At 49.0% G+C, this 143,021-nt stretch overlaps 2 protein-coding genes and 2 pseudogenes across 5 annotated transcripts; 2 read left to right on the forward strand and 2 right to left on the reverse strand.

The window, feature by feature from the left end:
• The first annotated feature begins 21,794 nt into the window (after positions 1–21,794).
• LOC309889412 (transitional endoplasmic reticulum ATPase-like) lies at positions 21,795–68,394 on the forward strand. Its single transcript, XM_082782227.1, has 17 exons — positions 21,795–21,945; positions 29,243–29,351; positions 29,748–29,920; positions 37,437–37,579; positions 39,026–39,156; positions 46,123–46,254; positions 46,621–46,723; positions 60,027–60,160; positions 60,383–60,518; positions 62,080–62,192; positions 62,841–63,005; positions 63,111–63,233; positions 64,214–64,426; positions 65,664–65,972; positions 66,888–67,043; positions 67,394–67,548; positions 67,961–68,394. Exons 1-17 carry the CDS (start codon positions 21,929–21,931, stop codon positions 68,064–68,066), a joined length of 2,418 nt encoding a protein of 805 aa, XP_082638353.1. The 5' UTR covers positions 21,795–21,928; the 3' UTR covers positions 68,067–68,394.
• A 5,053-nt stretch (positions 68,395–73,447) lies between these two features.
• On the reverse strand, positions 73,448–86,813 carry LOC309889538 (dnaJ homolog subfamily B member 5-like; the record flags this gene model as incomplete). Of its 2 annotated transcripts, none has more annotated exons than XM_082782388.1 (4): positions 73,448–73,681; positions 78,520–79,118; positions 82,304–82,548; positions 86,776–86,813. In XM_082782388.1, 4 exons carry the CDS (start codon positions 86,811–86,813, stop codon positions 73,448–73,450), a joined length of 1,116 nt encoding a protein of 371 aa, XP_082638514.1. The 2 variants fall into 2 exon arrangements, with proteins under 2 accessions (XP_082638514.1, XP_082638513.1); XM_082782387.1 differs by lacking the exon at positions 86,776–86,813 and adding an exon at positions 85,732–85,799.
• A 1,540-nt stretch (positions 86,814–88,353) lies between these two features.
• Positions 88,354–102,810, forward strand: LOC309889464 (very low-density lipoprotein receptor-like; annotated as a pseudogene). Its single transcript has 3 exons — positions 88,354–88,508; positions 99,356–100,483; positions 102,804–102,810. The product of its transcript is annotated as a very low-density lipoprotein receptor-like (transcript).
• A 33,623-nt stretch (positions 102,811–136,433) lies between these two features.
• On the reverse strand, positions 136,434–139,487 carry LOC309889385 (PHD finger protein 24-like; annotated as a pseudogene). The gene is made up of 7 exons: positions 139,119–139,487; positions 138,213–138,398; positions 137,618–137,696; positions 137,180–137,382; positions 136,875–137,041; positions 136,654–136,755; positions 136,434–136,518 (listed from the first exon to the last, which is right to left on the reverse strand). The product of its transcript is annotated as a PHD finger protein 24-like (transcript).
• Positions 139,488–143,021: the final 3,534 nt, after the last annotated feature.

Consider the following 143,021-nt stretch of genomic DNA (forward strand, 5'->3'; position numbering starts at 1 on the left):
ACCACGGGGTTTTCCAACCCCCATGGCCACATTCCCAAATCTCCCCCTTCTTTATTAATATCAACCATTTTCTCGACAAGAATTACCAATCCATATATAACACAATCTTACTGATTGTGGAGTCAGCTTTCTGTGAGTCATTTTGGTGTGCCAGGCAGGAGACACTCTCTTCGGCTGTAGGATCAGCTGCAGAGCGGCCCCCCCTAGGTGTACCCTGAGTATTTTGCTCGGAGGGGACTCCACTCTCAGCTGCTCACCACAGGCCTTGAAAAGGAGATGGATATGCTTTTCTTCGATCTGGGAAGAACGGGATACATAAGGCCTGAAGACCGTGTGTTGTGGTTCCGCTCGAGTGGGCAGCTGAGCTCCACCACAGCCGCTCTCTCACTCCCCCTCCTCAAAGAGGAATGGGGAGAAAATATGTGAAAAGGGGCTCAAGGGTTGAGATAAGGATGAGAAAATCACACAATAATTATTGTAACGGGCAAAACAGACTCGGCATAAGGAGATAGTAAGATTTATTGCCTATTACTAACAAGCGAGAGAAGTGAGAAAACAAAGGAAAAAGCAAACCAAAAGCACCTTCCCCCCCATCCACCCTCTTCCACCTCCTCCCCCCGAGCGGCTCAGGGGAACGGGGGAATGGGGGTTATGGTCAGTCTACAGCGCTTCTTCTCTGCCGCTCCTTCTCGGTCACTCTCGTCCCCTGTGCTGTGGGGTCCCACCCACGGGATGCAGTCCTTGATGAACTGATCCGGCGTGGGCTTCCCACAGGCAGCAGCTCTTCCAGAACTGCTCCAGATATGGGTCAGTACCACGGGGTCCATCCCTCAGGAGAAAACTGCTCCAACCTGGCTCCCCTACGGGCAGCAGCTCCTGCCAGGTCACCTGCTCCTGCGTGGGCTCCTCTCCACGGGCTACAGGTCCGGCCCGGAATCTGCTCCGGCAGGGGTCTTCCACAGGCGGCAGCCTCCGTTGGTGCAGGGCCACCTGCTCCACCGTGGTCTCCTCCACGGGCTGCAGCATGGAACCCTGCTCCACCGTGGTACTCCATGGGCTGCAGGGGGACATCCTGCTTCACCATGGTCCTCACCACAGGCCGCAGGGGACTTCTGCTCTGGCGCCTGGAGCACCTCTCCTCCTCCCTCTACACTGACCTTGGCACCTGCAAGGCTGTTCTCTCACTCTCGGCTGCTGTCTGGCGCAGCGTTTTTTTCCCTGTCTTAAATATGCTCTCACAGAGGCGCAAAACAACATCGCTAATTGGCTCAGATCTGGAAAACAATGGGGCCCTTCCCAAACAAGGGGCAGCTTCTAGATCTTTCTCACAGAAACCACCCCTATAGCCCCCTGCTACCAAAACCTTGCCACGTAAACCCACTACACCGTGTTGCTTGACAACTTAAAGCGAGACATATTGTTCAAAAGGAATGGAAAATGGAGACTTGTTTGTAATCAAGAAAAGGAATGGAAAATTGATTCTCTTAAGTCATAGAACTTAAAGGATTGTTTGTTACTTTTTCTGATTGTATAGGCATACTCGGGTTTAGTATGTAAAAGCAATGTTCTATATATTTAGAATGTTTGATGTTCGTGTGTGTGTGTTCGTGCAGTGTAGACTCCCCACACACCCAGCGCTGTTTACTTGCCTTTTATACCGTTTATATTTTTTAGACCTTTTATAAGTATAAATATTACTAAATTCAGATTGCGTTGAGACTTCATTTATAACAAATTGGTGATCCCTACGTGATCGTCTTGGACTTTGGATCTGTGACCGGTAAAGGGAGGCGCCCCACATAGTGGCCCTTGCCGATAGCGGTGCTAGAGTCCAACAAGATTTCGAACATAACAGGCAAGTAAAGAACCAAGAGCTCTTATTTTGTGACCCGTAATTCTGCGTGCGAAGACCTGAACGAAAATACCGTTCGGTTGGGTGGATTGATTCAAAGATCGAAGCCGAAATTCCTTTAAGTGGTATATTCTTTATTGCAGCGCTGGATGCACGGGGGATCTCTCCACCTATCGTGCATACTCAAAACAAAAAGCAGTCTTGAATTTATACAATCAATCTATCAATATTCTACAAGCACCTATACATATGCATTACCTATCCCCGCCTTCCCTCGCTTCTTATGCTAATTAGCCTTTTGGCACCTTGCGCCTGCGTAGAGCCTTCCAAGAATTGTGGGCAGGGGTCTTTGGGACGTGGGCAGGGGTCTTTGGGAGGAAGACCCCGAGTCTTCCTCACAGTGTACTTTTCACCTTTGGTCAGGAATCTGCTGAATTGGCATGTTTCTTAATTGCGAGAGCTGGTTGTTGCCAATTCTTCCCTTTGTTGTACCTTTATAATGAATTCCAATGTCCAGTTTTGAGATTTATAGTCCTTACGTTTGTTTCTCTGTCCGTCTGCCGCTTCCTTATCATGAGTTTCAGTGTCTTGTTTCGAGATATACAGTCCATGTCTGGGGATTGTCCTTGCCTCCCCAATGCCTCCCCAGTACCTCCTTATTCAATCCCCCCTTTTCTTTTCCCATGCAAATTCTTTTGCATCAGATACTTTCATTATTTACAGTAACACAACAAAGCAGGCATCTAAACAACATGCACACAAATATTCCTAATACTACTAATGCGATTAGAGCAATGAACACTTGTTTCAACCATTGAAAATTGGGCAACCAGGAGGTTAACTTATTCCATATTTCACTAAAACTCCACGAAAGATCATCTTTACTGATATCATGTAGGACCCTTGTCTGCTTCCATATTTCTTCCAGGTCAGTAGAGATCCTTCCACTCTGATCTACATACACACAACAGCTTGTATTTATTACTGTACAGACTCCCCCTTTTCTGGAAAATCTAGTAAATTCTTTTACTTAATATGGAAATTTTCTTTCCCAATCATTATGATATGTACCCCTCAATACCTTACCATGCACATTTGTCAAGGAGGCTAACATGGACATTCGTTGTAACAATTTCCAATTCCAAACAAGTAATACAAAAGACAATATTAAACTTATACCAACTAATATCAATAAAACAATAATTGGGTGACTCAGTGTGTTCAAAATCCCAGTTGCAGTTGGCGACCATCCAAAAAGTGTATCCCACCAGTTGTGACTTGTGTCTCGTTTCACTCTTTGCAAAACTCTGCTTATTTCCTTTGTATCATGATGGACAGTAATTAGAGTCTTCTCTCCATTTTCCTGAATACCTTTTAAAATTCTAATCAGGTCTTGGTGTTTAACTAGTTGCTTCACTAGTGTGAGGTTCATCCCAATAGGTGTAGGTAGTAACTTATGATACATTGTGTTGTTAGACTTGATCAGCTGGTGGGATACCACTGGTGCCAAATATTGAAAATCACACCCGACGATTCTAACAAAGTTACAAATACAAAAATTAGAATGATTTTTGCTATGGAGAGTTATATTCTCCTTGTCTATTTCTACAAAATCACAAGCAGTTCTTAAACACACGCACCCTTTACCAACATATACAAGCACAGTCTTTTGACTAGTATTTGGATGAATTTCAAAGTGGCAGATACCTTGCTCCGTGTCAAAACATATGTCCTGAGCATCAATTGTATTACTTTCACAAATAAATCCTTGTTGTTCCCGGGTAACACATGATTCTAGATTTACGGACTGCCATTTCCCATTCTCCATTCGTGCCCATGTTCTATGCTCTGAAGGATAAAGCACTGTCTTCTCATGGTTTAATCCTAGTGCAAGGATTGGGTGTATTACATAAACTGTAGCATTACGTATAGTAAGCACGAAGGCAGTAGCCATGTTAACAACGGGATCATAAGTAAAATTCACCAGGGTCCACCAAGACTGGAACTTCTTCTCAAAATCATTGGCATTGTCCCAAACTGCCTTTCGGATTTCAGCTGGAAAAATGCCTTCACTTCCTTCCCTAATAATCAGGGCAGCCGTTGCCTGCAACCATAACTGTGCTTGCATACAACTAAGAGCTAAGGATACATTATCTTGAATCATACTAAGTGCATCTATTATTAGTTTGTGGTCTTGGTCTTCTGCATTTTCCCATTTCGGTAACACCTTTGAAACTTGCCATTGGCTAGTTCCCAATGCCAATAAGGATGATTGTAAGGGTTGTTTTAATTTTGTCAAATCACTTGTTGCTGTGGCTAGCTTATTCATTAATATTTCTGAATCAATTCCATTTAAAATTCCTAACCCTGTTCCTAGCATTCCAGTTAAGTCTCTTCGTGTCCTGCCCCTGAAGTGCACTTGCTTCTGTGACCATATTGTCCAGTCTTCAAATGATGTTCTTAAGAAAGGAGAACAGGCTGGTTGAACTGCCGAGATGTTGATTTGTATTAGCAACTCAACACGCTTGAGTGACCATTCTGGATTAAATAACAATTGCTGTTGGCCCGTGTTCCTTACTACATATGGGCCAGTTTCATAAATTTTGGGTTCCAGTTTGATTAGAGGTGGGGTGTGGGTTGTAGAGGGTCTCACTGTTGTAGGAAGTGCCGCATATATTGTAAAATTTAACATGAGGCCCTCACCATTATTGTCTTTGGACTGTTGGCCATTATTATTATTCCAAAAACAGCTGATTTCTACATTCTCTGTTAATGTAAAATTATACCAGCAATCCAATTTACCTGGGCGAATACAACCCTCTTGTTGTCCATTTTTAGAAATCGGTTTAACCAGAATCCCCGTTGCTTTCTCGTCAGTCGTTCCATTAAACATTTGACACCCTATTTTAATTTCATCTCCTATGGTTCTTTGATGTGTCCACCCTTCCCCTAATTTTTGCCATTCTGATGGTTTATATAAATAGTTAGCATTTGTTCGCCAGATGACCATGACTGATAACCTTCCATTAAGATTCTTATCCTCTGTTGTTACGGCTTCAGTCCAAGGCCACCCACCATTCTCTATGATCACAGAGGCACCTTCTTGAATCGCAATTACAAATATAAGCCATAAAAACAAAACAATTCTCTGAACAAATCTTCTGCCAACCATATTACCAAATACTCTCAACCTTAATGTCCTCATTTTGATCGACTAAGCTTTAGTTTCAGTTCATCGTCACCTGGTGTTACTTTCCAAGGAGCTCCTGGAGCCTTCTTCACTCGGGAATAGTGGATCCAAGCAGCTTGTTCTCTAATCTTGATAGCAGTGTAAGTTGTCAGCAACACTTGATACGGTCCATTCCATTTTTCCTCTAGGGGTTGTCCTGAAAAAGTCTTTATATATACATAGTCCCCAGGCTTAAAGGGGTGGATTGGTTGATCCAACCCTCTAGCTCTGGTCCCTAACACAAATTTATGTACTTTATTTAATTGTTTTTGAAGTTCAGTTATATAAGTATATAAATATTCTGATCCCAGCTGCGTTAGATCCTCCCCACTAAATAGAAATTGATATGGCCTTCCATATAAAATTTCAAAGGGGCTCAAATTCTCTTTTACTCTAGGTTTAACTCTAATTCTGAGTAATGCTAAAGGGAGGGATTGAGGCCATGACAAATTAGCCTCTTGTCCGATTTTAGCTATTTGTTGTTTAATTAAATGGTTCATTTTTTCTACCTGTCCACTTGCCTGTGGTCTATAAGGAGTGTGAAGATGCCAATCTATCCCTAAAGCCTGGCTTATTCGCTGAACAATCTTTGCACCAAAATGCGAGCCTCTATCTGAGGAAATGGTTGCTGGGATCCCGAATCGGGGTATTATTTCATTCAATAATGCCTTAATTACCTCCTTAGCCTTATTAGTTCTGCAAGGGAAGACCTCGGGCCATCCCGAGAAGGTATCTGTTAAAACTAATAGGTACCGATACCCCCCTTTTCTTGGTAGTTCCGAGAAATCAATTTGCCAATGCTGCCCAGGATAGTTCCCTCTATCAATGACACCAAATGTCACCCTATTTCCTGTATTGGGATTATGACGCATACAGGTGTCACATTGTTGGGTTACCTGCCTTATTGTGGTATACAGATTTCTTGCTACCAAGACTCGATTTAATAGTTTATACAGGGCATCGGCTCCCCAATGGGTTTTATTGTGTTCCCCCAAAACCATAGGCCACACCAAATTAGAGGGCATAACAACCCTGTTGTCCTCCAAATGAGCCCACCCATCAACATTCAGCTTCCCTTTTAGATCCTCGATCAACTTTAAATCTTCTTTTGAATATTTAGGAGCCTGTCCTTTCTCTAATGCCTGAATTTTACCGTCTGGTATTAAAGCAAGCACTTCCACTTGGCCTCTTTCCGCCACCCTTCTTGCCTCTTTATCAGCCAATCTGTTCCCAATCTCAGAGTCGGTGGATCCTCTTTGATGCCCTCGGCAATGCATAATAGCCACTTTTTCTGGTTGTTTTACAGCCTCTAACAATTTTAAAATTTCTTCAGCATGTTTTATCTGTTTTCCCTGAGCAGTCAGTAATCCACGTTCTTTCCAAATCGCTCCATGAGCATGTACCACGCCGAATGCATATTTAGAATCTGTCCAAATATTTACCCTTTTTCCAGCTGCCAGTTCCAATGCTCTCGTGAGAGCAACTATCTCCGCCTTTTGAGCTGATGTTCCAGGGGGTAAAGGCTTAGACTCAATTACCTGTTGAGTAGTTGTTATAGCATATCCAGCTTTACGTTGTCCTTGTGTAACAAAACTGCTCCCATCCGTGAACCAAGTTTCTTCCGCATCTTCCATGGGCTCCTCCTTAAGGTCTGGTCGGCTGGAATACACAGTCTCCATAGTTTCTAAACAATCGTGAATCACAGGTTCCGCCGGAGCATCACTAAGAAAAGAGGCTGGATTCACAATATTAGTTACCACAATTTCCACATCGTCCTGTTCTACCAATATTGCTTGATATTTCAAAAATCTCTGAGGAGATAACCAATGAGCCCCCTTTTGTTCTAAAACTGCTGACACAGTGTGTGAGACAAACACTGTTATCTTCTGCCCCATTGTAAATTTCCGGGCTTCTTGTATATTCATAATTACGGCTGCCACTGCTCGCAGGCAGCCTGGCCATCCTTTACTTACTTCATCCAATTGTTTAGAGAAATAAGCCACTGCCCTTTTGTAAGGTCCCAACTTTTGTGCTAGTACCCCTAAGGCCATACCCTGTCTTTCATAGGAGTATAACCAAAAGGGTTTAGACAAATCTGGTAAACCAAGAGCTGGGGCTCGCATCAACTCCATCTTAAGCTTCTTAAAGGCTGCTCGGGCTTCTCCTGTCCATATTAGTCTTATGCAGTTATCTTTAATTAAATCATACAAAGGCCTTACAATTAATCCATAATTGTTGATCCATAATCTGCACCAACCTGTCATTCCTAGGAAAGTTCGTAATTCTTTAACAGTCTGTGGTTCTGGGGTACGACAGATTGCTTCCTTGCGTTCCGTCCCCAATTCACGTTGTCCTCCTGAGATCTCAAATCCTAGGTACGTCACGTGGGTTTGAACCAATTGTGCCTTCTGTTGTGAAACCCGGTATCCATTCATTCCTAGGAAATTAAGGAGGCTCACCGTCCACTGTATGCAGCTTCCCCTGTCTTCGGTAGCAATCAAGAGATCATCAACATATTGCAGCAGGACCCCTGCAGAATTGGGGGCTTCCCAGGATTCAAGTTCCTTTGCAAGTTGATTACCAAAAATCGTAGGGCTATTTTTAAACCCCTGAGGAAGCACTGTCCATGTCAACTGGACTTTTCGGCCTGAGTCAGGATTTTCCCATTCAAAGGCAAAGAGGTTTCGGCTTTCTGGGGCCAAGGTTAAACAAAAGAAAGCATCCTTTAAATCCAGTACGGTAAACCAGACCAACTCGTCCCTTAACTTGGTCAATAGCGTATAAGGGTTTGCTACCACAGGGTGTATGTCTTCAGTGATCCTGTTTATTGCTCTCAAGTCCTGTACTAACCTATAACTCTTCCCATCCGGTTTCTTAATTGGTAAGATGGGAGTATTATATTCTGATTCACACTCCACCAGTAACCCATATTTCAAAAACTTATCTATTGTATCTTTTATTCCTCTTCTATCTTCTATTCTAAGGGGGTACTGCTTAACCTTTACTGGCTTCTCTCCTGGTTTTAATTTTACCACAATTGGTGCAGCATTCTTTGCTTTCCCAGGGACATCAGGTTCCCACACCCCTGGATAAACCTGATCCTGGATTTCCAGAAGGGTTTCATTAAAAGAATCAGTTTGGATCAATACCAAACTTAGTGCACTTATAAGTCGGTCTTCTTTTACTCTTAACTCTACCCTTCCCTTTTCAAAAACAATTTCAGCTTCTAATTGCTCTAATAAATCCCGTCCCAATAAAGATCTAGGAGATCCCGGCAAATACAAAAACCTATGTATTCCCATTTGCTTCCCCAATTCATATTCTAATGGCTTTAAAAAGAAAGCTTTTTCGTGCCTACCCGTTGCCCCCACCACTGTCACAAAATCTTTATCTTCTGGCATCAACTTCTGATTTAACACTGAATATGTAGCTCCTGTATCTACTAAAAATTCTACTTCCCGACCCAATTTCCCTAGCTTAATTTTAACCAGTGGATCTGCTAGGGTAGAGTCCCCCGGTCTCCTTCATTGTTTTGTAGCCATTAATAGCTTGTTTTCCTCTTGCCGCTTCGGGCATTCCCTTTTCCAGTGTCCTATCTCTTTACAGTAAGCACACTGTTCAGCCCGCAAGGGGAGTCGAATTACCTTCCCCCCCCTTCTCCTGCCTCGAAAAGATTCTTCCTGCTTTCGCAGGGCTGTCACAGTGGCTGCTGCAATCGTCTCACCTAACTTTTGCCTTTCATTCCCCTCGCGATTTCTAAACACTCTCCAGGCTTCTTCTACTAATCTTTCCAAATCCCTTATGTCTGGTTCTTTCATTTTCTGAAGTTTTCGTCTAATATCTTCCGCCGATTGACCCAAAAATAGAGATACTAATTGAAGTTTACCCCCCTCAGAGGAAGGGTCTATAGTGGTAAACTTCTGCATTGCTGCCCTCAGCCTTTCAAGAAATTCGGATGGGGTTTCTGAGGTCCCCTGTTTTATTGTATATAGTCTTGACCAATTCACAGATTTAGGTATTGCATTTTCCAAAGCAATCCTAATCCATTCTTGATATCTTTTTAGCATTTTATAATCATTCTCATCATTATAATCCCAATTGGGGTCTGCCCTAGGCACATGTACTTCCACTGTTCCGGGCAGGGCTCCCGAGGCTACCTGAATTTGTACCTGCGTTCTAGCAGTTTTAACTATTAGCTGTTTCTCGGTTTCTGATAATGCAGCCAGCATTATCTCTATATCCTTCCAATCCGGGTCTAAGTTTTTCACAATCAATTCAAATCTTTTAGCCACCACCTCTGGATCATCTCGATACCCTTTCACCGCCTCCTTCCAGGCATCTAGTTCATTAGTTGTGAAGGGTACTTTAATTCTAGCAGGTCCATTAGCTCCCATAGCCTGACGCAGAGGGGCTTGGATTATTGGTCTTATTTTACTTCGTGTACGAGCAGTTATCGGAGTAAACCCCTTAGAGTCTATGTCATTTCCAGCTCCTTCAACTTCTATTCCAGCACCTACATCACCATTTATAGGTGGTAAAACATAATCTTCCATCCTTTCTTCTGGCTCATTTAATTTTAAACACCTCTGCCCAATGCTACATGCTGAACAACACCTCTTTAATTTCCCCACTCCATCCCTTCTCATATCCTTTTCTATCGATAAAATCAAAGGGTCTTGTGGGGCCAAATTAATGCCACACTCCTTCTGCCATTCTGGGTGGTTTCTTAGAGTAAAAAACATATCCGCATATGAAACTTCATCCCATTTCCCTTCCCTCCTTAAGAATAACATTAATTGCAATAGCGTGTTGTAATTCAAGGTCCCATTTTTGGGCCATTTTTCCCCTTCTTGTAATTTATAAAGGGGCCACCACTGATTACAATATTTTATCAGGGTTTTCTTATTTTCACTTCCACCCGGAGCCCCCCCTATATCCTTCCAATGACTCAAAATACAACCCAGCACACTTTTCTTAGGAATTTCACTGCTTACTCGCCCCCCCATTTTCCAGTTTACACTTTCAGAATACACGTGTTACTTACAAAAGTGTATCACAAAAATGTATCACTCACAAAATTACAGGCACGCAATATCTTTCAGTAGCGATGTCACAAAGCTACTATTACCAGCAATATTGCTAAAATCACAAAAACAATAGTCAGAGTCAAATTCCACATGCGATAAGTCAGAAAACCGAACTGCGTAACACCGTAACGATATCTCTCTTATAACAATGCCACGAACCTACTATTACCACCAGAAAAATAGCCAAAATCGCAGTAACAATAACCAAAGTTAAATACCATACTCCATGAGTCAGAAAACCGAAATAGACAACACAATTCCAGATGGACCTTAAAGCGAGCTCTTTCCTTAAGGTCCCCAAATATACTTATGGTGCTTACCACAAAGTATATACCAAACACTGCCTCGCAGAAGATCACCTTCTGACTTACAGACAGTTCCAGATACAGATGGACCCCAAGGTCCCCAGATATACTTGTGGCACTAACCACAAAGTATATACCAAATACTGTCCTGCAGAAGTCACCTTCCGACTTACTGGACAGTCCCAGATGACCGGTCTACCAGAAAACCAAACCAGAATAAAGAATATACTCACTTACAATGATGGGGTCCTTGTCTGCCTCCGCAGTGATCCGGTGAGTCGAGGAGTCCCTCCGGGAAATCCCGGGGGTACCCTAGGGAGTCCTGTCCCCAGCGGGTCCTGCGGTCCGGCAGAGAGGTCGTCCCATCTGGGGTGCCAGATTGATTCAAAGATCGAAGCCGAAATTCCTTTAAGTGGTATATTCTTTATTGCAGCGCTGGATGCACGGGGGATCTCTCCACCTATCGTGCATACTCAAAACAAAAAGCAGTCTTGAATTTATACAATCAATCTATCAATATTCTACAAGCACCTATACATATGCATTACCTATCCCCGCCTTCCCTCGCTTCTTATGCTAATTAGCCTTTTGGCACCTTGCGCCTGCGTAGAGCCTTCCAAGAATTGTGGGCAGGGGTCTTTGGGACGTGGGCAGGGGTCTTTGGGAGGAAGACCCCGAGTCTTCCTCACAGTGTACTTTTCACCTTTGGTCAGGAATCTGCTGAATTGGCATGTTTCTTAATTGCGAGAGCTGGTTGTTGCCAATTCTTCCCTTTGTTGTACCTTTATAATGAATTCCAATGTCCAGTTTTGAGATTTATAGTCCTTACGTTTGTTTCTCTGTCCGTCTGCCGCTTCCTTATCATGAGTTTCAGTGTCTTGTTTCGAGATATACAGTCCATGTCTGGGGATTGTCCTTGCCTCCCCAATGCCTCCCCAGTACCTCCTTATTCAGGATTCAGTTGTGTGACTATGTGTAGGGGTGTAACTGAGAAGGAATTTAGTTCTTGTTGAGGGATTTTTGAAACAGCAAAGATCCCATGGCTTGCTGCAGCTTGATTTAAAGATCAAAGCCGAAATTTCCTTAAGTGGTATATTCTTTATTGCAGCGCTGGATGCACGGGGGATCTTTCCGCCTATCGTGCATGTTCGAAGTGACAAACTATCTCGTATTTATACAGCGAAACAATGAATATTCTATTAGCGCCTATACATATTCATTACCTAACCCCGCCTACTCTCACTTCATATGCTAATTAGCTTATCAGTCCTTGCGCTTGTGCAAAGCCTTCCAAGAATTGTGGGCCGAGGTCTTCGGGATGTGGGCAGTGGTCTTTGGGAGGAAGGCCGTAGGTCTTCTTCGTGATGCACTTTTCACCTTTTGCCTAATCAGTTGTTTTCCAAGCTGTAAAAATGCTGAGTTGGCTTTTGGTTTAACTGAGGGTCGGCAGATAACAGGATGTCTCAGTTAACAAGACCTAACGGACAGTTGACTCAAGTTATCTCAAGTCTCAGCCTGACTGAGGGTTAACAGATAACGGGATGTTTTCAAATAACAAGATGCTTCAACATAACAGAAGGTCAACAGATAACAAGATGTCGTTTACTTTGTTCTCGCTAACTTTTAACCACAAGTTTTATTCTATCCTAAAGTGAGTTTATACAAAATCAAGCTGAGCAAACCAAGCTACCAGGATGACTATGAGAAGTTCCCATGACAGTGTTCCCACATCGCCCAATTGAGGAATTTAGAAAAATATTGTTGCCAGCAGCTGGCTTCAAGGACAAGGTCTATGTGACTGCTAATCACAAGGGGGTTGTTCTCTTGCAGGTGGGGTTGTTTTCTTGTAGCTGTTTGTCTGAGTGCTTTTGACCAATAATCTTGTGTGAGACACTATCTGCCACTGTTTAGTTCACTATAAAAGTTAGGCTATTCGGGTAATAAAATGGAGCATGATCTGACCATACTAGCGTCTGTCATGTTTTCGGCCGTTCTTCTTGCAATAAGCTCTGAAGCTAAGAATTCGTGGGTGGGTTAACCACTTGCAAGACACCTCTAGACACAGGCACAGCCAGGGATTCACACAGTAAGCCCTTATCAATCGAATTTGATGTATGTGATGCTGCTAGTGACAATTATTATACATCCTGTGGAACAATAAGTTGGGTGAAATATTCTAGATATGGGATTCCAACAATTGCTGAAAACTTGTTTATAAACCATTCAGAGAATATTGCGAAGGCATTCTCTTGTGGTTCAATTGGCCTTGGCCAAATTTGAAGCCAAGACACGAATTAATGATATTCAGAAGAAGAGGAGGGATTGTTATATATGGAGTGGTAATTTGTGTCGAGAAAATGGTTGATATTAATAAAGAAGGGGGAGATTTGGGAGTGTGGCCATGGGGGTTGGAAAATCCCGTGGTTGAGATAACATTAGACTGACAAGGCCATCAGGAATATAAAAGAGTTTAGAGGGAACAAAGAAGGGTGATTCAGGAGACTCCATGCAGTCTCCAGTTTCTTGTTCTCCAGCCATTAAGGCATGGAAGTTGCTGGGTGTTTGCTGTTGTTGTTATATGCAAAGTTGTTTGACCAATGAAAAGTTGTTTTGAAAAGGACTGCTGTGGGGAGAAGGGTAGAAGAGGGGAGCCTGTCCTCGAGATGAAAAAGGCAACATGATATTGATTTGAAGAACGAAGCCGAAATTTCTTAGTGACGAAGTATCCTTTATTGTCAGCGCTGGATGCACAGGGGATCCTTCCGCCTAACGTGCATGTTTTTTTCCCAATTTATATTTCAATGGTTTTAAGAAAAAGGCTTTTTCTTGTTGGCCAGTGGCTCCTATCACAGTCACAAAGTCTTTATCTTCTGGTATTAGTTTCTGTTTCAGCACTGAATAAGAAGCTCTCGTATTTATTAAAAATTCCATCTCCTGTTCTAATTTCCCTAGCTGAATTTTAACCAGTGGATCCGCTAGGGTGAATTCCCCCGGTCTACTTCATTTGTCAGGAGAAATGTTAGCTATTACAGGTCGAGCCCCTCTCAGCTTCGGACATTGCCCTTTCCAATGACCCATTTCCTTACAATAGGCACACTGATCTGATCTTAAGGGCTGTTGAGGTCCTCCCCGTCTTCCAGCTCCCCTACCCCTAACTTGAAAGGGTTCTTCTTGTTTCCTCAATGCAGCTACGGTTGGTGCGGCAATAGTTTGTCCTAATTTCTGCCTTTCGTCCCCTTCCCGGTTTCTAAATACTCTCCAAGCCTCTTCCACCAACCTTTCCAAATCTCTTATATCTGGTCCCTTCATTTTCTGAAGTTTCCACCTTATATCCTCGGCAGACTGTCCTAGGAATAATGAGACCAGCTGTAGTTTACCCTCCTCAGATGAGGGATCTAAGGTGGTGTATTTTTGCATGGCTGTCCTTAAACGGTCAAGAAATTCTGTGGGTGTCTCAGATTGTCCCTGTTTTATTGTAGATAATCTTGACCAATTAACTGATTTTGGTATCGCATTTTCCAAAGCAATTCTTATACATTCCTGGTATCTTTTTAACAATCGATAATCATTGTCATCATTATAGTCCCAATCAGGGTCCGTTCTGGGCACGTGAACTTCCACCGTGCCTGGTAGAGCTCCCGTTACTATTTGAATCTGTACTTGTGTCCGAGCAGTTTTAATTCCTAGTTGTTTTTCTGTCTTGGATAACACAGCCAGCATTATATCTATATCCTTCCAATCTGGATCTAAGTTCTTCACAATTAGCTTAAATCTTTTAGCCACTGCCTCTGGATCATCTCGGTACCCTTTTACTGCTTCCTTCCAGGAATCTAAATCATTTGTTGTAAAGGGCACCTTTATTCTGGCAGGCCCGTTAGTTCCCATGGCTTGCCGCAAAGGGGCTTGAATTACTGGCCCCACTTTGCTCCTTGTACGAGCAGTTATCTGAGTAAATTCCTTTTGATCTAAATCATCTCTCGTTCCTTCAGCTCCTGTTTCCTTACCTACACCGCCATCTACAGGAGGTAGAGGCGAAACAAAATCCTCCATTCTTTCCTCTGGTTCGTTTAATTTTAAACATCTCTGTCCAATACTACATGCCGAAGAACACCTCTTCATTTTCCCAGCACCATCCTTCCTCATGCCTTTTTCCATTGCCAATATTAAGGGATCTTGTGGTGCTAGGTTAATTCCGCGCTCTTTTTGCCACTCTGGGTGATTCCTCAGAGTGAAAAACATATCAGCGTACATTACCTCATCCCATTTTCCTTCTCTCCGTAGGAACAACATTAACTGTAGCAAAGTATTATAGTTTAAAATTCCATTAAAAGGCCACTTTTCTCCACAGTCCAGCTTATAAAGCGGCCACCATTGATTACAATATTTTATCAATGTTTTCCTGTTCACACTTCCACCAGCAGATCCTCCAATATCCTTCCAATGACTCAAAACACATCCTAAAGGGCTTTTCTTTAAAATCCCACCAGTTTGCCTTCCTCCCATTTTCCCAGTTCACACTTTCAGAATACACTTATCACTTACAAAATGCAGCACGCAGGTATCTTTCTATAGCAACGCCAAGAACCTACTATTATTACCAAGAATATAGCCAAAATCACAATAGCAATAATCAGAGTCAAATTCCACATGCGATAAGTCAGAAAACAGAAATAAGTAACACTAACAAATGAACCTTATTAGCAAACTTGCCAGGTTCCAAACGGCAATTAAATGCCAACAAAATCAAACATATACTTAAGGTGCTAGCCACAAAAGTATACACCACCCTGCAGAACTTTTATCTTCCGACTTATGGGCAGTTTCAAATGACCGGTCTACCAAACAAACAAACCAAAACCAAAATAAAGAATACTGTCACTTACAGAGATGGGATCCTTGTCTGCCTCCGCAGTGATCCGTTGAGTCAAGGAGTCCCCCCGAGAAATCCCGGGGGTACCCTAGGGAGTCCTATTCCCAGCGGGTCCTGCAGTCTGGCAGAGAGGGGGTGTCCCATCTGGGTCACCAGATTGATTCAAAGATCAAAGCCGAAATTTCTAAGTGACGAAGTATCCTTTATTGTCAGCGCTGGATGCACGAGGGATCCTTCCGCATAACGTGCATGTTCAAAGTGACAAACTATCTCATATTTATACAGCAAAACAATGAATATTCTATTAACGCCTATACATATTCGATACCTAAACCCGCCTACTCTCGCTTCGTATGCTAATTAGCTTATCAGTCCTTGCGCTTGTGCAAAGCCTCCCAAGAATTGTGGGCAGGGGTCTTTGGGACGTGGGCGGTGGTCTTTGGGAGGAAGACCATAGGTCTTCCTCATGGTGTACTTTTCACCTTTTGCTAAAGAATTCCAAGTTGGCTGAATCAGTTGTTTCCCAGGCCGCAGGAATGCCGAATTGGCTCAAGTTAGCTCAAGTTTCAGCCTAACTGAAGGTTGACAGATAACGGGATGTTTCACTTAACAAGATGCTTCAACAGAAGGTCGACAGATAAGAAGATGTCATATATTTTGTTCTCATTACATTTTTAACTACAAGATTTATTCTATCCTAAAGTGAGTTTATACAATATCAATATAATGAAGTTATGTCATCAAGAAAAAAAGTAGAAAGAAGGAATGAATAGAGACAGGCTAGCAGAACAGGGACCAGGACGGGAACAGGCACATTGATTGCCTCAAGAAGATAGGTTTGGCCAATCTCAGCAAGCCGCCACTCGCCGCCGCCGCGGTAGTCTCCGCCCGCCGCTGCTCCGCTTCGAGGACCCCCTCGCCCCCTCCCCCTCAGCGTCATGGCCTCGGGATCCGAGTAAGTGCGGGCCGCGGCCTAGGCCTGAGGTGACGGGCTCAGCCTCCCCCTCCCCTGCCTTCCCCTCCGGGGCTCGGTGATGTCGCCGTGCCCGGCCGGAGGGGCCCGGCGGCGGGGCCCCCGCTGCCCGATCCCGTTGTGTCATGCAGGCCCCGAGGAGGTGGGACTGGGTGGGAGAGGGGGGGGCCGCTCCCCGCGTGCTCCCGGCCGGGCGTGTGCCCGCAGGGGGCTCCCGCGCGCGCCTTCCTCCCCCCCCCCAGCCGGGAAGTGTCGAGTCATTCGGCGGGGTGCTGAGGCTGGGGCCTTCCCCCAGGCCCGGGGCCACTTGGCCCGGCGCAGCCTTGGCCCACTGGCCCCCTGGCCGGTGAGGGATCAGGCGTTGGGGAGGCAGACATATTGTGGCCGCGCCGAGGCGGGGTGCCCCATGCTGGCGGCTCCTTCCCCTTGGCCTGGCTTTGCTTCCAGGCCCGAGATCGGCTTTCACGCTCCTCAGCACTGAGCTGAGTGACAGCAGTCACCCCACTCCTGTCCCACGTGCGTTGGGCTCAGAGAAGTGTTAAAAATAGCACCTGAAGAGAATTTCACAAATCTGGCAATGCCTCAATGACCTGCTTACCCTCCCAGAGGCACCCCTCATCCCTTTAGTGCCTGTTGTTTACCTTGTCCTTTTCTTTTGCAACTCCTGAAGTTCAGACCTGCTTGGTCCTACCAAGACATGCTAAGAATTCAGTGACCGTGGTAGAGCTTCTGATGGAAGTGATAGGCTAAAATTCCCATTTTGCAGCTGGCTGAGCTGAATTGTGCCTTTAAAAGAAGGTCCACTTCTGCAAAGTTGTCACCACCACGTAGGAATCAAAAGAATTTGGCCAAACTCAGCAAACCGCTCAAAGAAGCTCGCACAGAAAGTTGCTGGAAATAGGCGCACTGGAACTGGAGAGAAGCTCAAGCTGAGAGAAGCGGACCTACGCACACAACTGCCCCTCGCTGATAAGCAGTTGCGCATTATGGGGAATCATACGTCCTTAGGAACAGACTGTTCTGGTAACCTTACAGCTTATTCCCCTTAGTAACAATTGGACAGTTTATGAGCCTGAAATATGGGACCAAATTGATATCAAGGTGTGGGACTCTGCAACTAAAAATGACAAGGTTGCAGTGGGATTGCTCGGCACCTGGCGAGCAGTCTCTGAGGTCTTAAAGAGCCCTGTGGGGCCACAGTCAGAAACGTGTGGTTTGCCAGACAGTGAGGGAGCTGTGGGCTCCTTTACTGATCCGACTGCTACGCCATGGGCCCCTCTGCTGCTACAGCCATCGAAGGCTTTTGCTGTTACGCCCCCTGGTGACCTGGACGTGCCTTTTGACCCAGGCCCTATTGGCCTTGAAAAGGAGATGGATATGCTTTTCTTCGATCTGGGAAGAATGGGATAAGGCCTGAAGACCGAGTTGCTTGACAACTTAAAGCAAGACATATTGTTCAAAAGGAATGGAAAATGGAGACTGTTAAGTCATGGAACTTAAAGGATTGTTTGTTACCTTTCCTGATTGTAGATGTGTATAGGCATACTCGGGTTTAGTATGTAAAAGCAATGTTCTATATAATTTGAATGTTTGATGTTCGTGTGTGTGTGTTCGTGCAGTGTAGACTCCCCGCACACCCAGCGCTGTTTACTTGCCTTTTATGCCTTTTATAAATTTTCCTTTTATAAATATTAGTAAATTCAGATTGAGTTGAGACTTCATTTACAACACAGCTGACTTCCCAGCCCAGGCATGGCACTGAAGTTCATCTGTCCTCCCACCTGCAGATGTCTCAGTGAGCTCTTGTGATTCCCACTTTGTGGGCCTGGTGCTAAACTGACAGCTGAGGCTGTCCACAGCTGTGTGCTTGGCAGTGGTGGGGAAAGGAGTGGGGCTGCGGTCCCACTGTCACCTCTGGCAGGAGGCACTTGTCCTAGTGTGCTGAGCTCTGCCATGTTGGGCCTCTGAAGGGACGGGCTGGTTGGGTTGGGGCAGGGTTTGCCCTCAGCTCTGCCTCTGTTGCTGGAAGCACGGCCGAAAGCACGACAGACACCAGTAGAGTCAGATCATGCTCCATCTTATTGCCCGAATAGCCTAACTTTTATAGTGAACTTAACAGGGGCGGACAGTGTTTCACACAAGATTATTGGTCAAAAGCACTCAGACAAACAACTGCAAGAAAACAACCCCCTTGTGATTAGCAGTCACATAGACCTTGTCCTTGAAGCCAGCTACTGGTAACAATATTTTTCTGAATTCCTCAATTGGGCGATGTGGGAACACTGTCATGGGAACTTCTCATAGTTGCCCTGGTAGCTTGGTTTGCTCAGCTACAGCAAGCCATGGGATTTTTGCTGTTTCAAGAAATCCCTCAACATGCCTCCTTCCCTGCTAGGTGACAATTAAGTGGTTTTGAACTGGAAAGCTTCTCAATATGGGATTGTAGGGGATAGATTTGCACCAGTTTTTGCAAATAAGCAGCTAAAGGCCAGGTTGCTGCCTGCTGAGGTTGTTGTTAAGCTGTAAGCATATAATGTACTGAGCTCTTGGTGTTCTTTGCTAGTTCCCTCTGCTGCCTCCTTGCCTCTTCGATCCTGACAGCCTGAAGCTGAGGTCTGTCACGGGATGTTTGTGGAGCCAGGGAGCTGGCAGATGAACAGCCCAAGTAAATGTGTGGCCTGTTTTACCACTAACATAAGATGTGGGGGCAATGTCTGGAGGGTGCTGTCCACAGGTGTGTGCATTTTTTTTTCCATGACAGGGAACCTCCTGCCAGAAGCGGAGGTTCTCCAGAAGATCAGGTTGCTTTTTATCACTGGGCGAGATACGCAGTTCCTGGAGCTGAGGAAGCACAAGGAGGCCTTGCTGGATTTCCAGTGCAGCTTGCAGGTCTCACCAGGTGAGAGGCTTTTTTGGGGGGAGGAACAGAAGGGATTCTCACTTTTTTTTCCCCTGGACTGCTTTGCTATCTCTAGCAGGAAGGTCTCATGATTTATGTCATGTTTATTTAAATACCAAGGACTACTGTAGAGCTACTAGCAGTGTTAGGTACTTGAGGTGCTTCTCTGGAGCCTGATCAGCTTACTGGTAGAGAAACAGACCAAAACTATTGCTGGATGAATGCATCAGAACCCTGCCCACAACCAGTACCCTGAGACAGTTTGAAAGTCGAAAATCTTGGGCACAGCTAAGGCATGGAATGTGCTGCTACAGGGGTGACCTGTGGGCACCCGGACCAGCCCCTTCTGCTCAGTGCTCCAGTGGCACTGCAACGCTGTAGGGAGTAGGGATGTGAGTTTTGGCAGGGTCTGCCAAACCTGCTGGTTCCAGTCTTGACCAGGGTTCCCTCCCGGAGCCTTGCACTGGGACTGCAGACCTTCTTGCAAGGAAAACCCCAGCCCAAGCAGAGGAGTGGCTGCCTGTACTGCAGGGCTGATGTCATCTGCCTTGGCTTCTGTCCTGGCTGCCAGCCCTGGGGCTGATTAGAGCCTGTGATACAGCTGGGAAAGTCCTCCCCTGTCACACCACCTCTCCTCCTCCAACATGTCTTGTAGGTGACCCAGCTGCTGGCTCTTACCTGATGCAAGCCCTGTGGAAGCTGAACCAAAAGCAGGAGGCTGCTGCTCACTGGTGGAAGCACTTGGAGAGGCCCATGGGGGAAGATGGGCAGCAGGAAGGACAGGAAAGGGCATTTGGGATGTCAAATGGCCACAGACGAGAACTTCAGCAGTGCAGCCTGTGCTTTAAACTGGGGACGGTTTAGCTCAGCTCCTGCTGGCTTTTACCTGCAGCTTGAATGTGTCAGAGGAGCTTCTCCCCTTGTCTTCCATCAGGAGGGGTGAACTTCCTAGTAGTAGGACCAAGGGAATGCCACAGACCTTATTACTTCAACACCCTTCTTTTTCATGCCCTTCCCTTTGTACCTGGTTTCATGTGTGAAGCAGGCAGCCTTCATGCAGAGGGAATCTCTTGCTAGAAGCATACAGGATTACCTCAGGAGCATGAGCCAAGATCCCTTCAGCTAACCCAGCCAGTGTCCTCATCACCACCTGCTGGACTCCCCCTGCACCAGGATGACATCAGGCCTTTAAGGACTCAAAACTGCTCTTGGGTAAAGCTGGATTTCCCAAATGATGGAAACAGAACAGATTCCCTTTTCTAATAAACTGAATAGATCTGAAGCTTTTATGCAAGTTTTTTGTGCCTCCTTTCCTCCAGCAATTCAGAGTGAACATTTGCAATGAAGACCATGGCCTTGATACTGCCATGGGCTATGCCCCGGTGTGGAGATACCCTTGTTCCTTTGAAACTGGTATCAGCTCATCACCATCACTCCCTGCTCCAGGGAGCTGGTGGTGGAGCCAGACAGCCTCAAAAAGCAAAGGGTTGTCAGATCACTGGTCTCATCTGTGCTGTGTATGTTGTCTTTTTTCAGTCACTGTGGCTTGGAGCCTAGAAAAGAAGTTTGGGCTCTGAGGTCTGAATTACACGGTGGTGCACTGACCAGGGAAAGCAGCAGGGCTGAGACCTGTGTGTCCCTGGGGGTCCTGGCCCCAAATGCTGCACTTTTTTACATCTGCAAGCAGGGGGGAAGAAGCTCTCACCATGTCCTTCATGCAGCTCGTTTTGAGCTCAGAAAGGTCCCCTGTCCGTGCTAAGTCTTGGGTGAGTCTTGTCTCCCACAAGCCCAAATAAAGGGTTGAAAACAACTCTTTGGTGTCTAACACGAAGAAGCCCCAAACGTATCGCCTCAATAACTAGGTCAGTGCTGATGAAGCAAGAATATGGCCTTGATGCAGACTACACCGCAGGGTGAAACTGTGCTCTTGGAAGACCTTAAATTCAGTGGGGTCCAACTCCTCTGCACCTAGAGCACCAGGTAATTAACTTATTCATAAGCACCTGCAGGAAACCAAGGGTGTGGCTGGTGGGGGGCTGGCCAGCAACAAGTGTCAGCAGTGCCTGGTATTCTCTGAGGCAACTGGAGGGAGCTCACCCTCCACAGAACCCCCCAAAAAAAACTTAAAATGGGGGAAAACCTACTCTAAAGCTGCCTGTGGGGCCAAGCGAAGGGCTGGACCTGACTTAGCCCCTCCCTGTTGGGGAGCCCGGGCGCACTCTGCACGCCAGTGCTGCTGCCCGAGCTGTTAGTCAGCTGCCTCCCGCGCCTTCTATTGGTCGTTGACGGGACGGGTCTTCCACCTCTATTTTCCTACTGGTGGATTTTTACCATTGGCCGCCCGGCTCGCGTTGCCAGGTAGATCAGCCATGAAAGTGGAAGCACTACGATTGGCTGACGGCCGTCGCGCTTGGCTCGTGTCGATTGGGAGGGGAAAAAGGAGAGGGGCGGGGCAGAGGAGGCGAGCGCCCTTTTTTTTTCCCCTTTCCCATTGGCTGAGCCTCCCCCGGGCGGAATTTCCGATTGGCCAACGCGCGCTGTTGCTAGGCGGGCAAGGCGGCGCGGGGCGGAGCTCCCCTTTCCGATGAGTCGGCTCTGAGGCTAAGGCAGCGCCGAGCGCTCTGAGAGCCACCGCCACTCGCCGCCGCCGCGGTAGTCTCCGCCCGCCGCTGCTCCGCTTCGAGGACCCCCTCGCCCCCTCCCCCTCAGCGTCATGGCCTCGGGATCCGAGTAAGTGCGGGCCGCGGCCTAGGCCTGAGGTGACGGGCTCAGCCTCCCCCTCCCCTGCCTTCCCCTCCGGGGCTCGGTGATGTCGCCGTGCCCGGCCGGAGGGGCCCGGCGGCGGGGCCCCCGCTGCCCGATCCCGTTGTGTCATGCAGGCCCCGAGGAGGTGGGACTGGGTGGGAGAGGGGGGGGCCGCTCCCCGCGTGCTCCCGGCCGGGCGTGTGCCCGCAGGGGGCTCCCGCGCGCGCCTTCCTCCCCCCCCCCAGCCGGGAAGTGTCGAGTCATTCGGCGGGGTGCTGAGGCTGGGGCCTTCCCCCAGGCCCGGGGCCACTTGGCCCGGCGCAGCCTTGGCCCACTGGCCCCCTGGCCGGTGAGGGATCAGGCGTTGGGGAGGCAGACATATTGTGGCCGCGCCGAGGCGGGGTGCCCCATGCTGGCGGCTCCTTCCCCTTGGCCTGGCTTTGCTTCCAGGCCCGAGATCGGCTTTCACGCTCCTCAGCACTGAGCTGAGTGACAGCAGTCACCCCACTCCTGTCCCACGTGCGTTGGGCTCAGAGAAGTGTTAAAAATAGCACCTGAAGAGAATTTCACAAATCTGGCAATGCCTCAATGACCTGCTTACCCTCCCAGAGGCACCCCTCATCCCTTTAGTGCCTGTTGTTTACCTTGTCCTTTTCTTTTGCAACTCCTGAAGTTCAGACCTGCTTGGTCCTACCAAGACATGCTAAGAATTCAGTGACCGTGGTAGAGCTTCTGATGGAAGTGATAGGCTAAAATTCCCATTTTGCAGCTGGCTGAGCTGAATTGTGCCTTTAAAAGAAGGTCCACTTCTGCAAAGTTGTCACCACCACGTAGGAATCAACAGAAGTTACTCTGCAACTGGACAAGAGTTGTATCTTAGCTGCAATTTTGGGTGTGGTGTTGTTGGCAACCATCTTGCTGAGCTGAGCTTTAGCACTGCTGATGCAGTGAAAACTCAATAACCAAAGTTATTAATCAGATATTCTTTATTACAGCGCCAGGTGTGTGTGTGGGATTGTGCCGAACACACACACATGCATACACCCACCCACCCACCAAGGGTTACTAGCAGTGTGCTTATATTAGTGGGACAAATGCATATTCATTTCATTTCCTGTAAGTCTCTTGCATATTCATCAGGTCTCCGAAGAATCATCAATGTAGGTTCCCGCCCCTATTCCCATGGAGTACTTGGGTGGTCCTCTGGCGTACTCTGGTGGTCTTTTGATGAAGGCCAGAAGCCTTCTAAATTCCTGACCCTTCCTGTCTTTGACAGACTTCAGCAGTCAAGCCAGTTCTTGCTGGTTCCATTGTCTACTCCTACAGTCTTCTGTTCCCTTATCTTTGGGTCGTTAACGTACAATTGTGCTGTCTAAGACCTAGGAATCACCATCCTTTATCTTGTTCCCTGTCTCATTGCAAGAGCCACCAGAGCGTTGTTTCTGAAGAGATTCTTGTTATTATGTGCGTACCTGCCTGGCACAGCATTTAGGAACTTGGCATCTCAGGCTTGGGGATGAACTCACTGCTTGGTTTCTCTGTGCTGTTCCAGTATGTGGCCTCAGTCATCAGAAATGTCAGCCATTTGCTTTAACGGATAAAATGCATTATGGATTTATGATACCTACTTGGGGAAGGCAGTTCAGTCTGTAACATGGATGCTCCAGGGTCAGGATTGTAAGAAATTACTGATGGGTTTGTCTCAAAAGAAGGTTCATGAGGACATTGATTTAAAAGGCCCACCAGCCTCCAGAAGGTGCGATTGTTTTCACTTTTATTGCTGAAGCTGGAATCACAGAATCACAGAATTTCTAGGTTGGAAGAGACCTCAAGATCATCGAGTCCAACCTCTGACCTAACACTAACAGTCCCCACTAAACCATATCCCTAAGCTCTACATCTAAACGTCTTTTGAAGACTTCCAGGGATGGTGACTCCACCACTTCCCTGGGCAGCCTGTTCCAATGCCTCACAACCCTTTCAGTGAAGAAGTTCTTCCTAACATCTAACCTAAAACTCCCCTGGCTCAACTTAAGCCCATTCCCCCTCGTCCTGTCACCAGGCACGTGGGAGAACAGACCAACCCCCACCTCGCTACAGCCTCCTTTGAGGTACCCATAGAGAGCGATAAGGTCGCCCCTGAGCCTCCTCTTCTCCAGGCTGAACGAGCCCAGCTCCCTCAGCCGCTCCTCGTAGGACTTGTTCTCCAGGCCCCTCACCAGCTTCGTCGCCCTTCTCTGCACCCGCTCAAGCACCTCGATGTCCTTCTTGTAGCGAGGGGCCCAAAACTGAACACAGTAATCGAGGTGCGGCCTCACCAGAGCTGAGTACAGGGGGACGATCACCTCCCTAGCCCTGCTGGCCACACTGTTTCTTATGCAAGCCAGGATGCCGTTGGCCTTCTTGGCCACCTGAGCACACTGCTGCCTCATATTCAGCCGACTATCCACCATAAATCGATTTGAGTCAGTGACTCTTCCACTATATATTTACCACAGACTTGCAGGAACATTGTAGTTTCCTAGTTCGTGTGGATTTTTGGAGATTAGTGCTTGTTTTCAGAATAATTGCTCATCAGTAATTATCTTCTGCTCTCTCTTCATATAGTCTGCTGTAACATGTAGCCTTTGGGCATTACCGTGTGCTGAACAAGGGGTGCTCTGACGCAAAAAGACATTGAGATGTTAAAAGCTGTTAAAGTGGCCCCCTCCCTTTCCCAGTATTAAATGGGTCTGTTGGGCTGCTTCCCTGAAAGAAAAGGGGACTAAGGATGAGATCTGGGAACCCCTTTTTGGGGAGCTTTAGGGCTAGTACATGTTTGCTTCAATTTTACTCATGTCTTGTGCTTTATGTACAAGTTTGCCCATTTGCTGTGAAGGGGATTATGTCCTCACTCCAGCGCTCTGTCTAGGGACAAGTTTTGAATTTCCTTTTAATCCCCAAGCAATTCTAAAGCTATGTTTTGTGTTCAGCTTGTCTCTTTGTTGAGTCAATGAAAGAAGCGAGGGAGAAGAAAAGTGTGTGAGGGAGCTGACACAAGGGAGGAGTTGGGGAGGGTGATCTAAAGAAGCTGAAGTTTCTCTGACAGAAAACTCATTGGGGAGCTTTAAAAATTACTTTGGTTAGCTGTCTGCTGTGAGGAAAAAATCTCAATAACTTTCTTCAGACAGGACCTTCTGTGAAGCTATTTTATTCGCAATTGCAATGGCGGGTGTCCTGCCAATTAGGAGTGCATTTTAGTAAACAAATCATAACCTTTTATTCCCTATTACCCAACACCTCTCCTCCTGTTTCCTCATTGGCTGAGTACTACAGGTTCACAAGCTACTCGATGCTCCTCTATACCATATGTGTACAATTTTTTTCTTCAACCCTTTAATTTCTCCTTTCTTATGCTTTGAGAACCTGTAATCTTTGTTTTACTGTTCGCATACTGCTCATCCTGTTTTTCTCAAGCTTCCTCCATATTATTTGGAGCTACTGTCCACTTATCTACTTAGCATTTCTCCTTGTTATGACTATGCAACTACCTTGGAATACAGAAAATTAGTTCTCTATTGCAAAAATACAACTTAGTTTCTCACACTGTCTTGGCCCCTCACTGAAGTTTACCAGAGGATCACAACCTGTGCTTTAGGCTTTCTAGGTTAGTATTTTTAATTCAGACTCTTCTTCCCTGCTGTATAGATGTTGTCTGAGTGTGGTTGAGGGGCACGTATTTTGCTCTTTCATTTCAGTTATCACATGAGGAATGCCCAGGAGAGATGCAACAAGGGCAAATGGTGATGGTAATGTTCTCAGCTGCTCCAGGAAGACTCTGTCAAAGTCCTTACACTTGTCTGTAGGAGAAACAACATCACTTGCCTGTGTAGCTGCCATGTAATTTCTTAACACCTTTGGTTCTTTGTCTGCACGATTCTTGGGTCAGAAAACTGAAGCTGATCCCAAGCATTTAGATATGTGTGCTGTTTCCTGGATACCTTTATTCATTTCTTAATGCCTCCAAGTTTTTCGATGGCTTTAAGTGCAGTAATGTACAGATAGCATTAATCCAGCCCTTCTTACTTAGGGAACTGCAGATTCAGTTCTTCAGTACTAAAATTTTGTTTTCATGTTCAGCAGAACTAAATGTACCTCTTGCTGTGTACTGGAAGATTGCTGAACTTTTTTTTCCCCCCCCTCCAATTCTGTGTCCTGAGGGAGAGCTACTCACTTTCAGTGTCAGTTTATGCAGCCAAACTCTTGGCAATGGTTTCTTATCAGAAGCTCTTTGGATCCACATCTCGTGTGTGGAGGGGTATGAATTTAATTTAGCCTTTGAACTAAACACAAGTATTGTTGCTTGCTAGTGTCCTCTTGTTCAAGTTTTTAAATGCACCTGCTAAATTAATTTCCAGCGTCCAGGAGCTGATGCAAGGTCCTTACAAGTAGTTTCTTATTTCTGCCTGCTGTTTTAACTACAAGATGCTATCTGACCTGACAGTTTATTTGTTTTAGTTTTCTTAGTGCTCTGTTAGTTTTTCCTGGAAATCCAAGCCCTTTTAGGACTCTCCTAGGACCATGTTTTAGCTTGAAGATAGAATTTGTGAGCTTCTTCCTGGATGTGTACAGCAGACTTCCTTCTCTCTCTTTAGATCTTGCGAGTGGATCTGTAACACTTCATGCTCATTGAAGATGTTAATTTCTTAGCTATTGCACTCTTAATGAAGACAGTGAAAAAAGGCAACTTGGCCAGTGTTGGCAGTCCTGGAAAGACATGTTTTACAACTCATTGTTTCGTTTGCTTAAAATAATGCTGCCCTCATTTGCAATATGTTTCTTATGCTACTAGAGCTTATGCAAGGCTTTAAAACCTTTTGGAAACAAGCTGGCTGCTCTCATAGGCTTGTATTGTTCCCCCATTTTTTTTGAAGCTTCAGAGAGAGGAATCAATACTGCACAGTCTGTCTCAAGGGTGTTAGAAGTATCTCAGGTAACGTCATGCTGGAGGTATGTCACACCTATGATATACCTCTAAAGATGCAGTGAACACGCTAAGCAAAGCTCTGCTGCAACATGCTGTGTTCATGCTGTGTAGCTGCTTGCTCTGCCACTTCCATTCAGGGTTTGATTTCTTCTGGTCATTTTGTCTCTCAAAGAGCTAAACAAAGCGTGCAGCCAACACGGCTGTCCTCAGAGCTTCCTGCTCTCTGCTGGTGCTTGCTGTAGTGGGTTTACGTGGCAAGGTTTTGGTAGCAGGGAGCCATAGGGGTGGTTTCTGTGAGAAAGATCTAGAAGCTGCCCCATGTTTGGTAAGGGCCCCAGTGCTGACCAGAGCCGAGCCAATAAGCGATGTTGTTTTGCGCCTCTGTGAGAGCATATTTAAGACAGGGAAAAAAAAAAACGCTGCGCCACACAGCAGCTGGGAGAGCGAGAGGAGTGAGGAACAGCCTTGCAGGCGCCAAGGTCAGTGGAGAAGGAGGGGGAGAGGTGCTCCAGGCGCCGGAGCAGAAGTCCCCTGCGGCCTGTGGTGAGGACCATGGTGAAGCAGGATGTCCCCCTGCAGCCCATGGAGTACCACGGTGGAGCAGGGTTCCGTGGAGGAGACCACGGTGGCCCTGCACCGACAGAGGCTGCCGCCTGTGGAAGACCCCTGCCGGAGCAGATTCCGGGCCGGACCTGTAGCCCGTGGAGAGGAGACCACGCAGGAGCAGGTGATCTGGCAGGAGCTGCTGCCCGTAGGGGAGCCAGGTTGGAGCAGTTTTCTCCTGAGGGATGGACCCCGTGGTACGGACCCATATCTGGAGCAGTTCTGGAAGAGCTGCTGCCTGTGGGAAGCCCACGCTGGATCAGTTCATCAAGGACTGCATCCCGTGGGTGGGACCCCACAGCACAGGGGACGAGAGTGACTGAGAAGGAGCGGCAGAGAAGTGCTGTAGACTGACCATAACCCCCATTCCCCCGTTCCCCTGCGCCGCTCAGGGGGAGGAGGTGGAAGAGGGTGGATGGGGGGGGGGGGAAGGTGCTTTTGGTTTCTTTCCTTTGTTTCTCACTTCTCTAGCTTGTTAGTAATAAGCAATAAATCTTACTGTCTCCCTATGCCGAGTCTGTTTTGCCCGTTACAATAATTACTGCGTGATCTTCTCGTCCTTCTCGTCCTTATCTCAACCCTTGAGCCCTTTTCATCGTATTTTCTCCCCGTTCCTCTTTGAGGAGGGGGAGTGAGAGAGCGGCTGTGGTGGAGCTCGGCTGCCCACTCGAGCAGAACCACCACACTTGCTTAGGACAAAGACAGGTATTCTTTGTTTGTTCGTTTTGTCTTGTTTAGGTCAAGCACAAGTCTGCATCACTTTCTGTTATGACCTATGGCATTTCTGGACTACTTCGAAAAAGTAGTCAGATGCCTATCAAGGGAAGTTCCAATGGTCTCTTGCTGTTTTGATTGGCTAATGTACAACTTCCAAGATCTTCTTGGTTCAAATTCATGTTTTATTTTTCTTTATGAAGTGAATAATTTGCTGTATTAGATTTTGAAGGAAGTGATTTAATCTGCCTTTCTTCCCTTTCCTTGCTGTTTGTTTTGCTTGACTTTTGTCAAGACAAACGAATTATCTGTCATAATTCTTGTGGTATAGTGGGCTAGAGCTGCAGTGACTCCTATGAAGATGTTGCAGAAAGATGCTTATATCCTTAAAAAAAATAATAATAAAATCTCTCTCTCTCTCTCTCTCTCTCTCTCTCTCTCTTTATATATATATATATATATATATATATAAACTAAATATAATTAAAATCACATTTTTAATGAGCACTTGGATATTTCTGCTGGGTTTAACTAATAGCCCTTGACAGGTTAAACTCTTAGAGCTCTTCCTGTCAGGGGAGCTGCAACACTGTGCTTTAATTCCCCTATTTATCTGGGATTTGTCACCAAATAGACTTAAACTTTCGTTTCAGTTGCAGTGGTTACATGTGATTGCAGATGAGTCTGACTAATTCTTTTAGGCAAAACATCTTACAGTCAGCAACATCTCACTGACCACTTCTTTTCACAGATGACTTCACAGCTATTTTCATTTGAGGCTGGTAAGGTAGTTAATATTTACTCACAGAAAGCATTCTGGTTTGAACACCTGGAGTGGGTACCTAGAAAGAATATTCTTGTTTGTCTTACAAACAAGTATGGTTTTTAAAAGATGTGACATCAAAAACCTATAGTTAATGGAGACCAAAGCAGGGGGGTAGCTGGAGAGGGAGGAGTGGTACTGCTTAGACTCATAACTTCTGTTTTCATCTGCTTTAGAACTGGGGAAGACTTATCAACTGCTATTCTGAAGCAGAAGAACAGGCCCAATCGGTTAATTGTTGATGAAGCCATCAATGAAGACAACAGTGTTGTGTCGCTGTCCCAGGTGCGTCATCAGTGAAAATCAAAGCATTTAATCTGGGTAATATGCAAGCTGTTGCTGTATATTAATTTGAAATTTAACTTTGCTATATGAATCTATTTGTATAAGAAGCTGCAGCTGTTACAGGTGAGGGAGGCGGGTTGTCTTGTTTTTGAGCGCTCTTCTATGCTAAAACATATTTTGATTGTTTTAAATATGCTGAACTTTTAAGGTTCTGTGAAGCTTAAGCCCTTAGTCTGGCTTCAGGATTAGCTCATGACCAGGGTAGTGGGATCCTGTGTCTTTGTGGATTTAGTTCATGTCTTCCAACGTGTAATTCTCCAAAGTCGAGTAACTCTCCTTCACAAGCTTGAATTCTTGTTTTTCAAAAGCTTGCTCTAATGTTGTTCCTGTTTGCAGGCAAAAATGGATGAATTGCAACTGTTCAGAGGAGATACTGTTCTGCTAAAAGGAAAGAAGAGGAGAGAAGCAGTCTGCATTGTTCTGTCAGATGATACCTGCTCAGATGAGAAGATTCGCATGAACAGGGTTGTTCGCAACAACCTGAGAGTGCGCCTGGGTGATGTGATCAGGTGGGGACTGCTTTGCTGACTGTTGTGTGTCCCTGAGTTGTCCAAATAACTTGTGCGCTGGCCCTGAATTCATTCAGTCAGTAGCAGAGACAGGATCTGCAGGAAGTATCTTCCAGAGGCAACCTCAGAAACATTTTCAAGTGCACAGCTTACATTAGGGATCTCAGTTAACTTCTAGGTGTGTTTCTGGCTGTGTACATATTGGGGTTAATACTAAAGAATGATGCTAAAAATTCTTGAAGTCTCTTCAGCACTTTCATGGGCCCAGGTCCTGTCATCAAATTGAATAGTTTAAATATTCCACTGCTGTCAGTTTTCTTCCCAACTTTACATTGTCAGATGAATTCACAAGTTTTTCTTGTCTAAATTTCTATTTTCTATGCCATTAACAGGGGAAAGCATTAAGCAATATTATAGAATCAAAGAATATCCCAAGTTGGAAGGGACTCATAAGGATCATCAAGTCCAACTCCTGGCACCGCACAGGTCTACCCAAAAGTTCAGACCATGTGGCTAAGTGCACAGTCCAATCACTTCTTAAATTCAGACAGGCTTGGTGCAGTGACTATGTCCCTGGGGAGCCTGTTCCAGTGTGCAACCACCCTCGTGGTGAAGGACCTCTTCCTGATGTTCAGCCTAAATTTCCCCTACCTCAGCTTAACATCATTTCCGAGGGTCCTATCACTGGTATTTATGGAGAATAGGTCACCTGCCTCTCCACTCCCCCTCGCGAGGAAGTTGTAGACCGCGATGAGGTCCCCCCTCAGCCTCCTCTTCTCCAGGCTGAACAGACCCAGTGACCTCAGCCGCTCCTCATATGTCTTCCCCTCTAGGCCCTTCACCATCTTCGTCGCCCTCCTCTGGACACTCTCCAACAGTTTAATGTCCTTTTTGTACTGTGGTGCCCAGAAGTGCACACAGTACTCGAGGTGAGGCCGCACCAGCGCAGAGTAGAGCAGGACAATCACCTCCCTCGACCGACTAGCCATGCCGTGCTTGATGCATCCCAGGGTACGGTTGGCCCTCCTGGCTGCCTGGGCACACTGCTGGCTCATATTCATCTTCCTGTCAACCACGACCCCCAGATCCCTCTCTGTGGGGCTGCTCTCCAGCAACTCGTCGCCCAGTCTGTATGTATAGCCAGGGTTGCCCCGTCCCAGGTGCAGGACCCGGCACTTGCTCTTATTAAACTTCATGCAGTTGGTGATCGCCCAGCTCTCCAATCTGTCCAGATCTCTCTGCAAGGCCTTTCCACCCTCATCCGAGTCCACAACTCCTCCAAGTTTGGTGTAGTCAGCAAATTTGCTCAGGACACCTTCTAGTCCTACATCCAAATCATTTATAAAGACATTGAAGAGGACTGGCCCTAAAATGGAGCCTTGAGGGACCCCACTAGTGACCATCTGCCAGCCAGATGTGGCCCCATTTACCACAACCCTTTGAGCCCTGCCCGTCAGCCAATTGCTCACCCATCGTATGATGTTTTTGTTAAGTTGTACACTGGACATTTTGTCCAGTAGGATCCTATGGGAAACCATGTCAAAAGCTTTGCTGAAGTCCAAAAAGATCACATCAGCTGGTTTCCCTTGGTCAACTAGATGGGTGATCTTATCATAAAAGGAAATCAAATTTGTTAGGCAGGACCTACCCCTCATGAACCCATGTTGGCTGGGACCAATGACAGCATTGTCCCCCAGGTGCGCTTCAATAACTTCAAGAATCATCTTCTCCATAATTTTACCAGGCACTGACATGAGACTGACAGGCCTGTAATTGCTAGGGTCTTCTTTCTGACCCTTCTTGAAAATTGGCACAACATTTGCCACCTTCCAGTCTACTGGGACCTCTCCAGATTCCCAAGGTCGTTGAAAAATAATTGAGAGAGGTCCCGCGATGATGTCAGCCAGCTCTTTAAGCACCCTGGGATGAATCCCATCCGGACCCATGGACTTGTAGGGATCCAGGTGGAGCAGCAAATCTCGCACATGTTCAGGATTGGTTGGGACTTTGTCATTCCCACCGTCATAGTCCTCCAGCTCAGGGCACCCAGGGTCCCCAAGCCCATCACCAGTGTTGAAGACAGAGGTGAAGAAGGCATTAAATGTCTCTGCTTTGCCTATGTCATTGTCTGTGAGGAGACCTTCCCCATCAAGTAGTGGACCTATGTTTTCTTTGGTCCTCCTTTTTCTGTTAATATCTCTAAAAAAAAAAAAAAAAAAACTTTTTTATTGTCTCCCACAGACATGGCCAGCTTCAACTCTAGTTGGGCTTCGGCCACACGAATTTTCTCCCTACAAACACAAACAGCATCCCTGTATTCCTTCCTCATCACCTGACCCTGCTTCCAGCAGCCGTACACTTTCTTTTTTTGCCTAAGCTCCAGTAGAAGATCCCTGGTCAGCCAGGCCAGCCTTCTGCCCCACCTGTCTGACTTCTGATATTTTGGAGTTGCCTGATCCTGTGCTTTTAGGAGGCAGTGCTTAAAGACTGATGAGCCTTGATGGACACCAATGCCTTCAAAAGCAGTTTCCCAGGGGACCTTGCTGACTAGTTCCCTGAGCAGCCTGAAGTCTACTTTCCTCATATCCAGGGCTGAAGTTTTGGTGGCAGTTTTCCTTCTGTCACCATAAATCCTAAACTCAACCATTTCATGGTCACTATGACTGAGACGGCCACCAATTGCCATGTCTCCCACAAGACCCTCTCTGTTTTCCAGCAGCAGACCTAGGAGGGCACCTTTCCTAGTTGGCACTCTATTAGCACCTGCACCAAGAAGTTATCATCGAGGTGCTTCATGAACCTCCTGGACTTGCTTATGTCGGCCGTGTGGTGATTCCAGTTGATGTCTGGCAAGTTGAAGTTCCCCATAAGGACAAGGGGAGTTGATCTTGAGGCATCTCTTAGTTCTGCAAAGAATAATTAATTGGTGTTGTCCTGGCCATGTGGTCTGTAAGAGGCTCCCACAATGACATCCCCTTTATTTGTTCATCCCTTAATCCTTACCCAGAGGCTCTCAACTTTGCCATCCCCAACTTGAAGTTCCATGCAGTCCAGCCCATGCTTCGCATTCATTGCCACCTTGCCTACCCTGCCTGTCCCTCCTGAAGAGCCTGTAACCATCTATTGCAGCACACCAGCCACAGGACTCATCCTGCCAAGTTTTGCTTATGCCGATGATGTCGTAGCTGTGGAACTGAGCCAAGACTTCTAGCTTGTCCATTTTATTCCTCATACTGCGAGCATTTGTGTAGAAGCACTTCAAATGCACTTCTCTACGCACAGCGCCTTGTGGAGCCAACCGGAGGACTCCTCTGGCACACAGTCCCTCTGATTCTAGCGCACCATCCCTTAGCTCATTACTGGCATGCCTGGTTTTATCCCCTTCCCCCTTTGACTCTAGTTTAAAGCCCTATCTAGCAGCCCTGCCAACTCCTGAGTCAAAATCCTTACCCCTCTCTGAGAGAGGGGCATCCCATCTGGTGACAGCAGGCCTGGCGTCACGTAGACCTTCCCATGATCGAAAAACCCGAAGTTCTGCCGGTTGCACCAGTCCCAAAGCCACGCATTAATGTGATGAGGCTGCCTGTCAGCGGCAATCCCCCCTATCGGAAGGACAGAGGCAAACACAACCTGTGCCCCTGATCCTTTAAGTAGTCGCCCCAAAGCCCTAAAGTCACTTTTGATCACTCTTGGACTTCTCATTCCTACCTTGTCATTACCAGCCTGAAAGACCAGTAGCGGGTAGTAGTCAGTGGGCCGTACCAGGCGCTTGACTTTCTTATTGAAGTCTCTCACCCGAGCCCAGGGGAGACAACAGACTTCCCTGTGGATTGGGTCCGGTCGGCATATTGGGCCCTCTGTCCCTTTCAAAAGTAAGTCCCCCATGGAAATAACCCTTCTGTCTTTCTTGATAGATGATGTAGCAATGCAGGGGGTAGGTTGCCTTGCCTTAGGCACCCTCTCCAACTGGGATGGGCTTTTGTCTACATCATTGTTCTGACTATGGTGTTCTAGAGCCTCATACCTGTTACATAAGGGTAGATGGGAAGGTGAGGTGGGCAGGGACAGGGCTCGCCTACCACCCTGAACAGGAACCTGCCTCCATTCCCCCCGTGGCCTAGGTCCCCTCTTACTGCCTGGCGGGATGAGGGAACTTGTCTTCTGCGTAGCAGGAGGCACCTGTGCTGCGGCAGGCTCCTGAGTCTGTCTCAGAGAGGGTAGAGTACACCTCCACCAGTCAATTTCCTGCTCTGAATCCCTGAGGCTCCTGAGCCTGCTCACCTCCTCCCGAAGCTCCACTACCTGGCTGAGCAGCTCTTCAACTCGGGCACACCTCCCACAGGCATACCCCTCGCTGCTGCTGTCATATACCAACAGGAGACTCAGGCACACCCTGCAGCCCAAGACCTGGACGGCGGTGTGTTTCCCCGAGCCCTCCATTTGAGTAGTCACATCGGTGACTGTGGCTGGAGAGGCCGCAAGAGATGTGGAGGTCATGGCTTTCTGCCTAGTTGATACCATGGCCAGGTTCCTTGCAAGCAGGTTACAAGTACGGATGGGAAAGACCGCTGCAAGAGAGCAGTGAGGGGCCCTCACTGTGCCGCGCGCATGCCCTGTTTGCCTGCCCTGGTCACTCGCACTCCCTAGAGGCAGCTTTTGAACGGCCGGGGAGGGGGCACTGCTGGCTGCACCTATGCCTCATCAGCCTCCCTCGCGAGGGCTGTCAGGTCCTGGCGGCTCCCTCGGCTGCTTCGAGTGGCTTCGATGCTGAATAAAAGCCCTGCCTGTCCCGATCCTCCGCTCTGCTGCAGAACGTGTCTGCCCCGGAGCCAATCACCTCGGCAAGAGATCAATTATAATTGATCTCACAGTATCTAGCTCAAGCAACAAGCTGTCCTGTGGCATACAGAATTTGAAACTTGCTAGGAATGAACGACAAAAACATGAAGCAGTCAAATACCAAGATTAAAAATCCCCAAAGGAAGTTTATAGTCAGGTTATGTATATTTTAGTTTTTGTTATAAAAGTAATTTTAGAATTAGGAATGTTTTAAAAGTGTTGCAGGAATTTTGTTGTGCAACACTTGAAGTACACATCATGTAGAATACATCATGGGTTACAGAAAACAGTTTCCATTCTATGATAGCAGTAGAGGGAAACTGCCTTAGCGCTTCTGAAATACAAAAATGCTAATTTGCAGGCTTGGGTATGGGAAGACTGACAGCTCCTCCTCCTGAGCATCTTCCTAATCTGGAATCTCCTACATGTTCTGGGAAAATTGGAACCTAGTTTCTGGCATTTTTCTTCTTGGAATGATACCTGGAATAATCTGTAAATGTAAAATATGTTTCATACAAACTTTGTAGAGGAGAGGGGTGAGGCTGTACCACCCATCTCCCTATCACTAGAAAATGCAAGTTTTAAACAGAGTTGGAACAGAACAGTGCTTTGACCCAGTATTGATGGCCAGGATGCCTCAGAGCCGTTGCAGCAGTGGTGCTAAATATCCAGGAAGCACACAAGTTCACCTTGGGCCAGAAAATAACTGTGCTAGTGTCTCACACAGTGTCCACAGTGCTGGAAGTGAAAGGCAGTCACTGGCTTTCCCCACAAAGGTTCAGCAGAAACCAAGGGGAGCCAGTACACCATGACTGCCTGGAGACCTACCCCAGCCATCCAGATCTGAAGGACACTCCTTGTGATGATGTGGAAATATGGGAGCAGCTATGTCATCAGCGGAAAACAACATGCTGGGTATGCAGTTACCACTTGCAAAGACATAATAGAACCTGGACTAAATAATGAGATTATTGGAAGCAGTTCAGCTGCCTGAAAAGGTAGCAATCATGCACATTAAGGCACACCAGAAGGTGAGCTCAGAATTGGAGGAAGGAAATGATCTGGCGAACAGAGAGGCAAAAGAAGCAGCAGAAGGTGAGGTAGCAACTGAGGGAGCCCTGATTCCAGACAGGCAAATTTCTCTTGAAGGTAAGCTTGTATATAACAAAAAGGATAGAAAATTAATTGAAAGTCAGAAGGGAAAATATAACCAAGAGGGATGGGCTATTACCGAAGAAGGGAAGGGAAGCGAGTCATCCCCTCCAATTTATTGTGGTCACTGGTAAAGAAAGAACACCGGAAAACACATTGGGGAATAGACGCTTTGTATAACTACCTAATTGGAAAAAATATTGACAGGAACTTATATGCTACCATCACTCAAACAACTTAACAATGTGATTTTTGTCTCCAGACTAACCCCCAAAATGCCCCCAAACCAAAACTGTGTCAAAGTGGAAAAGGCCATGGACCTGGGCAACAGTGGCAAATTGACCTTTCTGAACTTCCAAGAAAAGGGGGGTGTCAGTATTTACTGGTGTTCACAACTGCCCCTCACTGGTAAGCAGTTGCGCATTATGGGGAATCATACGTCCTTAGGAACAAAGACTGTCCTGGTAACCTTACAGCTTATTCTCCTTAACAATCAGACAGTTTATGAGCCTGAAACATGGAACCAAATTGATGTCAAGGTGTGGGACTCTGCAACTAAAAATGACAAGGTAGCGGTGGGATTGCTCGGCACCTGGCAAGCAGTCTCTGAGGCCTTAAAGAGCCCTGTGGGGCCACAGTCAGAAACGTGTGGTTTGCCAGACAGTGAGGGAGCTGTGGGCTCCTTTACTGATCCGACTGCTACGCCATGGGCCCCTCTGCTGCTACAGCCATCGAAGGCTTTTGCTGTTACGCCCCCTGGTGACCTGGACGTGCCTTTTGACCCAGGCCCTATTGGCCTTGAAAAGGAGATGGATATGCTTTTCTTCGATCTGGGAAGAATGGGATACATAAGGCCTGAAGACCGAGTTGCTTGACAACTTAAAGCAAGACATATTGTTCAAAAGGAATGGAAAATGGAGACTGTTAAGTCATGGAACTTAAAGGATTGTTTGTTACCTTTCCTGATTGTACGTATGTATAGGCATACTCGGGTTTAGTACGTAAAGCAATGTTCTGTATATTTAGAATGTTTGATGTTTGTGTGTGCATGTTGGTGGAGCGTAGACTCCCCGCACACCCAGCGCTGTTTACTTGCCTTTTATAACTTTTAAATATTTCTTTTATAATTATTACTAAATTCAGATTGAGTTGAGACTTCATTTATAACATTAGCTTCTGACTCTCTAGGTCTTTTGGCTACACTAGTAATTTCTGAATTTGCTGGGGATAGTGAGGGGCATCCTGGAAGAAGAGCAGAGGTAGGAAGAAAGTCTGAAACTCCCCAGCAGCCTGGATAGGGCTGAGAGCAGTGAAGGAAGGCATGTGTTGTGAAGACTAGCTCTCCCCTGGGCATGGTATTTACCTTGTCAGCATTGAAATGTTCTTAGGCAGGTGGGAAGTCTGAGCACGGATTTGGAGAGTCCTTTCTGGTGGTTGTACTGGCCTGGGAGAAGACATCACTGGCATTTCCAGACTCAGGTACAAGTCAAGGATGATGTGGCTAACGAGTTTTCTTCTGTTGCAGCATCCAGCCCTGCCCAGATGTGAAATATGGCAAACGTATCCATGTGCTGCCAATTGATGACACAGTAGAAGGGATCACGGGGAATCTGTTTGAGGTCTATCTCAAGCCATACTTCCTGGAAGCATACAGACCCATCAGGAAAGGTAATAGTGCATGTTATTGAAGTCCTGATGCTGCTGATTGTGGTCTACTCCTGAGACTGAGTAAAGAGAATTTCTGGGGACTTGCACAGATCGCTACAAAGCATCAGACTGGCATCTGCAAAGTGAGATCTTGCTGGTGCTGATTCAGTTTTCCCTAATCTTCAGAAGAAAGGGTAATATCTGCTACTGGCTTGCACAGCGGCATGAACATTCTGCTTTTTTTTTTTTTTTTTTTTTTTTTTTCCCTGCTACCTTGGATGGGAGTGTGTTAGAAAAGTCGCAGGTAGAACTTAGTTTAACAAAATTTTCTCCTAACTTGCTACCACTCGACAGGATTGGGTGTTTGCCTGTGTGTTCATCAATTGGTTGGATAGAGCAGCTGGCACCCTGACTAAATTCACTTCTTCAGAGTAATTCAATTAATAACCAGGAGAGTGCTTAGAAAACAAAATGCACTTTTGGAGCTGAGCTTTTAGCACTTCTGCTGGAACAAATAGCTCCTAATACAGTATGAACACAAGTTGAATGAAATTTTCCAGCTTCTGTAGCCCAGTTTAGCCAGGAGTCATAGTTAATATTATATATATTATTGTGCTTCTGGAGACGACTAATAGCAACTTATTATAACCACTTCCAAATAAGTTTTTATTATGTTAGGGCTTTTTGCCTCTTCCATGGTTGCTTCTAGTGCTAGAATTTTTCCCCTTTTTGAGAAAGTAGACAGACGTAGAACATTCAAGGCTGCACTTTGCATGTCTATGTGCAGACTGGAACAGCCACTCCGAAAGTCACTTCTTTGGAGCAATAGTAGCAAAACCAATATGCAGATGGTGTCTAGAGAGAATTTCCCTAGTGAAACAGTCAGCTTTTAACTTGTGGTTGCACTATTTACTGTCTCTGGGCTTTACACTGGAGGCAGCTCTTTTGTAAAGCGATAGCTAGTTTCTAAAGGAGACAGGAAAAACTTGAGCATCTTACCCCTGGACCCTATTTGAAAAGACTGTGGTTGCTTGACCTCAGTTTGTGACTAGGTAGCTGATCAAACACAAATTGTAAACCAGTTTGAACTTTTTTTTTTCCTAAACTACATTTGAATTATTTTTAATTTTTTTTTTAAATTAAAAAATCGTTCTAGAACAGTTGAATTGGAACTGAATGGAAAATAAATGTGATTCATTGCCTTTGTTTGGTATTTAGGTATTCTTTTCTCGTTTGCTGTTGGTTTCTGGATGAAATTTGAAAAGTTTAACTGCTGCAGATCTAAACAGTGCTCTGGTAGTCACAGTACATGCAACTCTTGAGTCTAAAATGTAGAGCAGTGTTAAAAATGCCAGTGGCATATGCTTGTGTAACCTACTTTCTTATCCTCTATGGCTGCTGGTAGTACAAGAGTCGACATTTTGAAGACATCACCTCAGCAGGCTACTGAAATGTAGGATTTTACAGGTGACATCTTCTTGGTGCGTGGAGGAATGCGTGCAGTGGAATTCAAAGTGGTGGAGACAGATCCAAGTCCCTACTGCATAGTGGCTCCGGACACAGTGATCCATTGTGAAGGAGAGCCCATCAAACGAGAGGTGAGCTGAATCCTGCCACGCAGTTCTTGTCCTGAATCAACTCTGTCTACTGAAATCTGTTTCTGTGACAGTCCTGGAGAGCAGCAGAGTTGCAGTTCCTGGTTTGGTATTTTGTATATTGAATGTAAGGGTTAGGAACTCTGGTTTCAGGAGATGAGCTGTTGCTGAAGGTAGTGGAAGAAATGTGCTTCCAGTATTCTTCCTCAGACACTGAGATAACACTAATGCTTAGGTTTGCTGAGAAAATGGTACAATGTGATAGCAGCTAGTTTTCCATCTGCTTCTAGATACCTTATGCTGGACTTAGATGTATCTTTTCATTCCAAAATGCTGTTGATCCATAGCAGGGAGGACTTAATGTGTCACTAAATTTCATGCCACATGAAGAGAAAGTGATTAATGCTTTTTGAATGAGAAACTTGAAATCTTTAAGCAGTTTTATTTATTTAATTAAATCCTTTACAGTATCTAGCCTTGAGTATCCCAAGTCTAAGGCAGCTTGAGTTACTTGTCTGTCAGGAGTTGGCCACATTACTTCTGTAGAGTAGGAAATCTCAGGGATATGAGGTAAGGTGGCTGTATGCCTCATAAAGTTAGTTGCCTTGTGAAAAATTCACCTCTATTTGATGATTGTGAGGCACCAAATGAATCCTGTTTGGGCTCTTCAGGTCACAGCAGAGTGTTTGCTGCCAAGGCCAGCAAAATGATGAATAGCTGGAGGTCAAAATAAATGAAGAGGGGCTGGGAGAGTGGCCTTTTGCTAGAGAAGGGAAGGTGAAGGGGCAGGCTTTCTGGCAACTGACTGATGGAAAGGTGTAGATGAATGGGTTCTTCTGAGGGTTGTGCCTAGGAACAGGACTAGAGACAACTGCAGAAGCTGAGTCAAGAGAAATTCCCAGTAGATGTTAGGGAAAAGGTTTCTGCAAAGCCTAGAGCAGGGCCCAGAGTGAGCAGGAATGTCCAGCTCTGGAGACCACCTTCAGTGCTTGATAGGGCCAGGCTCTGAGCAACCTGCTTGACGTAGTAGTCTTGGCTCTGTGGGGCTCTGGCTTGATCCTCTCTGAGATTCCAGGCTATGCTATTTTATGATTTTATTGTGGCCTTACGTTACAGATAACTAAGGCCAGTAGAGCTTTGCACAGCCATGAGCAGAATGATTGCTGTAGGGATGTACTGGGAGAATTAGCTACAGCTGGTCTTATCTGCACGTCTGAATTTCAACATTCTCAGTTAGTTTGAGCTAGTCCCAAAAAGAAAGCACTGCATCTGAGAACTGTATGGTAACTAGGGTATTTCAAGTGCTTAGAAATGCCATTTGCAGTTTAAGGAATAAGTATATTTTATACTGGGCTTTGTCGTCTGTTTTTATCGGTTAGCCACATCAGAAGATCACACAACTTGTTTTTGTGCTCGAGTTTGTAGGGAGCCTGCTAGCAGAGGCTGTCATTCAAGAGGATGGGTTTCAGTGGGAGGTCTAGGTACATGCAGGTGTGGTGGTTTTACTCAGGTGGGCAGCCGAGTTCTACCATGGTTGCTTTCTCCCTCCCCCTCCTCAAAGGAAAAGGGGGAGAAAATACGACACAAAGAGCTCAAGGGTTGAGATAAGGACAGGTAGATCGCTCAACAATTATCATGACGGGCAAAACAGACTCAGAGTAGGGAGATAGTAATAGGCAATAAATCTTACTAACAAGCTAGAGAAGTGAGGAACAAAGTAAAGAAACCCAAAACACCTTCCCCCCATCCGCCCTCTTCCACCTCCTCCCCCTGAGCAGCGTGGGGGAATGGGGGTTGCGGTCAGTCTATAGTACTTCATCTCCGCCGCTCCTTCTCAGTCACTCTCTTTCCCTGCTCCAGCGTGGGGTCCCTCCCACAGGATGCAGTCCTCGCTGAACTGATCCAGCGTGGGCTTCCCACAGGCAGCAGCTCTTCAAGAACTGCTCCAGATATGGGTCCGTACCATGGGGTCCATCCCTCAGGAGCAAACTGCTCCAACCTGGGTTCTCCATGGTGTGAGAAACACTCCGTAGCCAATAACTTAGGCTCAGGCGAGGATCTTAGTGAAGTAGTAATTTATTCGCGATTGCAATGGCAGGCACCCCACAAGCAGGAGAGCGCATCTACTAGTTCCAAAACACAGTTTATATGCTTTTTGATGACAGGACCCTCCCCTGTTTCCCCACTGAGTGGGTAATCCAGGTTCACAATCTATCCGGTGCTTCACAGACTCTTTGAGGTGGTAATGTTTCTTACACAGTGATTTCTGCCTGATTGTTCAAGGAGTCTGGTTGTCTGCATTTTACAAGGTTGTCTGTTGAGCTTTCTTATCACTGTAAGCATATCTCAGTACCACATTCCTTCCCTCCAAACAATGTAACTCTGCAAAAACAACATTTTTATTCCCACAATTCCCCCCTTTTCTTCTTTAAAAATTGTTGATTTTTGCAAAACTTTTCTCTAAGGTGTAATTTGGTAGATATCTTCCTCTTCTTCACTTTCTTTGCTTTCCATCTCCTCATTATCACCTTATCTGAGTAAGGTGGTGGCTCCATGGTCATTTGTTTCAATAGTGCAGTTTCAATTAGCCACTGTACTAGTCCTCTTACACAGGGCATAGTGCAACAACCAGTGGCTGTAAAACTCCTGCTATTATGATCAAGGATATAAATACAGACACTACCATCCCTTTCCATTTACCAAACCAAGATTCCAACCGTCTGGTGGTGGTGGAAGTGTCTGTTCCTAAGTTTTCTGCCAATTCACTGGCAAGGGTGGTAAGCCTTGCAATGCTCTAGTTACTGTGCCATCCGCAGCAGTATTGTTAGGGATGAAAGTACAACAATGGTTGCTCAGTATCACACACACTTCCTTTCTCCACGAGCATCATATCTAATGCTATCCTGTTTTCCCAAGCCATTTTGCTGGTGGCATCTAGTTGTTCAGCGATTCCTCTTATCGCATCCCTGGTATAACTGATGAATCTCTGCTGATTATAATAGACATAATTAATCCAATCCACATTGTTATTGATTGTTACCCAGTAGAACAGTGACTCAAACCCTGCAGCAATTTGATTTCTGGCTTTATGTTCATCCGGAACTCCTCTAGGTACCCCAATAGAATCTATGTATACTCTGTCATCAAATGATATTCCTAAGCCTCTTTTACTTCTTCTGGGTATTTGTGATGTTTCTCTTTCAAATGCCAGGGTGAAGGGTATAGCTAATTGAACAAGTGCACAAGTGCCTCCCCAATTAGATGGTAGGGTGGACCGTAAGGTCTTCCCTCCACAGTACCACCAGAGATCTGCCCTGGGGATCTCAAGTCTTGAGCAGTTTCCCATCAAATCCTTGGAAGCACAAGGCAAATTCTCCCAGATGCTGGGTAGCACTCACACCCTGCCGTGAGAGGCAGGCTGTATGGTTACCTATAGCTGTGGAGAATACAGGGGGAGCTCTGATATTGCTATCATGCAAGGAAGGGAATAGCAAAGAGAGAGACTTACAGGCCTCACTTCCCCAGGCAGTCTTCTCTTGGTACAATGCAATCATACATCGCATCCCTTGGGAGTCTGTGGTCCACCCCCATGGGAAGGGCACTATCTGGGCAATCGGTCATCCCGAGGCACAAGCATAGCAGTAGCTACGGTTGAGATTCTGGACGGTATATTTGACCCATTCTATCCAGGCATTCACATCCCCATACCCTGTTTGAATCTCAAATGTTTGAACTGCCACATTTCAGAGGGCCTCCTGTTTACTCTCCTGTTTTCTCCTTGAGTTTCTCCCTTTCTCTGATGGCAATAGAGGATTGTTTCCATACAGCTATTCTCAATCTGGCTGTTGGGTCTCTCCCAGTTATTTGCAAATCTGCACAAGCTAACGCCTCACAAGCATCAAACGTGACGGCTTGTGGTACATAACCCTCTGTCACAGTCACCCATATTTTGATGGGGTATCCCGGTTTTGCTATTATCTGGTCATGCCTTTTCCAAGTTGCCAATTGACCAAGGCCTTTTCTGAGGCCTACAATTACTAGAAACAAAATTAATAGTTGAATTTTCCCTGTCATTATTTTTAACCTTTAGGTTTCCAAATAATCAGTACAAAGAATCAATACAAATACCTTTAGGTTTCCAAATATCAGTGCAAAGAATAAGATATATGTATTACTAGAACAAAAACCCCTTGGGAGCACTTCGATTTGCTAAAGGTCAGTCCTTTCTCTCACTCGCAAGCCACACACATTAGTTACCTGTGAAAATAAAAGGTTAGTTTACAATTGTAAGCTTTTATCCTGCTCAGAGTCCACTATGAGACTTTTCTCTTCAATTTCAACTTCCAACAAGTCTTCTGTAGGAACAGTTTCCCAGGTACTAGGGTCGATGGATGCCTTCACTCGAGTATAGTGAGTCCAACCTTTTTCCGCAGTTCTTACGGCTGTTTCAGTGGTCAGTAATTGTCCTTCCCATTCAGGCCGGAGTTGACTCTTTCCAGGTCCGAATCAGGACCCGGTTTCCTGGGTGATGGTGGTGAATGGGGAATTCCAAAGGTGTGGGGTTTGAGCCGACAACCCACAGGTCCTGAGAGATGACAAAGAAGAGGACAACCCCAGAATACAGTTCTTAAGAAAACTCTCTTGTTTTGAATTGTGGTATCTCATCCCTTCTGCCCAGATAGGGCAATCCAAACAGCATCTCATACGGTGAAATTCCTATATCCTTTCTTGGTGCTGTTTGAACCTGCAATTGTGCTAAGGGTAAGCATTTTACCCAAGGAAGTTGGGTTTCTAACACTAATTTAGTTAATTGCTTCTTTAATGTCTGGTTCATTCCCTCCACCTTCCCCGAAGAGGAGGGGTGCCAGGGGCTGTGAAAATCCCACTCAAAAAGTCAAGTAAACAGCGCTGGGTGCGTGGGGAGTCTACGCTCTACCAACACGCACGCATAACCGTCGAACTTTCTAAATACATATAGAATGTTGCTTTTACATATTCATAAGAAACCCGAGTACGCCTATACATATGTATGATCAGAAAAGGTATTAATTGAAACATAAACATGGCAAAGATTTCCGAATTCAGGCTAGTGTTTAACAAACAGTCCTTTAAGTCTATTACTAATAATGTCCATGACTGGGGGAGCATAGTTGGAGTTGGTAATCCTGGTTGAAGTGCTCCCATATCTTCCACAAAATCATTAATTTCTCTCAGATCATATAACAGTCTCCATTTTCCATTCCTTTTCTTGATTACAAACACTGGAGAATTCCAGGGCTGGTGGTGGGAACAATATGTCTTGCTTTAAGTTGTGTGCAAGGGGCAGTTGTGTGCGTGGGTCCACTTCTCTCAACTCGAGCTTCTTCCCAGCTCCGGTGTGCCTATTTCCAGCAACTTTCTGTACGAGCTTCTCTGAGCAGTTTGCTGAGTTTGGCCGAACCTATCTTCATGAGGCGATCAAAGTGCCTGCTCCCGTCCTGGTCCCTGTCCTGCTAGCCAGTTCCTTTTCATTCCTTCTTTCTGCTTCTTTATTGATGACATAACTTCATCACATCGTGTTGCTTTTTTTTTTTTTTTTTTTTTGAGGGCAGGCTCCCCTCTTATACCCTTCTCCCCACAGCAGTTCTTTTCAAAACAACTTTTCATTGGTCAAACAACTTTGAATGTAACAACAACGGCAAACACCCAGCAACTTCCATGCCTTAATGGCTGGAGAACAAGAAACCTGAGACTGCATGGAGTCTCCTGAATCACCCTTCTTTGTTCCCTCTAAACTCTTTTATATTCCTGATGGCCTCATCGTTAAGAGTCTGATGTTATCACCAACCATGGGGCCCCCATGGCCACACTGCAAATCTCCCCCTTCTTTATTAACATCAACCATTTTCTCGACACGAATTACCACTCCATATATAATATTACCTTGGTCTGTGCACAGAGTTACCGGATCGATTCTTAAAAACCCGGAGTGCCTACTGTCAGCTCTCTGCAGAACCGCCACCGTCGATGCACAGGACCGCTGAAATCAGCGGGGCATGCCTTCCTGCTGCTGCGGCGGTGGGGCTCCCCAGTAGGTGACTGGATCCCGGACGAACCCCAAATCGTGAGAAACACTCCGTAGCCAATAACTTAGGCTCAGGGGAGGATCTCAGTGAAGTAGTAATTTATTCACAATTGCAATGGCGGTCGCCCCACAAGCAGGAGAGTGCACCGACTGGTTCCAAAACACAGTTTATATACCTTTTGATGGCAGGACCCTCCCCTGTTTCCCCACTGAGTGGGTAATCCAGGTTCACAATCTGTCTGATGCTTCACAGACAATGCATGGCCTTCAGTTGCTGGCCTGTTAAATTTCGAATTTCTTTTGACATTTTTACTGCTTGTAGTGGTAATGTTTCTTCACTTATCTGACTTGACTTGACACCGTGATTTTCACCTAATTGTCCTAAGGAGTCTGGTTGTCTGCATTTTTACAAGGTCGCCTGCTAAGCTTTCTTATCACTGTAAGCATATCTGAATACCACATTCCTTCTCTCCAAACAATGTAACTCTGCAAAAACAACATTTCTATTCCCACAGCCCTCTGCTACCAAAACCTTGCCACGTAAACCTACTACAGCAGGTAATTTCCATTGTATATCTGGGAAGTCAGAGCTAAGAAACAGTTGTTGAAGACACCAGGAAGACTTGAAAGTGAGAATCTCAACACAGTAAAGAAACAACATCGAGCAATAGCCCAGATTCCTGGTTCTGTAAACTGGGTGGGATTGTTGAACAGCTAGGAGTGGCATTAGCAGTGTGTGGTGGCACATTAAGGAGAAGCTCACCAATTGTGAAATAGGGTAAGAAAAGAGGCAGCTAAAGATGGCTCACTGATTAGTGCTGCATTCTGTTAAACTGAACACACCAGAATAATGATAGAAAGTAATTGTCTTCACTCAAATGTCTAATAAATTCACTTCCTGGTAGGATGAAGAAGAGTCACTGAATGAAGTGGGCTATGATGACATTGGTGGCTGCCGGAAGCAGCTGGCTCAGATCAAAGAGATGGTGGAACTTCCCCTCCGACACCCTGCACTCTTCAAGGCCATAGGGGTGAAGGTAAGCACTTGCCTTTGCTGTTGACTTTGATGTAGGAGGTTTATGACTTATTGGAGGCGAATAAGTAACTTTTTTTTTTTTAATGCTGGTATTAGGAGACTATTTCCTTATGTTTTAGGCACAGATTAAAATGCTGGTACTTGTAAAGCAGAGTGATGCTTTGATCATCACTGTCAGTTACTGGCAAGGTTTTTGTTTGTGTATCATGTAAAGTAGTCAGGGTGTTGATGGTTGGATGGCAGCTGTTGCATGAGCGTGCATCACAGTTTTTGACTGGATTTATCCAATGCTTGTAATTCACTGTGAAGCTACTCAGGCACTCAGATACTAGCTTACCACCTAAATCTCCCTTGCCTCTGTCCTCAGCCGCCGCGTGGCATCCTGCTGTATGGTCCTCCTGGCACTGGTAAAACGCTGATTGCCCGAGCGGTGGCCAACGAAACTGGGGCCTTCTTCTTCCTGATCAATGGTAAGCTTGGTGTCTGCTTTGGACCCAGAATTGTGTGGTCATTCTTCCACATAATGGTAGCGAATGGTTTAGATAAGGTCACCTTATAACCACCTTTGTGTCCTTGACATCCTTTCTTACCTCTTTCAAGTGCCCCACTGAGGACACTTAGAGGCCATTTGTGTGGAAGCATCTGTCATAGTGGCACTGTCCTTCAACTTGATTGTTTTGTAGCAGTGGTTGAAAAACAGTTTTGTGATGCAGGAATGACAGAATTGAAGGGACCTCAATGAAATATCAGTGAAAGATCATTGGGTCCAACCCCCCTGCCAAAGCAGGTTTCTTAGAGCAGGCTGCCCAGGTAGGCCTTGAATATCTCCAGAGAAGGTGTGGTATAATTGCCTGAGGTAACTAGGGAAATAAAACTAACATTCTCATTTTAAAGAAAATGTACAGCATTGAAGAGGCTTTCAGGGTAGGGCATAGCTGCATTACCTGAGCGTTCCCTAGGCTTCCAACCTTAGATGCTATTGTGCTGGGGAAACTTGGTGTGCTAGCCCTAAGGAACAGTACGGAGCATAGAGTGGAGTGGAGACACCACGGCTAGGCTCTGTGACCAGGTGGGGACTCGATTGTTCTTGTGCACACTGAGACCGATAAGCTGCACTTTTGCCACCCTGAGCCAAGGACCTGTCATGTTTTGACAAATGCTGTACCCTAGTGTACTTTTTGCTCATTATAATATCATTATAATACCAAAACACACCTCCATCCCAAAAGCTATGCGCCTCCAAGGTGCGACCACCCCTCACCGAGCATGCGCTCTGACTTTCTCAGAGCCTACTACTTTAAACGGAGACGGGAGAACTTTTCACCAATCATAAGTAAGATATGCTTGACTAGAGTCACTCAAGCTCCACCTAAAAGATAGAAAATAATATAAATTGGCCCAAGAGAGAGGGGATGTGAGGGAAGATACCACCATCAGGGGAGATACCATCCCGAGGAAATACAACATCCTCAGGACCTCCTGACTCCTGGGATCAGTCGACGGGCTGAGCCTCTCTTTCCCCCCCCCCATTGGGATGCCTTTGGGTGAGATCTGAATACTTGCTTATAAATCTCTCTAGAGTCTTTGATCCTTTTAACGTGTTTATTTCTAGGCTGCACACCTGTAACACCTGTGTATTTCATGCATGCTAGCTTGCTTTTGCAGACAGTCACTGTCGCCAGCAATCCAAAAGAACCTGGTTATCTGTTGCTGTAATAAACCATACTTGATTGCATTGTTATAGCTCTCATTAAGTGCAACTAGGGTAAGGGTGGCTATACGTTATTGGTGAATCCATGACCGTGGTAGTTCAGTGTTCTGAATCCAACCAGACCCCCAGACGGTTAATGCGTTATTGGTGAATATCCGACTGGACCCCAGATGGTTAATGCATTATTGGTGCAATCTGTGATTGTAATAGTTCAGTACCCTGAATCCGACTGGGCCCATAACAGTTAATCAGCTACACCCCTTAACGTGACAGAAGGAGACTCCACAACCTCCCTGAGCAGCCTGTTCCAGTCACCCTCACTGTGAAGAAGTTCTTTCGCATGTTGGTACAGAACTTCCTGTGCTCCATCTTGTGGACATTGCCCCTTGTCCTGTCCCCACAAACCACTGAAAAGAGGTTGGCCAAATCCCTCTGTCTCCCACACCTCAGGTATTTGTACACATTGATGAGATCCCCTCTCAGTCTTCTCTTCTCCAGGCTGAACAGACCCAGGTCTCAGCCTTTCCTCATAAGGAAGATGCTCCAGGCCCTGTATCATCTTTGTGGCCCTCCCCTGGACTCTTTCCAGGAGATCCCTGTCTTTTTTGTACCGGGGAGCCCAGAACTGGACACAGTACTCCAGGTGAGGCCTGACCAGGGCAGAGTAGAGGGGGAGGATCACCTCCCTTGACCTGCTGGCCACGCTCCTTTTAATGCATACCAGGATCCCATTAGCCCTCTTGGCCACCAGGGCACACTGCTGGCTCATGGTCAACCTGTCGTCCACCAGGACCCTCAGGTCCTTCTCAGAGCTCCTCTCCAGCAGGTCGTCCCCCAGCCTGTACTGATACTTCGGGTTGTTCCTTCCCAGGTGCAGGACTCTACACTTGCTCTTGTTAAACCTCATTTGGTTTCTTCCTGACCAGCTCTCCAGCCTGTCCAGGTCTCGCTGAATGGCAGCACAGCCTTCTGGCGTGTCAGCCACTCCTCCCAGCTTTGTGTCATTGGCATACTTGCTGAGGGTGGACACTATTCCCTCATCAAGGTCGTCAATGAAGATGTTGAACAAGACCGGACCCAGCACCGACCCTGGGGAACACTGCTAGTCACAGGCCTCCAGCCGGACTCCACGCTGTCGATCACCACCCTCTGAGCTCGGCCAGTCAGCCAGTTCTCAACCCACCTCACTGTCCACTCCTCTATCCCACACTTTCTCATCTTTGCTATCAGGATGTCGTGGGAGACAGTATCGAAAGCCTTGCTAAAGTCAAGGTAGATGACATCCACTGCTCTCCCCACGTCTACCCAGCTGGTGATGCCATCATAGAAGGCAACGAGGTCAGTTGAGCATGACTTCCCCTTGGTGAATCCATGCTGACTACTCCTCATAACCTTCTTCTCTTCCAATTGCTTGGAGATGGCATCCAGAACAAGCTGTTCCAACACCTTTCCAGGGACAGAGGTGAGACTGACTGGCCTGTAGTTTCCCGGATCCTCCTTCTTGCCCTTCTGGACGACTGGAGTGACACTGGCTGTCCTCCAGCCTTCAGGCACCTGTCCTGTTCTCCAGGACCTTTCAAAGATCATAGAGAGCAGTTCGGCAATCACCTCTGCCAACACCCTTAGCACATGTGGATGCATCCCATCGGGACCCATGGATTTGTGTGCGTTGAGCCCACTCAGACACTCCCGAACCACTCCCTTGTCAACAAGGGGGGAGATCTCCACTTCCCAGACTCTTTCTCCTTCCTCCAGGGTCGAGGAGTCCCAGGAGGGGGAGTCCTTGAAGCAAAGAATGAAGCCAAGAAAGCATTCACTATCTCCACCTTCTCGGCGTATTCCGTTACCAGGACACCCCCCTCGTTCAGCAAGGGACCCACATTATCCCTAGTCTTCCTTTTACTGTTTACATACTTTAAAAAAAAAAAAAACCTTCTTATTATCTTTTATCTCTTTTGCAAGCCTCATCTCTAGGTGGGCTTTAGCCTTCCTTGCCACACCCCTGCAGGCCCTGACAACACATCTATACTCCTCCCAAAAGGACAGGCCCTTTTTCCACATTTCATAGTCCTTCCTCTTCCTTTTGATCTTATCGATGAGCTCCTTGCTCATCCACGCAGGTTTCCTGCCCCCTTCCCCGATTTCCTACTCTTCGGGATGCACCGATCCTGAGCTTGGAAGAAGTGCTGCTTAAATGTAGCCCAGCTCTCACATGCACCCTTGCCTTCTAGCAACCTAGCCCATGAGATACTCCCAAGCAGGTCCCGGAAGAGGTCGAAGTTGGCTCTCCGAAAGTCCAGGGTAGCAATCCTGCTTTTAGCCTTACTTCTTCCACCAAGTTCCATCTTGAACTCCACCATCTCATGGTCACTGCATCCCAAGCTGCCCCCAACCTTCACATCCCTAACAAGCCCATCCCTGTTGGTAAGGACAAGGTCCAGGAGCATCCCCCGCCTCATCAGCTCCTCCACCACCTGCATCAGAATATTGTCTTCAGCTCATTGTAGGAACCATTTGGACTGCGCGTACCTGGCCAAGTTGCTTACCCAACAGATGCCTGGATAATTGAAGTCCCCCATGAGAACCAGTGCCCAGGATTGTGAGGCTACTACCAGCTGCTTGTAGAAGGCCTCATCGACCTCCTCCTCTTGATCTGGTGATCTGGTGTGGGGGTAGTACACCCCCACAACAGTGTCCCCCATACCAGCCCACCCCTTAATTCTTACCCACAAGCTCTCCACTTGTCCATCACCCTCCCCCAGGTGGAGCTGGGTACACTCTAATTGCTCCCTCACATAAAGGGCAACCCCACCCCCTTGCTTCCCCAGCCTGTCTTTCCTAAGAAGGACATAGCCCTCCATGACAGCGTTCCAGTCATGTGGGCTGTCCCACCATGTCTCTGTGATTGCCATGAGATCGTGGCCCTGTGACCAAACAGATCTCAAGCTCATCCTGTTCATTTCCCATGCTCCATGCGTTGGTATACAGGCACTTTAGGGAAGCAGCAGGCACAGTTACCCCTGGAGGGATGCAAGAAGAAGATTCTGGATGGGGTATCAGGATCATTACCTTCTCTGAGGAGCCCTCAGACAATCCTATGGGACAACTCAGAGGTTTTTCCCTACTATCGTCAACAGTGACAGCAGTGACAACTTCCCCCAGCCCTTCTCTGTCACTTTTAGCTCCCCTCCCTTCCCCCGTCAAACCTAGTTTAAAGCCCTGGTAATCAGCCCGGAGAGCTTGCTCCCCAACACACTTGTGCCCCACTTGCTGAGTTGGAGTCGGTCAGCAGCCCACATACCTGGCTTCTCAAAGGACTGCCCAAGATCAAAATACCCAAATCCTTGGTCCAGACACCAGCCCCTCAGCCAGTCGTTCACCTGTCCCATTCTCCTCCTCCTTTCTGGGTCCCAGTCACCCAGAGGAGAACACTACCTGCACCCCATATGCCTTCAACGACCTTCCCAGGGATGCAAAGTCCTTTTTAATATCCCTCATTTTTCTAGTTGCAGCTTCCCAGGATCCAACCTGAATGACAGCAGGAGGATAGTAATCCTCTGGTTTAATGAGCTGTGGCAGAGCCTTCCTAACATTTCTGGACATGTGCCTGTCCTGGTTTCAGTTAGCACAGAATTAATTTTCTTCCTAGTAGCTGGTGGAATGCTGTGTTTTGGCTTAGAATGAGAAGAGTGCTGATAACACCCCGATGCTTTAATTGTTGCAGAGCAGTGCTTATACTAAGCCAAGGACATCTCAGCCTTTGCTCTGTCCTGCCAACGGGCAGGCTGGGGGGTGCAGTAAGAGCTGGGAGGGGACAGACCCAGGACAGGTGACCCAAACTAGCCAAAGGGGTATTCCATACCATCTGACGTCATGCTAAACAATATATAGGGGTGGCTAGCCGGGGGGAGGGGGCCGGACTGCTCGGGGTTAGGCTGGGCATCGGTCAGCGGGTGGTGAGCAATTGCATTGTGCATCACTTGTTTGTACATACTATTATTACTTTCGTATTATCACCATTGTATCATCATTATTATTATTATTATTATTATTTTCCTGTCTTATTAAACTGTCTTTATCTCAACTCACGGGCTTCACTTTCCATTTCTCTCCCCCGTCCCAGAGAGGGAGGGGGGAGGGTGAGCGAACGGCTGCGTGGTGTTTAGCTGCCAGCCGGGTTAAACCACGACAGTCTTTTTGGCGCCCAACGTGGGGCACGAAAGGTTGAGATAACGGCAGATCTGACCAGAGTGTGTTAAACTAAAATTGGTATAAGTATTAGACCTGCTTAATAGTCACTTGTCATAATGCTGATTGCTTTAATCTCAACTGTGCTGCGCCTGTTTTCCAAATTGAGTATTATAGCACGTTATTTTCCGTATGTGCTCTCTGTCATGTTGTTTATCCTCTCCGGGCCCTGGTTTCAGACCATTATGGTACTGTGTGTTGTATCAGTGGCTTATGAGATGATGAAATATCTGGCCATGACTCTAACCTGGTATTTGTACTCAGTAACATCTTCGATTCTATACTTTGGAAACTGTATTTTGGAAACTATTAGCAATTGTATCTGTTGCCTTTTTTCATTAGGGAGTCAATCTGTGGAGGGGAAAGGGGAAGATAATTTTTCTTACTTGATCACTCTCCCTTTCTCCTTCACCACCCCTGTACCCTCCTTGATCACTCTCCCTTCCTCCTTCACCACCCTCTTATCCTCCGAGTTTATTACAATAGCTCTCCAAGATATTGAATATCCTTGGGATACTCAGACCAGCATAGTCCTGTTGTTCTGCCTCCTGAATGCACTTCAGGTTCTGCTTAAAGTTAAACAACTACTTAGGAAGCTCATCCGGAGATCTGCCCGGAGGCAGTATAGTTGTGGGTGGCAGGGAGTATGGGAGGATATGGGCAGGCATCTAGACCAGTTGGCACCCCCAGTGTTTTGGAAATTCACCCCTGAACAAGTGCAAAATCCTCAAAAACTGGCAGAATGCTTGAATAAAAGGTGTCGCGATTCGGGAAGTTCCAAAGTAACACAAATCATTGTAACATGCTGGGGCCTGGCTTACGCCTAAACGAGCGCGAGCTACGAGATGTGCGAAAAGATTTTGGTCGCTGTATAGGTGAGCAGCTTGTCACCTGGCTGCTCCGGTGCTGGGACTCTGGAGCCAATTGTGTGGAATTAGACGGCAGGGAAGCCAAGCGGCTGGGATCCCTTGCTCGAGACGCCGGCATTGACAAAGCAATTGCAGATGGAGCACGACCCACCAGCCTCTGGAGGCGTCTCCTCTCAGCTGTGAGGGAAAGGTATCCCTTCAAGGAAGATATTTTATGTCTACCAGGCAAGTGGACCACTATGGAGAAGGGAATCCAGTACCTGAGGGAATTAGCCGTACGGGAAGTGATTTATGAGGATCCAGACCTCAAACAAACATCCACAGATCCAGATGAAGTCAAGTGTACACGACCCATGTGGCGGAAGTTTGTACGGAGTGCACCATCATCATATGCCAGCTCATTGGCAATAATGGCCTGGAAAGAGGATGAGGAACCCACAGTGGGTGAAGCGGCTAAACAACTCCGGCAGTACGAAGAAAGTCTCTCCTCTTCCTTACAGGCCTGCGTCTCAGCTGTGGAGAAACTTTCTGAAAAGGTTCACCAACTTGAAGAGAATCTATTGTCCTCCCCACCTGAACCAACCAGTGCCCACCGACCAAAGGAGAACACTTGGGAGAAACTTTCTGAAAAGGTTCACCAACTTGAAGAGAGATTATTCTCCTTCGCACCTGTACAAAGCAGTGTCTCAGCTGTCAGGGGTAGGCGTTCACCCACACAAGGAAGACGATATGGTGGGTACTCACCCCGTGCCACCCTGTGGTTTTACTTACGAGACCATGGAGAGGACATGAGAAAGTGGGATGGAAAATCTACCGCGACCCTAGAGGCACGGGTACGTGAGTTGCAAAAGAAAACAATCAGGAAAAAGGGATTCTCCGAAAAGTTTGCTGCTCCAACTTCCAGCAGACAGTCCTTCAAACACAGAAACGAGGAAGATTCTGACCAGGATTAGGGGGGCCCTGCCTCCAGCCAGGGGGAGGAAAGGGACAATCGAGTTTATTGGACTGTGTGGATTCGATGGCCTGGCACATCACGCGCACAGAAGTATAAGGCTTTAGTAGACACCGGTGCACAATGTACTATAATGCCATCGAGCTATAAAGGACCAGAGCCCATCTATATTTGTGGAGTGACAGGGGGATCTCAGCAGTTGACTGTATTGGAGGCTGAAGTGAGTCTGACTGGGAATGAGTGGGAAAAGCACCGCATTGTGACTGGTCCGGATGCTCCATGTATCCTTGGCATAGACTATCTTAGAAGAGGATACTGCAAGGACCCAAAAGGGTTCCGGTGGGCTTTTGGTATTGCTGCCTTAGAGACAGAGGGCATTAAACAATTATCTACCTTGCCTGGTCTCTCAGAGGACCCCTCTGTTGTGGGGTTGCTTAGGGTCGAAGAACAGCAAGTGCCAATTGCTACCACAACTGTGCACCGGCGGCAATATCGCACCAACCGAGACTCCCTGATTCCCATCCATAAGCTAATTCGTCAATTGGAGAGCCAAGGAGTGATCAGCAAGACTCATTCACCTTTCAATAGTCCCATATGGCCAGTGCGAAAGTCTAATGGCGAGTGGAGACTAACAGTGGACTATCGCGGCCTGAACGAAGTCACGCCACCACTGAGTGCTGCAGTGCCAGACATGCTGGAACTTCAGTATGAACTTGAATCGAAGGCAGCCAAGTGGTACGCCACAATTGATATCGCTAATGCATTTTTCTCCATCCCTCTAGCAGCAGAGTGCAGGCCACAATTTGCCTTCACTTGGAGGGGAGTCCAATATACCTGGAATAGGCTGCCCCAGGGGTGGAAACACAGCCCTACCATTTGCCATGGGCTGATCCAGTCTGCGCTAGAGCAGGGGGAAGCTCCTGAACACCTGCAGTACATCGATGACATTATTGTGTGGGGTGACACAGCAGAGGAAGTTTTCGAGAAAGGGAAGAAAATAGTCCAAATCCTTCTGAAAGCCGGTTTTGCCATAAAACAAAATAAAGTCAAAGGACCTGCACGGGAGATCCAGTTTTTAGGAATAAAATGGCAAGATGGACGTCGTCAAATCCCAATGGATGTGATCAACAAAATAACAGCTATGTCTCCACCAACTAACAAAAAAGAAACACAGACTTTCCTAGGTGTTGTGGGGTTTTGGAGAATGCACATCCCAAATTACAGTCTGATTGTAAACCCACTCTACCAAGTAACTCGTAAGAAGAATGAGTTTGAATGGGGCCCTGAACAACGACAAGCCTTTGAACAAATCAAGCAGGAAATAGTCCATGCAGTAGCCCTTGGGCCAGTTCGAACAGGACCAGATGTAAAGAATGTGCTCTACACTGCAGCCGGGGAGAACGGCCCCACCTGGAGCCTCTGGCAGAAAGAACCTGGGGAAACTCGAGGTCGGCCTCTGGGGTTTTGGAGTCGGGGATACAGAGGATCTGAGGCCCGCTATACTCCAACTGAAAAGGAGATATTGGCAGCATATGAAGGAGTTCGATCTGCTTCGGAGGTGGTCGGTACTGAAGCGCAGCTCCTCCTAGCACCCCGATTACCGGTACTAGGCTGGATGTTCAAGGGAAGGGTCCCCTCTACGCATCATGCAACTGATGCTACATGGAGCAAGTGGGTTGCACTGATTACTCAGCGGGCTCGAATAGGAAACCCCAGTCGCCCAGGAATATTGGAAGTGATCATGGACTGGCCAGAAGGCAAATACTTTGGGATATCATCAGAGGAGGAGGTGGGTCGTGCTGAAGAAGCCCCACTGTACAACCAGTTGCCAGAGAATGAAAAGAAATATGCCCTGTTCACTGATGGGTCCTGTCGTATTGTGGGGAAGCATCGGAGATGGAAGGCTGCTGTATGGAGTCCTACGCGACGAGTTGCAGAAGCTGCTGAGGGAGAAGGTGAATCGAGTCAGTTTGCAGAAGTGAAAGCCATTCAGCTGGCTTTAGACATTGCTGAACGAGAAAAATGGCCAGTTCTCTATCTCTACACCGATTCATGGATGGTAGCAAATGCCCTGTGGGGATGGTTACAGCAATGGAAGCAAAACAACTGGCAGCGTAGGGGCAAACCTATCTGGGCTGCTGCATTGTGGCAAGATATTGCTGCTCGGGTAGAGAACCTGGCTGTGAAAGTACGCCACGTAGATGCTCATGTGCCCAAGAATCGGGCTACTGAAGAACATCAAAACAACCAGCAGGTGGATCAGGCTGCTAAGATTGAAGTAGCTCAGGTGGACCTGGATTGGCAGCATAAAGGTGAATTATTTATAGCCCGATGGGCCCATGACACCTCAGGCCATCAAGGTAGAGATGCAACATACAGATGGGCTCGTGATCGAGGGGTGGACTTGACCATGGACGCTATAGCACAGGTTATTCATGACTGTGAAACATGTGCTGCAATCAAGCAAGCCAAACGGTCAAAGCCTCTTTGGTATGGAGGACGATGGCTGAAATATAAATATGGAGAGGCCTGGCAGATTGATTACATCACACTCCCTCAAACTCGCAATGGCAAGCGCCACGTACTTACAATGGTGGAAGCAACCACCGGATGGCTGGAAACATATCCTGTGCCTCATGCTACCGCCCGGAACACCATCCTGGGCCTTGAAAAGCAAGTCCTATGGCGACATGGCACCCCAGAAAGAATAGAATCAGACAATGGGACTCACTTCCGAAACAACCTTATAGACACTTGGGCCAAAGAACATGGTATTGAATGGGTGTATCACATCCCCTATCATGCACCAGCCTCCGGGAAAGTTGAACGATACAATGGCCTGTTAAAGACTACCTTGAAAGCAATGGGCGCTGGGACGTTCAAAAACTGGGATACGCATTTGGCAAAGGCCACCTGGTTAGTCAATACTAGGGGATCTACCAACCGAGCTGGACCTGCCCAATCAAACCTGTTACGTACTGTAGATGGGGATAAAGTTCCTGTAGTGCATGTAAAAAATATGCTGGGTAAAACAGTCTGGGCTACTCCTGCCTCAGGAAAAGGCAAACCTATTCGTGGAATTGTTTTCGCTCAGGGACCTGGATATACTTGGTGGGTAATGCAAAAGAACGGAGAGGTCCGGTGTGTACCTCAAGGAGATTTAATACTGGGTGAGAATAGCCCATGAACTGAATTGCACCATGTTAAATAGTATATTATACTGTATATTATCACTACCATGATTACTATAGGTGACTAATTAGAATGTATGGAAAAGAGTGTAACCTGAGCATGACATAAATGGTATGGAATAAGGGGTGGATAGATGTCCTGGTTTCAGTTAGCACAGAATTAATTTTCTTCCTAGTAGCTGGTGGAATGCTGTGTTTTGGCTTAGAATGAGAAGAGTGCTGATAACACCCCGATGCTTTAATTGTTGCAGAGCAGTGCTTATACTAAGCCAAGGACATCTCAGCCTTTGCTCTGTCCTGCCAACGGGCAGGCTGGGGGGTGCAGTAAGAGCTGGGAGGGGACAGACCCAGGACAGGTGACCCAAACTAGCCAAAGGGGTATTCCATACCATCTGACGTCATGCTAAACAATATATAGGGGTGGCTAGCCGGGGGGAGGGGGCCGGACTGCTCGGGGTTAGGCTGGGCATCGGTCAGCGGGTGGTGAGCAATTGCATTGTGCATCACTTGTTTGTACATACTATTATTACTTTCGTATTATCACCATTGTATCATCATTATTATTATTATTATTATTATTTTCCTGTCTTATTAAACTGTCTTTATCTCAACTCACGGGCTTCACTTTCCATTTCTCTCCCCCGTCCCAGAGAGGGAGGGGGGAGGGTGAGCGAACGGCTGCGTGGTGTTTAGCTGCCAGCCGGGTTAAACCACGACAGTGCCCCAGGAAGACAGCACACCTCTCTGGATAGGTTATCTGGGTGACAAATGGGAGCCTCAGTGCCCCTCAGCAAGAAGTCTCTGATCACTAAGACTCTCTGCTCTTTTTTTGTGGCACTCGTTGTGATGCAGTGCCCCATCTGGCCCCGATCCCTATTCTTGGTACTTCCCCCAGTCGCTTAAACACAGTTCTCAGGGTTGCTTCCTGGGTTTGGACTACTGTCCAGACCCTCAACCTCTTCCTTTTCCTGCCTGAGAGCCTCAAATCTATTACCCAGGGACACTGTGGGGGTTGGTGGCACTGTCGGTGTTGGGGGCAAATGTCTCTTTCTGCTTCGAGCTGAGACAAGGGTCCAACCCCTTTCCTCTTGTGCTGTGGTTCTGACCAAGCGGCTCTGTGCTGTGTTACTGGGGTGGTTTAAGGGTTGGCTCCATTCGTCTCCCTGCCAGGAGCCCTCGCTGCAGCCAATCTGTATGAGGTCTTCGTTAAAAAAAAAAAAAAAAAAAAGGAATTTGGAGTCTGTCTAGCTGAGTGTTTATATTGGTAGGGGCAGAGCTAGGAGGGAAGCAGTAAGATTATTCTATGTATATGGGCATAGAACACTCATTTACTCATTTCTGTTGCTGCCAGCATGTTTTATTCAGAAAAGAATCTGGTCTGCACTGCAGTTCTTTTTCCTTCAAGTACAGCACAAGACCTGTTTTGTTTCACATAACATTAAATAAAATGTTAACACATTTAAAACATTCCTGAAAGCTATAATGAGTACCTTGGAACTTACCTACAAGTGACAAAACCTCATATTGTTCACTCTTACCTGTAGCAGTTGAGGTAGATACTGGTTTATGGCCATTGAAGACCAGATTCTGAATTTTCCTCGCTGCTTTTCTGTTCCATTTTACAATCAGTGCTGGAATAACCAAATGTTTGTACTTGAGGAGCGCTGCTTTTCTTCCCTGATTTCAATCAGATCCATGAAGGTGGAAGAAGTGGATTGTACAGCACAACATAGCAGAGACCAGCAGTAGGGAACTGCCTTGCTTTTTATCTCAAGATGTCAGAAGTAAATGGGCTGTTCCTAACCATATGTCACCCTTGTCATCTGCTTCCTAAGTCTGTGGAAGGTGTCACTGTATGCTACTAAGCTAGCCTTTAGAGACTTGTACTTCTGGTGCATAATAAAAGTAACATTCATTGTCAGAATTAGTGATGCTTTCTCTGTTTGCCTGTCCCAAGCCTGCAGCTGCAGGCAGTGCTTTAAGCAGAACTGGTGTGAATTTGTGAGTTACTTGAAGTGAAAGTCTGGTATCTGCCTGTGCCAGTGGCTCTGCAGCTGGTTCACTTCAGTTGGCTACAGCAACTTTGCATCCTGAGGGTCAGGTTTCTTTTCCTCGTATTTTTCAGAAAGAGCTTGCTTTCTCTTTGTGACCACTCCTATCATCATGATGGAAAATTCTAAAGAGAATATATCTGTAAGCATTAGGGTCAGCAGTTGTAGGAAATCTCAGGGGACTGCTGTGACTGCTGTGTTCCTTCTGGGATTGAGTTTTGTTTTGTTTTGTTTTTTTGGTCAGGCTGCTTTTTTTTTTTTTTTTTTTTTTTTGCTTTGTTTTGTTTTGGAACTCATTTATAGGATCTTACAGAGGTAAATGTGTACCCATGTAATGCAAGCTAAAGACAGCTTCAGTATCTTACAACTTTTTCCTTCCCTACCCTGATAATTTATCACCATATAATTTGATTGCTTCTTTTGCAAGCTAAGACTGGCATTAGCAGTGTGTAGTGGCACATTACGGAGAAGCTCACCAAGTGTGAAATAGGGTAAGAAAAGAGGCAGCTAAAGGTGGCTCACTGACTAGTATTGCATTCTGTTAAATTGAACACACCAGAATAATGATAGGAAGTAATTCTGCATTCTGTTCTTGCCTGTTCAGCTGCAAATTTGGTGAACTTGGTTGAAAGTGTTTGCTTTGGCTTGAAATACAGATACTCTCAGCTAAATGTTGTACTTAAAAAAATCACCTGCATGCCTTGAGGCTAGCTGTGTCTCTTTGGGGTGCCACAGTGCTGCTGTTTTTCAGGTCCTGAGATCATGAGCAAGCTGGCTGGTGAGTCTGAGAGCAACCTGAGGAAAGCATTTGAAGAAGCTGAAAAGAATGCTCCTGCCATCATCTTCATTGATGAACTGGATGCCATTGCTCCTAAGAGAGAGAAGGTAAATATAGCCTGTAGGAGGTAATGAAGTGTCTGTACACCCTTTTTGGTGTCAGCTGGCATGAATCTGTCTGAGTACAGGGTAAAGCAGCAGTTTATGCTTGAACTCAGGCATGAGAAGAATCATAGACAGTTCACAATGTTTGTTAGCAGCTTGTGTCTCTAATGTCCAGCTCCTGTGCTGTAGAGCTTTTAGTCTAATAATTGTTTTGTCTCTTTGTAGACGCATGGAGAGGTGGAACGTCGCATAGTGTCTCAGCTGTTGACTCTTATGGATGGACTGAAACAGAGAGCACATGTGATCGTTATGGCAGCTACCAACAGACCTAACAGCATTGACCCAGCACTCAGGCGATTTGGTAACCAGGACTGTCATCTGTTTTCTGTATCACTGTGGTGGTTTTACCCTGCTATGCAGCTGAGTTCCTCCACAACCGCTCTCTCACCCCTCCTCAAAGGAAAAGGGAGAGAAAATATGATGGAAAGGGCTCAAGGGTTGAGATAAGGACAGGGAGATCACTCACCAATTATCATTATGGGCAAAACAGACTCAGCATAGGGAGATTAATGTAATTTATTGCCTATCATTAGCAGACAAACACTGTGGGAAACTAAAAAGTGGGAAACTAGAAGCAAACTAGAAACACTGTCCCCCCATATCCACCCTCTTCTGTGTCCTCCCCTGAACATTTTTTTTCTCATTTTAAAATATGCTCTCCCAGAGGCACAAATAACGTCACTTATTGAACTTGGTTCAGTTCTGGCCAGCAGTGGGTCCCTTTCTGAGTATCTGGAGCTGGCTCCTCTCTTCCATGGGGCAGCTGCTGGGCTCTGCTCACAGAGGCCACCTCTGCAGCCCCCCTGCTACCAAGCCCATGCCGTGTAAACCCGATACAATCAGATGCTTTGTTACAGACTATGCTTTGGGGGCCTTGTAAAGATTGAGTCACATGTCTTACACATGTAAGACGTGTAAATACACGTCTTCTGTGTATTTCATAGACTATTGATTTGTGTCTAGCTGCTGCTTTGTAATTAATTTCTAGGCTTCTGGCCTTTGAAATAATTTTCTGTCTTATTAGGTTAGAACTTGTAGAAAGAACAAAATACTTTGAAATCACGTGGTAGTCTCTATTAGGTGAGGCTAGCTCAGGACACACTGAAGGAGTAAATGGCTGCTTGAGGGGATGTGTGTGCCTCAGGTTGTAGAAGAATTGTCTGACTTCCCTTTTATTAATGAGGAGTCTGGTAGTTTCCAAGCTCCATGTTTTCAAAACTCTACAGTGTGAACGAATGTCTGGTGTATGAGCAGTTGGTAAAGTGTGTAACGGCAAACCTGTCAAGCTTGCAGGAGAAAAGAGCATCTTTAGTGTATAGAGGCATGACTAGAGGCAAATGATAGGTGTATGTACCTTAGTTAATATCACAGTAATATATAGGTTTCCTGCCTCCCCAGATAATGGGGCATTTTTTTTCTTTCACCACCTGGCTTTTGCTATGATGATTACTGTAGGAAGTTCTAAAAAACTAAATCTGTCTCTCAGAATTCGCATACTCTTATGCTGAGGACACAAAGGTGGAAGTAAACAAAAATGCCTCATGGTATGTTGGTTAGGGGAAGTATCCCTTCCTATAAATGAAGCTTGGAAAACGTTGCTAAACCAGTAGTACTCTGCTTTTTGTAGTCTTGAAGTCTAGTTAATACAGTAGTTCCACTTTTCCTAAATGGCTAAGGCCTTTCTTCCTTTCTGACTCTGCAACTATGCTGATACATGCTGTAGAGAAACCCAAAACTCGTGGCATTTTCTGAAATTATGTCTGTGTGGCTTGTCATTATGTCGTTCAGTCAGAGGAAGACAGCAACTGCAGCTCCTTTGGTTTGCAGAATCAGCAGCTCAACATATGTTTTGTACTTCCCAGGTCGTTTTGACAGAGAGGTAGATATCGGTATCCCAGATGCAACTGGGCGCCTGGAGATCCTGCAGATCCACACAAAAAATATGAAACTTGCTGATGATGTGGATCTGGAACAGGTGAGCAAAATGCTGTTGGGAAAGCTTCTCTCTGCAGGCTAACATTAGCTGATGCTGTGTTTTGTAGTGGCAGAGTTGTTACGGCTTTGATCGTGTAAATGTAGTTGCTCATTTAGGACAGTGTGAAAGTGGGTGAACATGTGATCTCTGGGCTTCCTTCCAACTAGTTTACCGATGACCAAAAATCCTTGCTCACTAGCTAAAAGTGGCATGGTTAAGATTATGATACAAGTGTGTATCAGTCCAGTCTGCACATGCCTTGCCACTGTCCTGGGTTTGTTTGCTGTGGTATTCTACTAGTAAACCTAAAACAGCTCTCAGGGAGGTGTGAGTGTTGTGGTGACATGGGATACCGCATGTAAACTCAGTTGTTTCCTGTTATTTCTGTCCTGAATGAAGAACTCCAATCTTGGGTTATCTTTCTGTGTTGTGCCATCTGAATTCCAGTTGCAACTTTGATCTCAAGTGGGAGGTGGAACAGCAGTGTCTCTGCCTGTTAAATATGTGGTGGCACTCGTCTCTTGAACCCACAGTGGAACACTGATGTTTATGTCCTCCAAAGTTTCATTGCACCTCTGAGTGAGTCACCAGAGCATGCAGAGTGCTTGCTTGTGTCCCTGTGAGTCATAGTCAGTGCTTTGCTTTCAGGTGGCAAATGAGACCCATGGACATGTTGGTGCTGACTTGGCTGCTCTTTGCTCAGAAGCTGCTCTTCAGGCTATCAGAAAGAAGATGGATCTCATAGACCTAGAAGATGAAACCATCGATGCTGAAGTGATGAACTCACTGGCTGTGACCATGGATGACTTCAGGGTAATGCAAGAGTGCCCCTCTTTTAGGTGCAATGTCTAATTGTTTATCTGAAGCATGTGAGCACGACATGATAGCATTATTTAATGACGTTTCTTCTAATGATAGTGGGCTCTGAGCCAGAGCAACCCTTCTGCTCTTCGGGAGACTGTGGTGGAGGTGCCACAAGTTACCTGGGAAGATATTGGTGGTCTAGAAGATGTAAAGAGAGAACTCCAGGAGCTTGTACAGGTAAGCATTTCCAGCTGATTTTTTGCCTAGTCAGCTTAAGTAATAATTATGGTGGTAAAATCCAGAACCTCTTCATATTCCTGTTTGGACTGTGAACAGGATAAATGCAGTTTTTATGATAACTGTTTGTAATGGACTGAAAATACCATGGTGTTCCATCTTAGTGAACTTAGGGAGAGGAAGGTGCTAGGAAGCAGCATCAGACTTTCCTTAGTTGAGTGAGTGTATGATGATATCTTTCATGTGTCTTGTGCTTAATGCAGAAATGCAGTAGTTCTGCCTCTCATAAGTGGAAGTCAGCAAAGCAATGGGACCAATGCTGAGAATTCTGTTACATGGTGGCTTTATCTGCCAGAAGGTGAACAAAGATTCTCATGCAGTGAGCTTCCAAAGGGCTTTTTATTGATGTTACCATCAGGACAGGTGAAAAAAGATTGAGAAGCATTCTGTGAAGGGAGACAAAAAGTCATGAATGTCTGGAAACTTCTGGTGTCTGCATCAAGATGGTTTCTTTCTGATACATCCCTGCTCTCAGTTGTCACTATAGAGGCAATGTGTCTGTGAGTTAATAATAAATAAATAGAAGTCTAATTTTCTGGTGTTAAACCATCACCTAGCTCTGACCTTGCTGCTGAGGATAAATGCTCACATCAGACACCTTGTGTGTCTCTGGAGGGCAGAGCTGACTAGGTTGGATAATGAGCTGTTCCCTTTTGCTTCTGCAGGGCAGAACGAAGCTGGGGTTAAGTGTGCTGGAAAACTACCCAAACTGGTGCTTAGTTCTTAGGGATAAATAGGCTTTTTAGGGCAGCTTTGCAATTGAGCTGTGGTGATTTTCAAACCAGTCCCCAGCTAAAAACTCTAGTGGCCTTGAGCAGGCAGAAACTTGCGTTTAACTCACTAGAAATCTAAGATGCTGTTTGTGGTGGGGCAAGGCACAGGCCTGCTCATCACAAGAATTTTTTGTTGTTCTCCTGTAGTATCCTGTGGAGCACCCGGACAAGTTCCTCAAATTTGGCATGACTCCATCAAAGGGGGTTCTGTTCTATGGGCCACCTGGTTGTGGTAAGACACTTCTGGCCAAAGCCATTGCCAATGAATGCCAGGCAAACTTCATTTCCATCAAGGGCCCAGAATTGCTCACCATGTGGTTTGGAGAGTCTGAAGCCAACGTGCGTGAGATCTTTGACAAGGTAAGTGTTTCTTCTGCTCCCTGTGCTACGTTTGTGCTGAGATGCTCCCAGAACATCGTCTCCACTGTGTCTGTCTTACTGGCCCAGTTCTTATTTGTGTATTTTTTTTTTGTGTTTTCTTCACTTGCACTGTGAGCAGGGGCTGCTTTCTTGATGTTAGGGAATTAATCCTGTTTGGGAACATAGCTATTTACATGTTCTTTCTCCCATTACAGTTTGCATCTTTTGTTACAGAATGATACATGTGCTAATGCCTTAGCCATGAGGCTGACATTAGAGTGACATAAATACCCTCAATATACCTTGAAAACTTACTTTGATGCCTCATTAGCTATTACCTTCTATAGATTTTCAAAACATCCTACAGGGTCTTGTCCTGCAATATGCATGGCACAGAAAGGAGTTCCCCTCCTGCTGCCCAGTTCCCTGTAGATAGTGTCACCTCCTGTCCCACGTAGGGATTGCCATGGGAATCCTCACTGTTGTAGTCAGGGAAGCTGCTGAAAGAGCAAAGCAGGAAGGAGAATGAGAGAGGAAAATGTAGGTCGGGAAGGAAGGAACCTCAGAGGCCATATGCTCCAACTGTTTGTCCAGAGCAGGAAGATAACTTGGAAGTCTGGTTTGTGTATGTCTCGTGTGTATTAGTTGATTTGTACATTAGCAACCAAGGATGGAGAATCACAGACCTCTGTGGGCCTGCGTGCTAATGTTTGAATTCTCTGATTGTAAAGAATTTTTTCCTTATTTCTAACTGGAATTTTCTTTGCAGCAGTTTGCAACCATTTTCACTGCGCACCTCAAAGAAGGATCTGACTCCTTTTGCCTGTAATTACCCATTAGGTAGCTGAAGACAGGGACTGGATTTGCCCCTTCTATGTGATACATTGTGACTATGGATGCCCCAGTGCCTAAATAACCAACTGACATCTCCAGATCTTGCTGGGAGAGTTTGGTCCTGGCAGACTGGTTGTAGCTTTTCCTCTTTGCATTAGAATTACCATACTTCTGCTTGGTCTATGATGCTCTCAGCTTTAGGGAAATTCACCTTGTTACTCAGAATTTAATTGAGGGTTTCTAGAGCAGCTACTCCAAGCTCTCAAGGCAGTAGTACTGCCTGGTACTCCTCTGGTACTCCTCTGAGCTGCTATAATTTTAGGGTATGCTTAGGGTGAAATCAGTGTGCTCCTCTCCTGGTGTTATTTAACAGGGACTAATTGTTTCTCTTTGCCTTTTGAAGGCCCGCCAAGCAGCCCCTTGTGTGCTCTTCTTTGATGAGCTGGACTCCATTGCAAAGGCTCGAGGTGGCAATATCGGAGATGGCGGCGGTGCTGCAGACCGCGTCATCAACCAGATCCTGACAGAGATGGACGGCATGTCCACCAAGAAGAATGTCTTCATCATCGGTGCCACCAACAGGCCGGATATCATTGACCCAGCCATCTTGCGCCCTGGCCGCCTGGATCAACTCATCTACATCCCCCTGCCTGACGAAAAGTCCCGGGTTGCTATTCTTAAGGCCAACCTGAGGAAATCACCAGTTGCTAAGGTAGGATCCGTGCCATGACTGCACCTGAGTTGGCTTTGCAGTGCGCTGCACATGCTCCTCACGAGCTGGGGACAGAGAGGAGGGCTGGGGACTGCTCCATGCACTGCAGAACTGTGAAACCTTCCATCCCTGAAGAGTGGAAATAGATGGAAGAGAGATAGGGGGAGGCTCGAGTTCTAAAACAAGGTACCAACGCAACTAGATATCAGTGTGTCAGCGCAGCAGGTCTTTGTCATATAGTAGAGTTCTGCCTACAGTACAGGAACGCCTGTTATGGAATGATGGAGGAGATTCTTGTACTCTGAAAGAAAAATAAATGCAGAAAATGGGGGTGGGAAATGGAAATCGAAGAGGAACCATTGCAGTTAATTGTTGCTGGCTCTTTCGTAGGCAAGAGTTCTATGCCTTGCCTGGGAAGTAGGCAATAATGAAACTCATAGGGTTAATCAGAGAAAAGCAGATGTCAAGTGAGTGTGCAAACTTTTTTAGGCCATTTTTACTTTTTAAAGTACTACTGTGAAGGAAAGCTTTAAAGAAGCTTATAGTACTACTCTGTCAGTTGACAGGAAGGAGGAGAGGAGGTTGTTTGTCCTCCCCATCTCCATTTCCAGTCATTTCATTTGACTCCTAATGCTGAGACCTGAGGAAATCACATCTGAAAGTCAGCCTGTTTCTTCTTGAAGGTGAACAGTGCAGAGGCATTTGTAGTTGTGTAGCAAGTTCTTGCTGTGAGTGGGGGGAGTGTGGCCTGCCTTTGTGTGTGGTTAACTTTTACCAGAAACAAGAGCCTTAACAGCCTGCCATTCTAAAATTGGCCAAAATTAAGACAGCACCTTGGTACCGTGGGATCTAAAGGCACTTCTTTGTCACCTGAGAATGCAAGGTGTAAAGGACAGGCCTCTTGTTTTTCCCTAGGATGTTGACCTGGATTTCCTAGCTAAGATGACCAATGGCTTTTCGGGGGCTGACCTGACAGAAATTTGCCAGCGTGCCTGCAAACTGGCCATCCGCGAGTCCATCGAGAGTGAGATCAGGCGAGAGCGTGAGCGACAGACCAACCCTTCTGCCATGGTGAGTGGGGCACTCAGCTTTCACTGCTCATGAGAGAGGCAGCCCACCTCTGCCCGTGGGTGAGGGATGATGTGTTCCTCTCTGTAATCCTCAGATGAGAACGAGTAGGCTCGGCACAGAGCGCTGAGCTGGAGCACTTTATTTTCTTCTTGTGGGAGGGTGAGGGCCTCCTGTTGTGCCTCATCACTGGCATTGCTCAGAGGGCCCCTGCTGCAGCTGTGACTCAGTCTGCTGCAGAATCCCTCTCTAGCCCCTGCCTTGGTGGGTATTGTTGTATCCTGACCCAGAGGGGGGCTGTGGGCAGGTGTCGGGCTGCCCACAGCTCACCTGGGCCCTCTGTCCCACTGCAGGAGGTGGAGGAGGATGACCCGGTTCCTGAGATACGCAGGGATCACTTTGAGGAGGCCATGCGCTTTGCCCGCCGCTCTGTCAGTGACAATGACATCAGGAAATACGAGATGTTTGCACAGACTCTACAGCAGAGCCGTGGCTTTGGCAGTTTCAGGTAACCATGAGGGAGGTAGGGAAGGCAGCGTGGCTCAGCTAGCCCTGGAGCAGAGCACTGAGGGCAGCTTTGCTGTTCTCTGGGTAACAATTCCCTCTTCCACCACGTTTTCTGGTTCCCCCCAGTGTGTACGGCAGCCAGCTGAGCACATGGTGGTACAGGCTGTGCTGCAGGTCATTTGCAGCTGCTGTGTTAGTGCTCCTGAAGCCCATCAGCCCTTTTTCCTTTAATGCAAGCAACATCTGGCAGCAGTGTAAGCCTTTGCATCACCTGCCTTAAGGCTTCAGCACATTTCTCCCCTCTTTCCTACTTGGCACCCGGGAGTTGATGTGGAGGGGAGGGGATTGTGCTGAGCTGTGAGGAAGCTTCTGAAGAGCATCTCTTCTCTCCCCTTCTGCACTGCTGCCTGCAGGTTCCCATCAGGAAACCAGGGAGGCGCTGGTCCAAGCCAAGGCACAGGAGGTGGCAGCGGGGGCAATGTGTACAGTGAAGACAATGATGATGATCTCTACGGTTAACTTGCTGTCCTCATTGGACCAAACTCCAAATCAGGCTATGTTGTACAGGGAAAATCCAATGTTCAGTGGACTCTCAGCTTCTTCATTCCTCAGTCAGAACAGTGTAGCTGCACGTCAGACTTTGTACAGGGAATGTTTTCTGCAAACACAAATACAGACCGATGTTCAGTTGGGAGGCAGACAGTGAATTATTAACAAGGAGGGGAACTGACTTAATTTCTGAGAAATTTCTGTTCTAGTTTATATGGCAGAATCAGCAGCTTTAGCAAAGGGTACAACGCTGGCCTGTATTAAAAAATAATAATAATAATAAAAAAAATCCCACAAAACTCTAGCCAGGCCCCTGGCAATTCCTTTTTGTGGTACTGCCACAGCATCAGCAGCGCTGCATCTGCCGTGTCTCGCTTGCTATGTGAGCACTCCTCAGCTGCCTCTCTTGTCTGTTTTGTACATTTCACTGGCGTGTGTGAGGTTACTCTTTGTCCGTATGTCTCTTAGCTCATGTTAACAGAAGAAACTGGTCGGGCAATCTCTCTCCTGTGTCATAACTTGGCAGTAAGCACCAAGAGAGCCCTGCTGCCAGCAGCAGGCATCTGGCGTTGCTTCTCTGATGCTGGCCATGAGCCATTGGGTCTCCTGCTGCTTTGACTTCTGTGCAGCAAAGGACTCCTCCAGAAATCCCCCTTTCATCTGCTGTGCCTGAAGGCAGGCATGAGAGGGTTCCTGAGCTATCTCTGGAGCCTGGTGCAGTGTGACCTGAGTGTGGTTTGGGAACAGGAGCTTCCTCTGATGCTGTAGCAACTGTGTTCATCAGGTTTTGCAGAAAGATTCCCCTTTCTGCAGAAACAATTTGTGTGTCCCTGTGGGCTTCTGATGAAAGGTTTGGTTGTTTGCTGTCAGCTTGGCCTTTATTGTGCCTTGTACTCGGTAGTCAGGTTTTGATCATACTCTTGTGCTTTTCCTTCAATTTCTTCTATAGCTTCCTGGCCTGCTCCTAGGTTTATTTTCCCTTCTCTGAACTGAAAGATGTGCTACTGCTGTACTTAGTGTTTCATGAGAGAGAAGCCCTGGGTCTGGCAGCTGGCACCTGCCCTATCCTGGCGTGTGTGCTCATTCACCCATAGCTGGAGCCAGGGCTGCACCTGCTGAAGCAGGTAAATGGTCCAGAGAGCAGAAGGTGCGTGGCCAGCTGCAGTGCAGGGCTGCAGCAGGAAGAGCAGCTGTGAGTCTGTATCCATGAGCCTAGACCTGTGCTGCATGGTGTTTGGGCTCACCCCTGAACTCCATGAAAAGACAAAGAGCTTCCTGTTCAGCACGGTTACTTTTCACTTCCACTTTGCTCTGCATGGGGTCTGTCTGGCTTTAAAACAGGGAAAAAGGGAGGCTCTGGGTGCCTGCATGTCTCCAAGCTGCAGGGTAACATGCAAGGACCAGTTTTGAGTGTGGTGAACACAGCTTCAAGCTCAGTGCCTTGGTGCTCACCTTTGACCCCAAAGGCTGGGAGCTGAGTGCTCTTGCCCTGAGCAGTCACAGCAACTGCTGCTGCCACCGGCTGAATTTGATTCTCCTTTTCCTGCCTGATTTGAACATGCAGCTTTGGCCACCAGCAGGTAGGTGGGGCACCCTTCGCCATCTGTCTGGATCATCCAGCTTGGGGCTGGATTTAGTGGTGCTGGGGAAGTACAGCCGGGCAAGGGAAGTGTTTAAACAAAGGAGCAATGCTATTGGCCACATGTGGCACAGCCCCAAACCAGAGGACAACGGGCCTTGGCACAGAGCACAGATGCATGCTGTTGGCTTCTAGAGCATTGCAGGAACTGAGAATTTTTGCAAAGATGCTTAACTGTGGATGAAATGAACAGAAAAGTGCCCCCAGGGCTTTTGGTGTGACCTCTCCCACAGCCAGAGCTGTGTGGGGCCCAAGCAATGGGAGTTTTATCCCTGAAGCCTGTCAGATGTAGAAGTGCTCCGTCAGCTTACCTAGGCTTAAAGGGAGGATAAAAACGGGTGAGGGGAGTCTCGTCATGGCCGAAGGATGGGGCTATCCAGGAGAAAGGGGGTTTGTGGGGAGAAACATACTGAAATTGAGAGTGCTGCTTAAAAATAGCACAACCACCTGCTGGAAGCTGCACTAGGAGGCCATGGGAGTGGAGCCCCTGGGGAGGCTGGGCAACGTCTGCTCAGGTAGTCTGTCCTAGTTCAGAGCCAACCACTGGCTGGCACCATGCCTCTCCTGTTCTCGCACCACCTTGCTTCAGCGTCTTGGGGAAGATGCTGCCAGCTCATGGGGCTGTGCTGCTGCTCTGCAATGCATTTGCTGTCAGCCACCTGGGAAGGGGAAAAGGACTGCTCCGCAGTGGGAGGGGGGACAGCCCCCACGGGAGCTCCAGGAGCATCTGCCTCTGCCCTGGAGCAGCATATGGAGGCTGAGGGTAGCCCCTGAGAGGGAGCTTGCTTGGGTCCCTTCTTTGCTGCCATGAGTGGCAGCTCCTTGTCCTGCCCCTGTGGCCCTACAGCCATGTCTGTGGTGCCTCAGCCCTACAGCTTGGCCCTATGTGGTGGTTTTACTCAGGTGGGCAGCCGAGCTCCACCACAACCGCTCTCTCACTCCCCCTCTCCTCAAAGAGGAAGGGGGAGAAAATACAACACAGAGAACTCGAGGTTTGAGATAAGAAAGGTTTAATTAAAGGGAAAGGGAATGGGAGGAAAAAACAGAGACAAAAGAAGCAATCAGTCCGCGCGGAAGCACAGAGAGAGGAAAAATTATTCTCTACTTCCCATCAGCGAGCGGTGTTCGGCCACGTCCTGGGAAGCAGGGCCCCAAACGCGTAGTGGTTGTTCAGGAGGAACAGCCCCCTCCCCCACGAGAGCCCCCCCTTTTATTGCTGAGTGTGACATCAGGTGTTATGGAATATCCCTTTGGTTGGTTTAGGTCAGCTGCCCCAGCAATGTCCCCTCCCCATCACTTGCCCACCCCCAGCCTGCTGGCTCTTGGGGGCTTGGAAGGAGTCCTGATGCTGTGCCAGCACTATGCAGCAATAGACACAACACTGGAGTGATATCAGTGCTGTTCCAGCTACGAGTGCAGAGTACAGCACTGTGTAGGCTGCTGTAGGGAAAAGGTGACTCCAGCTCAGACAGACCCAACACACCCTACCAGGGTCCATACAACACCCTCAGGGCTGCAGCCCAGACTGGTGTGTGCAGCATGGGGGCCAAGGCACTGGAGCTTAGAGCCTGGGCCCGGCCCCAAAGTAGGACTAGAGGGAATGGCCTCAAGTTGCGCCAGGGGAGGTTTAAGTTGGAAATGAGGAGACATTTCTTCTCAGAAAGAGTGGTCAGGCATTGGGACGAGTCCCCGGGTAGCCCCCACCAAGAAGCCCCCTTCATCACCCCAGTCCTGGCCACAGCACCCCCCTGCCCACAGCCCCTCCTTACCCACTCTGGCCTCCATCCTTTTGGCATCTTGGCTAGACTTGCCCCCCTGCCCATGTCGTTTGTGTTTTTGGAGCCCCAAAGGGATGCAGACCCCATCACAGTGCACACCAAGGAGTTAATATTTTTTAAAATACTTTATTTTTCTCTCAATACTGACATTACCAAAAACAAACAAAAAAAAAAAACACAAACAACACTATAAAACATTCAGATCGCATTGAAACTGGGAAAAATACAGCAGCTTGCATATATGTGCTGACCTGTCTTCTCACTACATCAGTGTCCACCAGGTTTCCATACATCCAACGCCACAGGAAACAGTGGAGGGAAAAGGTGTTGTGCCCTAACCTGAATTCAAACTGGTCACAAAATTAAGTAGTGCTTTAATTTAATTTAAGAGGTCTCCTCTCCCTGTGCCCTGGCCGTGGCACAGGCCATCCTCCTGCCGCGTATGATGCACTGTACAGCTATACAGCCCCTGCCAGCTCGGCAGGCTACTTGCCATAAGCTGACACACACACACTCTGGACCCCTATTTCAAGTCAGTGATTTCTCTTTATAAAAAGGATGCCCGGGGGGGGGGGGGGGGGGTTGGTTTTGGCTATCTCGGTGCCAGTTGGGCTGGAGATGCGGAGCTGAGGTGGTGGAGGAGCCATACAGAGCTAGGTCAACTGTGCTGTGTGCTCTGCAGGACCCCTCCTGGGAAAAACTGGCAAGAGGCAGAGTTGACCAAGAAAGGTAAGAAATATAAAAATTCTCCTGATGGAAATCCAATTTTTTAAAAATACAGCATTTAAAAAGAAAATCACCAAGCAGATTGCCTCATGCTCCTTCCAGTTCCACCATAACACCTAGAAATACCTCCTGAATTAAATGTCCCTGTAGAAAAATATATACATATGAATTTCTCTTCCTAATAAAATCCCTAAGGTTGAACTCAAACACTTGTCAAAAACTACAGTTCTGCTGACACTTGGCTCTGCTTTTGCACCCAGACTTGTGCTACACACACACTATGTTCTCACAGGCATGATGTTGGTATGGCTGAGCTTTTCCCCAAAAGTCGGGGTGAACCACTCCAGGAAACCCAAAGTGAGCAGAGCAAACCCTTACAGAGTTTACCTAGCAAGCTAAATATATGTATTTTAAAAAAAAGCAACAATGCAAACTCAACACATCTGAACAAGAAAGCTCCCGCCCTGAGCTCCCCCATCCCTCCAGCTGGCAGCAGGCATAGGGGTCAGTGGGGGCAGGAGGCTGGAAGGGACAGTCCCCAAGTGCTTTGATCTCCATTGATTGGCACAGGTGATGCTCAGTGGTGGTCTTGGCACACGAGTGGACTGAAGTAGGACTAGGTACTGTGGTCCCTGGTTAGAAACAGTCCAGCTACAGTGGCCACCACACACAGGAGTAGTCCTTTTAGCCGTATGCGCTCAGGAGTTTCCTTGGCACCTTGGTATGGACAGGACCCCTAACAGCAGCAAGTATCAAAGAGGGAAGGAGAAAACTAACACAGGGAATGTGAGATCCTGTGAAGTCCTATTTACACTGCGCTTAACCCCTACGAGCCCATCCTCTAGTCAGAAAGTTGGCTTAAAAAGCAGGTGACACAAAAACTACACAGTGATGCACCTCTCCGGCCAAACAGCTGCTCGCTTGTGCAAAGCTGGACCTCTAAAAAAACAAAACCAAAAAAAAAAAAAAAAAGAAGCTGGCAGTGAGGAGAGCTGCGAGGGCAGGAGTCTGTGCTCACCATTCCCCTGCCACTGGAGTAGAAAATAGGCTGAGAGGGGAAGGGGTGGGAAGGAAGGAGGGGACTTTTGGGGAAGGAAAGTGGTTTTTTTTGGCATTTGAAAGTGCTCTGGCACCTCTGCTCCATGTGGGCCAGATGCTGTGGCATGTGTGTTTGGAGTATTGCTGTTTGGAGAAGAGTCTCCGAGGCTCTAGGAGCACGGGAGGTGCTGCTTGAGGATCTGTCTCGTCTGGGGAGCTATTCTGTCTGGGAAGCGGATTTTGAACTCCACAATTAAGTCTCCTCGCTGGTTGGGGGCCTTGGGGAAGGGCAGCCCTTCCCCACGCAGTCTCTTCACTGTGCCCGGCTTGATGATGTCATTGCAGGGCAGTGGGATCACCCTCCCGTCGATGGTGGGAATGTTCACGGTGCAGCCGCACAGGGCCTGTGGGGTGAAGGAGTGAGACACTGTCAGCTGGGCTGCCAGCCCCATAGCACCCAGGGGTGCACCTAGTGAGACCTCCACCCCCGCTCCCAGTCCCCAGCGCTGTGGGACAGAAGCCCCACAGGAGGCAGGATCCCCACTCCCCATCCCCTGCTCCTCCCAGTGGATACCAGATGCCTCCAGCTAGCACCCTGCAGCTCGCAGCAACAGGGCAGCCCAAATTTAGCCCTTTGCTACCCAATCTGAGAGCCTGGCGGGGGGGGGGGGGGGTGTGTGCAGCCAAAAACCCATCTGAGCTCATGGGATGCCTCTGCGGTTCAACTGTCACCCTTCAGAGTCCGGGGGTTATCTATAGCACAGCCTGTGCCCCCCACCCCAGCCAAAGCCTCCTGAAGGTTATGCTGGCACAGGACACAACGCTGTGCTTTCCTGGAGGCTGGGGCCCCACGGGGCAGCTCCCCCCTGCCAGTCCCTCGTCAGGCAAAGGGTTGGGTTACTGCACTGCGCTGCTATCCCTGGCTATTTTTATACCTTGGTGTCCTAAGAAGGAAGCAAGAATGCAATGGTTCCCCAAAACTGCAGGCTTGGGGAGAATGGCCCAGGCATGCCCTGCATCCTTGCTGCAGGGACCTCCACATAGCCACATCCCCCCACTGCAAAGCCAGGAGATGATTTTCCAGGCTGCCATCCCCATCCCAGGGCCAGGCACTGCCTCCTGCAGAAGCTGGCTGCAGCTGCAAGCCAGCCTGAATTAGTGAGCCACGTGATGCGGGAATGCAGCAAGAAAAGCCTCGTGTCCTTAAATAACTCAGTTCTGCTGTACATGTGGGCAGCAGCGTCTCCAGGCTTTCAGCAAGGAGAGAGGCTGCTGCTGACGGAGGACTGCAGAGCAATACTTCTGGAAGGGGAGGATTTGCTGCGGATGGTGCAGGCTGGTCCTGTCCTGCACACAAAGCACCTGTCCCCTTGGCCTGGGGCATGGGGGTCCCAGCCCTCCTGTCCCCAAAAGATACCCTGCAAGGGAAGTGGGGGAGGATGTTCTGCAGCCTCCTCCCCAGGAAAAGCCTCCAGTGCCAGAGCAACAGGAGACAGCAGCAGTAGCAACCCTTCTTCCCTGCTGACCCCTGGCTTGAGGCTGATGGCTGCTGCTTCTGCTGCAGTGCCAGGGCTTTGCACCAAAGCGAACACAGAGCCACCCATGCTGGGCTTGGCTCTAGGGCTCAGGTGAGCTGAGAAGAGGAAAGCTGGAGCCTGCTGTCTCCTTGCACATCTCATCTGTGCTGGGTCTCTTCCCAGACAAGCTTTTTCTGGCAGCAGGAGGAGGTTCATCGCTGGCTCCGTGTGAGCAGGGGGTACATGGTTGCGGCTCTGGCAGGTTGGAGGGAAGGGAAGGTTGGAAGGAAGGGATTATCCCAGGGATGCTGGAGCCCTTCTGCTGGCTGGTACCCACCAGCATGCGACATGGTGGGCTGCACAGGTACACATGCCAGGAAAACATCTCTGGCCATAAAATAAGAAGCAGAAAGGGAACAGGTACAGCGGCTAGACCTCAGGTTTCCAGCCAACAGGACCATCCAACTGTCTTTTTGCCTGTAGCAGAAAAAAAAAAAAAAAAAAAAAAAAAAAAGAGAAAACTGATGTGCTACCTTTGCTCTGGAGGAGGTTTTGCTGCAACCCCATGGACTTGCAGAGTACAGAGGGTGACCACTCCCACATTGTCCCCTGCTCCATCCTCACCATAATGTGGCCAGAGGGAAGCCAGGCAACTATTTCAGATTCCAGAATGAGCTTTTAAGACCAAAGTAGGCCAGCAGAAGCGTGGCTGGGACACTTGCACCCAGCCCAAGGGACAGGACTGGGAACACCAAGCAGAGAGCCCCTGCCAGGCTCGTAGCATGGGCACTGCTCCTCAGTGCCATGCTTGCCCTGCAAAAGCAGAGGGACACAAGCAGAGGCAGGCAGTAAGAGCGCACACAGGATCTCAGTGTTTCCTTCTTAGAGCCAAGACGCAAGAATTAGAGGCGATTGCTCCTTCGTCGTATGTTCCTGTTTTTAATCCTTCTCGCCCAACTTTGAGAAACTGGTTGTTGAAGCAACACCGGTGCCTGCGAGCGAGAGCCTGTAGCAGGGCGATGCACAGTGAGCACAGCTGCAGGAGCTGCCCTGCATCCTAGAAAAAGGCTCGGTTTATCCCTGGGTATGAAATGAGCGTGGGTTTGATGGCTGAGCCATGAGTGCCGCGCTTTATCTGGGTCAGTGGCGGGTCCCACTCTGCTGACAGTAATGGGGGGGCCAGCAGATGCTGCCACCTGGATGCTTCGAGGAAGGTGACACAAGGTAAAGAATGCCATGAGGTGCCTCTTCCATCTCCGTGAAACCCTTCAGCACTGTCTGAAGATCTGCCTTTCAGGAGCACAGCTGCTGTAGCAGCATCACTGCTCCCTCCCTTGGCCTCCCACTGTGGTGCGCACCTGTAATTTTAGGAATGGCCACATCCCTGCAGCCCACAAGTCTCTTGGGGAAGCCTTCTCACACCTCCTGCATCAGCAGCAGCCCTCCCTGACAAGGGACATGGAGCCCGGTGGGACAAGGACGCGAGTGCCCTAAGTACTAGCACGTGGGGATGGGAAGATTGGCAGCCTGGCCACCAAGGTGGCATCACCCAGCACTGCTGGAGACAATATGGGTTAGAGGTTTGTGGATGCTGGGTGCTACAGGTTCCTATGGAAGAGTAGTCTGGAGAGCAGGCTCAGGTTTGAGAAGGGGCCATAAGGAAGCGAATGCTGCATTTCCAAGCCCTCCTGCCACCCCGTCCTGCTCTGGTGCCTCAAATGCTCCCTGCAGGGCTGTGGCCAGGAGCCTTGCTCCCCTTAGCTGCAGGACACTGGCCAGGGGTCTCCAGCATGACCACGAGTGGGATCACAGCTCCAAACGCCTGCTGGCACCTGGCTGTGCAGCTAAGGAGACCAAAGCTCAGGCTAAAAAAGGCAGACTCGCAAGGATGAACAGTGCAAGGAAAGCATTCAAAGCTACGGCTGTAGGCTTCGGTGATGAAGAGGCTGTACTGTGATTCACTCCGCCACATACCGAGATGGTGGCATATGGTATCGGGGAGCTCCTGGCATCTGCTCCTGCTTCAGAGCACTTAAGCTATTTCTTCTCATGGAAGATAAAAGCAGCAAAGCACTGCTTGCCCTGCCCTGGCAAGCGGAAGGCTGGGGCTGGCAGCCAGGCCAGCAGCTCTCCGAGCATCCCCAGCATGTTCAGTTTGCAGTGAGGGAGCGCAGATAACAGGAAGCCCAGCTCAAAGAGCAGAGGAATTTGCCTGCACCAGCAATTTCTACTGGTCTCTCTTTGTGACTGCCATGATGTGAAGCAAATGCCCTGTTTACAGGCAGCTGGACAGAGATCACAGGTGTCCTGCAGGCAGGAAGCAGCTGGGTATGGCTCAGCACAGCGCAGCCAGTGCTTCCCCTGGCCTGGCACCAGTGCATGGGGCCAGGCAAGCTGCTTAGCTTGCTGCTCATGGGGCAGCTCCACATGTGGCGCACATCAACCTGGACCAGCATGGGCCAGACATCCTGGGGGTAATTTTAACAGATATGGGAATGCACAGAAGGAAACATCTGAGATATGGCATGCAGGACTTCATAAATAATGCAGCCTCCCAAGTATTCTCCCAAGTATTTCTGGAGAGGCCAGCAGAGCTGGCCCCTGCAGGAATAAACCTCTTTACTCGAATCCCCTTTGCAACACAAAGGAAATTCAACTCTCAAGACTACAGGTTAACTTGAGATGAGTTTGTTTCAGGAGCACCCAGCTCTGCCTGCCCCATGGGGTTGCCCTTGCCCCTACCGTAGATGGTCACAGCCCTGGCGGGGATGTGGAGCCCTTGCAAAGCTCTTCTGACTTGCTGGCACACTCAGGAGCTCACATTTCCCTACCTCAGGTCTGGCCCATTGAGCTTATTTCTATTAAATGTATTTGAGAACATAAATCTGTCTTCAAAAAAAAAAAAAAATCAGCTCATTAATAAGATAGACAGTGTCTACAGTCTGAAAGGAACAGCAAATGGCAGCTGCCAAAAACATCAATGTTAAATGCAGCTGCCAGCTGAGATTTATTAAAAGGTAGTTAGACAGCAGCAGCAGCAAACAGCACATCTTGTTCTTGGGTAAGCTCCCCTTCCTCTCCCACCTTCACACGGTTTGCTGCTCTGGTGCAGCGAGTGTCACCATGACCTCCAGGACTGACAGCCTGGATGTGCTGGGTTTTGTTCACAGCCTGAAGATTTTGCCCTTTGTTCAGGGAAGCCAGAACCAAAGAAAGCAGCCATTCGGGGCTAAAGCAGTGCTCAGCAAGGTCAAGGTATCACCTTTCTCTGTGTGACCCTGCTCTCATGTGGGGTGGTGCCTGGCATCATCCAGGACAGAAACATGAACAAGCAGGGACCAGACTTGTGTCAGCAAACTTGGGGTTTCCCTTGCTCCTACAGTGCATCTGAGCTCTCCTCCACACGTGAATACCCTATGCTACAATAGAAGGGCAAGACATATGGGGAAGGGAGAAAATGGGTAAATACCACCTGTATTTGCTCAGGCAGCCCGGTGTGTTCAGTCAGGACTGTAGTACCCGTGTCCTACCTGCAGCATAGAGGCTGAGTGACTCTCCAAAACTGAGCACGAGCTGCTCTCTGTGGCTCCTCTCTGCAGAGGACTTTGCTCATGTCTCTCACACCCTACCTGGTCCTTCCTTTTCGGCACAGGACAAGGACTGAGTCCTGTCCTGGCCACAACCCAGCGCCACTTCTCACCCAGGGCATTTCCACTGACACCCACCTCTTTAAGACTGATGTTTGCAGTGTAGACCATGTTCGTCCCATCTCTCTTGAAGTGCGAGTGAGGTTTGTCCTTGAGGATGAAGACGATGTCAGCAGGGATGTTGTCCGGCGTGGCATCCCCTTCTTTGGGGAATGTGATTTTGGTTCCCTCCTTCCAACCCCGTTTGATGACAACGTTTAGGATCTTATCCTCAGTCCGCATGGTCCGGCCATCAGCGTTGAGCCTTCTGCGGGTGATCTTCATTCTCTTGGTGGAGCCATGGTAGATCTCTTCCAGGGACACCTTCAGCTCGTGGATGATGGGCGGGTCTTGGACCTTCCTCCGCGTGTGCAGGGACTCCTGGTGCCGCCGGTGAACCCCATTAATGCCATTGAAGCCAAACCGGCCGAAGGCACTGAAAGGATCATCATCATCATCGATATCCATGTCTTCTTGGTCAAAGCCATTGAACACCCGGGAGCGGCTGCTAGCAAAGAAGATATCAAAAGGGTTGGAGCCTCCAAAGAAAGATGCGAAGGTGGCATGGGGGTCTCCGTGGAAGGTGTAGTGGAAAGCGTTCCCTGAGCCACCTGAAGAGCCACCTCCAGTCTTGAGACCTAGAAGAGAAGGGGGAAGATGAAACATTAACACTCCTTACCAGAAGAAAGCTGCTGGCTCTGCACAGTGGTACTGTGCTGGGACCCACAGCACCCTTGCTTTCCATGCAGCAGCACGGGCTCTACTGGCTCCAGGCAGCCCTTTCAGCAGCAACCAGAGGTTCTGGTCACCCACCTGTGGGCCAAGAAGGCACCACCTCAACTCACAGCACACAGCCCTGCCTGTATGCCCAGCAAGCTCCAGCTCAAAAGCTGTTCAGGTTTTGTTTGGTTACCTCCTCTCAAGCCATGGCCTTTTCATCTAACTCATTTCCTAATGCATCCCTGCGATGGGATGGTGCGTGGCAGAGAAAGCCACCAGTAGCTGGGGCTGGAAGGCGAGTGCATGAACTGGAGCAGGTCCTTCTGCAGGCCTTTGCTGCTGCAGATGCCTGCTGATGAGGACTCACACCTGTTCAGAGAAGCCCTGTGCGTTACAGGAGAGCAAGCATCCCGCCAGACTTTTATCGGCCACTCCAAGCTGCATGTGCTGATCTGCCACGGTCAATGCACTGGGTCTGTGGTATCCAGTTGTGCTGCACAAAACCCACTTTGGGTGAGTTATCTGTTCTAGCAGCCAGGGTTCTAGCAGCCCAATTCACAAACCAACAGAAGAGTTTGAGGCTTGCACCTTCCAACAGCCACTTCCAGGCAGAACTGCCCTGCCAGGTGCTGGGCAAAGCCTCACACCACTGTGAGCCCTGCAAAATCCCAAGCAGCCAAGGCATGCCCCAGGTAGCCCCCCAGAAGAGGTCACACCTGCAGAACACCCTCAGTGACCTAAAAGGGGGAGTGAGAGAGCGGTTGTGGGGTCTAGCTGCCCAGCACGGTAAAACCACCACAGTCCTTATGGGCTGTCACTTGTGCCACCATCCTCCCTGCTGGCAGCAGGGAGATACAAGGGGGACAAACAGAGTGGACAAATGTGGGGGTCTGTTCTGATGTTCTCAGCCTCCTCATGTGGTCCATGGCTCTCATCCTTTGGCCCCTGCCCTGCTGTACAAACGTCTGTACCCTTGCAGAGTCTGTGCTGCATGTGGGGACTGGGCTGTAGGGCAGGAGGAACAAATCCCATGAGCCCACCCCAGTGCATGGGACCCCAAAGACCCTCAAAACACTGACCCCTCCACCCCCAGGCCACGTATTCCAGAAAACCAAGCATTTGCTGGAAAATGAAAGGTTTCCCATTGCAGGAATGCTGGACTGGTGTGGAAGTCACTGCTCGAGATAGGACATGTGGCAGTCCCTGTCCTGCCATGTGTCCGGACACCTCATCAGCACGTCCAGCACCCTCTCTCCGCTATGAAACTTTTCCACATCTTTCACATTTCTCAGCACCCTGACTTTCTGCACAAGCTCTCTGGACACCACTGGCTCTGCCACCGTGTCTGGCTGCTCACGCAGCTGGAATTATGGAGAAACCTGGGCAGGGGAAGGTGGCCTCCCCTGGCCTGAGGGATGGGGCACGCTCTGCACAAGAGGATGGATCACAAAAGGAAGAGGCCAGGTGCATGATTATGGGCCAGCAGGGAAAGAGCTATTTACTGGGGAGCTCCAGGATAACTCAAGAGTGGCTACAAGTCACAAGGAAATCCAGGCCCTGCTCTTGCTTGGGGGGCAAAAGCCCAGAGACTCCCAAAAGCATGGAGTGGAAGGGGAGAGGACCGAGGCTAAGACAACCAGCACTGCTTGCCAAAAACATCGAAGGGGTTTGGTGTTGCTGGTGCATGAGCCCCATGGGGCAAGTGCTGCAATTTCTCCAGACAACCCCATGCCCCTTAAGAAGGGCCAAACTTGATGTTTTTCCTGTTTTGGGTAATTCAACCCAAACTCTGGTCCTGTCTGTGGCCCCGGAACCAGGGATGGAGAGGCAAGGCCTGTTTCAAGCCCAGCCTCCCCATCCCGCTGCAACGAGGGGGCTGCTCCTCTGCATTTATTTTTTCCTTACTACTTAACTCACTCTTATTTTAGCCGCCGTCATCCCTGGAGAGCCCCCATCCCCAACAGGCTGCAGCCAGGAGGTTTCACCTTTACACAGTTGCCTTAATCCCATTATGCCAGTTAGAGGCCAATGCAAAGGCAGGGTCCAATTTCGGCAATGCCTCCAAGGAAATGCTAGTTTCTCACTTGAGATAGCCGCTTCTAATTTTAAACAGCACCAAATCACTGTGACTCGGTGCGTCCCTTGTGGCGGTGACATAAATAATGGGTTAAGGAACTCATATAGGCAGAGCATGCGCTGCCAGGCAGAGATTTTCCAAAGCTTCGCCCAGCTCTGTAGTTTTGCTCAGATAAACCGGGAGGGGTCTGTCAGCTTCTGGGTGTGAAAGCACCCAGCTTGCTGGGCACACAGGAGGGGCTGCATCTTCCACCGAGCAGCCTGTCCATAGCTGACCTGCTGCTCTTTCAAGCACCCAAGTACCTGGCTGATTAATGCAGATGCTATTCAGTGCTCTCCTCACCTTAAGCAAATAGGGTTGCAGTCTTCCATATTCAAATAATAAGGCTGTGTGTGGTGGAGCTGCTCTCCTCCTCCATGCCAACCAGGAGACAACAGCAGCCACTTAGTTTCAAAACAAAAACCTATTACTTAAATTGGGAAAAGCTTTGATTCATGTAGGTCAGCCTGTACCGGGGAGAAAAGTGGAACTAGCACTCTAACCAGCACACTACCGGGGATCCTGCGGGGGGACATCCAGGAAAAAGGGACGTTACTGGGCTGGGAAATTTAGGCCAAGTAAAGGGTTGCTAAAGCATTATCGCAGTGTGCAGGCACAACCCAGGAGGGGAGCTTCTTTTTACTTCCATCACCTCAGTGCTCGCCCTTTGGAGGCAGCACTGTGGAGCTCTCAAGTGCCATCTCCCCAGCTGGGAAGAGAAGCAAAAGTGGCTCCACTGTGGCACAGCTGGCGGAGAAATGGGTTGGGACATTATTTCTGGCAGCGAGGCGAAGTGGGGTCAGTGGAGTGTTTGCTCTCCCCACTTTTGCTCCTAGTAACCTTGATTCGGAGGCAGGCATGAGCCCTGGGGGTGCAAAAACACCCCCTCACCCCATATGAACCTCCTTGGACCCACACAGACAGCCACCAGGATGCCTCTGTGCCCTGGCCAGCCCTGCCTCGGAGCAGGAGCACAGGTCCCCTTACCTTCCTCCCCGTACTGGTCATACACGGCTCGCTTCTTGGGGTCACTCAGGACATCATAAGCCTCTGCGATCTCCTTGAACTTCTCCTCGGCATTGGGGTCTTTATTCTTATCAGGGTGGTACTTCAGGGCCATTTTCCGGTAGGCTTTCTTGATTTCATCCTCATTGGCTCCAGATTGGATGCCCAAAATCTTGTAATAGTCTTTCCCCATGACGGCGACGCTGCCTGGTGCTGAGTACTTATTCCTGAAAGCAGAAAGACAGCTGGCTGCAAGGAGAGCATGGCACTCGGGCAGCCGGAGATCAGAGCAGCACACACTTATCGCAGAGCTGCCTCTCCCTGCATCACACCGGCCAGCAGCAACACAGCCAGCTCAAGTCCATGTTTTCCTCCAAGGGGCCCAAGCCAAGCACGAGGACATGAAGCGGCAGTGGGGGGACACATTAGCGTGGCAGGACCTGCATGTCCCTGGGTTCTGCCTTTGCCTCCCTGAGCTCCAGGGTGTGGAGAGTCATCCTGGACAGGGACCACCGAGGCATTGCGCTGGGTTATTATAGGGGCGAGGCCGACATCAGGTGAGGCCGCTTGGAGGCGTGATGGTCTAAATTCAGCTGTCCCGTCCCCCCCACAACCTCCTACTGGCCGCCTCCTGGGGCTTTGCCAGCCCAGAGCAAGGAGAGGAGAGACTCGAGGGGCTGGGGGAGTGGCAGCGCAGATGAAGAACCAGCAGGGACTGTGCCACTGTGCTCACCTCAAAGGAACTTCAAACATTTTGTTCCTGAAAGCAATTGGCATTCAGCTGGAGATAAGTGCTTCCAGCATGTCAGAGCTGTAATTTGTATTTAGCAGAGAAAGAATGAAGCCATTAGACAGAAACATCTTGTGATGGTGGGAGGTTTTCTTTTTTTTGGGGGGGGGGAGGGGGGAACACTTTCTAGCCTGACTTGCACTCCCTTAGAGTCTTCAACTAAATGTTGCAGTAAGCCAGAAATATTAAGAGGTGGTAAAATGTCATCGCAGCCTGACACAACGCAGTGAGGTCAGCACAGGCAACCAGCTCTGTGCATTCACTTTCCCCATCATGTGGGAGGCTTAGGACAAAGCCATGCCTATACTAAGGCATTGAAAACCCAGTGGCCAAAACCCAAAGGGGAAGGGTGGGTAATTAATTCACTCCATAGGCATGCTGCTGGAGCAGCAAACCCAACAGAGTCATGGAAATTCAGAGAGCAGCTTGAGGAGACATGAGACCAACTGCTCGGGGCAAAAGCTGAGCAAGACTTACACTCCTTAAAGCACACTTCCCACTGCTCCTTACCCTTCAGTTTTCCAACTGTGAGCTCCTGTCCCTGCTGAGCCTAACCTGCTCTGTCCCACCTGGCAGAGCACAGCTCGGTGCTTGCTCCTTGCCATGCTCTTCTCCAGACCTTGCCCCCAGCTGACCCTCTGATCTTCAGTGCTCTCTGCTAAGCCTTTGTGCTCACATCCTACTCCCCTCTCCAGCCCTGTTTTTTTGTTGTGTTTGTTTGTTTGTTTTCCCTGAGCTTGCTCCAAACCCACCCTTGCCCCTTGCTCCAGACAGCCCTGAATTGCCCTGGACAAACCAACCTGGGCAGCTCCAGCCCTTTGAGCCCCTCCAGCAAATGGGTTTCTGCATCAGACCCTTTCCGTCAGTCATACCAGGTGTTCCCCCTGTCCATAACCATTTGCTCCTGGTGGAGGTCTTGGAGGGACCCTTTGCTCCCAACCACCAGCTTTGCCCTTTCTGCCCCAGCCCCATAACAGTCACTTGGAGGTCTGGAGGAGGGGGCCAGGCGCTGCCGGAACCATCCACCCCACAGGCTTTAGGGGCAGAAGCAAGAGGCAGTGCTGCCACACTTGTTAGAAGCACAGGAAGGCCTCTGGGGGCATAAAGAGCATCCTACAGCATCTCCAACTCCCGGCTTCTAAATGCCAGCACATTTCTGTACCAACACAGCCTCCAGCAGGAGCCCTCCAGCTTCTGTGCAAGGAGCAGCCGTCTTTGCCGAACCCACACAGCCATTAAAAGATGCTCTACTCCATGCCCACCACCATCTGCATCTGCTCTGATAACTCCCAGCAGGAGCCCGTGACAGAGGGAAAGGGGAAATGCAGCAGGTCCCCAGCCGGCACGGGAGGTGACCTGAAATGTCTTTTTACATCACTGTAAAAACAAGCCATTTCCACAGCCTCCCACGGGAAGGCAATGTGAGGGAACCAGCTTCGCTTGGAGCAGCACAGCCAAGGTCAGCTGCTCCGTGTGTGCTGACAGGTGGCAACCTGATGGGCACCACAGCACAGACCAGTCCAGGACCTGGCTTCCTCACAGACGACAGCCCCTTTTCTACACAATCCCAGGGGAAAAAAAATAAATAAAAAAAAAAGCCTCCTCCAACAAGGTCAAACAAGACAGCACTAAATTCAACCCCTTTTCACACCCCGATCACACCACAGACCAAAGCACAGAGGTCGCAAACAGATTTCACCCCAAACTGATGCTACCAGAGACCCCCCCCGAAACCCTGAAGCAATTCCTATAAAAGTACCCAAACCGTCACTCTCCCCACCACACCCACCCAAGGTCTCCGGTCTTTACCCTCGAGAGGTCTTTGGGGGAGTGCAGGGGATGCCTGCTGGGGGATGCTCATGCCGTGGCACCGCGGACTGGACCAGCCGTGTCCTGTTCCTGCCCCAAGACCTACATCTCCCAGCCCCATCACCTGGCACTACTGTCCCCATGCCCTGGTGGGTGACCCGTCGGGTTAAGCCACACTCTGGAGGCAACACTCACATGTGCGGTGGTAAAACAACTGTCCCTGCACAGCCTCCCTCCCACCTCCCCGGGATCAGCTGCACCTCACCACAGGCTCCTCTCCCCCCTGCCGCTCAATCATCCTGCTCTGCCTTCCCATTTAACCTGCTTGGGAGCAGGGGAAAGGTGCTGCTGAGCAGGGGGCTTCAAGATGGGTAAGTGGTATCAGCACCTGCATTCGCTTCCCCAAACACCTTAGGAAAAAGGGTCCGTGGTTCAGAAAAACCACAGATGCCCAGCTGCAGAGCAAGGTGCGGGCATCTCCCAGCTGGTGGCTGCAATGCCAATAGCCCAGCCCCCATTCTCCCCATAAAAAATAATAAATAATTAAAAAAAAAAAAAATTCCAGCCCTGCACATGACATCAGACCATGCAACTTCTGGATCGGTGAGTCGGCTGAATAGCAATCACTTGACATAATCCCTCTGCTCTGCAGTCATGTAAGGGAACAAACCCACACGGCCAGCAGCCCCACTAAGATTTTCCACCCTGCACTGTATGGTCGCGGCACAGTGACGAGCCAGGCACCTCAGACCATTAATTATTCCTCGGCCGTGAGAACACAAGCACAAGACATGGGGAGGGACACACTTACTGAAACTTTACAAAGACATTCCGAGTCCAAATGGTCATCTTTAAAGGCTCTACCTTTATTTTAAACATTGTGCCAGCTCCTCAGCCTGGCAGGGACAAAGGCAGCGGCTCTGAAATCAGCCCCAGCTGAGGGGATGTGGGTGCCAGTGAGCTGTCTTTTGGAGGCTTTGGGCTCCCTCCCTGCCAGCACAGGAGCCCATCCATGAAGTTGCTTGACAGGCAGCAACTTTCCTCTAGGTGGTTTCTTGCTGCTTTCCTGAGCTAAGAGGCACGGGGTGGGTGCATGGACCCGTGTGGCATACTCAGATTCCCGGCTTCCAAATTAAAGCATTTATTTCCACAGCTGGCTCAGGCATCCTCCCCACTCCCCAGACTGCTGCTGCAGTGGGGCACCCACCCTCAGTCCCCTATTACCTTAACAGCCCCAACACAGCTGCCTCCCACCCCCCCAGAAGCGGCGAGAACAAGGGACCCAGTGTCCCCGGCAATTAATCGCTCACTCCCGATGTCAGTCACAGTGGGGCCACATAGCACATGAGAGAGGGGGAAAAATAGGACAGCACTGATGCACCATGAGGCAGAAAAAAGTAACAGACTGCTTTGCACCGGCCCTCTGGGGGTCCCCATGCATGTCCCCCCCTTCCCTGGGTGCTGACACTACTCCCTGTGCTGGAGCAGGAGGGGTCTGGCAGCCACGGTCCAGCCATTGCAGCTCCGACCTCCCCTCCCAGTTCTCCCATCGGCACAAAACCTACTTCTGGAGAAGTCACCTTTATGCCAACTGTGCCTCCTTTATGCCTCCTGCTGTGTGGTACCCCAGGATGTGCCAAGGGAATTCAAAGCCACTACATGTCCCCCCGGTCCCCCAGCTCAACCACCAGCCCCAGCACAGAGAAACTTCGGGGCTGAGCATCCTCCGTCTGGACGCACGGCGCAGAGCATCCCACCCGAAAAATGACCCTTGGGGAGAAAACCCCAAGGGATGCAGGGTCTGTAAATGGAGGTGCCAAGGGGGTACCGTGTTGGAGCTGTGCTGGGTGCATACCTCTCCGCGCGGCTCCAGAAGAGCAGGATGGCCGGCATAGCAGTGCCAGGGTGGGCGAACCCCAAGTTTTGCTCAGGCAGCTTGAGGGGAATGCAGCGTGTTGGGGCAGGCAGTGCTACCCGTGCCGGCTGGCAGCCACAGGGAAGCAGCCAGCAATGTCATGAGTACACGCAATGAATCATCCCATCCCTGGGCCCCCACACGCACCGCCCGCATCCCCCTTCTCCACTGCCAGCCCCCCCCCCCCCAAACCCTCCCCACTTGGGTGCCGGCACCTGTGTGGGGACAGGGTTAACCTGTAGCTCTTGGCTGCCCCGCAGAAACTCCACCACCAACCCCACCGCCGGGGGCTGCATGAGGATGGGGTTAGACTTCTGTACCCCCCCAGAGTAGGGTCCCCCACTTTTAGCCCCATTGGAATGCACAAGACTGCATGGGGATGGCGTAAGCCCCCCTCACTGAGCCCCTATTTCCAGCCCCACTGGGGCACCATCACCTACGTGAAAATGGGGTTAACCCCCCTGACTCCCCCCCCACACAGGGTCCCTGATTCCTAGCCCCATAGGGGTGTATGCACTTGTACAGGGACGGGGTTAAGCCCCTTTGCTGGTTCCTTGTGTGGGGTCCCCACCTCCAGCCCCACTCCAACCCACACGGGGACGGGGTCCAGCCCCCTCCCCGCACAGTGACCCGCTTACAGCCCCTGTGGGGAGCTGTCACCTGCAGACCATTCCCCAAACCCCCCATGGGGTGCTGTGACCCGTGTGGGGATCATGTGCCCCCCAAGCCCCCTATGGGATGCTGTCACCTGCATGGGGACCATGTCCCCCAAACTCCCCATGGGGTGCTGTGACCCCTGTGAGGACCTTGTCCCCCAAACCCCCTATGGGGTGCTGTCAACCTCGTGGGACCGGGGGGATTTAACCCCTTCCTGCCCAGCCGGCTGTCACTTCATTGGGGACAATGGTTAACCCTTTCCTTGCCACCCCACTCTGACACCACATGGAGGGAGTTAACCCTTTCCTCACCACCCTGTCCGGCCCCACGGGGGGTGGGGGTCACACGGGGTCGAATTAACCCCTTCCTCGCCGTGCAGGTTAACAGTTCGTATTAACCCTTGCCTCGCTGCCCTCTCCAGCCACCGGGGGGGGGGGTAACCTTTTCCCTCCCGCCCACCTGACTGCGATGCGATGCAAAATGGGGAGGTGGGCTGACCCTTTCCCCCCCTCCAAACGGGGGACATCCCACGACCCCGGGGAATACCCCCCCCCCCCCACGGGGCTGTCACCCCCCCCGCCCCCCCCCCGCGGGGCGTGGGGGCAGAAAGGGGGGGGTGGGGGGGCGGGGTCCCGGCGGTGTGGATACGAGGTCCCAGCCTCGCCATCCCAGGGGTCACCGCCACAGCCCCCACTCCGCACTCACCGCTCCCGCCGGCGCCGCGCACGCACTGCCCCCCCTGCCCCCCCGCCCTCGTGACGTCAGGGGAGTCCCGCCCACGCTGCCCCGGCGGAGAGGGAGGGGGCGATGGGGAGAGGGGGGAGCGCCCGCCCCGCCGCGCCCCCCCGTTGGGCCGGTACGATGCCCGTCGAGGCGAGACGCCACGCTCATTGGTTCTCCCCCGGGGAGGAGGAGGGGCGTGGAGGGAAGGTGGAGGCGGAGCGCCCCGCCTTCCATCTTCCGCCGCTCATTGGGCGGTTCAAGCCGGCACTGCCCTGTCGGAGCGCTGTCATGGGGTGAAGGGCTTGAGGCGAAGCCCCGCCCCTCGCCGCCGGGCCCGGGTGGCTTTTTATAGCGGTAGGGTGCGGTGGGATCCCCTCGGGAAGCTTCTGGAAGGCGTGACGTCAGTGGGGCGCTGCACGGCGCCCCTCTCCCCTCAGCGGGCGGCAGCTGTGTTGGCGCTGGCGGGGCCACGTTGGGGCTGGGGCGTAGGGTACCTCTGTGTCCCCCCTTCTCGGCTGCTGAATGCCTGTGTGTGGGGACCAAGAGGTGGCTGCTGCTCATGTCATAGAATCATTAGGGTTGGAAAAGATCTCCAAAATCATCTGGTCCAACCATCACAACAATACTAACATCACCCACCAAACCACGTCCACCTCCAAGCACAATGAACCCAATTTTGATCTACAAAGCCTCAGATGCTGAAGTTGAGAGCTGGTGCGAGACACTGAGGCTGTTAGCATGGCATCTGTCATGGTTAAAGTGCTGCGCTTTTGCACCTTAACTGAGGAAGTATTTAAATGGACATTCCGGAATAATTTTTGGGGTGACAACCAGCCCTTCCCCTGGGGGTTCGTCACATCATTGGTCTCTCCGTTCCTGTTTTAGGGCTGGGGTCTCCGGCATGCTCTGCTGTCTCCTGGCAGGATGCCAGTGGCTGCCCAGGATCCTTTCCTCCCATGAGGTGTTTGTGGAGCATCTCTGAACTGGAAGAGTCAGTGTTTTCATTGTGCTCTCTGCACAGCATCTGAGTCATCACGATATTAAACCAGCACTTACTGTTATCTGTTATCTGTCTATCTTGCTGTCTATTTGTTCTGCTATCTGTGTACCCAGAGGGATTGCTGCTCTTGCTACAAAGGGCTCGTGCCACTCATCCAGTGCACTGTCAATGTCCCGGGCTTGCAAACTCTTTCTGTTCCCTTTCCCAGCCTTTCATCAGCAAAGGCATTGGAGGCCCTGGGGCAGAGCTGGCACTGACCGTATCTGTGTCCATGAATGACTGGTTTGGCATGCAGCTGCATGGGCTGAAACAAGGGCTGAAAGAGCAAGTGCTTTGGCTCAGGAGCCCACAGTGTGGGGGCTGGATGCAGCCTGTAGGCCACCAAAAACTAGGCAAGGGAAGGGTCAGCAGAGCTCCTGCTTCCCTCCCTGGGTGCTGTGCCCAACAGTGGCTGTCTTAAGCAAAACGGCTCTTCCTCCACAGCCTGTCTGCCAGCACATCCGGCACCCTTTTAAAGAAACGCTAGAAAAGTGCAGGGAAGGGTGACAGGAATAATTAAAGGTATGAAGCAGTTTCCATACAAGGAACAATTACATAAACTAGCTCTCTTCCGTCTGGGGGAAGAGATGACTGAGGGAGGGATGACAGAGAATAATAAAATCATGTGTGGCTGGGGGAATGTGAGCTGGGAATGGCTGCTTAAGCTTTCTTCCCTTAAAGGGCTTGCAGGTGTCATGTGCTGAAATAGGCAGTGGCACCTCAGGGCATGAACATGCTTCTTGGTGCAATTTGGGATTAACATTTTGGAGCTGCTGGCCTTGGGGGAGTGGATGCTGGGAAGGTGTGAAAAGCTTGTCTGGGATCAAAAAGTGATTAAGCAAATTCCTGAAGAGAAAATCCACTGTGGACTGGCAAGCACAGTGATGATGCTTCTGGCTCAGGAAATCCCCAGACTCTGGGCAGCTGGAGTGGGGGAGCATGTTTCAGGTATATTGTGCTCACCTCAGTCTTCAGCTCTTCCCAAGGCATTGGCTCTTGGTATTCATGACTGGGAGGCAGGGGACTGTGTAGGGCTGCTTTTCTGTTAAAACACATATTACATCATTACTTGGTGTTTGAAGGTCAGAGCAGCAGATGAGGCCACTGAGCTCTGCTAACTCCTGACCCACATTGTGACTGCCAAGTCCCCAGCTGCTGTCATACTGCTGTGAAGGAGACCTCTCCCCTGGCCCCACCATAGCCCCCTTGAGCTGGAGGTGTTTGTGGGGCACAGCTCAGCCTGCCCAGGGCACAGGGATCCCAGCATGGTTCAGCAGGTGGGCAGGAGCAAGGTGCTTGCCATTGCCATGACCCCAGTCCTGCTCGGGCTCCCCCGCTCCACGCAGCACAGGGAAGTCTCCGTCTGGGTGAGCTCCAGAGATGCATCTGAGGATACCGGGCTTGGCAGCAGCATCAGGGTTTGTACTCTGTTCTCTGCAGCGAGAGCAGCGCCCACGTATTCGGTGCTGTCTCTTCTTCCTGCCTGCTCCCATCCTTGGAGATGCTGCCCTCCTTTTCTAGCACCCTGTGCTGCAGGATGAAGAAAGGGCTGCAAGAAAAATCCATACCCGAATAATAATAATAATAACAATTATTATTATTATTATTATTAACATTAACATATTACTGCCCCCTTTCTCACTTTCTGGTGTCCTTGCTGTGGTCTGAGGTGGTTGCATCTCCAAGGTGGCGCTGGTGGGGCTCAGCCTTCCAGGTCGGGCTTGGGGGCAGCTCCTGCCTGCAAACTGACCATGGTCCTGAGGGCATGGGGACCTTGTTCCTCTGGACTCAGTCAGCCCCCTGCCTATCCCCAGAGGAAGCCACCCAGCAGGGGTGGCTCTGCCAGCCCCTGTAACCCCAGCTGTGTCAGGAGTCTCAGCATGAGGCAGGCTTGTGCCTGCTTGGCTCTGAGCACTGGGGCAATTCATGTAGCAAGGGTCCCCAGGAGGTCTGTAGCCCAAACCCCTGCTCAAAGCCTTGGGATCAGAGAGGATTGCTCAGGGCTTTATCCAGCCTGGTCTTGAAAACCTCTGAGGATGGTGACAGTGCTAGAAGATCCTGTTCCAGCAGCCTCTCCCATGTCCTTGTGGCACTGCATCTCATCAGAGCCTCCCCAGTCTCCTGAGGGCACACAGGAGGAAGGGGCTGAAAGCCGCTATTAGTGCTAATGATGATGTTTAATCTGTCCTCGTGCATCAGTGCTGAGGATGCCGGCCGCTGCCTCCCCCTGCCAGCACTGCCGGTGGTGGAGCCGGCCGCTCCACGCTGTGCACCCACGGGGGTGGCATAATGAGCCGTGTCCTCGGCTCAACCTGCTGCTTCCTCTCCCGGCAGTGTCTGTGCTGCCAGATGGGTTATTTTATTTTATTTTATTTTATTTTATTTTATTTTATTTTATTTTATTTTATTTTATTTTATTTTATTTTATTTTATTTTATTTTGTTTTATTTTGTTTTATTTTACTTTATTTTATTTTTTCATTTCATTTCATTTTTCCCCCTTCCTGCCTCTATTCTCGAGTGGTTCCCAGCTGGTGCTGGCATCTGGCCCCTGCCAGACCTCTCTTCCCAGGCTGACTGCAGCAAGCCCCCCATGGTGAGCCCCTCAGGCTCCCATGTCAGACACGTGGAGAAGATGCAAGTGGCTCTGCATGGGAGGACTTAGTGCCCACACCTGTGCCCAGACTCTGGTGGAGCAGCCAAAACCAGAGGGCAGAGCACATGGGAGTGGGATGGGAGGGCAACAAGGGTAATGCTGCAGTGTTTTTGGGGGACCCCTAGCAGGGAGGCCAGCCTTACTGAGGAGCCAGAATGGCATTGTACACCCCTGAAGACCCATCTGCACATGGGAAGCATGTGCTGATATTTGGCTTGTTTCCATTTCACCTGCCAGCTTTTGATTTGGTGCTTGCTCTGCTTTCCTCAGCAGAAGAGTGCTGTGGCATCTGGTGTTTTCTCCTGCGGATGGTTCCAAGTTAGTTTGTAACCACGGATGTTCCCAGCAGGGATGGGTTATGGCTGGAGGTGGTTAGTGTCAGAGCTAGACAAACTCTCTGCATCTATTGGGAGTGTGTCCCTCTCATGCTCTTCCTCTTGTGGATCTGTGGATCTAATCAGTAATTTCCAAAAGGAGCTGATTGTGCCAAGATCCTATTAGTTCATCAGGGCACAAAGTGGTGCCCAGTTGACTGCTGTAGGAAGCTTAATACCTCCGTGGTGTTACCAAAGTGTTACCTCTTAAAAAAAAAATGACCTGGGGGTTGGCTGCCAATGGCAGTTTTCTGAAAGAACAGGTTGGCTTGCTTTTATTTTATTCTTGTCTTCATTGCTTCCCAAACCACCTTCCCTGTGACTGCCCCAGCCCGATGGCAGGTGGCTGCTCAGAGATCATTGTGGGATGCAGGTGATGTGCTGGGGACAGAGACTCAGCAGTCCTTGGAGTTTTCAGGGTGCCTTTGGAGCTTTCTGCTTAATCTGGTCTCCCTGAGTGATCACCACCATGGTATCTGGGCATGTTCTCCCTGTCCTTCCTGACAGATGCCTCTAGCTCTAGCGGGTGCTTGGCACATGGGTTTTTGCTGGATGTGTTGCCTGCTCCTCAGGGAAAAGGACTTGGATCTTGCCTAGGCTGCCTCAAAGGCATCCAACAACCTGCTGTGTGGAGGCTTTACAGATCCGTACAGCTGTGGGGCCACATCTGGAGCATGGGGGGGGTTAATTCCCAAAGCCATGTCCGTTACTCAAGGTGGTGGGCTGGGAGGATGCAGCTAAAGGCACCCCAATAAAGCTGCCCATGGTTGTCTCTGGCTGGACATTGCCTGCCTGGCTGCGGGGTTCCTGAGTGCAGTGCCTGTGCTGAGCTGGGGACAAGGCAAAGCCCAGCAGCCTGCAGTGGGTTAAGGTTAAAGAGGGCCTTGGCAAACACCGCTCTTCAATTTGTTGAAAGACAGAAAGCAAAGAATCCAAAGTTACAGCATGGTATGGTCGGGGAGCAAACAAACAGCAGCATCTCTGCCTGACAAAGGGCTGGGAAAATTAATGCTGGAGCAATACCAGCCTCAGGCTAATTCCCCCTGTGCCTCAGCCTTCAATAAGGGAAGCGGCACTGAATGCACAGCCCAAAGCAGGGGGGAAGAGTGGGAGGGAGGTGGGGAGGAGAAATTGTTGCTGCTGAAGGGGAACAAAAACTCATTCAGTGTGCCCAAAGCAGGTTGGCTGCACTGCCCGTGGCCCTGGGGAGCTGCTGCATGCTGGGACAATTGCAGGTCTACTCCTCAGAAAAGTGCCGTCCTTCAAACAGCACGCAACCCCTGGCAGTGCTGCATGACCAGGGAACAACATGTGCTCAGCCCGCGCTGGCATAGGGGGAAAGTGATCTGGAAGAATGTAAATCCTCAGGGCTGGTCTCAAATTCTAGATAAGCTCAAGAAAAATGAGGGTGATAAATTGGAAGGAAATGCACCCAGAGGGTATAGGTTGCAGGCTTTGGGTACTTTTGCTCCCTCCAGGTGCACCCCTCAGTGCCTATGGTGCCAGGTGCTGCATGCCATGCTGGCGCTGCACTGTGGTGCTGGGTGCTGCTGGGAGCCTGCTGGTGAGGGGGTGGGTGGTGGAGATGGGATGTTTTCTTGGGCACTTCCCCAGGCTTAAGGAAAAAAAAAAAAAAAAGAAGAAAAAAAAAAAAAAAAAAAAAGGGAAGTTATTCTAGGAAAAGAAATGAGCTGAACGTGCTCCCTCTCCTCATGCAGTGCGGTGGCTTGTCCCGCTCCCAGATGGAGTTACGTAAGGACGCAGGCAGAGTGGGGTCACACCAGGGGGCAGGCAGGGTTCAGACAAGGAGCAGGCATCTCTCTGCCCCAAATGTGTGCCTTGGGCATGCTGAACCCAGTTCAGGGCTGTGCCCCACGTGTTCACATATGTGCACATGTTGCACTTGCCCCAGGTTGTGTGAAAGAGCATGCCATGAGCCAGCACATCCCAAAGGAGTGTAATAAATGACTGAGTCCCGAATAGGATTGCAATTAAAGTTTACAAATTATTAAACGAATAGAGGCAAGCAAACAGCGCTGGGTGCACTGGGAGTCTCCACTCCACCAAGATGCACACAAGTTACATCAGGCGGCTGTTTTTTATGCTCCCAGGCTGATACATAATCATCACTACTTCTAGAAAAGGCAGGGTTATTATAATTAGTTTCCCGGGACCTGAACCATCCCACGGACGCATGCATATCGGTCTCCAGTGGTCCCTCTGGGGGGTCGCTCGTACTGAAGGCTTGTAGTCTTCCTCCCAGGCTTTGTCCTTTGGTCGTTCTTCAGCTTCCCCTTTCTCCTTATTTGGTCATCTCTTAGCCGGATATCAGAGACTTGCGCAGCGTCACATGCAAAAGTCATCAGTTTTTGGAAACTCCTTTGTTCTTTTATCCCCTAGACCTGAGTCTCAAGGTTTACCCTTCAAACCCTCTATTGACACAAATTGCTGGACCATTCCTTTGCAAGATACAAGAACTATATACATTAACCACTCTGTTTCTCTTAGACTTGTGATTATATAAGGGTATGTAAGACAGAAGGTCACATTTCATCATGCGGCCCTAGCATTGTTCCATATTGACACAAATCAGATGAACACATTTCACAGGAGTGTGCTTGCTAATGCGATAACCTTAGGCCAGATCTTCCAGCTTAGACATGGAGTTTTCAGGTTTTAGGTCACAGTACCTTGTGGGGATGTCCTGGCAGGACAGGGTCTGAGCATGCTCTGCTCTGGATCCCTCCAGGAGGAAAAGCACAGCTTGTGCCACATGTGTGTATATGCACACATCACATGCCCCATGGCATTCACACATTGCACATCATGCACATACATATGCCATGCATGTGCCACATGCCATGCATGTGCCTTGCCAACATGCCACACGTGCTACATGTGCCCGGTCACATTTACATGCCATACCGGCACACATTGCACAAGTCACGTGCATGTCACAGTGTGAGACCCCAGGAGCCCTGGGACACCTGTCTGCAGTGGTGACAGGAGAGACAGCCTCTGCTCTTTTTGGGATGGCAACAGCGAGTGTCACCCCATTGCAGGGGGTGACCCTGGGGGAGTCCAATGGCATGAGGAAGAGGATGGCCGTGTGCTTTGTGAGCCCCTTGCTCAGGGAAGGAAAGCCCTGTGTCACCGTGGCAGGAGATGGGGGTCAGCTTTCCTGGGGACATGCTCATATGCTCATGCTTGGAGGGTCTCCTCTGACCACAGGGTGAGGGTTTGCTCGCCATGCGTGCTAAGGGGGCATCTCCCTGCTGCGGGTATTTGGGACCAAAACACGGCAGGAGACCTCCATCCCTTGGGAAGCACAGGTGTGAGCGTTCAGCCACATCGCAAAGGGGTGGTGGGTGAAATTTGCTCCATCCCCAAATCCCCCTGCCCTGGGATGGGTCTGCAGGGCCACATGCAAGCACAGGCGTGTGCGTGTGCAAACCCCGTTGTGTTTAGGAGCTGGGTGCCGCAGGCAGTGGCTGCAGGGAAGTTTCCTGGGGGGTGAGCGCGTCTGGCACAGATGACTGCCTGTGCCTGTGCTGCCTGCACCGGCTTGGCTTCCGGGGAGGCCGCATGAATGAGGCAAGTTGCTATTTCAGTGCTGCCTCTAGCGAGGCTTCTCCTTTAGAGGCAGGCGTGTGTGGGCGCCTGCCTGCGTATGTGCATGGGCTTGTGCCTGCGTGCAGGGGTGGGTGGCAAGGGGGCTTTGGGAGAGGTTTTGCCACGTCAGGGAATTCATGCCGGGGGCTGGTGTACCCCTGCTGGCCCTGCTGCCTCTCCTGCCTGGCACCACATTGTATAACCGTGCTGCTCCCCATGCCGAGTCTCCAGCCATGTGGAGGGGATGGTCTGGCTGCAGACCCTACCTGCAGCCCAGTGATATCCTTCTGGTGTCTCCCTTGCTCTGGTGGATGGAGGGGTTTGCAGCCAGAAAAAGCCTTTGGCAGCCCAAAAATACTAATTAAAAACATTTGTCTGCTTTCCTTGTTCTCTCATGTACAATCCTCAAAGTGTTTGCTCAGGGAGGTGTAGGGGATGAATTTGGGGCCCTGACACCACCTGACTTCTGAAACCTCTTGGGAGTGCTGGAGGAAGGACAGAACTGGGTGATGGGGGAGCACTATGTGGGGGCTGTGCTGCGCTGTCTCACTGCACCCCATCAACTGGGTTTGCATTTCCAGGCTTGATCCTGCCCAGCTGCTAAACAGGGGGTGCATGCCCCAGAGCCCCCTCAGCACTGCATTTCCAGAGCCCCCCACCTGCTATCAGTCCCCATGATCCCCCGACATCATGTGCCGCCGCAGCTCCCTGCCAAGATGCCAGGACTTGCCAGATCCGTGCTGAGACCCCACAACTGATCTCATGCAATGCCAGGCAATAGGGAGCAAAGGAGGTGGCGCCTACAGCAGCTGTCCCCCGTTGGAGGTCCCTGGGTGCACAGAGCGGCCTGGAAGCAGAAGCCAACCAAGGTGAGAGGGATCCTCTGGCATTTTGTCTCTCCTCCAGCACCCACGTTGCCATGCCGGTACCGCTGTTGCCATGCCGGTACTGCTGTTTCCAGGCTACGCCGAGGCTGTCAGAAGAGGATGTCAAGATGCTTTGAGAATGAGGAGACTGGAGATGAAGCCAAGGTGATGCCCTGGTCTCTGAGTCCCCCCTTGCTGCCAGCCCAGGGACCTGCCAGACATGGCACACCACCCGCGCTGGGCCAGAGGGGACCCAGAGGTGATGGAGGTGTCGCTGGTCCTGGGAGCTGGGGTGATGCTTGGCAGTCCCCAGGCTGGGTTCTGGCCAGCCGCTGGCCTTGTGGCACTTCCCCAGCATTGCTCAATTCTTCTCCATAGCAGGGTTAGGGTGCTGAAGAGATGGATGGCCTGACAGCAGCCTGGTTCATTTGCAGCAGTGTTTTATTAACTGGAATTATAAAGTCATCAGATAAAGAAGCCAAGATTATTTGACATTGTTGTTGAACACACAGGCATGAAATCATGCTGGCAGGCACTGAGTTATATCCCCTTCCTTAATTTCCTTTCCTGGACCATGGTCCTGTTCTTGTAGCCTGTAGATTATCAACCAACGGAGCCCATACCCAACCTCATCTGCCCTCCCTGACCATCTTATGCTCTTTTTAACTCTGCCACTCATCTGCACCATTAAAAGGAGCCGGAGATCTTGTTAACTCCTTGAGGTACTTCTGGCTGCAAGTCATTGGGGTTTTGGGGTTAGAAATGATTCTCCCCTTGTAAGCATCCTCCTGGGCTGAAGGGCATGTGTGTGCCTCGGCTACATTCCCTGTGCACAAGAGAGATGCCACAAAGCTGGGTCGTTTTTCCTCTTTCCTCTCCCCACTGATAAAAATTCACCTCATATGTGTGATAAATTAGTAGGGGTTTGTTCATTGTCCTTGAGAATTTAAAGAATCTACTGAGGAGATAAGGTTTCATAACTCACGGCATTGTAACATGGGGACAAAGCAAGACATCCTGTTTTGCCCCCACCTGAACACAAGCACAACGCATGATCACCGGAGGAAGAATAACGACCCCCAACAGCAGACTGCGCAGTCTCAGGACAGGTCTCGACAAGTCGACAAGTGGACAGGTCTCGACAAGTGGACAGGTCTCGACAGGTCTCGATAAGTCTCGACAAGCTGGAACTTCAATGCTATAAAACAGCGACACTGGAAAGGGGAAGTTGCGTGCCGTGGTGGAGTGGAGACTCCCCAGCCGCCCAGCGCTGTTTTGCTTGTGTCTGCTTACTTGATTAATAAAATAATTTCAATAGACCAGTGTTGAGGGATTTCTTGAAACAGCAAAAATCCCATGGCTTGCTGTAGCTGAGCAAACCAAGCTACCAGGGCAACTATGAGAAGTTCCCATGATAGTGTTCCCACATCGCCCAATTGAGGAATTCAGAAAAATATTGTTACCAGTAGCTGGCTTCAAGGACAAGGTCTATGTGACTGCTAATCACAAGGGGTTGTTTTCTTGCAGGTGGGGTTGTTTTCTTGTAGTTGTTTGTCTGAGTGCTTTTGACCAATAATCTTGTGTGAAACACTGTCCGCCCCTGTTAAGTTCTCTATAAAAGTTAGGCTATTCGGGCAATAAAATGGAGAAGCATGATCTGACTCTACTGGTGTCTGTCGTGCTTTCGGCTGTGCTTCCTGCAACATATGGCGCCCGAACAGGCTGAGACCCGAACAGGCTGAGGCCGAGACACCGGAGCGGCGCCAGGACATCGGAGCGGCGCCGTGAGATCCGAGGCACACGGCAAGCTGACCACCGCACAGAGAGAAGCATTGAAACACCCTACTAACCGACCTGGGCAACGGCCTCGGGGTGAGAAACGGGACGCGGAATCGCGGGGGGACGCGGGAAATTTGAAGTAATCGCATGAAATTGAAGTAATCGCGGTGCGATATGGGACATCCGAGATCGAGTTGCTACGGGAGACCAGAGGCGTCAGTGGACAACGGCAGCCGACCCTCACCGTGTGGCGAGTCGGCACAGAGCAGAGGGACGGACATCAGGACCCTGCAGCCTGTCTGACATGACCATGGAGGCAGCGGCGGCAGCGGCAGCAGCGGCTGTGCTGCTTCTCTCTGGCATTCTTTTTATAAGAAGTTTATCTTGCAATGCAAAAAAGACTATTCGTCCCCAGATCGGTGTTATAACTATGTTTCTGGATAACATTCCGTGGGGTTGCCACATTCTACAGATTACTAGTGACAATTTAGCTCTATTGCGGGGCAGGAGTGCAGAGACGCAGATTACACTGCCAAATGACCACCGGCAGGCTCGTTCACAAACAGCTTCTAGGGTTGCAGCTGGCACGGCCTGCAGCCGTATAGGAGACGTTACACTCTCTTTCCTAACTAGTAATCATGTGTCTCATCCATTTGTGGTGAATGGTCAGTGGCAAAAAGAAAAGAGGGAGAGTAAGGGGCGACAAAGACAGAAACGGTACCAGGAGGATGCCACTGACACTAACAGCATGGGTAATAGGAGTAGTATAAGTGACACAGGTGCGGGGCACTCTGCCTGCTGCTCGCCCTCACCAGCCTGTGCACTGCTGCCGACGGTGCTAGAGCAAAATGTGAAGACTGCTCAGATGGCAGTGATGAGAGTGCTTGTGTGAAGAAGACGTGTGCTGAATCTGACTTTGTGTGCAACAGTGGTCAGTGTGTGCCAAACAGATGGCCGTGTGATGGGGATCCGGACTGTGAAAATGGGTCTGATGAGAGTGCTGAGCTGTGTCATATGAGAACATGCCAGGTAAATAAAATCAGCTGTGGTCCTCAGTCAACCCAGTGTATCCCAGTGTCCTGGAAATGTGATGGTGAAAAGGACTGTGACAGTGGAGAAGATGAAGAGAATTGTGGCATTGTGACTTGTAGTGCAGCAGAATTCACATGCAGTAGTGGGCAATGTATTTCCAAAAGCTTTGTCTGCAATGTTCAAGATGACTGCAGTGATGGTAGCGATGAGCTGGAGTGTGCACCTCCTACCTGTGGTGTTCATGAGTTTCAGTGCAAGAGTTCTACCTGCATCCCTATCAGCTGGGTGTGTGATGATGATGCTGACTGCTCTGACCACTCGGATGAATCTTTGGAGTAGTGTGGCCGCCAGCCTGCACCTCCAGTGAAGTGTTCTACGAGTGAGGTGCAGTGCGGCTCAGGTGAATGTATCCACAAGAAGTGGTGATGTGATGGAGATCCTGATTGCAAGGATGGAAGAGATGAAATTAACTGCCCTTCTCGGACCTGCAGGCCAGACCAGTTCAGATGTGAAGATGGGAACTGTGTCCATGGGAGTAGGCAGTGCAGTGGTGTGAGAGACTGTCTGGATAGCACTGATGAAGCAAACTGTAACAATGTTGTTCAGTGCTCTGGACCTGGCAAATTCAAGTGCAGAAGTGGAGAATGCATAGATATCAATAAAGTGTGTAACCAGCAGAGAGACTGCAAGGACTGGGGTGATGAGCCCCTGGAGGAATGCATCATAAATGAATGTGACTGTCCAGCTGGGTTTGAGTTTGTAGACAAGAGAAACTGTGGAGACATTGATGAATGTCAAAACCCTGGTATCTGTAGTCAAATCTGTATCAACTTGAAAGGTGGCTACGAATGTGAATGTAGCCGTGGATATCAGATGATTCCTGCTACAGGAACCTGGAAAAGGCCATACCGGTACAAAAACACAAATAACACCTGTGATTACAATGACGCTGCTAAGCAGGGTTTAGGGGTTTATGGCACGGAGACAAGGGGTAACAACTACAGTGTTTGGAACAATTGTACAGCTTTGGCCTTACCTCCTGAAGTGCTTCTGATTTGTGGGGATGGGGCCTGGCAAGGTATCCCTGCAAATGCTATCAGATGTCCATGTTACTTAGATAAACTCATTGTATTTGCTCCTAGCTTGTTACAGTTGCGTGAGATCACCAGACAAAAATGGGCATTGCTTGCATTGGATTGCAATGATAATGTTGAATTGTGTGGGGTTGCAGCTAGAGCGGCATTGGCAATTTCAGTGCCTGGAGTGGCATCTGCGGCCGCACGTAACAACTTAGAAAAATTGGTATGCTGGGCCGAGAGGCAAGCCTATGCCACGACAGAGATACTTGAGGAGATGTTACCAGATCAAAATAGTCTGCGACATCTGCTTTTACAGGATCAAGCTGCTATTGACATCTTGCTTTTGGCCCAAAGGAATGGGTGTGAGGACTTTAAGGGAATGTACTGTTTAAACCTTTCTGATCATAATGAGTCAATTCACAAATCCATTACTTTCCTGAAAGAACACATGAGAAAGATTCAATATGGTATCAATCCTTTCAATCAATGGTTCACTGACTTGTTTGAAACAAGGTATAGATGATTGCTGGGTTTAGTCACAAGGGGATTAAGGATTTGGTTTATGGTGGTGGTAATCATCCTTGTGTGTTGTAAGTATAGCTAAAGAGTTACTTGTAAAACTGCTGTGTTGGGCTTGGTTTGCTCAAAAGAAGAAGGGGGAATTGTTGAGGGATTTCTTGAAACAGCAAAAATCCCATGGCTTGCTGTAGCTGAGCAAACCAAGCTACCAGGGCAACTATGAGAAGTTCCCATGACAGTGTTCCCACATCGCCCAATTGAGGAATTCAGAAAAATATTGTTACCAGTAGCTGGCTTCAAGGACAAGGTCTATGTGACTGCTAATCACAAGGGGTTGTTTTCTTGCAGGTGGGGTTGTTTTCTTGTAGTTGTTTGTCTGAGTGCTTTTGACCAATAATCTTGTGTGAAACACTGTCCACCCCTGTTAAGTTCTCTATAAAAGTTAGGCTATTCGGGCAATAAATGGAGCATGATCTGACTCTACTGGTGTCTGTCGTGCTTTCGGCTGTGCTTCCTGCAACAGACCAGTAAATTGTGTGGTCTAACTTATAACAATTTGGTGCCGTGACTCGGATGAAGGCAATCTGATTGAAAGACCTTCGGAGGGGGCGCCCCGCTGATTTCAGCGGCCTTCGCTAGGACTATTTTCATTCAAATCCTTCACCGACGAACCCAAAATTAGACACAAGCAAATAAAACCGGTAAACCCCAGGCAACCTTTGTGCACGAAGCCTGAACGAAGACCCACGGGGTGGGTAAGTATAGGCCGGTGTTCTGTTCGGTTGGGGTTGGGTATCCCGGAACACAACAAACGAGACGTCCAATTGCGGACGAAGCGAGTGTGGACCCCTCGGTAGTGCGGTTCCCACATCCCGTGAGGGACTGGGCCACGAAAAGGGGGAAGCGATCCATGCGTGTGTGTGTGAAGGTGTTCCGGAAGATGGGACAGAAGAAGAGTAAGCCTTCTGGTCCCATGGGTGGGGTGACATCTGATGTTAGGTTACCCCAGGATTAATGATTAAAAATTGGGAGGATTCCCCTTTTAGGCGGGGAAGGAATAAAGTAAAAATGATACATTATTGTGTTGAAGTTTGGGGTGGTAAACAGATTCGAGGAGACCACCTTTACTGACCTGTATTTGGGTCTTTTGAAGATTGGGTTTGTCAGGTCTAAATATTTATGTAAACTCAAAGGAACCCTTTAGCCTGGAAGAAAGTGAGTATGCGCACCTCTGGATAAATTCAGATACGAGGACGCATCTATATCCTCTAAAAGAAAAAGGAGGGCGGGATAAAAAGAGAAAGGACTTAGAAGTCCCGACACCGCCCCCGCCCTATATTCCACCGCCTGCACCAACGGCTCCCGTCCTTAATGGACTCCCCGAATCAGCTAATCCAGGAGAATCGGAATCGGATCATGAAACACAGGGGCCGGTAACCAGAAGCAGGGCAAGAAATCAGAAATCTGCTTTAAGGGAGGGATTATATCCCCTACGAGAAGTAGCGATGGGGGGACCCCAGCCAGGAATGGAATATGTGGCCATCCCCATTAACTCTGGGGATGTCCGAGATTTTAAGAAAAGGACAGGAGGAGGGTAAGCGAGCTTTAATGGTTTCTGGCATAATGTTTGCAGCTGCTGAAGAATAATTCTAACTGGAATAATAACTGTACATTGTATATTGTATATATAAAAGCCCGGGCATTTTTTGTTAAAGTATTCTTTTATACATATGTTAATATGTAAATATGTAAATATAAGAACTGCCATTGAGGTGTATGTCTAAGGGAACAAAATTTGCCCAGGCATATTATCGGCTCATCAGGTTTAAATGTCCTCAGTGTAATTGTCAACAGGCAGTTAATTTACAGTGGTCTGATTTTACTTGTGTATCTATATATTGTGAATTTTGGAGGGATTGGGATTGACTAGTAAAGAGCTTCTAGGAAAACAGTGGAATATTAACCACTGTAGATTACAATAGGAAAAGTTCAAAGCAAAGAAATCCTGAGGAAAAGCCCCCTAGGATGTATACTAACACATTGGAGGGATATAGTGGGGTGAGAGGGTACAGAAAGTAAAGAACTCTTATCAAATATTGTAATCAATGGTGGCCCCTTTATAAACTAGAGGATGGAGCAGAGTGGCCCCTAAATGGAACTATTAATTATAACACCATATTACAGTCAATGTTGTTTTTGTGGAAAGAAGAAAAATGGGATGAAATATGGTATATTAATTGATATGTTGTTTCAGTATCTTGGAGAGAAAAGGTATGGAATTAAGTTGGACTCTGACTGAGCCTTTGGTGCTGGTATTAGAAAAGTACGGGCTGAAGAAAGATAAAGGAAGTGTTCAAAGGGTTGCTGAAGGTGTTAAAGGTGTGGCATGTAGTATTTAACAGAGCTGTTTGAAATTGAATGAGCAGGGAAAGGTGATGTAGGCATTATCTAAGTAACAGTCTAGAAGTTTTGGTATATTTGCATATTTGCTGTGGTGTTTGTTCAGTTTCCCAAGCATCGGGAAGGGGGGAACAGCCTGCTCCACCAGGGGCCTCTCCAGCAGCCGCAGGGGGGCTTCGGCTCCAGCGCCTGGAGCGCCTCCTCCCCCTCCTTCTGCACTGACTTTGGTGTCTGCGGGGAGGTTTCTCGCTCTCCCAACTGCTGTTGAGCAGCAGGTTTTTGTTTGTTTCTTTGTTTGTTTGTTTTCGTGGATGTGCTCTCACAGAGGCACGGACTGTATTGCTCATGGCTTGGCTCTGGGCAGCAGTGGGCCCCTTTGGGGCCAGATGAAATTGTCCCTTATCTACCACGGGGAGGCTTCTGGGTTTTTCTCACGGGGGCTGCCACTGCAGTTTCCCACCCCCCTACTCACAGCCCCCGAACCCTGCCATCAAACCCAATACACTGGGGAACAGCTAGGTCATTACTGACTTGTAAAGCATCAGGGATTAAATTAACTAATGAAACCCTAAATGTGATGGGGGTAGAAGGTACTGGGATAACAGTGCCACTTTTGGGGAATACCAGGGGATAAAATGATCACTGGGCAATTATTGTATGTATCCAAGGCGGAAACTAACTTGTTGGGAAGGGATTTGATGATTAAATTGGGCATTCAACTAGTAAATTGTTAGACTGGAATAACAGTGTTATTAATGGAGTGCTCTCAGGCCCTGAGAGCAAACATATATTCACCTCTGACTGGAAAGAGCCTGAAATGGGGGTGGAAGCAACAATATAGGTGGACAATTTTACCTTAGGGGTTTACAGGGCCACCTATCTATTTGAGTAAATTCTAAAAAAGATTTTGGAGCAATTACAACCTCCCAAGGAGGTATTAATGTTACAAATATGTGGATCATTTTAAGGAAAATCGATACTCCCTGATGGGAGAGAAATGCTGAATAAAGTGATAATGAGGCAAATATTAACTGTTTTACATCAGAAGAGTCATTGGGAGGTGCAAGGAATGTGTGATGTTGTTCTAAGAAAGCATGTCTGCGTAGGAATATATACTTTAGGGAAGCACACATGCAGAGGATGTACTATATGTCAAAGGGTAAATAAAAAGGTCTTCTGTAACCTATCTAGAGGGGGACGGGAGCCAGGGCTTTGACCTTTCCAAAGTATACAGGTAGACTTTACTGAGTTACTTGTTTGTCCTAATTGACCACGTGACTGCATGGGTGTAAAGCTTTACTGCAAGGATTAAAGCAGGCCTTAGAGAGTGAGTGGGATTTTCACAGCCCCTGGCACCCCTCCCCTTCTGGGAAGGTAGAGCGAATGAATGGTGAAATTAAGAAACAACTAACAAAACTTATGCTGGAAACAAAGGCTTCTTGGCTAAAATGCTTACCCCTTGCACTGTTAAACATATGGACGCAGCCCAGAACTGATGTAGGAATTTCTCCTTTTGAAATTGCCGAGGCGATCGGCTCCGGGGCAGACACGTTCTGCAGCGGAGCGGGGGATCGGGCCAGGCAGGGCTAATTTTTTCCAGCATCGAGCCTACTTGAGGGAGCCGCCAGGACCCGGCAGCCCTCGTGAGGGAGGCTGACGAGGCGAAGGCGGAGCCAGCAGCGCCCCCTCCCTGGCCGTTCAAAAGCAGCCCCTAGGGAGCACGAGCGACCAGGAGCGCGGCGAACAGGGCGTGGTGCGTCAGAAGGGAGTGGCGCGGCAGTTAGCGCGGCAGTTCGCACAGGCAGGGCGCGCAGGAAGGGCAGAGCGCTCCCCCTACACACAAACAACACCTCCTTAACAACAGCCGTAGCTAGGTGATAATGGTCGCCACCAGGCACGGCGCGCTCTCCAGAAAGTCGGTACACACGCAGACCGACTACCCGTTAAAAAATGCAGCAGTTCAGGTCACCGGATGCAAGGAGTGTCTGAGCCTGTTGCTGCCATCGGCGGGAGGCAGAGAAACTGTGTGCGTGAGGTGCGAGCAGGTGGATGATCTGGTCCGCATGGTGGCGGAGCTCAAGGAGGAGGTGGAGAGGTTGAGGGCCATCAGGGAGTGTGAGCGAGAGATAGACTTCTGGAATAACTCCCTGCAGGGCCTCAAGGGGAGGTGCCGAGGTGAGACTCCTCAAATGGGGGCGGACCCCCTGCCCTGTCCCCGTCGGGCAGAGGGAGGGGATCTGGGAGCTGAGGAGGAATGGAAACTGGTCCCTGCTCGACATCGCAGGCGATGCTCTCCCCTTCCGGCCCCACCTTCCCAGGTGCCCTTACGCAACAGGTTTGAGGCCCTAGAGATTGAGAGGCCGGTGTGTGAGGAAGAGGTAGCAAATGTTCCCAGGAGGATGCCTGGGGCGAGGAGGTCAACTCCGCGCCTCAGGACTGCCTCCACCAAGAAAGACAGGAGGGTTATTGTTGTTGGTGACTCGATTCTTAGGGGAACAGAGGGCCCTATTTGTCGGCCTGACCCTACCCGTAGGGAAGTCTGCTGTCTCCCTGGGGCCAGGGTCAGGGACGTTGCCAGGAAGCTTCCTAACCTGGTACGCCCCTCTGACTATTATCCTCTTTTGATAGTCCAGGCGGGCAGTGATAACATCGAAGAGAGAAGCATCAAGGCTATCAAAAGGGACTTTAGGGGACTGGGTCGGTTAGTGGATGGAGCGGGAGTGCAGGTGGTGTTTTCGTCCATCCCTATGGTGGCAGGGAGGGGTTCAGAGAGGACACGGAAAGCCCACCTGTTAAACACGTGGCTCCGGGACTGGTGCCAACGCAGAAATCTTGGGTTTTTTGATCATGGGGCACTTTACTCAGCACCTGGCCTGATGGCCGCAGACGGGTCCCTATCTTTTAGGGGAAAAAGGATCCTGGGCCAGGAGCTGGCAGGGCTCATTGAGAGGGCTTTAAACTAGGTAGGAAGGGGGATGGGGCTGAGGCTAGGATTGTTGGGGCTGTGCCAGGGGGAACAATGGCAAGGCCGGAGGATAAGGCAATGGCCCAGCTGAAGTGCATCTACACCAATGCACGCAGCATGGGTAACAAACAGGAGGAGCTGGAAGCCATTGTGCTGCAGGCAGGCTACGACTTGGTTGCCATCATGGAGACGTGGTGGGACCAGTCTCATGACTGGAGTGCTGCAATGCCTGGCTATAAGCTCTATAGAAGGGACAGGCAGCATAGAAGGGGTGGTGGTGTGGCTCTCTATATTAGAGAGTCTTTCGAGGTTGTAGAACTCGAGGTTGGGAATGACAAGGTCGAGTCCCTTTGGGTTAGGATCGGCAGGGACAACAAGGCTAGTGTCCTGGTCGGGGTCTGCTATAGACCGCTGAACCAGGATGAGGAGACGGATGAGGAGTTCTACAGGCAGCTGACAGAGGTTGCAAAATCATCAGCTCTTGTACTCGTGGGGGACTTCAACTTCCCTGACATATCCTGGAAGCACAACACAGCCCTGAGAAAGCAGTCTAGGAGGTTTCTGGAGAGCGTGGAAGATACCTTCCTGACGCAGCTGGTTAGTGAGCCTACCAGGGGAGGTGCCCCGCTAGACCTTCTCTTCACAAACAGAGAAGGACTGGTGGAGGACGTGATCGTCGGGAGCTGTCTTGGGCAGAGTGACCACGCAATGGTGGAGTTCACTATTCTTGGCGAGGCCAGGAAGGGGACCAGTAAAACCGCTGTATTGGACTTTCGGAGGGCTGACTTTGAGCTGCTCAGGACACTAGTTGGTGGAGTCCCTTGGGAGGCGGTTCTGAAGGGCAGAGGGGTCCAGGAAGGCTGGGCGCTCTTCAAGAGGGAAGTCTTAATGGCACAGGAACGGTCTGTCCCCACGTGCCCAAAGACGAGCTGGCGGGGAAGAAGACCGGCCTGGCTCAACAGAGAATTGTGGCTTGATCTTAGGAGGAAAAAGAGGGTTTATAAGCTTTGGAAAAGTGGGCAGGCCACTAAGGAGGACTTTAAAGAAGTAGCGAGGCTGTGCAGGGACAAAATTAGGAAGGCCAAAGCTCATCTGGAGCTCAATCTGGCTACTGCCGTTAAAGATAACAAAAAACGTTTCTATAAATACATCAACACAAAAAGGAGGACTAAGGAGAATCTCCATCCTTTACTGGATGCGGGGGGAAACTTAGTTACAAGAGATGAGGAAAAGGCGGAGATGCTCAATGCCTTCTTTGCCTCAGTCTTTAGCGGCAATACCGGATGTTCTCTGGATACTCAGTACCCTGAGCTGGTGGAAGGGGATGGGGAGCAGGATGTGGCCCTCATTATCCATGAAGAACTGGTTGGTGACCTGCTACGGCACTTAGATGTGCACAAGTCCATGGGGCCAGATGGGATCCACCCAAGGGTACTGAGGGAACTGGCAGAGGAGGTGGCCAAGCCACTGTCCATCATTTATCAGCAGTCCTGGCTATCAGGGGAGGTCCCAATCGACTGGCGGCTAGCAAACGTGACGCCCATCTACAAGAAGGGCCGGAGGGCAGACCCGGGAAACTACAGGCCTGACAGTTTGACCTCAGTGCCAGGAAAGCTCATGGAGCAGATCCTCCTGAGAGTCATCATGCAGCACTTGCAGGGGAAGCAGGCGATCAGGCCCAGTCAGCATGGCTTTATGAAAGGCAGGTCATGCCTGACGAACCTGATCTCCTTCTATGACAAAGTGACGCGCTGGGTGGATGAGGGAAAGGCTGTGGATGTGGTCTACCTTGACTTCATCAAGGCTTTTGACACCGTCTCCCACAGCATTCTCCTCAAGAAACTGGCTGCTCTTGACTTGGACTGGCGCACGCTTCGTTGGGTTAGAAACTGGCTGGATAGCCGGGCCCAAAGAGTCGTGGTGAATGGAGCCAAGTCCAGTTGGAGGCCAGTCACTAGTGGCGTCCCCCAGGGCTCGGTGCTGGGGCCGGTCCTCTTTAATATCTTCATCGATGATCTGGACGAGGGCATCAAGTGCACCCTCAGTAAGTTTGCAGATGACACCAAGTTAGGTGCGTGTGTCGATCTGCTTGAGGGTAGGAAAGCTCTGCAGGAGGATCTGGATAGGCTGCACCGATGGGCTGAGGTCAACTGCATGAAGTTCAACAAGGCCAAGTGCCGGGTCCTGCACCTGGGGCGCAATAACCCCAAGCAGAGCTACAGGCTGGGAGAGGAATGGTTGGAGAGCTGCCAGGCAGAGAAGGACCTGGGAGTGATGGTGGATAGTCGGCTGAATATGAGCCAGCAGTGTGCTGAGGTGGCCAAGAAGGCCAACGGCATCCTGGCTTGTATTAGGAACGGTGTGACCAGCAGGGCTAGGGAGGTGATCGTCCCCCTGTACTCAGCTCTGGTGAGGCCGCACCTCGAGTACTGTGTTCAGTTTTGGGCCCCTCGCTACAAGAAGGACATGGAGGTGCTTGAGCAGGTGCAGAGAAGGGCGACGAAGCTGGTGAGGGGCCTGGAGAACAAGTCCTACGAGGAGCGGCTGAGGGAGCTGGGCTTGTTCAGCCTGGAGAAGAGGAGGCTCAGGGGCGACCTTATCGCTCTCTATAGGTACCTCAAGGGAGGCTGTAGCGAGGTGGGGGTTGGTGTGTTCTCCCACGTGCCTGGTGACAGGACGAGGGGGAATGGGCTTAAGTTGAGCCAGGGGAGTTTTAGGTTAGATGTTAGGAAGAACTTCTTCACTGAAAGGGTTGTGAGGCACTGGAACAGGCTGCCCAGGGAAGTGGTGGAGTCACTATCCCTGGAGGTCTTTAAAAGACGTTTGGATGTAGAGCTTAGGGAAATGGTTTAGTGGGGACTGTTAGCGTTAGGTCAGAGGTTGGACTCGATGACCTTGAGGTCTCTTCCAACCTAGAAAATTCTGTGATTCTGTGAAATGCTATATGGTATGCCCTATGACTTGGAATTGCCACTTGATCACCCTCAATTCTAATTAAGACTTGGAAAGAGACTTTTTTTTTTTTTTTAACACCACGATGTGGAAGGCCCCTATGTTGTTTTGCTTACTACAGAAACAGTCGTCCGGACTGCGGAGAAAGGATGGACACATGCCAGCCGTGTTAAAGGACCCATCTGTGACGAGAAGTGGGAGATCGCTCCAGGAAACAAAGACCTGAAGCTCACATTGCGACGAACTCGATAGGTACCGTGGGTTAAGGTAGAGGCTCTTCCCTGAAGAACACTACTGCTGCCGAGAAGAACTAAAACCTCGTAGTTGGCTGCAACCCAACTGACAAGTGAGGCAGAGGAGTGAATAAGTGGGGAAAGAAATGGGCCTCAGCCATTCCTATCGGTATTTGGGGGTTCTCGCAGTGATTTCATCCTGCATAGCGACTCAACACCACCCCCACCAACCTTTTAAATGGACTTTAAGTCGATTCGAAGATCAACAGGTTATTGCAACCCAGATAACATCGGGGGGGCCAAGCTTTACTTCTACACTATGTCAGCTGATCTCGAGGCCCCGATGCTGGGAATATATGGGATTTTATTTCTGCCCAAGTTCTAACCCGGGAAAGGGGTACTGTAAATGCCTGAACGTGTATTATTGTGCATACCGGGGGTGTGAAACCATTGCTACAGACTGGACACTCGGGGCTGGTCGGGATAAATTCTTACAAGTGGAATATGGGCTGCAAGGTTGTAACCAACAATTGGATCCTTGTTACAGGTGGCGAGGGCATGGTATAGGGTATACAGGAACCTTCCACGGAAATAAAGAAATATGCAAGGTTCTATATATAAATATAACAAACTTGGACGATACTAGCTGGGTACTAGGAAACATGTCAGATTTTACGAACACGGAACAGATAGGGGAGGACTCATACTAATAAAGAAGGAAAAACCCGAGACTTCCAAGGTAGTCGGGCTTAATAAAGAGTTACTAGGGGAAGGTTTGGTTGTCCAGACTGTAAATATACCTGGGACTGCCCAACCTACTACAATGTTTTCTAGTAAGTCGACAAAGTTATCCTTTCCCACACTGCTTCCAAACATTGTGAAAAAAAAAAAAAAAAAAAAAGGGGTTGTACCCGAGAGTAGTATGTGGAAAGTTATAAATGCTAGTTTCCAGGTACTAAATCAAACTAATCCTGAGATAACTGAAGGGTGCTGGCTATGTGTAAGTGTTAAGCCCCCATATTATGAAGCTACAGGAGATATGGGGAGGTCTGAATATTCAAATGAGTTAAATCCTTCCAAATGCAGTTGGGGTCAGGAAATTGGGAGAACTTTGACTCAAGTTACGGGAAAAGGTAGATGTATTGGCACAGTTCCAAGAGATAAAAATGATTTGTGCCATGTCACTGAAAAAATGGACCAAACACACAAATGGTTAATTCCTGCAAATAACACTAGGTGGGTATGTTCATCGTTAGGAGTCACTCCTTGCATATCTTTAAAATTGTTTAGCACATTGTACTGGGTCTGGCTGGAATGTTAACTTTCCCGGCAGCAGCCCATACAGTGCCGTACTCTGTACTTGTAGCTGGAACAGCAGTGTTATCACACCAGTGTTGTGTCTACTGCTGAGCAGCAGTGGCACAGCGTTGGGCCTTTCTCTAACCCTCCTAGGGGGTGGGCAAAAAAGTGAGGAGAGAAACATCACTAGGGCAGCTGACCTAAACCAATCAAAGGGATATTCCATACCATGTGGTGTCACACTCAGCAATAAAAGGTGGAAACAGGAAGAAGAGGGGAGGGGTGGGCTCTCGTTGAGAAGACGTCGGTCCTCCTCTCGAACACCGGCTGCGTGCGTTGAGGCCTTGCTTCAAGGACGTGGTCAATCATCGCTCATTTGTGGGAAGTAGAGAGTAATTTCTTTCCTCTGCACTTCCATATAGCTTTCATTTATTTTGTTTGTTTGTTTTCCTCCCTTTTCCCCTTTCCCTTTTATTTTCCCCTTAGTTAAATTGTTTAGTTCATGGTAGTCTTTATTTAATTATTATAATTATTTCCCTTTAATTAAATTATCCTTACCTCAACCCGTGAGTTGTTCTTTGCTTTACTTCTCCCCCTCCTTATCTAAAGGAGGGGGAGTGAGAGAGCGGTTGTGGGGTTTAGCTGCCCAGCACAGTAAAACCACCACACACATCTCATGATTTTTGTGTACAGGTGGTCATTATACCAAGGATTCTATACCACACTGAAGAGTATATGTATACCCATCACACAGTGGCTGAATACCATCTGGTAAAGAGGGAGCCTATTATGGCCGTCACCTTAGCCACTTTAATGGCTCTCGGGGCTGCAGGTGCAGGAACTGGAATTGCTTCCCTGATAAAACAAAGCCAGGAATTTACTTCTCTGCACATTGCCGTAGATGAGGATCTGGCCCGTATAGAGCAGTCAATAACAGCTCTGGAAAAATTGGTTAGGTCATTATCCGAAGTGGTACTCCAAAACCGTAGAGGGTTGGATTTGATTTTCTTACAACAAGGAGGACTGTATGCAGCCCTACGTGAAGAATGTTGTGTATATGCAGATCATACTGGGGTGGTATGGGATACAATGACTAAATTGCGGGAAGGATTAGAAAAATGCAAAAGGGAACATGAGGCTCATCAGAATTGGTATGAATCCTGGTTTAATTTACTCACCTTGGCTTACTACCCTGCTATCAACCATAGCAGGGCCCCCTTGTTGTTACTTATATTAACACTGACTTTTGGACCATGTATATTCAATCAAGTAATCGCAATTGTGAAAAGTTGATTAGAAGCTGCTCATCTTATGCTTGTGCGTGCTAAGTATGAATCTCTTGAGCAAGAGGAGGACAACGCAGAAACTTTGATGCTCAGCAAGCAGATATTGCAAAAATTCAATGAACAAAATATGTTAGAAAAAGAAAAAGGAGGGATTGTGATAAATTAGTAGGGGTTTGTTCATTGTCCTTGAGAATTTAAAGAATCTACTGAGGAGATAAGGTTTCACAACTCACGGCATTGTAACATGGGGACAAAGCAAGACATCCTAGGCTTGACGTCAGGCATTTAGGCTTGACGTCAGGAGGGGGTTCTTCACAGAGAGGGTGGTTGCACACTGGAACAGGCTCCCCAGGGAAGTGGTCACTGCACCGAGCCTGTCTGAATTTAAGAATAGATTGGACTGTGCACTTAGTCACATGGTCTGAACTTTTGGGTAGACCTGTGCGGTGTCAAGAGTTGGACTTGATGATCCTTAAGGGTCCCTTGATGATCCCTTAAGGGTCCCTTCCAACTCAGGATATTCTATGATTCTATGATTCTATGATTCTATCCTGTTTTGCCCCCACCTGAACACAAGCACAACGCATGATCACCGGAGGAAGAATAACGACCCCCAACAACAGACTGCGCAGTCTCAGGACAGGTCTCGACAAGTCGACAAGTGGACAGGTCTCGACAAGTGGACAGGTCTCGACAGGTCTCGATAAGTCTCGACAAGCTGGAACTTCAATGCTATAAAACAGCAACACTGGAAAGGGGAAGTTGCGTGCCGTGGTGGAGCGGAGACTCCCCAGCCGCCCAGCGCTGTTTTGCTTGTGTCTGCTTACTTGATTAATAAAATAATTTCAATAGACCAGTAAATTGTGTGGTCTAACTTATAACAATATGTACCAGGGTGAATTCTTGCAAGGCCAGCACCCAGCTGTCTCCCAGCAGCTGTCCCCACTGCTGGCCTGCGACAGTGCGGTGCCCACAGACAGCATAGGAGGTGTTACATATGGAGTGGTAATTCGTGTCGAGAAAATGGTTGATAGTAATAAAGAAGGGGGAGGTTTGGGAGTGTGGCCATGGGGGTTGGCAAGCCCCATGGTTGAGATAACATTAGACTTAACGATGAGGCCATCAGGAATATAAAAGAGTTTAGAGGGAACAAAGAAGGGTGATTCAGGAGACTCCATGCAGTCTCCGGTTTCTTGTTCTCCAGCCATTAAGGCATGGAAGTTGCTGGGTGTTTGCCGTTGTTGTTATATGCAAAGTTGTTTGACCAATGAAAAGTTGTTTTGAAAAGAACTGCTGTGGGGAGAAGGGTATAAGAGGGGAGCCTGCCCTCAAAAAAAAAAAAAAAAAAAAAAAAAAGCAACACGATGTGATGAAGTTATGTCATCAATAAAGAAGCAGAAAGAAGGAATGGAAAGGAACAGGCTGGCAGAACGGAGACCAGGACGGGAACAGGCATTTTGATCGCCTCATGAAGATAGGTTCGGCCAAACTCAGCAAACTGCTCAGAGAAGCTCGTACAGAAAGTCGCTGGAAAGAGGCGCACTGGAGCTGGAGAGAAGCTCAAGCTTAGAGAAGCGGACCCGCGCACACAGCTGCCCCTCGCTGGTAAGCAGTTGCGCATTATGGGTGTGAGAAACACTCCGTAGCTAATAACTTAGGCTCAGGCGAGGATCTCAGTGAAGTAGTAATTTATTCGCGATTGCAATGGCGGGCGCCCCACAAGCAGGAGAGAGCGCATCTACTAGTTCCAAAACACAGTTTATATACCTTTTGATGGCAGGACCCTCCCCTGTTTCCCCACTGAGTGGGTAATCCAGATTCACAATCTATCTGATGCTTCACAAACAATGCATGGCCTTCAGTCGCCGGCCTGTTAAATTTCAAATTTCTTTTGACATTTTTACTGCTTGAAGTGGTAATGTTTCTTCACTTATCTGACTTGACTTGACACCGTGATTTTCACCTAATTGTCCTAAGGAGTCTGATTGTCTGCATTTTACAAGGTCGCCTGCTAAACTTTCTTATCACTGTAAGCATATCTCAGTACCACATTCCCTCCTTCTAAACAATGTAACTCTGCAAAAACAACATTTCTATTCCCACAATTCCCCCCTTTTCTTTTTTTTATAAACTGTTGATTTTTGCAAAAACTCTTTTTATTTTTATTTATTTATTTATTTTAAGTGTAATTTGGTAAATATCTTCCTCTTCTTCACTTTCTTTGCTCTCCATTTCCTCTAATATCATTTTATCTGAGTAGGGTGGTGGATCTATGGTCATTTGTTTCAATAATGTGGTTTCAATTAACCGCTGGACAAGTCCCCTTACACAGGGGATAACGCAACAGCCAATAGCTGTCAAAACTCCTGCTACTATAATCAAGGATGTAAATATGGACATTACCATCCCTTTCCATTTACCAAACCAAGATTTCAACCATCCTGTGATGGAAGTGTCTGCTCCTGAATTTTCTGCTAATTCATTGGCAAGGGTGGTAAGCCCTTGCAATGCTCTTGTTACTGTGCCATCCGGGGCAGTATTGTTACGGATAAAAGTACAATGGTTGCCCAGCATCACGCATACACCACCCTTCTCCACAAGCATCATATCTAATGCTATCCTGTTTTCCCAAGCCATTTTGCTGATGGCATCTAGTTGTTCAGCGATTCCTCTCATCACATCCTTGGTATAATTGATGAATCTCTGCTGATTATAATAGAAATAATTAATCCAATCCACATTTTTATTGATTGTTACCCACCAGAACAGTAACTCAAACCCTGCAGCAATTTAATTTCTGGCTTTATATTCATCCCGAACTCCTCTAGGTACCCCAACAGAATCTATGTATACTCTATCATCAAATGATATTCCTAAGCCTCCTTTACTTCTTCTGGGTATTTGTGATGTTTCTCTTTCAAATGCCAGGGTGAAGGGTATAACTGATTGAACAAGTGCACAAGTGCCTTCCCAATTAGATGGTAGGGTGGACCGTAAGATCTTCCCTCCACTGTACCACCAGAGATCTGCCCTGGGGATCTCTAGTCTTGAGCAGTTTCCCATCAAGTCCTTGGAAGCACAAGGCAAATTCTCCCAGATGCCAGGTAGCACTCACACCCTGCCGTGAGAGGCAAGCTGTATGGTTACCTATAGCTGTAGAGAATGCAGGGGGAACTGATTAAGGAGGTATTGGGGAGGTATTGGGGAGGCAAGGACAATCCCCAGACATGGACTGTATATCTCGAAACAAGACACTGAAACTCATGATAAGGAAGCGGCAGACGGACAGAGAAACAAACGTAAGGACTATAAATCTCAAAACTGGACATTGGAATTCATTATAAAGATACAACAAACGGAAGAATTGGCAACAACCAGCTCTCGCAATTAAGAAACATGCCAATTCAGCAGATTCTTGACCAAAGGTGAAAAGTACACTGTGAGGAAGACTCGGGGTCTTCCTCCCAAAGACCCCTGCCCACGTCCCAAAGACCCCTGCCCACAATTCTTGGAAGGCTCTACGCAGGCGCAAGGTGCCAAAAGGCTAATTAGCATGAGAAGCGAGGGAAGGCGGGGATAGGTAATGAATATGTATAGGCGCTTGTAGAATATTGATAGATTGATTGTATAAATTCAAGACTGCTTTCTGCTTTGGGTATGCACGATAGGTGGAGAGATCCCCCGTGCATCCAGCGCTGCAATAAAGAATATACCACTTAAAGGAATTTCGGCTTCGATCTTTGAATCAATCTGGCTCCCCAGATGGGACGACCTCTCTGCCGGACCGCAGGACCCGCTGGGGACAGGACTCCCTAGGGTACCCCCGGGATTTCCCGGAGGGACTCCTCGACTCACCGGATCACTGTGGAGGCAGACAAGGACCCCATCATTGTAAGTGAGTATATTCTTTATTCTGGTTTGGTTTTCTGGTAGACCGGTCATCTGGGACTGTCCAGTAAGTCGGAAGGTGACTTCTGCAGGACAGTATTTGGTATATACTTTGTGGTTAGTACCACAAGTATATCTGGGGACCTTGGGGTCCATCTGTATCTGGAACTGTCTGTAAGTCAGAAGGTGATCTTCTGGGAGGCAGTGTTTGGTATATACTTTGTGGTAAGCACCATAAGTATATTTGGGGACCTTAAGGAAAGAGCTCGCTTTAAGGTCCATCTGGAATTGTGTTGTCTATTTCGGTTTTCTGACTCATGGAGTATGGTATTTAACTCTGGTTATTGTTACTGCGATTTTGGCTATTTTCCTGGTGGTAATAGTAGGTTCGTGGCATTGTTATAAGAAAGATATCGTTACGGTGTTACGCAGTTCGGTTTTCTGACTTATCGCATGTGGAATTTGACTCTGACTATTGTTATTGTGATTTTGGCAATATTGCTGGTAATAGTAGTTTTGTGACATCGCTACTGAAAGATAATGCGTGCCCGTATTTTTGTGAGTGATACGTTTTGTGATACGCTTTTGCAAGTAACATGTGTATTCTGAAAGTGTAAACTGGAAAATGGGGGGGCAAACAAGCAGTGAAATTTTAAAGAAAAGTGTGTTAGGATGTGTTTTAAGTCACTGGAAGGATATTGGAGGATCTGCCGGTGGAAGTGTGAACAGGAAAACATTGATAAAATATCGTAATCAGTGGTGGCTGCTTTATAAGCTGGAATGTGGAGAAGAGTGGCCCCTAAATGGAACTTTAAACTATAATATTTTGCTACAGTTAATGTTGTTTTTTGAGAAGCAGAACAGGATGAAATGTTGTATACTGATGTTTCAGCATCTTGGTGGGAAAAGGTACGGAATTAAGTTGGCCCCTGACTGAGCCTTTGATGATGGCATTAGAGAAGTACAGGCTGGAGAAAGATAAAGGAAGTGTTAAAAGGGTTGTTGAAAGTGTTAAAGGTGTTTGAAGTTGAATGAGCAGGGAAAGAGGATGTAGGAATGTTAATAGTTCTGCCTCTGCCCGAGGCAGAGATCTTAAAATCACGGGTGTTAGCCCTTTAGGGCAAAGGGACCATGATGGGTCGGAGAGAGTTGTCACAGAAACAGAAAAGCAGTTAATTCTTAAAACAACCTGAGTTCATGTGCGAGCTCAGATTGCCGATGGGACCGCTCAGGGAACTGTGGACAATTGCATTCCCCTGACCGACCCCCACTAAGACCCTAATCATCCCGAAAATTATGAACGGTTAAGTAAATACTAAAACCTGGATGAATTGGGAATTGAGAATATGCTTCCAACAAGGTCTAAAAGAAACCCCTATGGATTTTTTAGACCAACTCTGAAATGTAATGAAAATAAATAAATAAATAAATAAAACAAAACGGTTTGGACCTGGCTTCGGAGGACAAATTGACTAGCCTTTTCCTAGGGTAATTGACCCCTGATTTCAACAGGAATAATGGGGACCTGGGGAATCTACCCTAGCGGATCCTCCACTGGTTATAATGAAGCTAGGGGAGGAATGGAAGTGAAATTTCTTATTGATATGGGGCAACGTATTCAGTTCTAAATCAAGCATTAATGCCTTCACAGAATTATTATGTTAGGGTAAAAGGTGTGTCGTGGTTTAACCCGGCCGGCAGCTAAACACCACACAGCCGTGTGCTCACCCTCCCCCTCCCTCTCTGGGACGGGGGAGAGAAATGGAAAGTGAAGCCTGTGAGTTGAGATAAAGACAGTTTAATAAGACAGGAAAATAATAATAATAATAATAATACAATGATGATAATAGTACCACTACTAATAATGTGTACAAACAAGTGATGCACAATGCAATTGCTCACCACCCGCTGACCGATGCCCAGCCTAACCCCGAGCAGTCCGGCCCCCTCCCCCTGGCTAGCCACCCCTATATGTTGTTTAGCCTGACGTCAGATGCTATGGAATACCCCTTTGGCTAGTTTGGGTCACCTGTCCTGGGTCTGTCCCTTGCCAGCTCTTACTGCACCCCCAGCCTGCCTGTTGGCAGGACAGAGCAAGAAGCTGAGATGTCTTTGGCTTGGTATAAGCACTGCTCTGCAACAATTAAAACATCAGGGTGTTATCAGCACTCTTCTCATCCTAAGCCAAAACACAGCATTCTACCAGCTACTAGGAAGAAAATTAACTCTGTTCTAACTGAAACCAGGACAAGGTGTAACCGAAAAGACTTATTTTTGTGAACCTTTGAAGTACAAGTTAGGGAAACAATGGGGCATACACAGATTTTTATATATGCCTAGCTCCTCATGGGCACTCTTAGGTAGAGATTTATTAGAGCAAGTAGGAGCAGAAATTGTCTTTGAAAAAGGGAAAATGGAATTAAGAATAGGAGAAGAACAACTAACAAATGTGTTAAGCTTGGCACTAATACAAACTGACCCTAAAAGTGAAATACCTTTAGAGATCACAGATCAAGTATGTCCAGGAGTTTGGGCTACTGAAACCCCTGAAAGAGCTAAAAATGTGACCTTAATAATTATTAAATTAAAGCCAGGACAGAAACCCGTTAAGGTTAAGTAATATCCTTTGAGGATAGAAGATAGGAAAGGAATTAAAGAGATAATTAATAAATTTTTACAGTATGGATTATCGATTGAATGCGAATCAGAATACAATGCACCCATATTGCCAATTAAAAGGCAGATGAAAAAGCTATAGGCTAGTTCAGGATTTGAGGGCCATAAATAAAATCACTGAGGATATACATCCAGTAGTGGCAAACCCTTATACTTTGCTGACTAAATTAAAGAATAGTCAAGTCTGGTTTACCGTACTGGATTTAAACGATGCCTTCTTCTGCCTAGGCTTAGCCACAGAAAGCCAAAACCTATTCGCCTTTGAATGGGAAAATCCCGATTCAGGCAGAAAGACGCAGCTTACGTGGACATTACTACCTCAAGGATTCAAGAATAGCCCCACTATTTTTGGAAACCAATTAGCAAGGGAACTCGAAACATGGATGCCTCCGGACACTGAAGGTGCTTTGTTACAATATGTAGATGATCTCTTAATAGCTACTGAGACTAAAGGGAGTTGTATTCAATGGACTATAAGTCGTCTTAATTTTCTGGGTTTAAATGGATATCAAGTCTCTTGACAGAAAGTCCAGCTGGCTCAACAAAGTGTGACCTATCTGGGATTTGAAATTTCGGAAGGACAACGAGAACTAGGAACTGAACATAAGGAAGTCATTTGCCAGACTCCAGAACCTCAAATGGTAAAGGAGCTACAAACCTTTTTAGGAATGACAGGTTGGTGTCGCCTTTGGATTTATAATTATGGACTATTGGTAAAGCCTCTATGTGAATTGATAAAGATTAACCAGTCAAAGTTAGTCTGGACTGGAGAAGCACAAAAAGTCTTTAAACAACTTAAACAAGAATTGATGATTTTGAAATATCAAGCAATATTGGTAGAACAGGACAACTTGGAAATTGTGATAACTAATATTGTGAATCTAGCCTCTTTTCTTAGTGATGCTCCGGCACAGCCTGTGATTCACGATTGTTTAGAAACTATGGAGACTGTGTATTCCAGCCGACCAGACCTTAAGGAGGAGCCCATGGAAGATGCGGAAGAAACTTGGTTCACGGATGGGAGCAGTTTTGTTATGCAAAGACAACGTAAAGCTGGATATGCTATAACAACTACTCAGCAGGTAATCGAGTCTAAGCCTTTACCCCCTGGAACATCAGCTTAAAAGGCAGAGATAGTTGCTCTCACGAGAGCATTGGAACTGGCAGCGGGAAAAAGGGTAAATATTTGGACAGATTCTAAATATACATTCGGCGTGGTACATGCTCATGGAGCAATTTGGAAAGAACATGGATTGCTGACCGCTCAGTGAAAACACAAAGTATGCTGAAGAAATTTTAAAATTGTTAGAGGCTGTAAAACAACCAGAAAAGGTAGCTATCATGCATTGTCAGGGACACCAAAAGGGGAACACCGATTTTGAAATTGGAAATCGATTGGCAGAGGCTAAGCAGGCAGCTGAAATAACTGAGGTGAAGGCATTGTCTTTGATACCAGACGGTAAAATCCAAACTATATCCAAATTATACAAAAGAAGACTTAAAATTAATTGAAGATTTGAAAGGTAAAATGAAACCAGATGGATGAGTATATTTAAAAGATAACCACATAGTAATACCCTCTAGTTTGACATGGCCCATAGTTCTTACAGAACACAATAAAACGCATTGGGGAGCTGGCACACTGCATAAGAGCCTGAGTCAGACATTAGTGGGACGATATGATAAAACAAGTAACTCAACAATGTAGCATTTGCTTACACAATAACCCCAATACCAAGAATAGAATAAAATTTGGAATAATCGGTAAAGGAAATTATTCGGGGCAACAGTGGCAAATTGATTTTTCAGAACTCCCTAGAAAAGGGGGGTATCATTATTACTGGTTCTGACTGACACGTTTTCAGGAAGGCCTGAAGCCTTTCCGTGTCGAACAAACAAAGCAAGAGAAGTGGTTAAAGTCTTGTTAAATGAAATAATACCATGCTTTGGGATTCTAGTAGCAATGTCTTCTGATAGAGGTTCACATTTTTGTGCACAAGTGGTAGAACAGATAAGTAAGATTCTAAAGATAGATTGGCAACTGCATACTCCTTATAGACCACAGGCAAGTGGACAGGTAGAAAAATGAACCATTTAATTAAACAATAAATAGCTAAAATTGGATAAGAAGCTAATTTGTCATGACCTCAATCCCTCCCTTTAGCATTACTTGGAATTAGAGTTAAACCTAGAATAAAAGGGAATTTGAGTCCCTTCAAAATCTTATATGGAAGGCCATAGCAATTTCTATTTAGTGGAGAGGACCTAACGCAGTTAGGATCAGAATATTTATATGCTTATATAACTGAACTTCAGAAACAATTAAATAAAGTACATAAATTTGTTTTAGGGACCAGGGCTAGAGAGTTGGATCAACCAATCCACCCCTTTAAGCTCGGGGATTATATATATATAAAGACTTTTTCAGGACAACCCCTACAGGAAAAATGGAAGGAAAGTGGACAGAACCATACCAAGTATTACTGACAACACACACCGCCATTAAGATTAAGAAGCAAGCAGCTTGGATCCACAATTCAAGGGTGAAGAAGGTCCCGGCGAGGATATAGACCACCACTCCAATTGGACCAACAAAATTACGGTTTTCCAGATCCTAATGATTGCAGGGGTGCGGTTCTCGGATTCAGGGTGGGCAACTTGGGATGAGAACTTACACCTGACCTTAATACAAACAATTTCTCAAGTAACTAATAAGACGAACTGTTGGGTATGCACCCATCTGCCACAGCATGGGAATAAGGGTGTATCGTTAATCGGGATTCCCTTGCCTGCAAACTTATCTTGGACTAATTTGTGGGAAAACACATCTTGGGGTCGAAAATATGAAGAAGTTTTGGAACTAGAAGTGAATAGCTTTGTGCTGTTGGAATCTTACTATGTATGTGTACAAAGGTGTAACCCACCTAGGGGTATGGGGAAATAGGATTGTATAAATACGGATACTACTTATGTGGGAAATCAGACATCTTGTAATCGAACAATTGATATTAGTACGACTAGCGGCTGGGCAAATTCAACCAGCTGGCCAGTACCAGAAGGAAAAGGGTGGTATTGGCTATGCAATGATACAGCCTGTAAGGTCTTGCCTGAGAATTGGAAGGGAACTTGCACTCTTGGAGCGGTAGTCCCCAATATGACAGTACATGATGTAGTGCCTCGAGGTTACTTGAGAAATCATATCCGGAGAATCAGATGAAAAATTAACAATACAATGGTAGAGAGACACACCCCTTTTCATAGTTTTGTGTGATGGTTTATCACATGGTTAGGAGTGAGTGAATTGGAAAAGGCAATAGTTAATATTTCTGCAATTATAGAGAAGTTAGAAAACAAAATTCTGTATGCTATAAAGGCTCAACAAGAAGAGATATCTAGTTTATCACAGGTAGTATTACAAAATCGGATGACCCTAGACTTGTTACTGGCCACTCAAGGGGGAGTCTGTACAGTAATAAACACAAGTTGTTGTATGTATGTAGATCAGAGTGGAAGGATCTCTACCGACCTGGAAGAAATATGGAAGCAGACAAGGGTCCTACATGAGATCAGTAAAGATGATCTTTCATGGAGTTTTAGTGAAATATGGAATAAGTTAACCTCCTGGTTGCCCAATTTTCAATGGTTGAAACAAGTGTTCATTGCTCTAATCGCATTAGTAGGGTTAGGAATATTTGTGTGCATGTTGTTTAGATGCCTGCTTTGTTGTGTTACTGTAAATAATGAAAGTATCTGATGCAAAAGAATTTGCATGGGAAAAGAAAAGGGGGGATTGATTAAGGAGGTATTGGGGAGGTATTGGGGAGGCAAGGACAATCCCCAGACATGGACTGTATATCTCGAAACAAGACACTGAAACTCATGATAAGGAAGCGGCAGACGGACAGAGAAACAAACGTAAGGACTATAAATCTCAAAACTGGACATTGGAATTCATTATAAAGATACAACAAACGGAAGAATTGGCAACAACCAGCTCTCGCAATTAAGAAACATGCCAATTCAGCAGATTCTTGACCAAAGGTGAAAAGTACACTGTGAGGAAGACTCGGGGTCTTCCTCCCAAAGACCCCTGCCCACGTCCCAAAGACCCCTGCCCACAATTCTTGGAAGGCTCTACGCAGGCGCAAGGTGCCAAAAGGCTAATTAGCATGAGAAGCGAGGGAAGGCGGGGATAGGTAATGAATATGTATAGGCGCTTGTAGAATATTGATAGATTGATTGTATAAATTCAAGACTGCTTTCTGCTTTGGGTATGCACGATAGGTGGAGAGATCCCCCGTGCATCCAGCGCTGCAATAAAGAATATACCACTTAAAGGAATTTCGGCTTCGATCTTTGAATCAGAACTGTGATATTGCTATCATGCAAGAAACAGCAAAGAGAGACTTACAGGCCTCATTTCCCCAGGCAGTCTTTTCTTGGTACAATGCAATCATACATCGCATCCCTTGGGAGTCTTTGGTCCACCCCCATGGGAAGGGCACTATCTGGGCAATCGGTCATCCCGAGGCACAAGCATAGCAGTAGCTACGGTTGAGACTCTGGACAGTATATTTGACCCATTCTATCCAGGCATTCACGTCCCCATACCCTGTTTGAATCTCAAATGTTTGAACTGCCACATTTCAGAGGGCCTCCTGTTTTCTCTCCTGTTTTCTCCTTGAGTTTCTCCCTTTCTCTGATGGCAATAGAGGATTGTTTCCATACAGCTATTCTCAATCTGGCTGTTGGGTCTCTCCCAGTTATTTGTTCTTTCTGCTCAGTTGTCATTGGGCATTTAAATCTCCACAAGCTAACACCTCACAAGCATCAAACGTGACGGCTTGTGGTACATAACCCTCTGTCACAGTCACCCATATTTTGATGGGGTATCCCGTTTTTGCTATTATCTGGTCATGCCTTTTCCAAGTTACCAATTGACCAAGGCCTTCTCTGAGGCCTAGAATCACTAAAAACAAAATTAGTAATCAATTTTTCCCTGTCATTATTTTTAAACCTTAGGTTTCCAAATAATTATCGATACAAAAATAAGATGTACACTACTACTATAACAACCCCCCCCTTGGGAGCACTGCAGTTCGCTATAGGTCTGTCCTTTCTCTCAATCACAAGTCACACTCGTTAGTTACCTGTGAAAATAAAAGGTTAGTTTACAATTGTAAGCTCTTATCCTGCTCAGAGTCCACTACGAGATTTTTCTCTTCAATTTCAACTTCCAACAAGTCTTTTGTAGGAACAGCTTCCCAGGTACTAGTGTCGACAGATGCCTTCACTCAAGTATAGTGAGTCCAACCTTTTTCCGCAGTTCTTACGGCTGTTTCAGTGGTCAGTAATTGTCCTTCCCATTCAGGCCGGAGTTGACTCTTTCCAGGTCCGAATCAGGACCCAGTTTCCTGGATGATGGTGGTGAATGGGGAATTCCAAAGGTGGGGTTTGAGCCAACAACCCACAGGTCCTGAGAGATGACAAAGAAGAAGACAACCCCAGAATACAGTTCTTAAGGAAACTCTCTTGTTTTGAATTGTGGTATCTCATCCCTTCTGCCCAGATAGGGCAATCTGAACAGCATCTCATATGGTGAAATTCCTATATCCTTTCTTGGTGCTGTTTAAACCTGTAGGAGTAAGCATTTTACCCAAGGAAGTTGGGTTTCTAACACTAGTTTAGTTAATTGCTTCTTTAATGTCTGATTCATTCGCTCCACCTTCCCAGAAGAGGAGGGGTGCCAGGGGCTGTGAAAATCCCACTCAATCTCTAAGGCCTGCTTTAACCCTTGCAGGAAAGCTTACACCCATCTAGTCACGTGGTCAATTAGGACAAACAAGTAACTCAGTAAAGTTTACCTGTATACTTTGGAAAGGTCAAACCCCTGGCTCCCGTCCCCCTCTAGATGGGTTACAGAACACTTTTTTATTTACCTTTTGACATATGGTACATCCTCTACATATGTGCTTCCCTAAAGTGTATATTCCTACACAGACATACTTTCTTAGCACAACATCACACATTGCTTGCACCTCCTAATGACTCTTCTGATGTAAAACAGTTAATATTTGCCTCATTATCACTTTATTCAGCATTTCTCTCCCATCAGGGAGTATCGATTTTCCTTCAGACTTCATGGCTCCTGATTCCTTAAAAAAATCTTTCTTTTAAAACTTTTTAGTTCTTTATTAATTTTCAACAATTCCCTGAATCCTCTCTGCATTTATTCTGTTTTCCTTCAGACATTAGATGCCTTAAATACCTGTCTTCTCTTTCTCCATATTGTAATTTATTTATTTATTTATTTATTAATACTCCCAAGCCCTGCTTTCCCGGAAAGTTGAATAGCTTGTTAGTAGCTTTCTTCACAACTCTTTTCTCCTGTCCTGACAATAGAAAACGATCCACATATTTGTTAACATTAATACCTCCTTGGGAGGTTGTAATTGCTCCAAAATCTTTTGTTATTTAAACTGACCCAAATAGATAGGTGGCCCTGTAAACCCCTGAGGTAAAATTGTCCACCTATATTGTTGCTTCCGCCCCCATTTAAGGGTCTTTCCAGTCAGAGGTGAATATACATGTATGTTTGCTCTCAGGGCCAGAGAGCACTCCATTAATAACACTGTTATTCCAGTCTAACAATTTACTATTTGAATGCCCAATTTAATCATCAAATCCCTTCCCAACAAATTAGTCCTTGCCTTGGGTACATACAATAATTACCCAGTGATCATTTTATCCCCTAGTCTCAGCTTGGTATCCCCCCCAAAGTGGCACTGTTATCCCAGCCCCACTTTTTAGGGTTTCATTAGTTAATTTAATCCCTGATACTTTACAGGTCAGTAATGACCTAGCTGTTCCCCAGTGTATTGGGTTTGATGGCAAGGTTCGGGGGCTGTGAGTAGGGGGGTGGGAAACTGCAGTGGCAGCCCCCGTGAGAAAAACCCAGAAGCCTCCCCGTGGTAGATAAGGGACAATTTCATCTGGCCCTAAGGGGCCCACTGCTGCCCAGAGCCAAGCCATGAGCAATACAGTCCGTGCCTCTGTGAGAGCACATCCACGAAAACAAACAAACAAAGAAACAAACAAAAACCTGCTGCTCAACAGCAGTTGAGAGAGCGAGAAACCCCCCCGCAGACACCAAAGTCAGTGCAGAAGGAGGGGGAGGAGGCGCTCCAGGCACTGGAGCCGAAGCCCCCCTGCGGCCGCTGGAGAGGCCCCTGGTGGAGCAGGCTGTTCCCCCCCACCGTCCCCCTCCCCGATGCTTGGGAAACTGACCAAACACCACAGCAAATATGCAAATATACCAAAACTTCTAGACTGTTACTTAGATAATGCCTACATCCTCTTTCCCTGCTCATTCAACTTCAGACAGCTCTGTTAAATATTACATGCCACACCTTTAACACCTTCAGCAACCCTTTTAACACTTCCTTCATCTTTCTCCAGACTGTACTTTTCTAATACCAGCACCAAAGGCTCAGTCAGGGTCCAACTTAATTCCATACCTTTTCCCTCCAAGATACTGAAACAACATATCAATATAGCATATTTCATCCCATTTTCCTTCTTTCCTCCTTCTTCCACTCCAGATATTCCTATTTGAAGTGGCCAGCCTGGCCACACTTAAAACATCTTATCAAAGCCTGTCTCTGCTAGGACTCGGGCCACAACACAGGCAGCCTTCTTTGCCTGCCATTCCTTCATCTCTCTTCCTCTCCTTTCCATCCTGGCCCTGACTCCCCCTGAAGATTTTCTTCATCTTTCTCCAACCCTCTGCCTCACTACCCGCTGCACTGTCAATACCATTAGTTTCGCTCTCTGCTTTTCCTTCTCATCTCCCCTCCGGACACACACCTCCAGGGCCTCCCGCAGGAGGGTCCCCCAGTGACTGTTCACTACATCCCCCCACCTTCTGAAGCATTTTCTGCATATTTTTCCAGGCTTTAATCACACAATGAACTTTCAAGAGCCCTTGGGATACTGGGTCATCAGGTCTCATCCCCAAGTACTTTCTCATTCTGACCCCAAGTCTCTCATATGATTTCTGTGTTGCACACTATTATTATTCCAGCCAGGATTGGCAAGTGGGTATTTCTGCCCTGCCCGTATTACCCCTGGTCCTGGAGGATGAGCTCTTTCCCATTCTTGTATAGCAGCTCTCCTCCTGATCATTCCCATTTCTTTCCCTGTAAACAACATACTTATAGACATAATTCCCTCCCCCAAGAGTATAAATCAGGTCGTAGGAACTGGTCTAATTGTTCAGCTAGGCTGTTGGGGTTCTTGAATAAAGACTTCCTCTCCTTCTTAAAAGTCCTAACCTCTCTGCTGGTAAGGAGGAGGGGGTAGTTCACCTAAGAGGATACACAGTTAGTGTTAGTACTGTTAGTATCAGGGAAGGCAAAATTCTCAACATATCTTCTACCTTGTTCTAATTCTTGCCAGAGCCTAGAGTACGATCCTTCTTTAGGGACAGTGTTAATTACAGTCCCTGTCTCCCTTCCTGGAGTGACTGCTGCTGCCACCAGTTCAATATTAAGATTATAGGGAGCATAACTTGGCTCCTTCTCTGAAAAAGGAATCTCATTGTTTACACATAAATTTAAAGCCTGAATTTTCATCAGACCCGTATTTTGGCCAAAATACTGCTGTTTCCTTAATTGATTCTTTTGTCCAGACTGATACACAATGTTTAACCCTTTTTTTTTTTTTTTTTTTAATTACTTTTCTTTTACAATCCCTCTAATTTTGGGATTATGTTTCCAATTTCTTATCATTTTTCAGGAAGAACTATTAGTAGGCACTCCCCCAGGGATATCTCCCTGTCCCCTGGAACTCATATTTTCCCATTTTTCCTAACCCTCGCCAGTATGTGCTACAGAAATTTCCCTTCTGCAGTGTACCACACACCAACGTACTGAAAAATGGGGGTGTACCGCCAAGCACTTCCCCGTGCAAGCGTTACCGCACACCTATGAGTTTACCAGATTCCCTGGAACTCGTACTTCCCATCTTTCCCAACCCTCGCCAGTATGTGCTACAGAATTTTCCCTTCTGCAGTGTACCACACACCAACGTACTGAAAGATGGGGGTGTACCGCCAAGCACTTCCCCGTGCCAGCGTTACCGCACACCTGAGTTTACCAGATTCCCTGGTGTACTTCCAAGCACTTCCCCGTGCAAGGATTACCGTACACCAGATTCCCCTGGTGTAGTGCCAGCACTTCCCCGTGCAAGGGTTTACCATACACCAGATCACCCGACCCCCAAGGCAATACTTAATATTTCTTACCTTGGTCTGTGCACAGAATTACCGGATCGATTCTTAAAAAAAACCCGGAGTGCCTACCTTCTTCCTTTCCCCACTACTTCACGGATCCTGCCTCTTTAACCAGTCTCGGGCCCTCTGTCAGCTTTCCGCAGAACCGCCACCGTCGATGCACAGGACCGCTGAAATCAGCGGGGCATGCCTTCCTGCTGCTGCGGCGGTGGGGCTCCCCAGTAGGTGACTGGATCCCGGACGAGCCCCCAAATTGTGAGAAACACTCCGTAGCCAATAACTTAGGCTCAGGCGAGGATCTCAGTGAAGTAGTAATTTATTCGCGATTGCAATGGCGGGCGCCCCACAAGGAGGAGAGAGCGCATCTACTAGTTCCAAAACACAGTTTATATACCTTTTGATGGCAGGACCCTCCCCTGTTTCCCCACTGAGTGGGTAATCCAGATTCACAATCTATCTGATGCTTCACAAACAATGCATGGCCTTCAGTCGCCGGCCTGTTAAATTTCAAATTTCTTTTGACATTTTTACTGCTTGAAGTGGTAATGTTTCTTCACTTATCTGACTTGACTTGACACCGTGATTTTCACCTAATTGTCCTAAGGAGTCTGATTGTCTGCATTTTACAAGGTCGCCTGCTAAACTTTCTTATCACTGTAAGCATATCTCAGTACCACATTCCCTCCTTCTAAACAATGTAACTCTGCAAAAACAACATTTCTATTCCCACATGGGGAATCATACGTCCTTAGGAACAAAGACTGTCCTGGTAACCTTGCAGCTTATTCTCCTTTTTAACAATCAGACAGTTTATGAGCCTGAAACATGGGACCAAACTGATGTCAAGGTGTGGGACTCTGCAACTAAAAATGACAAGGTAGCGGTGGGATTGCTCAGCACCTGGCGAGCAATTTTTGAGGCTTTAAAGAGCCACGTGGGACCACAATCACAAACGTGTGGTTTGCCAGACAGTGAGGGAGCTGCGGGCTGACTGAGGGAGTGAGGGAGCTTTACTGATCTGACTGCTACGCCATGGGCCCCTCTGTTGCTACAGCCATCGAAGGCTTTTGCTGTTACGCCCCCTGGTGACCTGGACGTGCCTTTTGACCCAGGCCCTATTGGCCTTGAAAAGGAGATGGATATGCTTTTCTTCGATCTGGGAAGAACGGGATACATAAGGCCTGAAGGCCGAGTTGCTTGACAGCTTAAAGCAAGACTGATTCAAAGATCGAAGCCGAAATTCCTTTAAGTGGTATATTCTTTATTGCAGCGCTGGATGCATGGGGGATCTCTCCACCTATCGTGCATACCCAAAGCGGAAAGCAGTCTTGAATTTATACAATCAATCTATCAATATTCTACAAGCGCCTATACATATGCATTACCTATCCCCGCCTTCCCTCGCTTCTCATGCTAATTAGCCTTTTGGCACCTTGCGCCTGTGTAGAGCCTCCCAAGAATTGTGGGCAGGGGTCTTTGGGAGGAAGACCCCGAGTCTTCCTCACAGTGTACTTTTCACCTTTGGTCAGGAATCAGCTGAATTGGCATGTTTCTTAATTGCAAGAGCTGGCTGTTGCTAATTCTTCCGTTTGTTGTATCTTTATAATGAATTCCAATGTCCAGTTTTGAGATTTATAGTCCTTACATTTGTTTCTCTGTCCGTCTGCCACTTCCTTATCATGAGTTCCAGTGTCTTATTTCGAGAAATACAGTCCTTGTCTGGGGATTGTCCTTGCCTCCCCAATGCCTCCTTAATCAATATTGTTCAAAACATATTGTTCAAAATGAATGGAAAATGGATACTTGTTAGTAATCAAGAAAAGGAATGGAAAATGGAGACTGTTAAGTCATGGAACTTAAAGGATTGTTTGTTACCTTTTCTGATTGTATAGGCATACTCAGGTTTACTATGTAAAGCAATGTTCTGTATATTTAGAATGTTTGATTTTCGTGTGTGCTTGTTGATGGAGCGTAGACTCCCCGCACACCCAGCGCTGTTTACTTGCCTTTTATACCTTTTATAGCTTTTATAAGTATAAATATTACTAAATTCAGATTGAGTTGAGACTTCATTTATAACAGAGGTGAGCAGAAATAGCTCCTGCAAACAGCCTGCATGCCTCGGCTGGGCAAGGATGGGGCTGTGCATGCTCGCTGCTGCCCTGTGCAGGCAGCTGTCAGGTGTTTCACCACATACAAGTCCCTTTGGCAGGGAATTTGCACAGCGTTGCTGGCTCTGCAGTATGCCAAGTCTCCGCACCAGCACATGGGAGGTGGTGGCTGTGCGGCTGGGGAAGGGCAGGACCCCCATTTTGGCTGGAGGGATTTTCTCCCCAAATGTGGGAAGCTTTCAGGATGCCATCCCCCAAGCCTTGTGCAGCTTCTCTCCGGCCTAGTACCCAGGACCGGGGAGGGGGATGCTGCCAAAGCATCCCACCAGCCTCCTCCCTCCACCCAGCTCCTTCCAGTCCCCCTGCGCTTCACCCCCACACTCCAACCTAAATAATTCCTCCTCTGCCTGGCGGTTTGCAGTCTGCTCTCGTGTCCCTTCCTTAGTCATCATTCAGCCAAGCAAGACAGATATAGTTGGGTGCGGCTCCTTGCAGATTGCTCGCTCCAGCCCCCAGATCACTTCGCTGCTGGTCCCTGGCTGTCTTCTGGGTATCGGGGTGCCCTGTGCTGAACAGGAGGTGACCCCCGTTTGCTGCCCTTGTCATTGCTTTGCTGGCAGAGAGGGGCTGTGGCAGCCCCATATAGCAGGATGCCATGGTGCGCTGGGTGTTGTGGTTTAACCAGCCGTCAGCTAAACACCACACAGCCGTTCGCTCACCCTCCCCCCTCCCTCTCTGGGATGGGGGAGAGAAACAGGAAAGTGAAGCCCGTGAGTTGAGATAAAGACAGTTTATTAAGACAGGAAAATAAAAATAACAATAATAATAATAGCAATAATGATGATAATAGTGCTACTAATAATAATGTGTACAAACAAGTGATGCACAATGCAAGTGCTCACCACCTGCTGACCGATGCCCAGCCTAACCCTGAGCAGTCCGTCCCTCCTCCCCCAGCTAGCCACCCCTATATATTGTTCAGCATGACGTCAGATGGTATGGAATACCCCTTTGGGCAGTTTGGGTCAGCTGTCCTGGGTCTGTCCCCTCCCAGCGCCTGCTGCACCCCCAGCCTGCCCGTTGGCAGGACAGAGCAAGAAGCTGAGACGTCCTTGTTTTTGTGTAAGCACTGCTCTGCAACAATTAAAACATCGGGGTGTTATCAGCACTATTCTCATCCTAAGCCAAAACATAGCATTCTACCAGCTACTAGGAAGAAAATTAACTCTGTTCTAACTGAAACCAGGACACTGGGGCAGGCTGGGGGCCACTCTGCTGCCCTGCCTCCCGTGTGTGGTGCATGTAACCCAAACCAGGCTCTGAATCCCTGGCTGGCTGATTTCCAGCCCAGTGCCAAGCGCTGGGCTGGCTTGCTGGGGTGAGTCTGAGCCAGATCTGTGCATTCCAGGTACCCTGTCTGCCTTCTTCCCTCCCTGGCCAGACAGGGTTTTCTTCAGCCCCATAGGGCTCCCAGATTAATTGTGTAATGATGTCTTGTCACCGGTGTCCCTGCTGAGCTGCCCCAGTGTGGGGGCTTGAGGAACAGAAGGGACCACATGTACTGGCTGTCAGGCCCAAGGGTGCATCCCAGATGCAGTATGGATGTTAGGGATGTGGGGGGACAGTCATGGCATCATACAACTGCCTGCCTTTGCTCTCCAGAGGGACCATCAACATCTGCTCTGACACCAGCAGCAGGGCTTGGATCTGCGCAGCTGAAATGGGAAGGTAGGACCTGCCATTTTCTGTACCCCAAACCATTTCCCTCCCCTCTGTTTTGGCCGTCATCCCCTGTGCCACCTTCTGGTCCCCCTGCAGGGCCAGGGTGATGGGGGCAGGAAGGCACAGCAGGCACGGAGAGAGGTACCCAGCACTTTTGTTGTTCCCATGCTGCTCCCTACAGTGACGCAGGAAAGGACCTGGACACCATGTCGGGGTTCTGTGTGGGCTGCCAGCATGAGTCACAGCCTCCAGCAGAGCACAGGATGCTGGCCGAGCCCACTGATGCACAGTGCTCCCCTTATCCTTGCACCATGCAGCCCCCCTGTGTCCTCATGTGTGACTGTGCCATGGGAGTGAGCATGCTGTGGACAGAAGGAGGCGGCTGGCAGCCTCCTGCCATGTCAGAGCCATCTGAGGAGGGGTTCTCAGGGCTGACAGGAGAGAAGGTGGCTTCACTCCCCATGCATCTTGTGGGGAAGGGGGAGCCTGCCGCAGGCTGCGGGAGGCTGGGGCTGTCTGGGTTGAGTCCTTGCTCCTGATGCAAAGTGCATGACCTGGCAGTCACCCACCATGGGCACAACTCTTGCAGTGCCCATGTTTGGTGGCCGTGGTGGTTCCCAACCCATCTCCCTCTTTCCTTCTCCTTCTCCTGCCCACTGACTCCATCACTCCAGCAGCCCCCTTCCTCCCCACCCAAAGGGTGGCTCCCCAACCTCTGGGAGCAGAGGGCAGCGTCCTCACCGGGTGCTGCTCCTGACCAGCGGGATGCTGCAGGATTGGCCCTGCATGGGTACAGGATGGGACCCGGGCACGGTGTGTATGGGGAGAAGGAGCATGGGCCCCACTAGGAGACCTGCAGGAGGATGCAATGGGGCAGAGTAGACAGGGGTCTGAGCCATGTTTGGGGCAGGAGGAGAAGGGGGGTTGCAAACACCCCTACAAGATGAGGATGGAAAGGAGCCCCCGCATCCCTCATCCCTGCGTGCTCTGACAGCCATGGCATCAGTGGGGGGGCTCAGGGCTGGGCTGTCCCTGCTGTCCCCGGGCCCTAGCCCTGGCACAAGGGACAGCAGGGACCTCTCGTCCCCCGCCGCCACGCCAGGCCGTGTCCCCGTCCCCGGTGGGACAGGCAGGGATGCGCGCAGGTCCACGAGTGCCACCGTGTGCTCGCGGCGTGGAGCAGGGGCGACACCGTGTGGCCAGCTCTCTGCTTGGGGTTGGGAGGGCTTCCTATGGCCCTTCGCATCCCACCCCAGCTCCTTCTGTCCCCGGAGGGTCCTGGTCCCTTCTCAGGGTGCTGCTGGGGGGACAGTGGAGCTGAGAAACTTGTCCTCGCTTGGCTTTGTCACTCCTGCTCTGGACTTGGAGGGATGGATGGTGGGGCTGCCAGGGTGGCAGTGCCTCCAGGAGCTGTCACCACTGCTGTCTCTGGCACACGCCCAGAGACACCCCATTTTTCCTCCTGGTGGCTGCTGACCATCCCTTTGGCAGTCTCAGCCTGCTGGGTCACCTCTGTCTGCCCATGTCTGGACAACTTGCCACACATGTCCCCAGTGTGTGGCTGGCTCTGGTGTGGGGCACACTGTGGTCACCTTCCCATTGCATCAGACCTGATGGCACCTGGCCATAACCAGGGGAGCCCTGGGGCCATGCCAAGTCTGCAGGTGCCCAAGCTTGGATGAGGGTGCTCTCCTGCACCCCGGGGTGCAAAGCCAAGCACAAGCTTCCCCACAAGCAGAGATTTGATCTGGGGTTTGGGACCTGTGATGCTTCACACCAGCGTCTGGGAGAGGTTTGCAGCCTCATTTTGGAGGCAGGCTGCCCACTACTGAGGCTTTCTGTGGACAGGAGCACATTCCCCACCATGGCCAGGATGAGGTCACCAGTCTCAGCTGAGAAGAAGGTGACAGATGCCATGGCAGCACCCTGTGCACTGCCCACCCTGTGCTGGCTGGCTGGGGATGTGCTCAGCTCCCTGGCTGGTGCTGGCTGGGGACCTGAAGCTGTGGCACCACATGCACGCTGGGCAGCTGGCACAGTGGTGACAGCACAGCCCTGCAGGATGCGGGCCAGCCTCATTAGCCGGCCAGCGGGCATCCCTCACTAGCAAGCTCCCTGGGGACAGGAGCAGGCCATGTGGCCTGGCAGGGGTGCCAGGCTACAGCAGTGGGATGGCAGGGGACGATAGGACTGGGAATGCCTCTGTGCCCTGTCCTCAGGCATGGGGAAGGGCTGGGAGCAGAGTGGGGCTGGCTCTGTTGTGGCACTGCACAGCTGCAGTGGCAGGGTGGTTTGGGGACAGACCCACATGTCCTGGGGTGTCCCAGGGGTTGGAGAGCAAGGGGGGGGGGGGGCAAGCAGGAAAGGGACCCCCCCATGCACATTTCACAGGTTGTTTCAGAGACCAAACCTGGCTCATGATCTGCTCCCCTGCTTGGATCCTGCGGAGTGCTCAGTGTGGATTTAGGGTGCTGGCAGCAGGAGCTGCACCCTGAGGACCCCCAGGATCTGTTCTCTGCCCCAGCTCTCTGCAGCTCCAACAGCAGTTGCCAGCATCTCCTCAGGTGAGTGCAGAATCACCCTCCCGCAGCATCCTGACTTCAGGTGCCCAAACCACCCACTAGCTCCTCCTTCCACCATCCTCTTCCTCCAGGCGATGGGTGCCTGGATTTTCTCCATGGGATCGACTGGACAGCACTGCCGTGGTCTGGACTCAACAGCAGCTCCTTCAGCTGGGGAACTTCAGCCATGGGGACAGGCTGCAGGAAAGTCCACATGGGCAGGCAAGCCTCCTTTGCTAGCAGCCTGGTTCTTGCAGACCAAGTGCCACCAGCAGCTTTCCCTGGGTGCTCCAGGGATGTGGCTAGCACTAGAAGAGCCTCCAGTCATTGGCACCATTCTTAAAACACCTCTGGGGTGCCCTTTGTGTCTCTGTGGGGTTATTTTGGGTTTCCCAGCGTTGCTGCAAACAGCCTGTTCTCAGCACCCAACCTTCACCGCTGCTCAGGGCTCTCCCTTTGCCTGTGCACAGCATCCAGCACCTCTGTGGACAAAGAGCATCCTCATCCCAATTCACAGGCTTTCCTCCCGTGGCAGGGCTGGGAATGCACTCATGAGAGAGAGATGGAAGAGTGGGGCCAGGGCTGATGTCTCTCTCCAGGCACAAGCTCCTCCATCCATCACTACTGTGGGATTCTTGGGGACACGAGGCCCAGTCTGCCTGATGGGACAGGGACCTGAGCCCAAGGCAGGATGTTCAACACATTGGACAGCAGTGGGGTCCCCAAAAAACTCCCAGGGAGAAGGCAGGTGGGCACCACTTGGCATCTGTGGCTGTGGTGTGTGCCTCATATGATCGGCAGCCAGAGGGTGGTTGGACACAGATGTTTAATGGACACTTCCCAGTACAGCATGGAGGCTGTCCCATCCCTGGCTGCTTGCTCATTCCAGCCATGGCTCCAGCCCGCCCGTGCCCCACCTCAGACCTGGCACCTGAAATGCCCCCATGGCACTGGCGCATCTCCTGGCCTCACATATAGCCTGAAACTCTGAGATTGTCTCACAGCTTGAAAGGGAGGGAGTCCCTGAAGTGGGGAGCAGTGCACTGGCTTGGGCAGGGGGAGCTGAGTGGGATGGTGCCTTCATTGCCTGAGCTGGGGAGGTGGCGGTGAGGCCATGGTGGCGGCACATCCTCGCCAGGTGGGAGCCACCACACGGCTGTGGGTGTGGGTTGGAGGGGCCTGGCCTCCATCCCTGGTGTCCATGGGGTGAAGTTTGCAGGGAATCCTGCTCCTCTGTGCCTTCCCTCCTGCTTCCTGGCCTCTTTCTTTGCCCCTGCCCTATGAAGCCTCCTCCTTGCGGATGGAGGATGGAGCAACCCATCCCCTTGTGCACTCCCAAGTTGTGGTTGCAGGAGGTGGACGGCAGCTCCCAGGCTGCTGGTGGCTGCCCTGGGGGCCCCAGGGATATGAGCATGGTGGGGTGGGGATGGCCTCCCCGCAGTGGGGAGCCTCTGCACCCCAGGGCCTCCAGGGACAGAGGCCTCCTGCTGAGGGGGCCTCTGGGGCACCAAGGTACCATCCTGCTTCTCCCTCAGCCAATCAGAGCTCTCCAGGGCTGCACCTGCTCAGGCCTCCCTCAGCCAGTCACAGCCCACCACCCATCCTTTTCGGGCACCTCCCAGCCAATCTGACATGGAGGCAGGGGGAAAAGCAGAGCGGCATTTTCCCTGCCAGCCAATCAGCATCTGGCTCCCCACCAGCAGGCAGTGGGGAGCCACGCGGGAGTGGCAGGCAGGGCGAAGGGGGCAGGGCTTCTCTCAGCCAATGGGATATGTGGGGCAGGTCGCCATGACAACGGGGCTCCCCCCATGGGGAAGGCATCGCCAACCAAGATGGTGCCGGGACGAGCGGGCGGGCAAGAGGGGGCTAGGCTGGCGGCTACAGGTGAATGGCAGTGCTGTTGGGGCGGGCAGCCAGGATGTAGGCAACGTTCTCCCGCAGGAAGCTGGGCCAGTCGACGCACCTGCAGGGATGATGCTGTCACACCGTCATCCCCTGGAGCCCCCAATGGGGAGGGCTTTGGGACACCCACCCCACTGCCCCTCCTCTCCTTCCTCCAAGACGGGGTGCACGCCACCCTCCAGAGCGGCCCCCTCACCTGGCCTCCTCCTGCTCCACGGCCAGCAGGATCTTCTCCTGGCTTTTGCCGCTGCCGCTCCTGGTGGGGCTGCTCTCTGACATGGGCCCAACATAGCTGATACTGCAGGAAAGCAGGGCACTGTTCATCCCCATGGCCAGCAGGGAGCGGGTGTACGGTATGAGGGAAGGGCTGCAGCCTCTTTCCACACCAAGGTTGCCCCTCCGTGGGCATCTCTGTACCTGACGCTGCAGGATGGCGTCTCCTTCTGGTGTTTGCGGAACCAGGCATGCTGGGCCTTGTGGCACTCATTCTCCCCAATGAAGCCATTGCTGTCCTGGTCCAGCGCCAGGAAGGCCACACATGCTCACTCATGCTCCTTGGCCGTCAGCAGCTGCAGCAGGGAGTTCTGGGGTCGAAGAGTGAAACAAGGAGCACTCATGCCAGGTTTGGGGACCCCCTTCACTGGCCGGGGAAGATCTGGGAAAAGCTGTGGGGTCATGAGCGAGTTGCAATGGACGCCCCAGCCCTGGCACCGTGGCCATACCTGCGGCCGGACTTTCTGCAGCAGCTGGATAGACTCGTGGGAGAGGAAATCTGGCCACTCGATTTGCCCCTTCTTGTTGGGGTCCAGGGCAGAGAACTGCAGGGTGGCCCACTCTTCCTGTGCCTCCCCCATGGGCTGCTCAAACTGCTGCTTATGCACCAGGTGCTTATAGTGCAGGAAGTCGTCCAGCGTCAGGCAGGTCTCTGTGGAGGCAGATTTGGGGCATCCCTTCCACCAGCCTTTCCCCGGGCATCTGGGAGTGCCATGCATCCCTCCCACCTCCCCTGCTTCCTTGACTGCTATGGGGGACCCAAGGCTGCCAGCCTTAGCAGAACTTTTACCTTCTGCTGGTCAGGGTAGTGGTGACACCCTCAGCCCAAGGGCTGCATGATGGGTGAGTGAGGGCTCAGCCCATCCTGCCATGGGGAGCGTCCGCACCTGGAATGATCTTGCACTGCCGCAAAGTCTCCATCAGGTTGTACAGCTCCTCCTTCGTCAACAGGAGATTGAGGTTGTCCTAGAGGGTGAAGACGGGCGTGGGCGTTAGCATATGACCACGGTGGGAGGGGTTGGTGTCATAGAATCACAGAACAGTTTGGGTTGGAAGGGACCTTAAAGATCATCTAGCTCCAACCCCCCTGCCATGGGCAGGGACACCTCCCACCAGCCCAGGTTGCCCAAAGCCCCATCCAGCCTGGCCTTGAGCACTGCCAGGGATGGGGCATCCACAGCTTCTCTGGGCAGCTTGTGCCAGTGCCTCACCACCCTCAGAATAAAGAATTTCTTCCTTATATCTAATCTAAATCTCCCCTCTTTTAGTTTAAAGCCATTCCCCCTTGTCCTATCACTCCAACCCCTGACAAAGACTCCCTCCCCAGCTTTCCTGTACCCCCTTTAGGTACTGGAAGACATTCTAGTCCCCTGGTGGCTCCCTGTCAGGGTGGATGGCAGGAGCCGAGGAGCAGCAAGAGCCCCAGCACCCTGAAGCAGGCCATGACATGGGACTCTGCTGGTGTCCATTATGGGCACTCACGCAGTAGTAGCAGCTCCATCCAGTCTCGGTGTGTGCAGTCTCCATCACCTCCATGGTATTGTCATTCTGCAGGTAGCCCATGTGGTGCAGGCAGCCATTGTGGTACACCCGGCTGCAGATGCGGCAGGGGAAGAGGCTCTTGGCTGTCCACACCTCGCAGATCTCACATATCTCATCGTTGAGTATCTGCGGAGCGATGGTCGGCTGCAGCTCAGCACCCTGCTCAGAGAGGAAGTGTGGGTGCTCCCCAACATGGGGGTACCACATCACAGGTGGGGATGGGTGTAGGGGTGTCAAGGGGATGGGAGGGCAGGTTTTTGAGGTGGTGGCACAGTCAACAGGTGTGTGGTGGGGTCATGGCTGGCTTGCTGGCCAGGTAGGGTTAGAGGAGTGGGTATGGGTCCATAGGAAGAAAGTATATGGCTGTAGAGCCATATGTATGGATGGACTGTGTCCATGCATAGTCCATCCACTGCTGGCTGGGCTATAGGGCTGTGGGTGTGGGTGGATGGAAGTTTTGATCTGTGGGTTGGCTGATTGTAGGTATGGACAGAAAAGCTGTAAAGTTGTAGGTTGGCTGGGATGTGCGCTTGTAGTTGTGGGTGGATGGTTGGGTAGGGTTGCAGGTGTGGTTGGGCTGTAGGATGACAGGTGTGCATGGATAAGCTATGGGGTTGCAGATAGCTGGACTGTGAGTGTTGTAGGTGTGGGTGGTCAGGCTAGTCCATAGGGCTTGCATGGGCAAACACGCAGAGCAGTGCTTCTGCCTCCAGCCTCTGGAGGCACACAGCCAACACTGAGGAGGCTGTCACTGCCCGGTGGGCACCATGGATGCTTGCAGACCCCCTGCGTGTCTCCAGCCCTGGCCTCCTCCCTCCTACCCCTGCTCCATGCTCAGCTGCTCTCCTGCTCCCGCTGCTCCAAGCTGATGTCCAGTGGCTCATCATCATGCAGCTCCTGCTGCGGCCGGATGAAGGCGGGTGGTGTGAACCTGTTGGCTCGGTCAAACTCCTTTGGCTCCACAGCCTGGCCATCCCACAGCCGCTCCCATGCGGCCTTGATGGCACTGCCCTCCTCCGGCTGCGAGGGCCCTGTGGGTACTTCCTCCTCTCCCTCTTGAACCGTCTGCTCCAGTGTCCCTCGGCACGTGCCCCCAGCCTCTGTCCGCCACTGCGCCGCCGGCTGCTCCTGCAGCCCATCTTTGAAGGCTGATACGGCCAAGCTGACTTTCTGCACCTTCTCCACTGTCTGCCGCTTTGACATCAGCAACCCCATGGCTCTGCAAGGGGGGGGGAGCTGCATGCAACTGCTGCACCATCGAGCCAAGTCCCCGGCTCCAAAAATGTGTCCTGATGGCTGTGTGCCAGCCATGCAGGGAGCAGTGGTGCAGTGGTGGCTGTGGAGAGATGGACCCAAACCCATGTGGAGACCTGGCTATGGAGGGTCTAAGTGTTGAAGGCATGTTGCCTCACCCATCCCCACTCTGCAGGCTCCAGATTAACAAGAAATGCTTCCAGGCCCTTCCCACACCAGGTCAGTGGACCCCAGAGGGCTGGGACCAGCTGTGACCCTGCTCCTTTCTTGCACCCACATGAGAAAACCTCTTTGATCAGCCAAGGGTGAGATGTGTCCTCCCAGCAGTTATGCTCAGGGCTAGGGCATGGCAGAGCTGGTGCTGGTTCTCCTACATTCCCTCAATTTCTCTTCACACCCAGGTCTGTCTAGCTCACAAGCTCGTGTATGTGTGTGCTGCTGTGGCTGTGTTGCAGGAAGCACGGCCGAAAGCACGACAGACACCAGTAGAGTCAGATCATGCTCCATCTTATTGCCCGAATAGCCTAACTTTTATAGTGAACTTAACAGGGGCGGACAGTGTTTCACACAAGATTATTGGTCAAAAGCACTCAGACAAACAACTACAAGAAAACAACCCCACCTGCAAGAAAACAACCCCCTTGTGATTAGCAGTCACATAGACCTTGTCCTTGAAGCCAGCTACTGGTAACAATATTTTTCTGAATTCCTCAATTGGGCGATGTGGGAACACTGTCATGGGAACTTCTCATAGTTGCCCTGGTAGCTTGGTTTGCTCAGCTACAGCAAGCCATGGGATTTTTGCTGTTTCAAGAAATCCCTCAACATGGCTGGGCTGTGGGAGAGCTGTGAGGGTGCAGGAGGGAAGGGGAGCAGTGCATGGACTTGGGATGCACAGAAGCCAAGAAGGGACTTTGGGTACAGGGCCAAGGGAAGATGGGCTTGGGGTAAAATGGGGAGAGCAACAGCAAACAGGTTGGGCTCTGTCTCAGTGCAGGTAGACGTGATCCCAGGCTGCAGAAGGGCTGAAGATGGGGTGGGCTGAGATCAGGGAGAAGGAGGATTTCCTCTCCAGCAGCGTGGGGCACAGCATCACCCAACGTGGGTCCCAACACTGCTCCATGCCTGGCTGGAGTTGCATTGTGGAAGATGCTGCAGCAAAGAGGAGCTCCCAGCTTGCACCCAGGGACAAGCTGGTGGCACTTGGTGACTGCGAGGTGGGGGGGCATCGATGCAGCCATCTCCCAGCCCCTCTAGCCTCATGGTGTGACAGGAGGCAGGGAAGTCCCTGGGGGGAGTGGGATTAATTAGCACCACAAATGAGCTCACAGGGATTTTGTAGCTGCAGGAGGCCCCAGTGCTGTGGGCACTGCTGCAGCAGGGAGCCTTGGCACAGTAATTACAGCTGCCCCACATCGGAGCAGGGTGTGTGGGCAGGCGGCAGCTGTGGGTGGTGGCTGCTCTGTGCCAGAGTAGCCATGCAGTAGATGCACAACCCCACGCTCATACCTAGCCAGCCCCTGCCGCACCAGCCCTGTTCATGTGCACGCACACATACATGGGCGTGCAAACCCAAACACCACTGTGTACACTTGCACGCATGCGGCTTCCCGGCCCCCCAACCTGTGGGACCATCTGCGCGCACATGCCCACACGTGGCGCTGGGTGCCCAACACGTGGGCCCCATCAAATGTGCGGGGGTACATGTATATGCCCCCCTGGGAGCCATGCTGCGGGTTTGACACTCATTTTGGCAGTACGCAGGTTTTTTTTTTTGCACTCCGGGTCCCCGCACCCAGCTTGGAGTGGGCTGGCACCTGGCGCAGCTGCCCACGCTTTGCAAAGGTGGGAGCGGGGATGAGCTGGAGGCATGTGTCCAGGCCACCGCAGCAGCATTGCTGCGGCTGTGCCATCGGGAGGGAACTGGGTGTTTCTGCCTCCTTGCAGCATGGCCACCCCCCGCCTGGGTGGCTCAGGAGCCCATTAGCCATGGGTAGGTTCAGCATTTTTCTGGGCAGCATTGCAGCTCTGCCTGTAAGCTGCTGAGGTGGGGGGCACAGCAGGTAGAACCCCCCAACCTCAAGAGCTGCCTTTGCAGGTCTCTGAGTGTCCCCAGATCTTGGCCTGATCCTGGCCTCACCCTGCCCAAGGAAGCAGGGAGGAGAGGCTGCAGAGGGGCTGGGCTCATGGAGAAGAGCCAAAAGAGAGGAGAGCCTCAGCTCACCGTGCACCAGTGTCCTCAGTAGCTGCACTGGTGCTCCTGATCCCCAGCATGGGCTCACAGCATGGCAGTAGACATGGAGAGTCACAGCCCACCTCCCTGCCTTCAGCCCCTGGTGATAGCCCTCTCCCAAGGCCACCTTGCGTGCCCCTGTCACCAGCTGCTGTGTGGCTCGCATTGAGTCTAGAGGCTGGACCCCTTGCAACCTGCTTTTGCCCCTCTCTGGGGTTTTTGCCCCTCTCCCTCATCCTGGCACAGGCTGTCTGCACATCGAGGGGTTGAATGGCTTTACCCCTATCTCCATCATCCAGCTAGACCCAGGCCCAAAGCTCCCCAGATACCTCAGTGCTGCATTGCTCTCCCCAGAACCCCCCAGGATGTGCCGGGGGAGACATCACCCCCACACGGAGCCTCGCCCCAGCTTGGGGCTCCATGGTCTAGCTGCTGGTCTGGCTGTGAGGCTCTGGGTGTCCCCTCCTCTCCCGGTGCCCTCTGGATGCAGGGGGATTAGAGGCACCCCTGCCCATAGCAGCCCAGCTTCCTGCTGCCCCCACAATGGCTGCATCCTGCCCACCACATCCTGTGTCCCCATGTGTCCCCGAGGGAATCCAGCTCCATTTGCTATTAACAGCTGCCCTTCAAGGTGCCCAGTGGTCTGGGATCCAGTGTCACCATCCTGCTCGCCTTGGCACAAATATGGGGACTATTTTTAGGTCACCCTCATCAACGAGATAAATCTGGGACAGAGCTGGCTGCAAACACTTGGCTTCATCAAGGTCTACCGGGGGCTATCACAGTGGTTGTGGGCATCTTCCCCTCTTCCCTTGCCTTACCCTGGTCATCTACATCCTGCCTCATTCCCCTGGGCTGCACCGCTTCTCCGTGTTCTTCTGATGGGAAATGCTCCTTGCTGCTTCATCCCTGTATCAAAACACAGCTAGGAAGCACTTCATCCTCCTAGAATCAATGACTCATTCTTCCCAGCCCTACAGGGCTCTCTGAGTGGGGAAACTGAGGCACAGTTGTGATGGAGCTGCTGGCCAGCATGAAGGCACCCGTGCCTTGTGCTGGGGGTGCCAGCATCAGCTATATGCAGAGGTAAGGGTGGCAGTGGGTGGGTGACAGCACAGGTGGGTGTGGCACAGTGCATTGTGGGTGTTGTGGTGGCTGGGAGCACAGGAGCTCCAGGGAATGACTGCAGGTGGATGTGTGTTGGGAATTGGCATACAGGACGTGGACATGTGCCCGTGGAACAATTGTTCAATTTGAGCTTG

The sequence above is a fragment of the Aythya marila genome (genome assembly GCF_965140915.1).
Source record: "Aythya marila genome assembly, chromosome: W".
Taxonomy (NCBI): Eukaryota; Metazoa; Chordata; class Aves; order Anseriformes; family Anatidae; genus Aythya; species Aythya marila.

Bases quoted from the DNA above. Each gene is read 5' to 3' on its own strand.
- LOC309889412 (XM_082782227.1), top strand. The intron at 60,519-62,079 runs GTAACCAGGACT...TGTACTTCCCAG, and splicing joins CCCAGCACTCAGGCGATTTG to GTCGTTTTGACAGAGAGGTA. The intron at 64,427-65,663 runs GTAAGTGTTTCT...TGCCTTTTGAAG, and splicing joins TGCGTGAGATCTTTGACAAG to GCCCGCCAAGCAGCCCCTTG.